General features: G+C 40.4%; 2 protein-coding genes and 2 pseudogenes across 25 annotated transcripts; 2 read left to right on the top strand and 2 right to left on the bottom strand.

Moving 5' to 3' along the window:
- Window positions 1–31,379: 31,379 nt before the first annotated feature.
- Window positions 31,380–99,991, top strand: LOC117978206 (NUT family member 2D-like). Of its 24 annotated transcripts, XM_063607469.1 has the most exons (18): window positions 31,538–31,657; window positions 31,970–32,571; window positions 36,201–36,259; window positions 36,543–36,598; window positions 43,187–43,290; window positions 45,800–45,864; window positions 49,000–49,204; window positions 51,807–51,893; window positions 53,407–53,449; window positions 82,361–82,638; window positions 82,832–83,170; window positions 83,683–86,173; window positions 88,219–88,918; window positions 90,876–91,004; window positions 91,973–92,112; window positions 92,555–92,982; window positions 93,468–93,584; window positions 93,918–99,991. In XM_063607469.1, the coding sequence occupies exons 12-18, from the start codon at window positions 86,008–86,010 to the stop codon at window positions 94,701–94,703; spliced, it is 2,466 nt and encodes an 821-aa protein (XP_063463539.1). In that variant the 5' UTR covers window positions 31,538–31,657; window positions 31,970–32,571; window positions 36,201–36,259; window positions 36,543–36,598; window positions 43,187–43,290; window positions 45,800–45,864; window positions 49,000–49,204; window positions 51,807–51,893; window positions 53,407–53,449; window positions 82,361–82,638; window positions 82,832–83,170; window positions 83,683–86,007; the 3' UTR covers window positions 94,704–99,991. The 24 variants fall into 24 exon arrangements, with proteins under 24 accessions (XP_063463532.1, XP_063463544.1, XP_063463534.1 ...); XM_063607467.1 differs by lacking the exon at window positions 45,800–45,864 and having other exon boundaries at window positions 31,496–31,657; XM_063607466.1 differs by lacking the exon at window positions 31,970–32,571 and having other exon boundaries at window positions 31,518–31,657.
- Window positions 34,658–68,427, top strand: LOC100990854 (BEN domain-containing protein 3-like; annotated as a pseudogene).
- Window positions 99,992–114,469: 14,478 nt separating the features above from the next.
- Window positions 114,470–117,824, bottom strand: LOC117978205 (procathepsin L-like). Its single transcript, XM_034951068.2, has 6 exons — window positions 117,113–117,824; window positions 116,866–117,012; window positions 116,437–116,661; window positions 115,794–115,956; window positions 115,084–115,201; window positions 114,470–114,569 (listed from the first exon to the last, which is right to left on the bottom strand). Exons 1-6 carry the CDS (start codon window positions 117,353–117,355, stop codon window positions 114,470–114,472), a joined length of 996 nt encoding a protein of 331 aa, XP_034806959.2. The 5' UTR covers window positions 117,356–117,824.
- An 18,425-nt stretch (window positions 117,825–136,249) lies between these two features.
- Window positions 136,250–137,276, bottom strand: LOC117978207 (geranylgeranyl transferase type-1 subunit beta-like; annotated as a pseudogene).
- Window positions 137,277–144,179: the final 6,903 nt, after the last annotated feature.

Raw genomic sequence — 144,179 nt, 5'->3', positions numbered from 1 at the left:
GAAAATATTTGCAAGCTATGCATGTGACAAAGGTCTAATATCCAGCATCTATAAAAACTGAAGCAAATTTACAAGAAAAAAATTAAAAACTGGACAAAGAACATGAACAGACACTTTTCAAAAGAAGACATACATGCAGCCAACAAGCTTAAGAAAAAAAATCTCAATTTCACCAATTATTAAAAAATACAAATCAAAACCACAATGAGATAACATCTCACACCAGTCAGAATAGCCATTATTAAAAGGTCAAAAAATAACAAATGCTGATGAGGTTGCAGAGAAAAGGAAATGTTTATACACTGTTGGTTAGAGTGCAAATTAGTTCAACCATTGTGAAAAATAATGTGGCAGTTCCTGCGGCCAACAAACATAGAAAAAAAGCTCATCATCACTGGTCATCAGAGAAATGCAAATCAAAACCATAATGATATACCATCTCACACCAGTTAGAATGGTGATCATTAAAAAGTCAGGAAACAACAGATGCTGGAGAGGATGTGGAGAAATAGGAACACTTTTACACTGTTGGTGGGAGTGTAAATTAGTTCAACCATTGTGGAAGACAGTGTGGCAATTCCTCAAGGATTTAGAACCAGAAATGCCATTTGACCCAGCAATCCCATTACTGGGTACATACTAAAATGTACATAAATCATTCTACTATAAAGACACATGCACACATATGTTTATTGCAGCACTGTTCACAATAGCAAAGACTTGGAACCGACCCAAATACCCATCAATGATAGACTGGATTAAAAAAATGTGGCACGTATGCACCATGGAATACTATGCAGCCATAAAAAAGGATAAGTTCCTGTCCTTTGCAGGGACATGGATGAAGCTTGAAACCATCATTCTCAGCAAACTAACACAAGAACAGAGAACCAAACAATGCACGTTCTCACTCATAAGTGGGAGTTGAATAATGAGAACACATGGACAAAGGGAGGGGAACATTACACACCAGGGCCTGTCAGGGGGTGAGGGCTATGGGAGGGACAGCATCAGGAGAAATACCTAATGTAGATGATGAGTTGATGGGTGCAGCAAACAACCATGGCCCTTGTATACCTATGTAACAAACCTGCACATTCTGCACACGTATCCCAGAACTTAAAGTATAATTTAGAAATATATGCAAAAAACAAATAATTTGCTGAGGAAATTTTTATCTATGTGCATCACAGGATTTTTGCATTATGAGTGAGACTGACCTGTGATATTCCTTTTTTGTATTTTCCTTGTCACATTTTTGTATTGAGATCATTTTGGTCTCAAAAAATAAAAAATTTTCAATTTTTTTTCTATTTTCTTGAGGATTTTGTGTGAGATTAGAACAATTTCTTAAATTATTTGTAAAATTCACTGAGGAAGACATAATTATAGATTGAATTTATAAATCTATGTAGAAAACTATTTAGATTTTTATACATCTTCTTGTGTAAGTTTTGGAATTTATATTTTTCAATGAGTTTATCCATTTCCTATACTTTTTCAAATTTATTAGCATAAAGTTATTTCTATTATCATTTTATGATCTTTATGTCTGTAGGATATGTAGTGTTAGACTCCTCATCATTCCTGATATTGGTTATTGGTGACTAATCTTTTTTCCTCTTTATCAATCTCATCAAAAACGTATCCATTCTTTTGGTCTTTTCTAAGAACAAACTTGTGGGTTTATTTATCCCTTCTGTTGCACTTTATTTTATTTCATTAATTTCTGCTTATTATTATTAGTTCAGATTCAGGAGGTACACGTGCAGGCTTGTTACATAGGTATATTGCATGATGCTGAGGTTGGGGCTCCTAGTGATCCCATCACCCAGGAAATAAACATAATACTCAATAAGTGGTTCTTCAACCCTTGCATTCCTCCCTCCTTCCCTGCTTTTGGAATCCACAGTGTTTATTGCTCCTGTCTTCGTGTCCATGTGAATACAATGTTTAGCTCCCACTTCTGGGTGAGAACATGCAGTATTTGGTTTTCTATCTCTGCCTTAATTTGCTTAGGATAATGGCCTCCAGCTGCATCCATGTTGCTGCTAATGACATGATTTGGTTATTTTTTATGGCTGCATGCTCTTCATTATTTTCTTCTATTTTCTTAGGGCTTAACTTGCCTTATTTTTCTAACATTTTGAAATGGATATTAGATTAATGACTTTCAGCATTCTTCTTTTCTAAAATATATACTTAAAGGCTATAAATTTTACTCCAAGTGCAGCTCTAGTTGATCTTATATGTTTTGATACTTAATTATTCATGATTATTCAGTTACAATGTTTTCTAATTTCTATTAGAATGGCTTTTTATGGCCTACAGGTTATTTAGAAGCATATTTCTTAATTTTCTTCTTAAATATATAGGGATTTTCAAAGTATCTTTTTATCATTGATATACAGAATAATTGCTCTGTGGTCAGGGAACATTTTTAGAAATTTGTTGAAACTTGCTTTAATATCCCAGCATATGCTCAATTTTTATTAATGTTTCATAAAAATAGTATTTACCCTTGAATTTTGGGGTGCAGTGTTCTCTATATGTCAGGTAATTCAGGTTTTTTAGTGTGTCATCCAATATTTTACCATCTACTGATTTTTGCGTCAGCTTGGTCTATCAGTTAATAAGAAAGTTGTATGAAAATCTTCCACAAGATTGTGGATTTTTCTGCTTTTTCTTATAATTCTGTCAATTGTCTCTTTATATGTTTTGAGGCCATATTTGTAAGTACATACATATTTAGAGTTATTGTATCTTTCTGGGAAATCAAACCAGAAATTATGAAGTATTTATTTATGAATTATATTTATGAAGTGTAAAAAAAAAGAATGAAAAATACCATTTGACCCAGCAATCTCATTACTGGGTATATACCCAAAGGAATACAAATCATTCTACCATAAAGACACATGCATGCAAATGTTCACTGCAGCACTACTCACAATAGCAAGGACATGGAATCAACCTAAATGCCCATCAATGACAAAAGAATTTTAAGACTACATATTAGTTTTGAGAACAAGAGAGCTTCAAGCTCCAAGATCTGAGAGATATAAATTTAAGCTCTTAATAAAACCTGCTCTTTATTAAATTAGTGACTTACATTATTTTTTGATGTTGAACCACCTTTGCATTCCTCTGATATACCCTACTTGGTCGGATGCTTGATACACTCATTACACAGACTATGGACCGGGCACTAGTATTAACTCACGTAATCCTCATTAACCCTATTTTATAGATGCTATCATTCTTTCAAATTTACAAGTAAGAATATTGAGGCATATGGAGGTCAAAGTGATTTGCCAAATATTATGCAGTTAATTCATGGGCTAATGAATGTAGGAAATCAGATTCCAGAGACTTCTATTAACCATGAATACATTGCTGGTCTTAATAGCTATTTTTTACATTGTATTTTTGCATCTGTACTTACAGACGGGGTTGGCTGAGAGTTCCTTTCTTTTTTTCTGTCCTTGTGCATTCTGTGTTACATATTTGGCTAATCATTTTAGCTAAGTAGCGGTAGACACAAACCATTTCTAAAGCAGAGAAATTATCTCTTCTCTGAAGATTTGATACAACTCGCCACAAAACCATTTTGTTGATGGAGAAATGGTTGATAATTTTTGACTTCCATTTTAATATTTTATGTGATAAAATAATATATTTATTATTTTAACACTTCTAGGGCCAATGTAAGTAATTATAAACTTTCTTATAATATTATGTATTTTAACTAGTTTTCTAATGTATTGCTATAAAATCTACTGTAGATGGTATAATTTTATAATGTTAGTACTATCTATTTTAGTATAATAATCTCTTTTCTTTCCTGATTTGTTAATTTCTTATACCTTTTCTATTAATCATTGATATTGTATCAGTCAGCTAACACAATAGTAAATCTCCCTCTCAGGGCTTACAACAATAAATGTTTTATTTTCTGCTCTGTATCTTCCAGTTTGTTGAGCTTTGGCTGATTTCAGCTGAGCAAGCCTGGACTCAGCAGCAGTCACCTGGACTCCAGACTTTCAGGTGAATTCATGTCTGTTCCATATCACTTTCCAGGGAAATATACTTCCCATGAGTGGGAAAGAAACACAAAAGCCATATCAAACCCGTAAGCACACGTAAAGCTGTAGCTCCCTTCATCTTAGCTCATGGTCACATGGCCACACCAAACAGCAAAGGGACTGGAGTGTTTACTCCTCACACTCCAGTGGGAGCCTTTGTGAAGTCCTATGGCAAAGGGCCTGAGATGTAATTTTACAACAAGGAGGAAACAACCCAAACTACCACGGCCATATTTGCTAAGTTTATGTCTCTTACAAAGAACCAGTATTCTATTTTATTAGCTCTATAGTATTTTTAATTCTAGTTTATTAATTTAATTATATAATTTTCATTCATTCCTTTATTATACCCTCTTTTGAGGGTATAATTTAATTATAAATAAAAATAAATAAATAATTATAAATAAATTATAAATATTAATTTATCTGTCATGTAGGGTCCACACTCCTTGTAGGGCTATTTCTGAGGCTTGTCATTTCTATCAGCTCTCACTCTGCTTGTCCCCTGCTATATTTGGTAATTGTCCCACGGTGAACTCAAATTGCCTGGCCTCCATCTGAGACACCACTGAGGTGCCTGAGCTATAGGTGTGGTTCTCCACTGCGTTTATGTTTCCACAATGCAGGAGATCATGCTGCTCTGAGACACTGGAAACGCAGTTTTTCATCTTGGCATAAATAGCAAAATTCAGTAATAGTCATAAAAGCAGCATAAATTCACCTCCGAGTCTATGAGAGGACAGACCTATGGGTACACATCCTTGGGGGAGAAACTCGTCCCCTCCAGAATCCAGGTTTCTTTGCTCCTAGGTGTATTTACCTCCTGCCTGCCCTCTGCCCACTCAAAACCACCCTTTCTCTAAGTCTGTGGCACAGTTAGGATCCTGGTTTAACGCAAATCTGTCAGTTTCACATTCCCACCTTCCTGGGAGATCTGCCTATTTGCTGTGTGAACTGAAAGTCCTTTGTCTTCTGGGTCTATGGGCCCTTCAATATTGTGTCAATGGCATCAGGAAACCCAGCCCTGAGAGTGATCTTCTTTACCTCGAGGGCCCCTCTTGGTGCCTGGCAGGCGCCCTGAATGGGAACCAGGAGGACCGCTGGATGGGGCCTGATGACATGAGTACACAGGGTGAGGACACTTGAGAAACCAAAATGTCCATCACAAGGCAGAGTCACAGGGAAGTGACCCACCCCACTCCCCACCTGCGAAAAACAAACCTCTGAAGTTATTTGATGACATGAAGTGTTTCAAAGAATGAGTGTGAGTTTGGAGGAAGGCAAGCATTAAAGGTCACATCCGGGATCTGAATGGCTTGACCAGGCTCTGGTGACAAGAACTGGACACTTCCAGAAATTCAGGCCTGGATGAGCACAGATGGTCTGGTGTCTGCTCGAGGTCTCTGCCTCTCTCTTCATCCTTGTACCCAATCCTCCTCTGTGCCCAGCCCTGGATTGCACCCTGGGAACAGAGATGTGAACTGAGTACAGCTCCTGCCCTAGAAAAGTGAGATCACTGGTAAAGGGGGCACAGATGGTAGCTCCCGTCAGAGAGAAGAGGGCTGATTTGAGGACACGCTGCTGGAGGATTCATTTGTTCCATAAATGTTTATTGAGCATTGACTCTGTTTCCAGGCACTCTTCTCGGTGGAGAAACAAAAGCTAGAGAACAAGACCCCTGTTCTCATGAGCTTCTCGTTCTACAGGGATGGGGGGTGGTTGATGGTCAATCAATATGAAACCAAATAAGCAAAGATACAGGGAGATGTCTGGAGAGAGGGAGAAGCAGGTGCCAACATCCACATTCAGCTTTGGATTGAAGTCAGCTGCAAATACCCCTTCCCCTTGTGCCTGGCCCTGTGAGGTGCCCAAAGAAGACATTTGACAAACATTCTAAATGAGAAAAGAGGAAGGAGGTGACTCAGTGCTAAGGGTATTTAGTCTCTCCACCCCAGTCCTGCAATAAACAAAACACAAATGGAAGTAGTCCGATCAACTGATACAAAGATGTGTACACATGTGCGTGTTTGTGTGCGTGTGTGTGTGTGTGTGTGTGTGCATGCGTTTGTCTGGTGGAAAATCCATGCATTCTTCTGAAAATAAATATCTGAAGAAAACTACCCTGGGAACCTGTGACTCTGGAAGCTCAGAGGCGCTGAGTCATAGAGATGGATGCCTGAGAGGGGGTAGTAGAGGAGGGGGTTAGGGCACTAATGTAGAGAGCCACCCAGTGCTGTGCTGGAGACCCTGCCAGCAGCCCTGGAGAGCTGCCCAGGACACAGTAGTTCTAAGGATGGTTGATTATTAATCTGGGGTTGAAGGCCAATCCAGTGCTGTCCCTGGTCATCACACTGATTGGATTGGACATCGCTGAGGCACCTGCCAGAGGCCTAGGCTGGAGAGCCAGCTTCCCTGTCACTAACTCCAGGCTCTGAAGAAGCCCTAGTAAGTCATTTCTGGAGGAAAGAGGTGGGGGCCTGGGCCAAGAGACTGGCCTCTTGACTGGATCCTGGTGAGGTCCAGGTAGGGGTTTAGGGGGGTCATCAGGCCCACCTGGGGCCTCTCTTTCTTTCTGGCCCAAGCAACTGGGAACTTCCTGTATCTACTTGGCCATCAGCAAACTAAAGTGTGGTCTTTGCCAAAGTGAAGAATAGAAGTGGCATGTGCACGCTAGTGACAGGTACAAGCCTTGACTGTGGCATCCAATGCCAATTCAGTGCCAACAGGAGAGGTTTAAAAGAGACAAAAATGATAGAAAGAGGAAAGTTGGAGAAGGACATGACCATAAAAGTTTCCTTCCAACTGGGCATCTCTCACTGCATCTTGGAGGAAGGGAAGAGTTAAGGGACTGCGGCTGGGATAGCAAGGGCAGACACAGTGTTGGACGGCAAGAGCCGGGACATTAGGATTCGAGGCTGGAGCAGAGCAGAGGGAGAGTCCTGTGGGGTCCCAGCTGCCAAGTGTCCTGGAGGACAGGCCAGCCTGGACAAAGGCTGGAAGGGACTCTGATGGCTGGGTAGGGGCACAGAGCTGGGGGGCATCTGGGCAGCCTCCAGGAGGGGGAGTAGGAGCTGAATCCCTCCAGACTCAGGCTGAGCAGAAATTTCAGAGCCTGGTTGGTGAAACGGCCTCTCAGTGGAAGATCTCAAACCAAGAGAAGTCTCATCTGGACAGGATCAATCACCAAAAAAGGTCCCATTTTGAGGGTCAGAATCCTGCCTCAGGGCACTCTAGGTCCCAATCCTACAGCAAGTGCCTGTCACAAAATAGACATTATGCAAGATGGTCAAGAAGCAGCTGGGGAAACAGGGGCTGCTCTGAGGACAGAGCCCCACCATGTCAATCAGGGAGCTTTATAGGAAATGAGAGAGTGGATATCATCAACCAAAGGGGACATGTGCCATCTACCTGGGCTCAATGGGGGTTTCCCAGTGGATTCTTTGTAAATAGGTGTTGCACATATTTGTTTTTTTTTTAAGCTTTCCTTTATAACTTCCAGACCTACTTCTGATGGTGATGAAGTTCTTTCAAAACCTAACCCTAGATATGGGGTCAGCTTTAGGCAAAATTAAGAGTTGCTAGCTAACAAAAGTAGCTAATATTTTAATGAAATGTCTTATTATTAAGCAAAATGCCCTCACACTGTTAAACTTGTGCTTCTCTCACCTCTTCCTTCTGTCTCTCTTTTTAATACCTTGATGCAGCAGCAATGGATGGTGGGATGCTCTCAAGGCAGTCAGAGTTCCACTTGAGTTCATGTAGCATCTGTTATAACAAGGTTAAAATTACAGAAAGTATACGATTTTATTCCCTTTAGCTGAAGGACAACAAAAGTGGATTTTCATGTTTCCTTGTAAAGTGCTGCTTCAGAGAAAGCACATTTTGGTATCCACTAATCCCAAGTAAAGTGACTTGGTTCCTAATGTTGATTTTGCCATTAGCCTTTGTTAGGTTATTTATTCTTTAAGCCCATCAACCCTTCAGTTAGTCTTCATTCTGCCTATTTGTTGTTGAAATTTAAAAGGCCTCCTAGTAGCTCCAATAGTTATAGTATAATAGAAACAAGCAAATACTCCTTTAAAAAAATTCTATGAGGGTAAAAACACTTGGATTCAAAAGTGAGTTTGAACAATATCTACCAAGTGGTAATTAGATAGACTTTTAAACTAAAAATACACCACAAGACTATTGCACACTTCTACTAAGGTCTCAAGGATTATTGAAAAGTAAAAAGAAAAAAATAGTGGGAACTTCTTTTAGTTAAAATGCACATCTTATCAGGATTACCATAATAATAGTAACTGTGACCTTTAGTTTGAATTTCTTTTCTGGAAATACAAAGTCTTAGGGAATTGTGATATAAATCCCAAGGCTAAAATAGGTGTCCACTTCTCATTCTGATTTTTATTTGATAATAGTCTTCCTAAATAGACTATTATAAAATGGAAGGAGCAAGTTGGAAAACTTAACTCTGAAGAGCGGGCATTTCTAATTAGGAAGCTATAGGAGAAAAGGCTTATGACTATCCAAAGCACTTAGGCATCTGATATATTATATGGAATGTCTTTCTCTTTTCCGTTAGTTATCAAAGAGAGAACAAGTTGAATGGTATTAAAACAAGAAAAAATAGTCTTAGTTGGATTAAATAGGACTTCAAGGGGCTCTCTGACAGATACACTCATGAAATTATGACATAACTCTGCAAACTTAATATGTGAAATAAAAAACATGCAGAAGACACAAGATTCTAAGGGAAACTCAAGGATTTTCTAAGATTGTTTTACATAACTGCCTCTTTTTTCCAAACTTTACCTTCTGTATCAACAAGCCATGATATAACAGCATCAAGGGCTAGACAGTCCAATGGCAAGAATGCTGACAAAGGTAGTTGTATAAGAATGAGTCGCCGGGTGTGGTGGCTCATGCCTGTAATCCCAGCACTTTGGGAGGCCGAGGCGGGTGGATCTTGAGGTCAGGAGATCGAGACCATCCTGGCTAACATGGTGAAACCCTGTCTCTACTAAAAATACAAAAAAAAAAAAAAAAAAATTAGCCGGGCATTGTGGAGGACATCTGTAGTCCCAGCTACTCGGGAGGCTGAGGCGGGAGAATGGCGTGAACCCGGGAGGCGGAGGTTGCAGTGAGCTGAGATTGTGCACTGCACTCCAGCCTGGGTGACTGAGCAAGACTCCATCTCAAAAAAAAAAAAAAAAAAAAAGAATGAGTCATATTTTGAATGACAAATGGTTAATACCTTCTTTCTTGCTTTTTTATATTGGCAATTTTTTCTATGTTTTAGAGGAATTGAGGATTAGAAGGTTATTTATGAGAGTATGACTTGTAAGAGTATAGGCAAATTTAACTCAATTCATTAAATAGTTATTGAATCTGCAAAACATTATGGAGGATATAGAAAATTGTTACAGTATGAATCTTATCCTCAAGGAGCATAATCTTCTCCCAATATGAAGTTTAAGAGACTACCAAAAAACAATCTTCTTGTTAGAACAGATTATAATGGATTTTGCTCCTAAATCCAATGTAATAATGACACATTTAGAAACTGAGATAAAAATGTGAAATAAGACTTAGAACTTATTTGATATAAAACTTTACTGGGCAAATCTATTGATAGCAGATATTATGTAGAATTTAAATTCCCCTACCTCAACTGGAAAGTAATAAGGCCTCATTATTATCTTATGCTCATGCAATCCAGTGCGTTTTCAGTTAACCCTTGAACAACACAGTGGTTAGGGTGCTGACCTCTATGAAGTCAAAAATCACTGTATCACTTTTGACTTTAACTGCTGGTAATATAATAATAGCCTACCGTTGATCAGAAGCCTTTCCAATAACATAAACAATTAATTAACATATGTCATGCATGTTATATGTATTATACACTGCATTCTCACAATAAAGTAAGTGAGAGAAAATGTTATTAAGAGAATTATAGGATCTTCACTATTCACTGAGCGGAAATGGATCATCATAAAGGTCTTCAACCGCATCATCTTCATGTTGAGTAGGCTGAGGCACAAGAAGAGGAGGGATTGATCTTGCTGTCTCAGGGATGGCAGAGGCAGAAGAAAATCTATGTATCTGTGAACCCATGCAGTTCAAACCTATATTGTTCAAAGGTAAACTGTATATGGAAATTATAGAGGGGGAATACAATTAAATTAACTAACTTAATATTTAAGTAAATAATTTAGAGACACAAAACCAAGAAGAGGGCAATACACAAATCTACATAAATGAATTGTTTAGAGTGTGGGGTGTGTGTGTGTGTGTGTATGTGTGTGTCCGTGTGTGACAGAGAGGAAGAAAGAAAGAGATTACATGAAAATGGAAATGTGGATCTTTTCATAGTAATAGAGGGGTGAAAATGTCCAAAAATAAATTTGCTAACTCCTGAGTAAACTGAAATGCACATATGAAAGCTTTGTAATTCATCCATGAACTTATAAGCACACATATACATACACTCCCCCACACACACCACACACACATTTATGCACTTGTAGAGACGTAGATAAATAGGCAGATAGATATAGACCACTTCTGTAGTAGTTAAAATCATTACCAATAGTAAAATACGAAAAAATTGTATGGTGAGAATAAGAAGATATTTAATTAAATTAATTATTATTAGAAATATATAGAGAGAAGCAGTAATGAGAGCTTGTAACTAAGAGAATAAAAGTTGCTTCAGTTTCTAAATTTTCAAATCCCAAACCCTATGTTTCCCAGAAGGCTAACCCTTGAGTGCGAAAAAGTGTCATCTTAGAAATGACATACCATCACTACTGGCATATTCTACTGGTCATATAGATGAACCATGGTACACTGAGGGGGGAAACTACACCACTGCATGAATACCAGGAGGTAATGTTCATTGGGGTCCTTCTTAGAGGCCAGTTACTGTAGACTGCTCTCTGGCTCCAAGTAATGCACACACCTCACTAATTGTATCCTAAGTCTACCAAAGCTTCATCTCATCACAGCATTAGTTTGAAGTCTAGAATCTTGTCGTTTAAATCAGGTCTTGCTGCAAATACAACTCCTTGAGTACAGTTTGTCTTGATTTGAAGTCCTTTGAAACTAAAGAAACAACTTACCTATCTTTCACACATCCATCATAAAATGATGAGACAGGCATAGAATAATCATCATAGGCACTCTGACTTAATAGAAGAAAAAAGGAGACATACAGAAGTCAGCAGTCAATGAGGGTTCTGAAATCTAGCTGGGAAAATGTTAATTTTTTCTTTTATTTTTTTGATGAGGATTTAATCCTACTCCTACCCATTAATGGCTATTTCTTGATTCCACTGTCTGGCCTCAGTTCTATCCTTCGAAATAGCCCTCCTTTTTCATAAAAGTTAGAACATATTTAAGTCAAGTACTTTACTCAGCCTGCTATCTGCTTAAAGAAATTTGGGTGGCCCACTTTAAAATGACTCTGGCTTATTCAGTTTAAATTATCAATATTTTTACATATGTAATTTACCTTCAAATTTTTGTAGATTTACTGTGAATCTTACTGAGATTCACTCATACACAAAGGGTAACTCAGTAACCTTTTCAGAAATATGCTCTTCTCGTTCTTGAACTTTTGTTGAGGAGGCTGTAGAGCAATGCTGCGAGCTTCCTGCAGGTTCTATTGTTCGATTGAGCTATCTGTATATCATATACTTTATATTTTAGAGGACCATTTGTCTAGCTAAATGGCATTCCAAAGCACAACCTTTGATCTTTCTGCAACATATGGAAAATTTTACAGTTATCTTTTTGGCTACAATTTTGGACCATACTTTCCTGGCAGTGCCCTGGATTCTATCTTTGCTTGAAAGCCATTTATTGATTTCAGCATCATTTGCCATCTGGTGAATCTCAGAATTTTCAAAGCCATTACATCCATTATTTTTAAGTTAATATTATTTATTTATTTATAAAAACAAAGGGAACATATATGCAAAAATAGAACCTTTTGAACTCTACAGAATGTTCTAATCAAAACTAGGTTAACAAGTAATTATTGAACATCACTTTTATGTTATGCAATCTATTCTGTGATGTAAAAAGAGATACAAAGTGCTTACTCCCATAGTGATTGCATTATATTTGCTGTAGACAAATATTAAGTAAATTCATATTTTTTGGATTTTAGCAAGTACATTGAACAAACAAATCGGGGGCAATATGAGTATTGACTGGTAGTCTCTGTTTCGGCTAAGATAGTCAGGGAATGGACATGATGACTGTGTTAGTCAAGGTTATCTAGAGGAACAGAAAAAATGTGTATATATACACATCCATGTATATTCAAAGTAGGCAGCCCTCATCCACTCAAGGACTTTGCTTCCTCTTTTAGGGAAGGGGTTAGTGCATTTTTGGTTGCCACAGGATAGTTGTATCACATCAGGCAGAATTATGACCTTGCTATTTTCTTTAATTGACAATTAAGTATGGTTTTAGGAGATACATGGCTGCCACGTTGACAGAGGATGAACTTATAATAGCTAATTTTATGTGTTGATTTGACTAGGCTATGAGTACCCAGATACACTGACAAATGTTATTAAGTGTATCTGCAAGGATGTTCTAGATAAGATTAATATTTAAATTCATGGAGTGAGGAAAGCAGATTGTTCTCTAGTGTAGGTAGCCCTTATCCAATCAATTGAAGAGGTGAATAGCACAAATAAAGTTGATTAAGAGAGGACTCCTTTTCAATGTTTCAAATAGAAACATTGTCTTTTCTTGGGTATCGAGCCTGCCAGCTTTTGGACTGAATCTTACTCTACCAGCTCTCCTGGTTCTCATGCCTTTGGACTCAAACTGGAACTACATTTCATCTCTCCTGTGTCTCCAGCTTGCCAACTGCAGATATTGAGGCTTCTCAGCCTCTATAAGGATGGTGTGAGCCAATTTCTTATCATTTCTCTCTCATCATATGTGCCTCTAGATAACGTTGACTAATAGAGTCATCATGTCCATTCCATGACTATCTTAGCTGTATATACTGTTCTCAATATTGAGAGAGAGAGAGAGAGAGAGAGAGAGAAAGAAAGAGAGATTACAAGAAATTGGCTCACATTATGGAGGCTGATAAGTCTCAATATCTGCAGTTGGCAAGCTAGAGACACAGAAAAGCTGAAGTTTAGTTCTAATTTGAGTCCAAAGGCATGAGAACCAGGAGACCTGATAGTGTAAGCTTCAGTCCAAAAGCTGGCAAGCTCAGTACCTGAGAAAATCCATGTTTCCATCTGAATTTAAAAGCAAGAAAAGACCAATGGCCCCGCTCAGGTAGCCAGGCAAAAGGAGTCCTCCCTTAATCAACATTTTTGTGCTATTCAGGTCTTCAATTGACTGGATAAGCCCTACCTACTTTAGAGAGAACAATCTGCTTTACTCACTCTATGAATTTAAATATCAATCTCATCTAGAACATCCTTGCAGATACACTCAATAATATTTGTCTCCATATCTGGGCACCTCATGGCCTAGTCAAGCCAACACATAAAACTAGCTATTATAAATTTATTCCGTGTCAATGTGGCACCTATATGTATCTTTTAAAACCATATTTAATTTTCAAATAAAGACAATAGCAAGGTCATAATTCTGCCTGACAGGATACAACCATTCTGTATACAACCAAAAATTGCACTAATCCCTTCCCAGAAAGAGGAAGCAAAGTCCTTGAGTAATGTTTACTCTTCTTGTTATCCCCTAACTTAAATACTATGATGTAAAATTAGCATTACTTAAATACTAGGAAACAAAGTCAGTACATCTCATATTATATGATAAAGTCATGAAAACAGGAAGCAACTGTCTTGCTACTGAGTCACTACAGGTAGGTAATAGTGAACTCTGTCACTCTCATTTACACTCCTTCATTCCTGGAGCCATGAATTCTACTATGATAAAAACAGCACCATATGTTGAATGCTGATTCAGAGCATATGCAGCCTTCTGGAGAATTTTTCCCAGTTCTGCAAGATATTGCCACCTAGCTGGTGCTGCAGCAGAGTTTTTAATATGCTATTCCACCATTCTATCAATCCAATTGCTTCAGGGTCATGGGCAATATGGTAAGACTATTGGATCATAAGCATGGGCCCATTGCTGACATCTATTGCTAGGAAGTGACTTATTTGATTACACGCAATGGTGTGTGGTACACTGTGATAGTGTATAAGGCATTCGTAAGTCTCTTATGGTAGTTTGGGAAGAAGCACTGCATGCAGGGAATGCAATCCATATTCAAAGTAAATGTCTATTCCTATAAGAACAAAATGCTGCTACTTCCATGATGAAATTCATCCCATGTCATCAGCCTGCCCCCAGGCAGGCAGCCAATTACTCCAGGGAATGTCACCATATCAGGGGCTCAACGTTGTCCTCTGCTACTAGTAGACTGAGGAATCAAGTCAGGCTTGGTGAGTGGAAGTTCATATTGTTCACTATGTTTTAACATAGGCACACCAGCTGCTGCAGCTGGAACAGGAAGCTCCAGGTGCCAGCATGAGTGCTAGCTCACTATAAGGCTTTGGCTGGACCAGACACACCACAAGCAGCTTCCACAGCTTGTGGTGTGGAAGGGAACACAGTTGTACCTGGAAGCTTGCAGACTCCAGGAACCACAGGGTCCCATAGCAGGAGTCACAGCTCTGGCCTCAGGAGCTCCCAGGTCTGGGTTCCCATAGAGCCACAGCTCTTTTTTTCTTCTCTCTTCTTGTCATCCACAACATGATGAGCAAGGGGTGTGTTTCACCCTTGTTTGTGTTACAGCATTTTTAATCCTGTCATTTGGCAGGTCCCAAGTTCTTGTCCTACCTCCAGGAATAATGAGGTATACAGACAAGTTGAGGGTGAGCAAAGAGGAGCTATATTGAGTGACAGAATAACTCAGAGTATGTCCTGGAGTGGGCACCTCCATTCTGCAGCTGGGCATCCCAACATCTGCATCTCTCAGAAGAGATGAGGCCCTGGAGTGGGTAGCTCCTCTCTGCAGCTGGTCGTCCCAATGTCTGCTCAGTTCTGGCTGAGCCTGGGGCTTTTATGGGTCTCAGAAAGGAAGAAATGCACACTGATTGGTCCATGAGAGGCCATGGGTGGCCCCAGAAAAGGCATCACAAGTTTACACTCGGTTCATGGGACTGGCAGCCCAGACCCCAGCCTTCACACCCATCCTGGCCTGAAGGTAGGGCCTCACCAAGTACCCACCCCCTTCTGTGCAGGAGCCCATCTGCCTCCTGCTGCCATTCATGGCACCCAGGCTATTTGTGCCAAAGGATGCCTGCAGGCCAGTGCCAAGCTGCCCTCAGCATCTCCTCGGCTTCCCTCCCATGCTTGTCAGTGCCCAAAGCCTGGGCAGAGGCCAGAGGCAGCATGGTACTGGTGTATCAGCACTGCCTCAAGCATGTGCACACCTACCAGGCTGTAACAGCACCTGAGCCTACCCACAACCTTGCTCCAAGATCAGAGCAGGTGTCAAGAGTGGTGAGGAGCCAGGCAACGGGAGTAGAAGATACCTCCAAGTCTGTAAGGGCCTGGGTTTTTTTCCTGTGCCCCCAAGAGTGTAGAGATGCCTGACTCTGCAGCCATGGCTTGGGCATCTGTAGTTGCACCTTGAAGGACAGGTCTCCTGCCTGCTCCATGGAATGGGAGGCCCAGGTCTGCAGCCACTACTTGGGCTGCTGCACCTGTTCCCAGGAAGCTCCAGCTCCACCAACTCAGGAGGGGCATGTTTCCCACTTGTCCCCAGCTCCTTGCCATGTTTCACCGCTGTAGCTGATGTGACGGCAGTGGCTGCTCCAGATGGGGTGCTGCTGCCATCATTATAGCAGTAGATTATTAGACTACAGTGTATTTTTACCAGGTAAGGTAAGGTTTTTATGGTTCGCCGAGGACAGTCAAACCTTTCGTAAACTAGAACCTGAAGACTGATCTTCTGAGAACATCAAAGAAAGACTGTCATTGGCATCCACACTACAGCAAAACTTCAGGACCTTGAACCTTGGGTTCATAATCTCACAACAGAGAAGGCTCCCTTTACACTCTTGGAACTGTACACCCATTAGAAGCCTTAAAGAAAAGCTAACCAAGGAGGTTTCTCCCCAGAAGAAGATGGCATCCTTGATGTGAACAGGTTTTCCCAAGATCACGGATCAAGAGTTCTCTACTATCATGAGACTCTTATCTTTGATTATTTGTCCCTTGCTTATGCTTCTATGAACAATAGAGGTGAAAGGGTTCTCTTGTGTGCACTTATGGGGTATACTTTTATTTGTGAAGGATTTTGCAGCCAGCCTTATACATGGATAACGTTATACCTTAATAGACAAAAATGAAGGCCCAATGTAGATGAGAAACTTTAATGGTACGTACGTTGCCTCATAATCAGTCAGAAACAGAACATTGATTTACTCCTTTTAGTCCACATCATGGGCTAAGGAGAACATTGCTGGGAGGCTTTCACTCTTCTAAAAGGGCATCATTTGTTAGGTCCTTTTTCCATAGTTTGGAATAAAAGTGGCAATGATTAAAAATGTATCCCTCATGATAGGCTCTAAAGCAGATTCTACTGTAAAGGCTATGGTTACACAACAAACTTTAAATTCTCCTGTGAAAGTTATGCTAAATAATAGAATTGATCTGGATTAGTTACTAGCTAAACAGAAGTATCTGTACAGCTGCTGGCACTTATGGCCTATGGGGAAAACATCACATATTATAGAGATTTAGTTGTAGGGGATTAATGAAGATACTCCTTAGTTAAGTGAGTAGCCTCTTCATATAGCTCATTCTTTGATCTATTTAATTTTAGGTGGTTTGGTTTATGGGGACCCCGGGTAAGGAGCATACTCCAAACTCTTGGTATTATCCTGATAGTCATAATAATAGTCTTTCTGGTGTGCTATATTCTCTTAAAAGTTTTAAATGTTTGCATGCAGCCATCTCTAGAATGTCAAATGGTCTCTCTTTAACTGGAATGACAAGAGCTGAAAGAAATATGCAGCCATGAGGACACCGTAACTTATGAATGACATGCTGAGACCAGAAACCCAAAATGATGGTAACTGAGAGTGGTGCTAAGGCCCTAAGTTTGGTCACACTCTCACCTAAGTGAGAACATGACCTAAAAAAAAGGGGGATTCTTTTAAACAAAATTATGGGAGGCCATTGTTTTGGACTGAGCTCATGCACTAGGCCCCAATAGATCAAACCAAAAAAAACTGGGGTTGCTTGTGCTAAATGTAACATAATCAAACTATGTTTGATTATGGAAAACATACAAACACATAGATTCTACAACAGACCAGGTTTTGTTTTTCTTCTGTAAGCAGAATGTTCCAGCATATGGATATACCCTCTACTCAGTCCTTGTTCACATCTTTGCCAAACTCACTGTTCTGCTCTTTCCCAGTAAGTTTCAAGAGCCATGGTAATAGTAACATCAGTAACTAAAGTTTTGGTCAATATCTCAAGATTGAGAAAATGACCCAAAGAGGGAAATTGTTAAATCAAGTTTAGCCTAAAGCTGCCTCCTTACATATTAAAGTTCAACCTAAAGGTTTTTCTGTACATCGTGAACTATAACAAGTGGAGTTGTAAGCCAACTGTAGCCCACACCTGTACCAATCACTGAGTTTGGCCAAATGTAGCTAACAGTTCCAACCACGTTCAAATAAGGCAAAGGCCCAGCTGCAACTAATCCAGTTGTTTCTGTACCTCACTTTCCTTTTGCTGTCCATAAATCTTCTTCCACCACGTGGCTGCGCTACAGTCTTTCTAAATCTGCTGTAACTCTGGGCGCTGCCTGATTCTCCCATCGTTCATTGCTCATACTACTTTAAATTTAATTTGGTTGAAATTTTTCTCTTAATGACAATCATAGAATCAGTGTAACAATCTGTCTTCAAAAGTGGTAAAGTGTGTTACTTCTATAGGAGAAAACAAGACATCTGTAATGATAAGCCAGAATGGTCACTGCAAACAGCAAGATGTATATTTAACTCAGCCTATTCTTGGTGTAAAATATATATATATAAAATTTAAAGTAGTTTGAGCAATGAACGATGGGAGAATCAGGCAGCGCCCAGAATTACAGCAGATTTAGAGAGACTGTAGCGCAGCCACGTGGTGGAAGAAGATTTATGGACAGCAAAAGGAAAGTGAGGTACAGAAACAACTGGATTAGTTGCAGCTGGGCCTTTGCCTTATTTGAACATGGTTGGAACTGTTAGCTACATTTTTATATGTATATTATATATATTTATATATAATATATTTTATATATGATATATATAATATATAATATATAATAATATATAATATATAATTATATATTATATAATATATAATATATATTATATATAAAATATATAGTTATATATTATATATAATTATATATGAATATATTATATATAAATATATATGATATATAAATATATATATCATATATAAATATATGATATATATAAAGATACTATCTATAATATATATAAATATATAATATATTATATATAAATATAGATATAATATATAATTATATATAATATATAATATATAATATATTATATATTATATATAATATATAATATATTATATATTATATATTATATATAATATATAATATATTATATATAATATATTATATATATTATATATATAATTATATATAATATATATTATATCTATATTTATATATAATATATTATATATTTATATATATTATAGATAGTATATCTTTATATATATCATATATTTATATATGATATATATATTTATATATCATATATATTTATATGATATATATATCATATATATTTTTATGATATATATTTATATATTATATATATTTATATATGGAAAACACATTATATATTATATATAATTATATATAGTATATCTTTATATATCAGATATATTTATATATGATATATATATTTATATATTATATATTTTTATATGATATATATTTATATATTATATATTTTTATATGATATATATTTATATATTATATATATTTTTATATATATGGAAAACACATTTTAACCAGGTTCTGCACTCTCTCCTTTATCACTTTTTTACTTAGCTCAGATTTAGAACAACGTGAATAGTTCATGAGCTCAAATGTTCTCCCAAGTTCAGTTAATAACACCAGCTTGAGGTTGCTGTACACACTTAATAAAATGTGCTAATATTTAATAAAACTAATATTATTAATAATTACCTCATAGACTCTCCACTCTTTCCCTTTTTCACAATAAGCAAATCTCCTCTTTTTATAAGGCTCAGATTGGAGGGTTTATGCCATATTTATTTTAATACACTGACTTTGTGAAGATATCCTGAGAGTTCTAGAATTTTTTACATCAACATTTTCAGATTGATTTATCATGAATGTTATTCCCTGTCCATCTCTTTTTCATTTGTAACTGTTTATGAGGACTTGTTATGTACCAGATATTTTGCTAGCAACTTTATAAGCAGTATCCCATGTAATCCTCAAAATACTCTGTGAGGAATTTTTGTTATTTATTCTCCTTTACAGGCAAGGGAATCTAAATCTCAGGGAAGTTCATTACCTGTTCCAATGTTACAGAGGAGAAAGGTGATGGAACTGGGATTGTAGTTCCATCCAGGCAATCCTACATCAGCTCTCACTTTTAATCTCTTCCCAACTTTGTCTCTCTCTATTTCTTTTCAGATGATATTGATTTCATATGTATGATTGATTTTGCCTGACTAAGCCAAACTATGTTAGCACGTTATTAGGTTAGAATAACTTAATCCCTTTACTTGGAGAAAAAAAAAACAAATCAATTAAACAACTGCATTGATGAGACAGAGGAACTGTTTTAGGCATAATGTAGTCTAGAAGTTTTTCAAGTGTGATCAACAGACCAACAGCATCCACATCATACACAAATGTATTAGAAATGCAAATTCTTGGGTACCATTCCAGCATGAATGAATCAGAAACTAAGGAAACAGCAATCTGTCTTTTAACACGTCTTTTAAGTGAATTTTAGATTCCAAAATATATTAACCACTGCCATAATCAAGGGGTCAATAAATTAATGAACATGAGTCAAGCTTAGGCACCTCCTATTTGTTTGCTTTTTAAATTTTTAATATGATATACATACATCATTAAAAAATTTTAAGTGTATAATTCTATGGTAGTAATTACATGCAAAATGTATAAACATCAGAACTATCTATTTCTAAAATTAGCTCATCACTCCAAACAAAAACTATACTCATAAAACGGTAACACCTTTTAACTCTCCCCTCACATCCTAGTAATCACTAACGTGTTTTCTATCTCTATGAATTTTCCCATTCTAGATATTTCATATGTTTGGAATCATACAATATTTGTCCTTTTGAGTCTGGCTTATTTCACTTAGAAAATGTTTTTAAGGTTCATTATGCTGTAGTGTGTATCAAAACATCATTCTTTTTTATGGATGAATAATAATCCTTTGTATTTATGTACAACATTTTGTTCATCTATTCATTGATTAAAGATTCATCTGTTAGGGTTTTTCTACCTTTTGACTATTGTAAAAAATGCTGCAAAAAAAACCCACTGGTGTACAAGTATCTGTTTGAGTTACGCTTAAATTATTTCGGGTATATACCTAGAAGTGGAATTATTCTATGTTTAGCTTTTTGATTAACCTCCAAATTGATTTCCACAGTAAGCACACAATTTGATATTTCCACCACCAATGTGCGTGTCTTTAACTTTATCCACATCTTGGCTAACCCTTTTTCCTCCCCCTACTCTCTCTCTCTCTATATATATATTTTTAATGTATTTATGTATTTATTTATTTTTATTACAGTCATCCTAATAGTTGTGAAGAAGGCCATGAGTGCTGGCTCATACCTGTAATAGCAGTACTTTGGAAGGCTGAGGTGGGCTGATCACCTGAGGTCAGAAGTTCGAGACCAGCCTGGCCAACACAATGAAACCCTGTCTCTACTAAAAATCTGGAAAAAAAAAAAAAAATTAGCCTGGCATTGTGGTATGTGCCTGTAGCCCCAGCTAGTCGGGAGGCTGAGGCAGGAGAATTGCTTGAACCTGGGATGAGGAGGCTGCAGTGAGGTGAGATTGTGCCACTGCACTCCAACCTGGTTGACAGAGTGAGACTCTGTCTCAAAAAAAATATCGTTGCGAAGTAGTGTAATAATATCTCACTGTGATTTTGATTTTGATTTCCTGAATGACTAATGATGTTAACTCTCTTTTTATGTACTTGTTGGCTATTTGTATGTTTTCTTTGAAAATGTCTATACCAGTTCTTTGCCCATTTTTAAAATAGGTTCTTTAGTTTAATTAATTCTTAATAATTTATCTTTATATTGCATTTGCTTTTAGGTTCTTGGTCATGAAATTCTTGCTTAAGCCAATGTCTAGAAGGGTTTTTCCAATGTTATCTTCTAGAATTTTTATGGTCTCAGGTCTTAGATTTAAATCTTTAATCCATCCTGAGTTGATTTTTGTATAAGGTGAGAGATGAGCATCCAGTTTCATTCTCCTACATGTGGCTAGCCAATTATCCCAGCATCATTTGTTGAAAAGGGTGTCCTTTCCCCACTTTATGTTTTTGTTACTTTGTTGAAGATCAGTTGGCTCTAAGTATTTGGATTTATTTCTGGGTTTTCTATTCTGTTCCATTGGTTTATGTGCCTATTTTTATACCAGAGCTTTTGCACTGCAAAAGGAACAGTCAGCAGAGTAAATAGACAACCTGAAGAGCGGGAAAAAATATTCACACTCTATACATCTGAGAAAGGACTAATATCCAGAATCTACAATGAACTCTAACAAATCAACAAGGAAAAAACAAACAATCCCATCAAAAAGTGGACTAAGGACATGAATAGACAATTCTCAAAAGAAGATATATAAATGGCCAACAAACATATGAAAAAATGCTCAACATCACTAATGATCAAGGATGGGTGCTTCAAATCTCACAAATCACCACTAAAGAACTTACTCGTGTAACCAAACACCACCTGTTTCCCAATAAACTATGGAAATTTAAAAAATAGCTTCTTTGTCTTCTGTTATTGAGTTTTAAAGATTCTTTATATATTTTGGATATTAAATCCTTATGAGATATATGATTTGCAAATTTTTTCCATTCTGTAAGCTATCTCTCACTTTCTTCATAATGTCCTTTGATGAACCGATGTTTTTAATTTTGATAAAGTTCAACTTACCTAGTTTTTTGTTGCTGTGGTAATTTTGGTGTCATATTTAAAAATCCATTGCCAAATCCCAGTTCATATTTATCCCAAGAGTATCATGGTTTTGGCTCTCATATTTGAGTCATCGATTCATTTTGAATAAATTTTTGTATATGTATATGAGTAAATTTTTTACATATGGTGTGAGTTAATTTTTGTATATGGGATGAAGCCTAACCTTAATTTGTCTTTGGAAATTCAGTTGTCCTAACATCATTTGTTGAATATTTTTCTTGACTTGGCAGGCTTGTTAAAAATAAATTTTCCATAAATACACGGTTTATGTCTGGACTCAATTCTATTCCATTTATCTATACACCTATCCTATGCCAATTCCATGCTGTTTTAATTACTGTAGGTTTTTGATAAGTTTTGAAATGGTAGAGTTTGAGTCCTCCAACTTTATCTTTGTTTTTTAGGATTTCCATGTACAATTCTGGAATTTGAGAATTGGTATTTCTGTTTCAGTAAAATGACTATTGGAATTTTACTAAATATTGTATTGAATCTTTAGACAGCTTTGGTAGTTCTGCTATTTTAGCACTATTAATTTGTCTTCAAATCCATCAACATAGGGTTGCTTTCAATTTGTTTGGGACTTCTTTAATTTCTTTCGGTGATGCTTTGCTCTTTTCAGTGTACAAGTGTTCACATTTTTCATTAAATTTATTCTTAGGTGTTTTGTTCTTTTAGATACTATCATAAATGGAATTTGTTTCCTAATTTTGTTTTTGGATTATTTATTTCTAGCATATAGAGACATGAATGAATCTTGTGTGTTGACCTTGTAATATGCAGTTTTGCTGAATTTTTTATTAGCTCTACTAGCTTTCTGATGGATTTTTTTCAGATTTTTTTATATGTAGAATTATGTAATCTGAAAAGAGAAATAATTTATTCCTTTCCAGTTTGGATGCCTCTTATTTGTCTTTCTTGCTAATTGCTCTGCTAGAAGTTGCAATGTTCACTAGTGATTAAAGCAGACATCCTTGTCTTGTTCCTGATGTTAAAGAAAAGTGTTCAGTCTTTTGCCATTGAATATGTTGTTAGCTGCGGGTATTTTTAAAATGTCCTTTATTAGGTTAAGGAAATTCCCTTCTTTATGCTCAGTGACTTTTACCATGAAGGTGTGTTGAATTTTGTCAAATGCTATTTCTGTGTCAATGAATTGATCTCCTTTTCTTCTTCTTCTTCTTCTTTGCTGTATTACATCGGTAATTTCAATGTGCTGCTTTACATTGATTGGTTTTCTTACATTGAACTACCCTTACATTTATAAGATAAATTCTTCTTGGTCATAGGGCATAATCCTGTTTAGGAATTTGGTTTCCTAGTATTTGGTAAAGAGTTTTGCATTTATATGTGTAAAGAATATTCACCTGTAATTGTCTTTACTTGTGGTCTCTTCATCTGTACTTACACTAGGAGAAATGCTTGCCTCATAGAATGAATTAATCAGTAATATCTCCATTTCTGTTTTTGGGAAAGTTTGCCAAGCAATTTTTGCCAGTTCGTCTCTAAATGTATCCTATAAGTTACTATTAAAACCATCTGGTATTCGCGGTAGCTCACGCCTGTAATCCCAGCACGTTGGGACGCCAAGGCGGGCGGATCACGAGGTCAGGAAATCGAGACCATCCTGGCTAACACGGTGAAACCCCGTCTGTACTAAAAATAAAAAAAATTAGCCAGGCGACGTGGCGGGCGTCTGTAGTCCCAGCTACTGGGGAGGCTGAGGCAGGAGAATGGCTTGAACCCGGGAGGCGGAGCTTGCAGTGAGCCGAAATCACGCCACTGCACTTCAGCCTGGGCGACAGAGCGAGACTCCGTCTCAAAAAAAAAATAAAAATAAAAAACCATGTGGTAGGTATTATAATTTTCTTGATTGGGTGGGGTTTTTTTTTTTTTTTTTTACTACAACTTGTATTTCTTTACCTGTTATTGCTCTGTTGACATATATATTTTATTTCTTCTTGAGTGAGCTTAGGTAATTTGTGTGTTTCTAGAAAATTCAACAATTTCATCTAGGTTATCTAGTTTATGGCTTAATTTGGTCATATTATTCTCATAATCATTTTTATTTCTATAAGATCAGTAGTAATAGCCCCAGTTTTATTTCTGATTTCAGTTATTTATTATCTCTTTTCTTCTTTATCAGTATAGATTAATTTGTCAATTTTGCCGATTTTTTAATAGAATCAGCTTTTGGTTTTATTATTTCTTTCTCTATAATTCCTGCCCTGTATTTTATTTATTTCCATTTTAATTATTATTATTTCCTCTCTTCTACTTGTGTTTAATTTGCTCTTCTTTTCTGGTTCATAAAAGTCTGAAGTTATGTTATTGATTTGAGATCTTTTGTACATTTTTAAATGTAGGCTATTGCAACTATAAATTTTCATCTGAGCACTGATTTTGCTTCATCTCATAAGTTTAGTATGTTGTGTTGTTATTGCATATCTTCAGATATTTGTAATTTCTCTTCTTTGATCCATTGCTTGAAAAGGCACTCATGGTTTAATTGCCATATATTTGTATATTTTCCAGTTTTTCTCCTGTTGTTGATTTAAAGTTCGATTCCATTGTGTCCCGAGAAGATGCTTTGTATAAGTTTAATGTTTTTAAAATTTATTGAAGAATTCTTTGTTGCCTAACACATGGGCTATCAGAGAGAACATGTATTCTGCTGTTGTTGGGTGGAATGTCCTGTGTATGTCTATTAGGTATAGTTGATTTATATAAACACTATACTTTAATTCCTCTATTTCCTTGTTGCAGATTTTCTATCAAGAATTTGAAGTGGCCCATTGATGTCTCCAACTATTATTGCAGAACTACGTATTCTCTCCCTAAATTTTGCCAATATTTGCTTCGTATATTTTGGGGGGCCCTGTTGTTTAGTGTGTGCATATTTATAATTGTTATATCTTCTTGATAAATGGATCCTTTTATTAGTGTTTAATGCCCTTGTTCCAATTGTAACAGTGGTTAAATTAAAGTCAATTCATGTCATACTAGTAGAGCCACACCACCTCTCTTTTGATTACCATTTGTATGGAATATATTTTTCTGTTTTTCAATTTATTTGTGGCTTGCAACTAAATTGAGTCTCTTATAAAAAATATGTAGTTGTGTGATTTTTAAAATCCATTACACTGACTTTTGCCTCTCAATTGGAAAGTTTACTTCATTTACTTTTACAGAAATTATTGATGAGAATTACTACTGCCATTTTGCTTTTTGTTTTCTATATGGCTTATAATTTTTTGTTCATTTCTTCCCTTAATAGTTTTTTTGTGATTAGTTGATTTTTATAGTAAAATGTTTTAAAAACCTCTGTCATTTTCTTATGTGTGCATTTTAAAAATATTGTCTGTAACTGCCATAAGGATTCTGTTTAATATCTTAAATTTATAATCCTCTATGTTTTAATTAATGCCAACATAATTTCAATAGCATGAAACACTCCATATCTGTGCAGTCCCCTTACCCATTTCATGTTGTTTCACAAATTACATTCATATACATTCTGTGCTGAATAACATAAATTTATAATTATTTTTATAAATTTTTTCAACATGTATAGAAAATAAAAATGGAGTTATAAACTAAAAATAAAATAATGCTAAGTTTTATAATTGCCCATGGACTTACTTTTTCCAGGAAACCTTTATTTCTTCATTCATTTTTAGGTTATTGTCTAGTGTCTTTTCATTTCAACCTGAAAGAATCTCTTTAGCATTTTTCATGGGACACGTCTGTAGGTTATAAACTCCGTCATCTTTTGTTTCTCTGTAAATGTCTTAATTCTTTACTCATTTATCATAGAATGTTTTGCTAGATAAAGAATTCTCAGTAAGCAGTTGTTACTGTTTTTGGTCTTTCTTTCAGGACTAAAACATATTTGTCCACTATCTTCTCACTACCATCATTTATAATGAGAAAATAGCTCTTAATCTTATTGAGAATCCCTTGTACATAATAAATCGATTTTCCCTAGCTACTTGCAAAATTGTCTGTTTGTCTTTAGCTTTCAATAATTTGACAACTGTATATCTCAGTGTGGATCTCTTTATCTTACTTTATGTTTATTCATGTTTCTTGAATTTGTATATTTATATCTTTCATCAAATATGCAAAGTTTTCAGCCATGATTTCTTCAAATATTTGTCCTGCCTTTTCTGTCTGTTGTCTTTTTCTGGGATTCTCCTTCATACGTTGGTCCCCTTGATGGCATCTCACAAACCCCGTAGATGTCATTTACTTTTCTTTATTTTTTTTTTCTACTTCTAAGACTTGATAGATAGAATAGATAATTTCTATCACCCTGTTGTGAATCTCCTGATTTTGCCTTTTGGCTGATAAAATTTGTGTTGAATTTCTCTATTTAATTTTTTTATTTCAGTTTTTATACTTTAAAGCTCCAGAATTTTTGGCTACTTTTATAGTTTTTCTTTATTGATATTTTTATTTTGTTCACTTATTATTTTTCTGATTTTTCTTCTTTGGTTGTTCAGGTTTTCCTTCAATTATTTAAGCATGTTTAAGATAATTTTTAAAAATAATCTTTTTGCCAGTAATTACAATATCTAGGCATTTTTAGGGATGGTAGTTGTTAATTTATTTTGTTCTATTAAATAAGTCTTATTTCCTGTTTTTTTGTACGCCTTGTGATTTTTTTGTTAAAAAAAATGGACACTTGAATATTACAATGTGATTCTGGAAATCTAATGTTCCTGCTTCTCAGGGTTTGCTCTTTTGTAATTATTGAAGGCTGTAGTAAACTCTTGGTATAATGACTCCTCTCTACTGTTTTTCAGCAAATATATTTGTTGCATATATTGTGAATAAAGTTTTTGTTCTTTAGCTTTTGTTCAGCTAGTGTTTGACAGAGTTTTTTTGAACACCAGGAACTAAAAAAAACAACAACCAACCAAACAACCTCTGTCTTTACTGTTTGGCTCTGTCTGAGTACCTCTTTAAACACTTAGCCAGACTTGCATTAAAGTTAGGGATATGTAGACTAAATAAAGAATATGTGGTACATATATACCATGGAATATTATGTAGCCATAAAAAGGAACAAGATTATGACATTATTGCCAATTCAATTTGGTTGAGATGAGCTTTAGTATTCAATCCTATTATTCTGAGTGTCAGTTAGAGCCAAGAGTGAGCCTACAATGTTATCGATTCTCCTCCAGCTGAGAACAAAGTTCTAGAACGGCCAGCTCATTTTTCTGGTCTTTATTAACCTAGGCAGCCTACACCTGCATTTATATTTAATCATCATAATGAGCTTCTTTTTAAAATAGTATCACAGAGGGGGATCAGAGTGTGTGTTCATTAAATCTCTAATGAAACATTGTATGTAGCATAAATGTATTATTCTGGATTATATTACATCACATCAAAGTACAGAATTTAACAGAATGTATCCCAAAGTCCATATTAGTTTGGCCAGATAGAGAAACAATTTCCTACATCCCTACTAAGAGCAGACTGAGTTGTGGAATTCCCAAACAAAGCTTTCATTGAAATGGATGGGACTTCTAAGATCAGTAGTAGCATTTATATGATGTTATTCTTCAATTGTAAGCCATTAATTTGATTAGTTATCTATTTGCATTTTTACTTGTTATACTGATTTCATTGCAAACTGGAGAAAAAAATAAAGGAAAAACAAGCAAGAAGATTTAACTTTACAAATGTTTCATTTCCACTAATTTCTACTATTTTAAAAAAGAAATGTAAGTTGAAGCAGCATAACTTATGCAAAAAGCATTGGATTCATATTTGGAGTCCTGGATTCTACTCACAACTCTGATAATAATTAGCTGCTGCTGCTTTTTTTTATTTTTATTTTTTATGACGGTATCTCACTCTGTTGCCAGGCTGGAGTAGTACAGTGGCACAATCTCTCCTCACTGCAACTCTGCCTCCCAGGTTCAAGTGATTCTCCTCCCTCAGCCTTCCGAGTAGCTGGGACTACAGGTGCGTGCCACCATGCCCGGCTAATTTTTTTTTTTTTTTTTTTGTATTTTAGTAGAGATGGGGTTTCGCCATGTTGGCCAGGATGGTCTCGATCTCCTGACCTCATGATCTGCCCGCCTCAGCCTCCCAAAGTGCTGGGATTACAGGTGTGAGCCACCATGCCCTGCCTGATAATTAGCTTCTTAAGCTTGGGCAAGTAATGACCATTGTGTTTCACTTTAAAATTAATGATAAAATTAATCATTTTATCAGTGATACAATTAATCATTTTATCAGCGATAAAATTAATGTGTAAGAAGGTATTGTCCCTGCTTCAGAAAAATATGTGCAGTATGTTATTGTTTTCATTGGGAAAGAATTGGCAAATTCCATAATTTATATTAAGCTCCTCAAATTTTATGTTCCTTATTGTGGGTTCATTCTGTACTTAACCTTGTATTATAAGACTTGCTATTGTGGATGCCAAGGCCCTTGTCCCACTGCGCTTTTACTAAAAATCTAGTTGCAAAAGGCAGATTAGGAGGAAAAAAAGACTTAGACATTCATTTAATGAATACACACGGCAGCCTTCCAAATGCAGACCCTACGATACAGGGGAAATTAACAAAGTATGGACAGCTGTGTAGAAATACTATTGCAAGAAAGGTATATGACCTAATAATGCTAATAGACTGGGTGGGGAAACCCAGCAAGGCCTGTCAGTCCAGATTTTTCTTGACATTTCTAAGCATGTGTTTTTTTCTTCTTCTGGTTATGGGGCAGCAGCATCTTTGGAATGGGGGTCTTAAGATGTTCAGTCAAACGATGTGAGTCAGATAATTTCTTTATGTCCAGTTTTCACACAGATAAGGTGGAGGAAAAATTAGAGTAATATATTTAGGTTTTATGGTAATATATTTAGGTTTTATATATTAGGTTTTATGGTTTACTTTTCCACTACCAGGGCTGTTAACAGTCCCAAGCAAAAGGGCAAAATTTTTTTCTACTTGAGATAAGAAAAATATAGAGTGTGACAGAAGGTATTCTACCAATATAAAAACACTTTACCAGGAAAACTGAGAAGGGGGCTGTTAACCTTCCGGGAAATGTAGGTCTTCAGTGGATTCCTGTTAGAGACATAAAAACGTAGAGAGAAGACTTTCAGTTAAAAGCCTCCTCCCTTCAGCAAAGTATATTCTGATTCCATTATCGTGTTAGGCTCCTATATAGTTATAAGTAATCCCATGCGGTTTTAGAATTCTTAAGTATTCACACACATAGTCATCTGAAAATGAATAAATCCATGAATGACTAAACAAAATTTATTCCTACATCATTTTCAATATCCTTAAATTATGCTTACATCCTTAAATCGGTTGCCGCATTCTGAAAGCACATAGTCTGTAACTCATAAAAAACACCTGTCGGCCGGGCACGGTGGCTCACGCCTGTAATCCCAGCACTTTGGGAGGCCGAGGTGGGCGTATCACCTAAGGTCGGGAGTTTGCGACCAGCCTGACCACCATGGAGAAACCCCGTCTCTAATAAAAACACAAAAAATTAGCCGGGCGCGGTGGTGCATGCCTGTAATCCCAGCTACTTGGGAGGCTGAGGTAGGAGAATCACTTGAACTTGGGAGGCGGAGGTTGCGGTGAGCCAAGATCGTGCCAGCCTGGGCAACAATAGCAAAACTCCGTATCACAAAACAAACAAACAAACAAACAAAAAACCACTAAATAATTCATTTAGTATGGGAGAGTGTGAGGAAGCAGAAAATTTAAAAAAAAAAATAGACCAGCAATAATGTCACTTTTTCATGAATTTGTTAGTTCTTTCTGAGCTCCACTTAGTTACTTTCCCATTCTTCCCTGCACACCGTCAACACATAAGGACTCAAATTAAGATGATGTATATGTTTACACTCCAACATTTTTTTTTGTGTGTGTGAGCATGGGGCCGTATTTTAATACAAGAAAGACATTGCTCTAGAACATGGCTCGCCTTTGCTTCAGGGCCTAGCAGTTTATTTTAGCCATAAGGGTAAGGGAGCAGGTCAGAAATGACTTTTAGTGTAATCCTATCTGTAATTAAAAATAGAAATGCTGTCGTAAGATCAAATGTTATCAAAAATCAGTATTTAAAATTAAATTTACGCCAAAATTTCTTTCAAAAAAAATTTGTAATGTTCTTTTTCAGTGAAGCCTTTGCACTGCTAGAGCTGAACAATGTGATCAATCGGCTTGTTGAATAATCCTGCACAGTAGGTATTCCGCTGAAGCCAACTAGCTGGGGGCTCGAGAGCGAAAGACACAGATGGGGCCCTGCCGCCCCTCGAAGAGTCGGATGGGCGCGCCCGTCCCCGGTGCATCAAGAGGCTGGCCCGGCCAGGGGCGAGCGGCTGGCACCGAACCCCGCGCACCTCGCCGCGGGCGGGGCTGGGCCGTAGTCGGCTCGATTTAAGGCTGGTATCCAAGGCTGCGGCCGGTCAGGCGAGGCGAGGCGACGTGAGCGAGGGTGCTTAGGGAGAACAGTCGCTGGCAGCTCAATGCTGGGTGGCTAACGCTCGACGGTGCCCGGCAGCAACCCGGCCGACAACCCGACCCGGATCCCGAGCTGCGTCGCGGACAATGCCGCGGGCCCGTCCCTGACTACGACTCCCGACGGGCTCTGCGACCGCTCCGGGGCGGCCCAGCGTGCACTGCGCCGGCCAGTTTGACAGCCGGGCGCCCTACTCGGCTAGCTCTGCTCCCAGCCAGGGACGCTGGCCTTCTCGCGGCTTTCCCCCGATGTCTCTCTTTATTCCAGCTGCCTGAAACTCGGTCCCACGAATGGCAGGCAGCGTCCAAAATTCAACCCCGTAAAGCCAGCACCAGCCAATAAAGCGCACGGATGGAGGCCACGTGACAGCAGTGGGCCGGCCCTCCGGCTGAGCCCTGATCTCTATGGTTTCCGCGGCTCGCTAGGAGTGTGGTCCACTGGAGGACTCCCTACATTCTTCCTCCATTACCTCACTGCCTCCGGTGGCTGCTGGGATACCGGAGGACTCGGGTCCCGGCTCGACTCAGTCTTCCAGCCGCCCGGGGAATACCTCTAGTTCTTCCCGGCCGCCGCCGCCTCCGCCCCGCCGCTTCCTCCTCCGCCTGCCGGCCTCCTTCGCCCCGCCCCGTCCGCGCAGCGCGTCCGGCCCGCCCGCAGGCCAGCTTCTCTCGGGAGCCCCCACCCAGGCGCATGGCTCCATGAAGCAAAAGGAGGAGGCAGAGCGCGAGAGGTCCCGTCCGCCCCAGCCGCGTCTGGGCCAGGAGAAAAGGTGGGAAACTCGGGCTGCGCCGCACCCTTCTCCCCGCTGCCGGGCCAGGCCTCCCTCGGTCCGCCGCCGCCTTGCCCGCCGGGCCTGTTCTCGCCGGGGCGGGCGGCGGGGCCGGGAAGAGACCCCGCGGTCCTGGGGCGAGGGTCCGGGGGCAGCGTGGGGGAGGGGTCCCGGGCGGCGGGCGGGGCCTCAGGCCATGTCCCAGCGGAGGGCAGGGGGTCGGGAGGCACTGCCGGGGAGGGGCGGGCGGCGCCGTGCCCCGGGCCGCGAGGCTCGGCTCCCGCTCCTGGTCCTTGTCTGCACTCTCTCCAGGAAGCAGGCTCGCTCGCTGTAATGTTTGGTGGTCTCCGGCGCCGCCTGGCGGCCCCCACCCACCGTCCCGCCGCCCCGCCGCCCCCTCCCCCGCCCGGCGTCTGGATTGCACCCCCGCGGCTCGGCCCAAGCTGCTCTACCCGTCGCTCCATCGTCTCCCCAACTCCCCAGCGCCCCGGACCCTCTTTCCTCATACCCTCGTTTCTCACCTTTCACCCTGTCCCTCGGCCCGCTTTTCCCGTCCCCGCTCTGTCCTGTCGTTTTCTTAACACTCTTCACACGCGCACTTCCTCCTCCTCCTCCTCTTCTCTTTTTCCCACCCCTACCCTTGGGCCCTCCTTCCTTAACCTCCGCTGGTCCCCCCATTCCATGATCCGTCCACCTGACACGCTGGGTTTCATGCCTCTCTTTCCCAGGCTGTGGGTTGTGCCCTTCACTCCTTGCCCTCCTCCATTCCCTGTCCTGATCTGAACTCCTCTCCTTGCCACGCTCCCTCACCCTTATCCCTCTGCACACTCCAAAATTTTTAAAGAAAAAGGAGAGAGAGAAAAAAAAGGAAAAGAAAAGAAACCCAAAAGGGAAAATATAGCTAAGGTGAACTGGTGAGTTTCTACTCAGAATTCTTATTATTGAGTATGATGTATTTTGTTTTCTTAACTTATGTATAATGAAAATGGAAGAGAAGAATTATAAATCATAGTTCATTTTTATGATTAGTACATAAAAAAAATTTGAGTCTTTCTTGGCATCCATTACTTTATCTTAAAAACACAGAGTATTTACTTTTTGTGTGGCAAAGGAGGCCTAATGGGGAACCTTGACCTTCATCTCAACTTGACAGTAAAAAGGTGCTCCTTCCTTCCCCTTTTGCTTGCCATGTGTCTGAAAAAGACTAGTAGCAAGAATATAGAAAGAACTTTCAAAACTTAAGAGTGAACAAAGTCAAATTAGAAAGTGGGCAAAAGACATGAATATACATTTCACTGAAAAGAATATATGTTTGGAAAATCAGAGCATGAAAAGACGTCAACATCATTAACCATTAGGGAATGAAAAATTAAAACCCCAATGGGATTTCAATATATACCCAATGGAATGGTTACAATAAAAAATAATGACAACACTGAGTGCTAGCAAGGCTGCAAAGAAACTACATAACTGCTGCATCGTTGATGGGAATGTAAAATAACAAAGCCATTCTCTAACAATTTGATACTTTCTTTAAAAAGCAAACAAACAGTTTAACAGGCAATGACTTTATGACTCAGTGATTTCACTCCTGGGCATTTACAGCAGAGTAATTTTTAAAAACCACGTTAATTCAAAAACTTTACACAAATATTCAGAACAGCTTTATTTTTAATAACCCCAAACTGGAAACAACCCAGAAATTTTTGAAGGGGTGAATAAGTTTAAACAAAATGTATTACATTCATGCAATGAAGCACTACTTAGCAACAAAAAGAAACAAGTTATTGATATAGACAACAACTTCCATAAATTTTCAGAGAATTATGCTGAGTAAATAAATCTGACCACAAAAGATTTTATGATGTAGAATTTCCCTTGTAGAACATTACTGAAGTGACAAAATTATGAGAATGGAGGAAAGATTAGTGGTTATCAAAGGTTAAAGATGAGGTGAAAAAGAGGAAAATAGATGTGGCTAGGAAAGAACAACATGAGGGATTCCGTGGTAATGGAAATATTCTGTATGTTGACTATATCAATCTCCACATATTGGTTATGATATTGTACTATACTTTTGCAAGATGTTACCACTGGGAGAACTGAGATAAGGTTACAAGAAATCTCTCTATATTATTTCTTATAACTGTAAGTAAATCTACAATTATATCAAAATTTAAAGGTTATTTTAAAAAGAGAGTTCTTAAATTAATAATTCTTTCTCCCAACCTTAGAAATTAGAAAAGGAAGACTAAACTGAGCACAAAGCAAGAAAAACGAAGAAATAATACAGATTAGAGCAGAAATCAATCAAACAGAAAATAAAACAAAAAACAATAAAGAAATTTAAAGATCCAAAGTTTGAATCTTTGAAAAGATAAACAAAATTGAGAAATACTTCGATGATGAATAATAAAAAAGGCCGGGCATGGTGGCTTACGCCTGTAATCCCAACATTTTGGGAGGCCTAGGCGGGTGGATCACTTGAGGCCAGGAGTTCGTGACTAGCCTGGCCAACGTGGTGAAATCCCATCTCTACTAACAATACAAAAATTAGCCAGGCATGGTGGCGGGTGCTTGTAATCCCAGCTACTCAGGAGGCTGAGGCAGAATTACTTGAACCCAGGAGGCGGAGGTTACAGTGAACCCACATCCTGCCATTGCACTCCAGCCTAGGCGACAGCAGCAAAACTCTGTCTCAAAAAAGAAAAGAAAAAAAAAAAAAAAAAAAAAGAAAGAAAAAAGAGATAATGTGTTGATCACCAAAATCAGGAGCAAAGGTTACTACTACCAGTCCTCCCCCATCCCATCCAAATATATGAATTATAAGGGAAATACTATGAAACACTTTGTGACCACAAATTATACAACTTATATTTAAGGTAGAAAGTCTTAAAAATATATAAATTACCACAGCTGAAATAAAAATGAATAGAAAATCTGAATAAATATGTCAAATTAGCAATTAAAAGTCTTTCATAAGGAAATATACAGGACCACATGACTTCACTGGTAAGTTATTTTGCATATTCAATGAAGAAATGATACACATACTCAGAAAATAGAAAAAGAAACTTCCCAATTCATGTTATAAGGCCTATATTCAAAAGCAAAAATGAAAAAAGAAAGAAAAAGAAATTTTTAAAAAGAAAAAAATAGAAATTAAATTACAGATCAATATACCTGACAGATATAGACACAAAAATCTCCAATAAAATATTATCAAACTAAATTCAACCATATATAAAAATGATTGCACTCCATGACTAAGTGAAATTAATCCCAGAAATGCAAGACTGTTTTTGTATTTTAAATACAAAATGTAATATACTATGTTATAAAATGAACTAAAATGAAATGATTATCTCAATGATGCAGGAAAAGGATTTGACAGAATCTAATGTGAATTAATAAAAAAAATAGAATGGAAATTCTTCAACCTGATAGAGGACATCAACAACAACAACCACCAAAAACACTACATTTTACAGCATAGCTAATGGTGAAAGACTGGATATTTGCCCCTCAAAATTGGTGACGTGCCAAAGATGTCTATAAAGTTTACTCTCCCTAATTCTATCCAATATTGCACTGGAAGTTATAGTCAATACAATGAAGAATACATCAATAAAGCCATCAGGAAATGGAAGTGGCTGGGCTCAATAGCTCAGGCCTGTAATCTCAGTGCCTTGGGAGGCCAAGTCAGGAGGCTTACTTGAGACCAGGAGTTCAGAACCCGCCTGGGCAACAAAGACAGATCCTCTTCTCTATGAATTTATTTATTTTTTTAAATTAGCCAGGCATGGTGGCATTCACCTCTCAGTCCTAGGTACTCAGGACGTTGAGGCAGGAAGGTCACTTGAGCCAGGAGTTCAAGGTTGCAGTGAACTATGATTGCAAGTTACTGCACTCCAGCCTGGTAGATAGAGAAAGACACTCTATCTCTTAAAAAAATTAAGAAAATAATTATATTCACAATACTATACAAATAAACCCTTGGAAATACATTTAGCAAAATACGTGTAAGAATTGTATGCTGAAAACTAATAACCTAAGCAAATGGAAAATCATTCCATGCTCATGGATTGAGAGACCTACTATTGTTTTTCTAGTAATTCTCCCATCATAGATCTATAGATTTAATACTATTGTTACCTTACATTAGCCATATTATATGAACATAAATATTTCATTTGTGAGCCTCATATCTAATTATTTGTTATTTACATATAATTATTTTAATATGAGCTCTTTGAAAAGCACTTTAAAAATGGTTCCCTGAGACCTTGGCTTTCAAGTTCTAATTAAACTATTCAATACGAACTAGAAAATTTAGTAAACAAAGTGTCATCTTCTGCCTCATTATCTTTTTATTTGGAAAACTGTGTTAGACTCCAAGGTATTCTCTCCTTACTTCAATGTAACAGAAGTAACCAGTTTAATTGTTCAGAACCTGACATTTATTTAATCATGCCTTCTTAGTGTTCAGGTTTATTGTCTTCAATGACTGGATGCCAATCTGCTTCCTTTTTGACTTTCCTAGGCTCGGATTCATCACATTCTCTACTTGCGTCATTTGCAATGGAAAGACCCTCCCACAAGGTAGAGGTTATTCATTCTCTCTCTCTCTCTCTCTCTCTCTCCACCACAATTTTTGCCAAGAGCAAGTCAGGTTTTTGGTCAAGCTAGGTTTTTACTGCATGCTTTCCTTCAACTAAGTGTGAAAGAAATCTATTAAATAATATTTAATTTGGTCTCAAATGTGAACCATACTCTCCAACCTAGTATTTCTACCAAATAACCATGAACTGAAATTTACTTCATAGTTTTGACCTTCATAAATTGTTTGTTTCCCCATTTATCTCCAATTCTTATATGTTTTTAGATTATTGATATCAACTCTGGAGAAAAGAATAAGTCTTACACCCAGCATAACAACAGGTACAATTAAAGAAGTATGTTCCTTAACATGAGAAGAATGTTAACCCATTTCAATCACAAGTATTTGATTTTTCCATGAGTAACACTATGCTATGCATTGTGGAGTTTACAGAAGAGTTGAGATATGATCCTGACTTCGTGGTATATAATTTCATTTGATAGGGCAAGGCATATGTAATACAATAAAGATATAGATGTTACTGATGTACATGAGAGCCTTGTGGGCTGAGTTCCCTTATAGAAGTGGAGTTTGTGCAATCTTGAAAATGGGTAGCATCTGGATAAGAAAAGAATCAATCAAGTAAGAGAAATGTCCCAAAATTGCTTCCACGATGTCAGAACAGCTTCCTTCAGAAAAAGCTACATAGACATTTAAATTTAAAATTATAGCATCTTACAAACAAATATATAAATACTATTTACTTTTATGTCTGATACATTTAGAGAAAGTATCTAAGTCAATGTTAAAAATTCTATTTCAAATCCTCGCATGCATCTCCTTTCACTAATTAAATAATAGTGAACCGTGTTTTGAAATCATCAGACACTTCAAAATTAGTTTTCTTTTCAAATAATGCAACGTAGTAAAATGTGGACTTGCAAAGTTCTTATTTTACTGTGATTCTTCTATGAAAATAATGTAGAACTATTTAAAATTTTTCCTTAAATTTTCCACAAGTGTAAAGTAGGTAAAACACCACAAGCAATATTTGCTGAATTATTACAATGTATTACATGTCTTTTACTTAATATGAGTTGTACACTGAGAACTTTTTTTTTCACAATAATTCTCCGAGATGAAGATAAAGTGGATGAAAACTTGAAGTAAAGATGTATTCACCCTACAAGACTTAATAGTGAGACTGCGCTTAACTCAAGATTGCGTTGGCCAAGGGATTAAAGAGGCAGAGGAGAAACTGCTTCCAATGTTGTTTCCCAATAAATCAATAAAACTTGTCAGGGATTTTCATCCAAGGAGAGAGTAACACTAACCTCTATCTTCATGTATACATTTTTTTCCAGGCTTTTGGAGCTTGTCAATGATTCCCAAACTTGGCTTTATATTAGACTCACCCAGAGACCCATTAAAATCCCAATGTCACCAGGCATGGTGGCTCACACCTGTAATTCAAGCTACGTGAGAGGTTGAGGCAGAAGGATCCCTCAAGCCCAGGAGTTTGAGGCTGCAATGAGCTATGATCATGCCACTGTACACTAGCCCAGGTGACAGAGTGAGACCCTGTCCCCTTCTCCCCCAAAATCCTGATGTCCAGGTTATCAAATTAGAATTTTTGAAGGTAGGATTGAGGCAGTGCTACTAAAAGCAAAGACAAAAAGAAGCAAGCAAGCAAACCACTTGATTCTAATATGGAACAAAGGTTGAGAATCACCAGATAGAAAAAGAAAACAAATTCATCAATACTGATCGTCTATTACCTTTAAATAACCTAGATCTCAAGAGATCCCAATATACAAAAGCTTTGGCCAGGACCTGAGAATCTATTATAATTAGCATTTTCATTAATCTTAATATCTCACTCATATCATGCACAAAATTCAATGTAAGATGGATCACAGACCTAAATATGAATGCTAAAGCTTCTAGAAGAATACTTTGAGGAACATCATAATGATCTTGGGTGAGATAATGATTTTTTTTCTAGAGCAGAAAATGTATTAAACATAAAATAAAAATTGTGTTAATGTTTTTACTATATTAAACTTATATTCATTTATTCAAAAAAACCTCATTACATATATAAGGAACTCCTACAACAACAGAAAAAAATAACTTAATAAGGGGGGCAAAAAGATTGAATAAATTTTCTTCAAAGACATACAAATAGCCAAAAGGTATATGAAAAGATGTTCAACATCACTAATGATCAGAGAGATACAAATAAAAGCCAAAATATGATATCACTTACCACTCATTAGGAGAGCCATTATGAAACAAAACAAGACATAACAAGTGTTGGCAGTGATGTGGAGAAACTGGAACCCTTGTACGCTCTTGCTGGGGATGTAAATTGGTTCGGCCACTGTGGATTACAGTATGGAGGTTCCTCAAAAAAACTAAAAATAGAACCAATATATGATCCAGCAGTCCTACTCTTGGGCATATGTCCAAAAGAATGGAAATCAGGATGTGGTAGAGTTACCTGCATACCCATGTTCTTTGCAGCGTTACTCACAAAACAACAAAATTTGAAAACTTAAATGTCCATCAGTACATAAATGAATAAAGAAAATGTGGTGTATAAATACAATGGAATATTTTCAGCTTTAAGAAGGAAGGACATTCTGCCATCTGCAAGAACATGGATGAACCTGGAGGATATCATGATAAGCCAGTCACAGAAGGATAAATTCTGCATGATTTCACATATATGAGCTTTCTAAAATAGTCAAACTCATAGAAATAGAGAATAGAATGGTTAGGGGCAGGAGGAAGAAGGGTTGCTGTTCAACAGGTATAAAGTTTCAGTTGTGTAAGTTGCATAAGTTCTAAAGATTTTCTGTGCAACATCATGCCTATACTTAACAGTGCTATATTGTACATTTAAAACCTTACTAAGAGGACAGATCACAAGTTATGTTTTTACCTCAATGAAAAATGAATAGAAATGTCACAGTTAGATAACACATTTGAAATACATAGACCTGACAAAATATTTCTATGGAAATTAAATAAATCCTACAAATTGTTATGCAGAAGATACATCACTCAATTAGAAGTGAGCAAAAGATTTGAACGGTCAGTTCATAAAAGAAGACAGCCAACTGGGGAATCAGGATAAGAAAATGTGCTGAACATAGTTGGTCATCAGAAAAAATGAAAATAAAAACCTCAGTGAGATGTCATTACGTATCCAAGAGAACTGGTAAAATTAAAATGGCTAAATACCTGGAGACCGATATGGGAGGATAGCTTGAGCCCAGGAGTCCAAGGCTGCAGTGAGCTATGATTGTGCCACTCCACTCCAGCCTGTGTGATAGAGCAAGACGCCATCTCTTAAGAAAAAAAATTGGGGACTGAATATAGCAAGTGTTGAAGAGGTTATGAAGCAAAGAAAATCTCATACATTTGTGGTGGGAGAGTAAATTTACAGCTATATTTTAAAGAAGTTTGGCAATTTCTTATTAAGTTAACCTGCACACATACGCAGTGACATCGTGATTCAATTTATAGGTATGTACCAAAAATAAATGAGGGTGTGTATTCACACAATAGAGACCGATATAGAATTATTCACAGCAGGTTTTTTTTGTAGGCAAAAACTGGATGTAACATCTATAAAGTGGAGAAGAGATAAATTATGATATTGACTTACAGAGTAATAATACATAGCAATACAAAATAAAATATTGACACATAAACCAGCATAGATAAGTCTCCAAAACATCATGTTGAGTAAAATAGGTCAGACACAAAAGCATAAAATCTATATGATTCCAGACAAATTTGACCAGTGGTTGTTATCGACTGGAATAAAGCAGCACAACATTTTCTGTGGTAGTGAAACTGTTCTTTATCTTGATATAACTGGTGTGAATATGAGTGCAGAAATACATAAAGTTAAGGTACACATCTTAAATTTGTTCATTTTATGAAATATAAATTTAGCCTTGGTAATGCACCTCCAAAATTTTTTATTAAGGCTATAATTAAATTTATATTTTTCTTTATAAAAATGAGTGATGTATCACATTATATTTGAATATTTTTCTAATAGAAGACCTTATGGCTTAAAATTAAGTATTCTGTTTAATACTTACCATAAATTTATAATTTAATAAGTGATTTATAACTGCACAATAACATTACAACAATTTTATGTTTAGGTAAAATTGTCTTTATTTTAAATTTAAGTAGTACAGCAACTTTACATGGCTTACCTAAACCACACAATTATTAAGTGATATAATTGGGACTCTAATCCAGGGCTGTTTCTAAGTAATATGTTCATTTTTCTTCAAGTTGATAACTTGAATACATCTTTTGAAAAAATTTTTTATTAATTTTTTAAATTTAATTAAGATACTTTCAACTTATTAAAGATTATGTGGTACTTATAACACTAGATGGGTTAAAGTCATACTTTTGACTTCTATTATTTATGTGATTTTATGTGATCTTGGCCATTCAGCCTTTTTTTGGTAAAAAGAGAATGATAATATCTCTCGAGTATTGCAAGATTTAAATGAAATTAAATGCGTTGAAAGCTTCTGTAAGAAACGTAGAGTGCATAGAAGAATCTCAATTTTTATAAGTTTCTCAATTTTCCCTTTACATTTTCATTCTTATTGTCATCTGTCTCTCACTGATGCTGCTGCTTCTCATGTCGCCCCCTAAGTGCAGACTAGTTCTCACCCTCAGCGCTCTAACCACTGCCTCTAGAAGTAAAATAAGTGTCCTCTTGCAGAATACTTCTACTTCCTTCTCCTCAAACCCCTCCAGCTTGGAATCTCATACCATTTGATTATATTGATCACTCTCCCAATGTTTAGTCACTTTCCCTCATTCTTTGAAGTCTTTACAACCTGACTTAACTGCCATTATTTTGATGTCTCATTTAAATTACTTATCTTCTTTGACATTTGACCTCGTCATTTCCAATGTACTTGCTATCTTCAGTATCTAGCTATTCAATCTCATGATCTCAGCTCAAACCACGTTATTACTCCTAATTGCAAATTTTTACAATCTAACTTTTAAGTCTCCTGCCTTCTGAACATTAACTTCTATCTTTCTAGTTCATTCCATTTACTACAACTTCAAAAATACTGTGACTCATCCTGGATCTACACTCTCATACAATATACAATACAGTCCTTATACAATTCTCAATCCAGTTTTCTCCACACATCCTTTACTTCTCAGCAAACCCACCTTCAAAACATTTAAATAATTTTTACTACTGCTGTTATCCACCCAGGCCAAGCCAAAATCATGTCTCATCTGAATTTTTATCCCCCTTCCTGCTTCTGCATTAGCCCTCACCTTCAGTCTATTCTCAATACCCAAGCAAGAATATAACATAGTATCATAGAGATCATGCCACTCTGCTCACTCACTTTTAAGGACTTCTAATTCCACTCTGAGTCATTATTGTACAGATTATATAGCTCTACTCATGCTCCCCACCAGGCACACCTCTTTGATCACAGCCCTGTTGCTCTTCCCCTCATGCCTCTGTTCCAGCTTTGCTGTACCCAACACTTCCTGGTGCTCTTTGGGCAGGCTGGGAATTGTCTCTGTGTTAGCCCATTCGAGCAGCTATAACAAAATACCATAGACTAAGTAGCTTATAAATGACAGAAATTTATTTTTCACAGTTCTGGAAGCTAAGTCCCAGATCAGAGTGCTCACATATTCCGTATATGATGAGGCCCTATTTCCTAGTTCATAGACCCATCTTCTTCTTCACAGGGTGGAGTCATCATATGGTGGAAGGGACAAACCAGCCCCCTCAGGCATCCTTTATAAAGGCACCAATCTCCTTCATGAAGGCTCTGTATTCATGACATAATCACCTTCCAAAGACCTTAACTTTTAATAGTATCATACTGTGAATTACATTTCAACAGTAATGGAGGGGGGGGGTTGTCAACATTCAGACCATAGCACTCTCATATTAGATACTTTGTACGTGGTTTCTCTGACTGAAAACACCTGTCTTCAAATTCCTCCCTGAATTGTTTCCTTATCTCCTGGATTAGTTCCTTCTCATGCTGCTAATAAAAACATATCCTAGACTGGGTAATTTATAAAGGAAAGAGATTTAATTGAGTCACAGTTCTGCACAGCTGGTGAGACCTCAGGAAACTTACAGCCATGGTGGAAGGGGAAGCAACACATCCTTCTTCACATGGTGGCAGCAAGGAGAAGTGCCAAGCAAAATGGGGGGAAAAACCCTGATAAAACCCTCAGAGAACATGAGAATTCATTGATATCACCAGAACAGCAGCGTGGGGGTAACTGCCCCCATGATTCAATTGTCTCCCACCAGGTCCCTCCCATGATATGTGGGGATTATGGGAACTACCATTCAAGCTTTAGATTTAGTGGGGGACCCAGTCAAACCATATCACCTTCTTCAAGTCTTTCACTCAAATGCTACTGTCTCCGTCATGCCTTCCTTATTTCCCTACTTAAAATTATATCTCCTCCTCGTGTTCTTTATTTGCTTTGTCTGCTTTACTTTCCTCCATAGCACTTAGCAACACTTAACATATTATATAGTTTAATTATTTATGTTGTTACACATCTCCTTCCAAGAGAATGTAAGCTCCAAAAAGGCATATTTTTCTTTATTTTCTTTTTTTCACTGCTATATCCGCAGTGTCTACAATAGAATGTGGTACAAGGTAGGAGCTTAATGTGAATGAATGAATGTTAGTCGTATTACCTTTTAAATTTACCTTATTTTCTAATTTTCTGCATTTTCCACATTCCTTCATCCTTTCCACCTTCCTACATCCTGTGGGATGTGCATACAGAAAGCAGCAACATTAAGGTAAAAAGTTTAACCTTTGGATTAATATTTAAATCTTGAGACTGTTTTGCTTTTCTGTTGCCTTTAGCAAAACCATATTCCTGCTGCTGTCAGTTATGATGCACTGAGAAAACTTCAGAGACCTAAACTTTTTCCAGAGAAGAGAAGCTTTACTGGTGTTCCAGCCCTAAGGTGAGACCAGCTTATGCATCCTGGTTTATATTTTATTTTGTTGCCTTTATTCTCTTTCTCTTTATTTTTCTTTTCTTCTTTCTTACATTGTATTTCTGTTTGGAAAAGACCATGTACAAACAGAGTAATATGTGGATCCATGCCTATCCATCTTAGTATAATCATGTATTCATTGTACTTTGTTGTATACATTTGGTACGTATTCTAAATATGGACATATGCTATGTATCATAATGCACATAACCATTTCTCTATTGATAGACTGTTACAGTATTTTCAATTTCTGATAACAGCAAAAATGATCCTTCAGTTGCTATCATCAATATTTATTTGTACATATCAATGATCATTGTAGAGGATTAAAAACAGAAGAAGAATTTTTAGGGAAACCATGTATAGTTAAAATGTGTATATACTTTTCACATTTTCATAGATAAAGAGCATCCCTATTTTTTTCCCCACTAACAAGACAAGATGGCTGGAGAAAAATAAATCACCAAATATCATAAAGATACTTGCATGTTTTATAAGTAATTAATAACTACTTTCTCATAACAGTAAAAACTATTTTGTTTTGTATGAGAGGATTTTTCTAAGTTTTAAAAAATCATTACATACAAATATATCACATCAAACCCAAAAGCCATTGCTAGCACACTGGTTCCTGTCTTAATATTAAGTATGAGATAAAAGGCCTTTATCTTCCAGAAAGTTGTTCATAACATGCCAAATATGTGAACACCCAATAGTCAAAGGACATTATCTCTATGATGTAATTTTGAAAGTTATTAAAATAATTGTTTATCAATTTCATCCTACAAGCACACAATTTAAACCATTCTTTTAAAGTGGATTTTAGAAGATTGGAATAGGAAGTTATAGAAGTCAATCCCTCCACAAAAACTGCCATTAAACTGGAAAAAATAAGAATTAACCTTTTTGGAACTCTGGATCCTAATCCGATAAATAACAACCATTAGTAGACTGCTTGATGCTATTGGCCTTTAGTAAGAAAATGGCTGTATGCACACACCAGATACCATCACTCATTCTTATTCACAAGAGTCAAAAAGTGAAAACAAAGCTGTATGTGTAGATAAACAAAATGTGGCATGTACATACAAGGGAAGATTATTTAGCCATAAAAAGGGAATGATGTTCTGATACATGTTTACAACATGGGTAAACCTTGAAAACATTATGCTAAATAAGCCAGACACAAAAGGACAAACAGTATATGATTCTACTTATATGAAAGATCATGAATAGTCAAATTCATGCAGAGGGAATGCAGATTGCATGTTGCCAGGGCGTGGAGGCTGGGGCAAGGGGAATGGAGAATTAGTGCTTAATGGTACAGAACTTCTGTTTGATGTGATAGAAAAGTTATGAAAACAGTGTTAATTATACAACATTGTGAATGTATTCAATATCACTGAGTTTTAGAATTGAAAATGATTAAATGGTACCTTTTATGTTATGTATATTTACCACTGGGTAATAAAATTGTATTAATGTAGGCGAGGCAATTTTAACAGTCGTACCACTCTGGAGGAAGATATTGATAATGAAGGAGGCCATGCATGTGGAGGCAGGATATATTACATATATAATATAATATATAACATAGATTATATTATATGTACACATTATGTCAGGGTGTGTGTGTGTGTGTATATATATATATTATGTCAGGGTGTGTGTGTGTGTATATATATATATAATATACCCTGCCTCCACATGCTTGTTATATATATATATAGTATATATATAGTGTATATATACACTATATATAGTGTATATAGTATATATAGTATATATATAGTATACTATATATAGTAATATATGGTATATTACCATATATAATATATATTACTACATATATATGGTAAATCTCTATGTCTTCCTCTTAATTTTTCTGTGAAACTGAAACTGCCCAAAAAAATTCAAGTCCTACAAAAATGAAAATGAGTTAAAGTACTTTTTTTTTTTTTTGAAACGGAGTCTCGCTCTGTCGCTCAGGCTGGAGTGCAATGGCGCGATCTCGGCTCACTGCAAGCTCCGCCTCCTGGGTTCACGCCATTCTCCTGCCTCAGCCTCCGGAATAGCTGGGACTACAGGCACCCGCCACCGCGCCCGGCTAATTTTTTTTTTTTTTTAGTAGAGACGCGGTTTCACCGTGTTAGCCAGGATGGTCTTGATCTCCTGACCTCGTGATCCGCTCGTCTCGGCTTCCCAAAGTGCTGAGATTACAGGCGTGCAGGCGTGAGCCACCGTGCCCGGCCGAGTTAAAGTACTTTTTCTGGAACAAAGAAACTTAGCATAAATAGTTAAAATAGTAAGAATTGTAATTAAGGGAAATTTCAGCTCAATATGACTTCAACAGTTTTAAAAATGTATTATTTCACATAAGACCATGGAGAGAGGAATTGGAAGCCCCAGAATTGATTGGGTCACAAATTGAAAATGATATTATCAGTGACCCAGGTTTGAATGTCTCTCCCCACAGCATTGACTTCACTAATGGATGTGACCTGGTTGGCAGCAGCAGCTTGCACAACATGCTTGTTTGCAGTGAGTAGTAGAGAGAAGGTTTTGCTTTCCCAGAAACTCTGAAAAAGGTCATCAAACCTAAATTTCCTTAGCCTTCTTCTTCCATGAGCAAATCACTAGCAGATGATTGCTAGCAAGGTGTTACTATTACAATGAACCCCTAAGTGTCAGAGAAAGAGTTAGTTTGGGGAAATATCCTCTCCACCACAATCTTAGTCATTGAAGTCAATTTAACAATATATTGAAATATTTTTCTTAGAAGTTTAAAGTTCCATTAAAGAGTAGCAATTACAGAAATTATAGGTAGCCTTTAGTTCTACAAGTGACATTTCAAAAGGGAGATGATTCATCAATTTCAAACTTTCCCTGCAAATAATACTGGATGAAAATTAACTTGGCAAACATAATTAATAATCATGGGTTATTAATTACTTCTGCAAGGTGGGTGTGCTGATTTTAAAAGGCTTGAATAAAACATAAATTTCCTTAATTTGATACTGTAAATGGAGTAATTTGGTGATGTAAATGGTAATATGTAAGTGACTTCTGCTTCAGATCTTACAACTTAAAATATTTTTCTAAAATTAGTTTTTGTACCATCTCTCCAGCATGTTCCAGCCTTTATCAGTCAGTCCAGGCTTCTATAACAAAATATCATGGACTGAATTGCTTACACAACAGACATTTCTCACAATTGTAGAAACTGGAAAGGGCAAGATTAAGGTGCTAGCAAATTTGTTTCCTGGTGAGGGTCCTCTTCCCGGCTTGCTGTATCCTCACATAGCAGATAGAGAGAGAAAGAGAGAGAGAGAGAGCACTCTATAGACTCTCTTCCTATTCTTATAAGGACACTAATTCCATTGATGAGGGCCCTATGCTCATGACTTTGTCTAAACCTAATTAATTCTCAAAGGCCTCACTTCCCAATACTGTCACATTGTGGGGTAGGGCTTTAACATATGAAATTTGAGGGAAAAGGAATGTTCAGTCTAGAACAAAGCCCCATACATTTCAAAAAGCTGTGGGACAGGAGGGAATGGGGATGGTATTCAATGGTACCACATCCAAGCAAGTCTTGTATGGTTAAAACAAATCAATATAATAACATGAAATTTTACACAGAAACCTATCTGATTATAAACTGTATGCTTACCATAGTCAACACTGATGTACATTGTTTTAAAAATACTTAATAGTGTTCTTTGTTTAACCAAATAATAGAGGTATTAACTAGTTTCCTAGTGCTGCCAAAAGAAATTGCTACAAAATTTGTGGCTTAAAATAGTAAAAATAAAAAATAAAAATTCTCAATTATAGAGGCCAGAAGACCAAAATCAAGGTGGAGGCAGAGCCATACATCCTCTGACGGCTCTAGGGAAGAATGCTTCCTTGCCTCTTCTAGCTTCTGGTGGCTCGTGGCACTCCTTGGCTTGTGACAGCATAACTCTAACCTTTGTCTCTATCTTCACATGACCTTGCTTGTGTTTCTGTGTCCCAAATACTCTAAATTCAGGATGATCTCACCCTGAGATCTTTAACTTTATTATATCTGTAAAGCTCCTATTTCAAAATAAGGTGATATTTACAGGTACTGGAATGGGAGCGGGTCTAGGACTCAGACACACCCTTATGAGGATACTACATGACCCATTACAAGGCACAAAGTAATTACCATAGGCAAACCGCTGATGAGAGCTCACTCCAGTTTGGAATATATTCATGTTTCCATATAAGAGAAAAATTCGTCCCTGGTTCAGTTCATCTTGGCATCAGTACACGGGTGGGATTCAGAGACATGTAGGTGTGGAATACCAGATTCCACCAAACTTAAAAAGCTGGCATACTAAGTTGATAAACAATGTAGAGTGTGAAGTTGAGTTGAGAATGCTTATGCCATACAGTTTATGTATCTTATAATAGCCTTAATCACACTTCCAGTAATTTTCCCCATCATTGGGTGCTAAAAAATAAAATTAAAGAATTAGAATAAAAAATATATATACCTCTTTCAGTAGAAGAATGCTGTCAGCACGTTTTGTTATTTTATTCCATTGTATAAAGTCTCGGTAGTGCTGTCTTCATAAATGTATCGAAGGTTTGGTTAAATTATATCAAATTTGTGATTAAATACAAATGTGAAGAGTATAAAACATTATAAAGGACAATCTGAATACTATGCTATACCAATTTTACAATTTTACAATGACTTACAGATGCCATAAATATTTACTTTAAGGGAGTAAAATAAGTTATAAAGTCATATTTAAGAACACCTAAATCCTTGAATAAATTTAAAATGGTATTATTATTTACATATGAAGTCAGCTGACTATTGAAAGCTTATTTTTCAATAACAGAAATATATGCATTATCTGAAACACATATTCCAATATTTTCAAGAAACAAAATACTGAATTATCTGTATTTAAATGTTTATTTTGGTTATAAAGGTCCATGAAAATGCTTAAAATTGGTTTATTTGATCTAAAAAGTTAATATGCAATTTTTATTTTTAATGTATCATTTTTCCCATTTATTCTTTTCTAAATAACACTTTCATCCTAAGTAGATGACTGAAGAAACAAAATGCTGTTTTCTTTATGAACTTGTAATACATTTCACTAATAATTAGGATGCTATTCAAGGTGTTGAAATGTACAATATAACAAATTGCATTTGCAGTTGAATAGTAGCAGAGTAGAAGCCGAAAAAATAAATCATGTATAAAAGTAGCTTAAAACAGATGATAGCAGAGCAAAGAGTTTCCTGCCAACGCCCTCTAAAAATTGGTCCTTTTAGGCTTTTGTGCTGGTATTAGGTTTCAGTTATAGACAAGACATATATCTGACCTTTTCCTTTCCTTTTCTACACCCTGGGGTCAAAGTCTCCTATAAAAGGACATTTGCAGCAAGTATTTTCAGCTGGAGTAGGAGGAAAGGGCAGGAGTAGGAGAGCAGTATGATCACCTCTTGCCAATGCAATTTCACTTGATTTGCAACTGGTGTTTAGTAAAGAATTTTGCTATGCAAAAATAGTGTCTTAATTGGATTATTGTAAGACAAAGTATGCATTTTTCGTGTTGTATTAGTATTTTATTAATAAGGCTAGGGAAACCCACTAAATCCCTATACTAAAGTGAATTTGATTCTCCCATAGAAACTTAAATCCTCAGTGTGACACAACTCAGTCCTTCTACTGCAGCAGCTCTTTTATAAATGCCTCCCAAAGCTCCAAGAAGGAACAAAGAACGTGACCCAGTAAGCTCACACCATGAGTCTATATTGCAGAAACCTTTGTTCAACAAAACTGCAGATGCTCTGTTGAATCCATTGGAGATTGTCCTGATACTAAGGACAAGTATGTAAGTTAATGATTTTATTAATTTTAACATTTTAAAATGTTTTCCTTTGGGGAATTCCAATTTATATATCAATATTCAGGTAATATTTGCTGAAAACACAAACAGAGTCAAAATGATCTGCATTCACATTCTCATTTTCTATTATAACATAGAGACAACTACTTTATTATCTTTTTAGAAACTTTTGCAACTACTTTAGTTTCTTCCTAATTTTATAAATTAATCTATCTCAAAAAACTTTGCCCAAAAGGGTTAGTAATAGCTATCAACTTCAGAAAAACTAAAACTTTAAAGATAACTTTTAGAAGGAAAATGAAATACAGAAATAATATATCTCATTTACACTTAATTAAAAATAATATGAATTGTCACTATTTCCTATGAAAACATCTCATGCCAATTTCTTTTATTAAGCTAGGATTTAAAAGATAATTTAGTTGAAACTGGTAGAATCTTAGTAAAATTATAACAATAAGAAGTTTTTATATTATATATATAATATAGAATAATTACATTTAATTCCACTTGTTAGTCTATTCTGATTCTTTAGCAGGTTGATTCATAATTTGCCAACTTGGGTCAGAAATATTTTCTATTCTTAGCTTTTGCTGTCAGCAGAGATAATAATAATATAGAACCTGAACAACAAAGGATTGTGTATTGTTTCAATTTAATTAAAGTTGATTCCCTGCTTTAAGAGAGACTCACATTTTATATATTTTTTTATTAAAAAGAGAATGTAGATATTTGCTTTTCCAAATTTCCCATAAGATAAGGAAAACATATTTTTTCTTAATTACACCCTTGGTAAGTCACGCTAGCTGCCTGACCTTGGACAAAATTCTTAACCTCTTTGTGTCTCATTTTCAATAACTGTGAATTAAAGATGATTACTGTAGTATATTTCTCAAGGGATTACTGTGGGAATTAAATAAAATAATCCTCTAAAATGCTTAATACAGATTCTGGAACATAATAAGCAGAAAAAATTAATAACATTTTTATTTACTATATTATATGACATACTTTTTCTTTATGATCTTCAGGGGAATTTCTACTCATCTTAAAAACATATATAGATATTGATCTGTGGAGAAATATATCTCTGTTATTTCAAGGTCTGTGGATTACATAATGGTCAACTCTGATTTACTGATTGATTCAAAAAATTTTAAAGCAAAACTAAAAATATTGCAGCTATGTTGGTTTTAACCATTCTAAACTCTGATGAAATTTGCTTTCTGTTTGGTTTGTGACTAGGAAGCTAAACATTATTTATTAGTAATGAAAATTTCTGGTGCCTAAAAAAATTTAAGAGGAAAACCATTAGATTCTATTACAATTAAATCTGTTAAGATTTAATTGCAAATATGTAGATAGTGCAAATATGTCTTAGGGTACAATTTTTGTTCTCATTAAGTTACCCATTTTACATTTTGAGAACACTAATAGATGAAATACTTGTCAAAGAGAAGATCTAAGATGGTTTAAAGAAAATATTAAATGAAATCAAACTTACTTGTCAAGCTCCATAGCACAACTTACAAGTCATAAATCACACTCTGTATGACAGCTACGGGAGGGATCTGGGTAGTAAAACAAAATGATGGATTTTATCTTTCCTGTTTTTGAGTTATTAAGAACTAGTTGAACTATAGAATGACGTGAAAGACTCACATCAGGGATGGGAGGTTATTTGCAGAAACTCTTGTTTTCTTTATCACATTAATGTCAATATTTGACATTTCCATATGACTAATTGTTGAACTAATTTTTGATTTGTTATGCCAACTGTTAATAATCCTCTTTTCATCCAGAAAACAATCACTTTTTGTCTATCTGTAAATTGACATTTGTTATGTTAATTTGTTTTTGCTTATTACAAGGATTACCTTTTATTTACAACAAAGCATTCACAGATTGCCGTGACAGATTTGTCTTCAATCAAATCTCATAAACATTAATTGAATTATTGAAAGAAATTTGTACATTATTGTGTTTTTTCTAAAATAGTAACATCAGCTTGTATATTACGTTAATTTTGTTTACAATTTTTTGCTTCACATTAACTACATTTAACTGATTTTAACAGCCTTAGATAACTCCAAAACATCAATTACTTTACTTGGATTTATTAATTCATTCAAAAATATATATATATAATGAGAATCTATTATTTGCCAGGCACTGGGCTAGGCAAAGGTAAGAGTGAATGGCAAAATCATGTTCTCCCTGTTTTCCTGTAATATATTGTCTGGCTAAAGGCTGTGAAGGAAGAGTATTCAAAGGATATAAGAAAAGGGATCACACAATTAACTGTATGTAGGCTGTTCTTAAGGAAGATTTCTTCTAGAGGTGGTACTTGGCCTTCAGTCAGAAGCATGATTTGATATTTGATGTTAACCAGGTAATTGAGGGGATAAGGTGCTTTCTCAGCAGAAAAGACATAGTAGGCAAAGTCTTTAAGATAAACGCATAGTGAAAGCTCAAAACTAAAAGGAGGATTGGGTGTCTGGACTCCAGAGACAGGAAAAGAGTTTAGAGAGTCTAGCAGAGATAGCAGAGAAGACTTTATCTTTTTTTTTTCTTTTTTTTTCTGTAGCAACCATCTTTCCTGTGAAAAATTCCCTCTCCTAGTACTTTAGTTCTGTGGATCCAAAATTTATAGCATTCTTCTACCACCACAGGGGTGAGTATATAATAAAAAATGTCAGTTATTCGAGTATGTAAGAAACTTGAAAGTCATCACTCCCATCCTTACAACAAGAAAAATGCTGTACAAACAGACTATCAACAACTCATTTTAGATCCATTAGAGGACTGAGGTCACAGAAAAACTGCTGCCCCCACCCTAAATCCCCACTAAATCAGAGAGATGGGAAAATGCAAAGAATTATAGCCTAGTGGAGCAAAAGCCCAGGAGCCCCCACAGGAGTTAGTAATGGAGTAGAAAACTTTAATATGCAGTTGATTAATTTCTGGAAGCACATTGTGGACAAGCTTGAGAGTTAACTTTGAAAAATATATAACATGATAATACTAATTAAAAGAAAGCTGGATTAATATATTAATTTCCAACAAAAAGACTTCAGAGAAAGAACAATTATAGGGGGATACAAAGGGGTATTACACAGTAACAAAGGATTTAATTTTCCAAGAAAACGTAACAATCCTTAATGTGTTTGCATGTAACAGGCTGTCAAAACACATGAGGTGAAAACAGATAGAACTGCAAGAACAGACAGATAAATCCACTATGATAATTGGAGGTGTTAACACCTCTCTATCAATAATAAATAGAACCAGCAGGTGGAAAATCAGTAAGGGCATAGTTCAACTGAATAGCACCAAAATCAGTGAGTCCCAGTCTCTCTTCCTGGAAGTTGATTCTTGAGCAGGGACGTCAGGAGTAGAGTGATGTCCAGGCCATATTTAATAACAAATAAATCAGAGTCTGGACATGATATGTAGGCATTCGTTTCTTTAAAAAAAAATTGCCCCAGGTGACTCCATTGTGAATCTAATGTTGAGAAGAAATATGCGCAGTCATTTTCTTTGAATTCATTCTGCCTGAGATATCTAGAGTTGTTTTGGTTGTTGACATTGTTTTGTTTAGCAATTCATTCATTCAATTTTGTGAATTAACTTTCAAGAAATGCCTTTTCCTTGTTATAAAATTATATTGTTTTATGTTATGATTTTTAAATTGTGATAAAAGTTGCTATCTCAATGTTGGTCAAAGGAAACAAAATTTCAGTTGACAGGAGAAATAAGTTTCAGAGATCTATTGTACATTATGTAATAGATCTATAGTGATTGTATAGTGACTATGGAAATAGTGACTATAGTTAATAACGATAGTATATAATTTAAAATAACTTAAAAATTATTGAGAGTAGATTTTAACTATTCTACGTATTATTTTCTTTGTGATATGTGCATCTTCTGTCATCTTCCATGGGAAATTTGACATTGCAACCTCACCTGAGGCCATCACTTTTTCCTTGATGCTACGAACCATCCTGTCATGTGTTTGTACCATATCAGTAGTGAAACTGACAGTGCTCTGATAGGGGTATACTCTTTTATCCCAATCTATATCCCAATACCCAATAGCCCAGTATTCTTAGAATCCAGTTGTATTCATACTCTCCTGGATCATTTCTGTTCCTTTGTAATATAGTCCCTTTCTTCCCTTATAGGCTCATATGACATTGACAGACAAGACACTTTTCAGAAAGACAGGTAAGTCATTTGTTAAAATCTTACTACTGTTGTTTAACAGAAACATATATATGCATGTATATGTGTGTACTGTATGGAAAAAGTGGAATTAGAGTTTATCTAGAAAAGAAAAAATTACCTCATCTAAGTGCAGAAATGAATAATACTTAAACTATACCATACAATTGTCTCTATCATATTTCCACAGATAAGTCAAAAAATTTTTAAAATCTTATTGTTCATGCATAAATGCAGAAAACAATACCTCTAGTATATGTTTGTGTTGTATTGTACTTTCACAGAACTGTTTGATACTTAATACTATGTTTATTAAGAAAAATCTTTGCAATGGTTATGGAATTAAAATTTCATGTAAAAATGATTATGTAGATCAAGAAAAGTTGCAATTTTCTGGATTCCTGATATTTTAAATAAAAGTAGTTTCCAAAGGTGATTTTTTAATTATTTTAATTTTTAATGGAAATTTTCACAATATAACCATCCTATATAATTTTATTTCTCAGCTATTATTTTTGTCAACTCATTATTTATTAAGAAATAATGACTTTTAGATACTAATTTATAATTCTTATGTTATAATTAAAAATCAGAGTTCATTGAATAAAATATCTGATTTATGACTCCCTAAGTCAACATTAAATTATTTTATTGCTATATCATGTTTTTTGATGGTCATAACTCTAGGTTTATATAGTAATTTCACTCCACTTTCTTTTTTTTTTTTTTTTTTTGAGACGGAGTCTCCCTCTGTGGCCCAGGCTGGAGTGCAGTGGCGCGATCTTGGGCTCACTGCAAGCTCCGCCTCCTGGGTTCACGCCATTCTCCTGCCTCAGCCTCCTGAGTACCTGGGACTACAAGCGCCCGCCACCGTGCCCGGCTAATTTTTTGTATTTTTAGTAGAGATGGGGTTTCACCGTGTTAGCCAGTATGGTCTCGATCTCCTGACCTTGTGATCCGCCCGCCTCGGCCTCCCAAAGTGCTGGGATTACAGGCGTGAGCCACCGCACCCAGCCAATTTCACTCCACTTTCATTGGGGGGAGATTTGCAGTTAATTCCAATCTGAATAATATCTTTGTAACTAAATTTATCACGAAGCTCAACATGACAATTTAGTATAGTTAATCTCCATTTCGTTTTACTTTTGCACAACTTTTCCAGTGAAGTGATCCTCTGAGATTAGGACTAATTGAAATCGTAGGGCAAATATATAAATTGTTTAGAAGGAAGCCTTAAGATGCTTTAACTCATGCAATGAATTTGAACATAGAAATGAGAGGAAAGCTTGGATAATTTTATAATGAAAGGCTAAGCATGTTTTCCCCTCAAGAGGAAAAATTTAAATTTCAAACTGAATATTACTCAAACATTAATCATTTAACTGTATAGCATGGGACATTTTGGGCATGGCAAATTCTAATGGAGGAGACTGCTAGAAATTCTCAGCCACACAGAAATCTGACTGCTTAATTTTGAAAGCTGCAGAGCTGTTAGAGCTCCAGAGCTGCTTCAATCTTTAAGGGAACTGTGGAAGTAAACCAGGGGTGACATGGATTATCAAATATTGTGGATCAGGTGAGCTCTAGGCTTCTCAATGCAAGGTAATTACCCTGCACTTTCATCTATTTTATAATATTGCCTTTATTTTTTTCCATGAAGGAGTTAGGTTTGGAAAAACAAGAAAAACATGGTTAAAATTATTTCTCTAGTGAATTGGTTGTGTTTATAAATCTTTAGCTTAGCTTGAGTCCCCCTTTATGAAATGTATAAATCCTTTTGATACATTAACAAACACTTGGAAAATGACTTAACTTATTAAGTTGAATTCTCTAATATAAGGGTTATAAGTGAAGGCTTAATTATTCAGCATTACTGAATTCAATATATCTGCCCTTTCAGTTTGCCTAGGGTGACAAATACATTTCCCATTACAGTTTGCCAATGTAACACAGCCTTATTTCATTTTTGTTGTAAATAGAATCACATTCTAATATGTTTTAGCTGAAAACAGCAAAGTATATATTCAACTACTTCCTAATAGGGAAAATTTAAAAAAAGAGTTATTTCTTTAGCCCAGAGCTTTATTTTCCTTTTACATAACAGAAAAATACTTGGTGTGAAATAAAACCTTCTTACACGTAATGAGACCCCATAGAATTTTAATGAAAGACAATTGAAGACCCATTTTTAAATAAGCCATTGGGAAGAATTAATATAATTAAGAATAGAAAAAACTAGATAAAAATACAAGAACAACCTAGGAACATTTCTATATTTCTTCCTCATTTTCTGGAGTTTTAAAAGATGTTGAAACATTTTGACAGCTATAGAAAATGATCTAGGGACAAATATACTCTCTGTTCCTGACATAAAATGATATGCTTATTGTGTTTCTCATAAAACTCAGCATAAAACTATATACCTAATAGTTATTTAAAAGGAGTTCCTAAAAATAAATACATTCATTATTAATATGTGACATGACTGAGTTACTTTTGAAAAACTACAAATTATTCAACATACTTTAACATAGGATTTAGTATCAATATGGTATCCATTTCTTGATTCTGTTTTTCATAGTGCACTTAAATATATATGTTAATACTTTTGAATAAGTGCATTATGCTATGAAATGTTTTAATGAGAAAAATGAATCTATACAAAGCAACTTCATTTATATTTTGTTCCTGTCATGTTACATTGCTGAAATTTTGTATTATACTAGACATGACTCATTTTTAAATACATAATTGTATATGAAGTTCTCAATGTTAATGTCTGGAGGATACAGAATCAAAACAGAAGAAAAGTTAAAAAATTAAAAGTAAACTATTTTGCATATGAATAAGAATATTACAAATACCATATTTATATACTATGTTTATATATCTTTACACTATGCCAAAAGGTATACATGGCAGATATAGAGAAATAATATCTCTGCATAAACATAAAATCAAGATACATAATATTTTAAAATGTTTTTCATTGAAGTGTAATTGACGTAAACTGAACATATCCAGTGTATTTTTAAAGTTTTGGCATATTGGTACACGAGAAAACACCATGGCAATCAAGATCATGAACATATTCACTTCCCTAAAGTTATTCTGTGTCTTTAGTAATCGCTTCTTCCCCTCTTCCCTACTCAATCTCCATGCAACTACTAGTCTATTTCTGATACTACAGAATGGTTTACACTTGGTAGAATTTTATGTAAATGGAGTCACACAAAATCTATTCTTTTTTGTCTGTCTTTTGCACTCAACGTAACTACTCTGACTTTCGCCTATGTTGATACTGGTAACAATAGTTCATTCTTTTTTTAATTAATAGATTTTATTTTTAGAACAATTTTAGGTTTATAGTAGAAACTAACAAAGCAGAGAGAATTTCCATACACTTTCTTCTACTCTCCATATTCTTTATGATTAATATCTTGAATTAGTGTGGTACATTCATTATAATTGATGCATCAATATTGACATATTATTATAAATGAAAGTCCATACATTAGTTTTATATTAGGGTTCACTCTTGACATTATACATTTCATGCGTTTGGACAAAGGCATATGTCATGTATCCACTACTACAATATTATAAGAATAGTTTTACTTTCTTAAAAATTTCTGTGCTTGATTTATTCATCCCTTCCCTTGGAGACTACTGGAAATTCTGATCTTTTTACAGTTTTTCCCTTTTTAAGAATGTTGTATCATTGGAATTATACAGTATACAGCCTTTTCAGATTAGCTTCTTTCACTAAGTTGTATGCATTTTAGGTTCTTGCATGTTTTGTATGGTTTGATAGCTTATTTTTTAATCACTGAATATCCCATTTTATAGGTATGCCAGTTTATTGAACCATTACTCACCTGTTGGGGGCATCTGGTAGCTACCAAGTTTTGTTATGAGAAAAGCTATTTAAGGAGTCATGTGACTCATTTGGATAGGAGTGAAGTTTTTTTGACTCATTTGGATAGGAGTGAAATATTTTTGACTCATTTGGATAGGAGTGAAGTTACTGGTCCATGTGGTAAGACTACATTTAACTTTGTAAGAAACTGCAAAGCTATCTTCTAACGTGGCTGTGCCATTTTGCATTCCCACAAGCAACAAATGAGAGTTTCCCTTGCTCTTTATCTTCAACACAATTTAGTGTTTTCAGTGTTCTGGATTTTAGCCATTTTAGTAGGCATGCGGTGGCATCTCGTTCGAATGAGCGATTCTCTAATAATACATGATGTTGAGCATATTTCATTTGCTTATTTGCCATCAATATATTTTCCTCGGTGAAATGTCTGTTCAGATCTCCTGCCCATTCTTTAACTGGATTATTTATCTTTTTTTTTTCTTTTTGAGTTTTAAGAGTTCTGTGGAGTGCTCATACCAGTTCTTTATTGGATACATGTTTTGTAAATATTGTCTCCCAGTCTTGGCTTGTTTTTTAAATATTAACTATGACTTTCTTAGAGCAGAAGTTTTAATTTTTATTAAATTCAACTTATAACATTCTTCTATAGTCTTACCTTTTTATATTTAAATCTATTGTCCATTTTTGTACATTGTGTAAACACAGTGTCTAGGTTCTTTTTTTTGGATGTGGATGTCCAATTGTTCCAGCACCGTTTGTTGAAAATATGGTTGTGTGTGTGTGTGTGTGTGTGTGTGTGTGTGTGGTTATATCTCACGTTATGAGTATACCGTGTTTGGTTTATTTATTCACCCATTGATAAACTTTGGGTTGTTTACAGTTTAGTGTTATTATAAATAAGTTTGTCATGGCCACTTGCAAACACATTCTTGTATGTATATATGCTATACTGTTTTCTGCTTAAAGAGCAACAGTAGAATAAGTAGGTAAAATGATGGAGGTCTATTTAACTTTGTAAGAAACAGTCCATTTTTTTTTTCCCAGAGTGGCTGTATCATTTTACTTTCCTACCATCAGTATTTGAGAATTACAGTTGTTCTAAATCATCACCAACACACAAGATGATGAGTATTTTTAATTGTATTTATTCTAGTAGGTGTGGAATGGCATCTCATTTAATTTGTATTTCTCTAATGGCTAAAGATATTGAACATCTTTTGATGTGATTATTTGCTGTCTCTGAATTTCCTCTGGCAAAGTATGTGTTCAAGTATATTCTTTTCCTTATTGTTTATTATTGGTCTGTAATTTTCCTTATAATTGAGTTTACATATTTTGGATACACATTCTTTATCAGATATAATTTGGAAATGTCTATTCCTAGTTTGAGGCATATAGGGTAGAAATATAGAATTTTTTGTTTTTATGAAGTCATATCTATTGTTGTTGTAACTGGTTTTTTTGTTTGTTCTCTAGGTTGTTCTTTTGGGCCACATCTAAGACATCTTTGTCTAGCCAAAAGCCACAAATAATTTCTCATTTTTTGGCTTCTGGAAGATGTACAGTTAAATGTTATATTTGGGACTGTTATCTAATTTGGTTAAATTGCACTCTACAATATGATATTTGAATTGATGAAAAATTAGTGAATGTTAGTATTTTTTAAAGTAGCCAAATCTTGCAATTTATATATAATAGAGAAGACTAGAAAATCCCCCATATTTATTTCCTCTTACTTCATACTACTAAAATTTGTATTTAGGCATTTGGTTTCTCAGATAAACATTACATTCCCCAGTATATGGTTCTATCTGGCTTGGTGACGACATGATGAACATTAAGATGTGAGCAGAAGTAATACATACACACTCTTTTTAATGTCTTTAATTGAATGGGATATTGGCCCATTTTTCCTTCCAGTTTATTACACTGAATATTGACATGTTATTTTCCAATATTGAGACAATCAATGACAAGACTTTAAGAGTAACAATGTAAAAATTACAGAAGTTGTCTGAGTTTATCAACAATCCCCTGGATTAGAACCCCCTACCAGTTCTAGGTCATCTAATATATAGACATTGTGTTCAGTAGAAATAAATATATATATTTTTTATTATGCTTTAAGTTCCAGGATACATGTGCACAGCATGCAGGTTTGTTACATTGGTATACACGTGCCATGTTGGTTTGCTGCACCCATTAACTCATCATTTACATTAGGTATTTCTCCTAATGCTATCCCTCCCCCTGCCCCCACCCCCCGACAGGCCCTGGGTTGTGATGTTCCCCACCCTGTGTCCAAGTGTTCTTATTGCTCAATTCCCACCTATGGGAATACATTTTTAAATCATTTTTAAAGGTGTTATTACATTCTGATTGAACATTTTCAGAAAGAATAAATAATTTAATACAAGAAGTGGGCCACTCCATGTAACAAAACAAACCACCCCTACAGCAACAACAACAAAAAACACTAATGAATGTGACTTTAGCTTTGCAACATCGTGACAGACTAGCAAGTTAATGACATTTGTTATGCCATAGAAAATATTTGTTGAATTGCCACTCTAATGACTTTATATCAGCCAACTCATTATCAACACTAGAAAAGATGATTAAAAAATACTTCAGTACGTTCACGTGTTGGCTTGTTAACATTTTTAAGAGTCTATAAGAGAAAAATGCATCCAATCTCGACAAAAATATTTTTCAAGTATCTTGTAGGTACATACAACTAACTACCTTGTGAACAAAAGTCACTATATAATTATATAATTTCTGACACTTAAAAAAGTTTATTGTGCAAAAGAAGATATCTGTTCTAATACCAAATCCACATATAAAATAATTGACTTAAATAATTTAAGATGCTCTTTTATATATTTATATTAAAAACTTTACAGAGAATAAAAAAAGCATTATACAGGCTACTTATGGTTTTTGATGTTTGGATATAGAATACATGTATCAAAGATGGTGGAAATAAATCAAACAATATATTCAATTGGACTTAATTGCATTATTACATGCCAAGTGTCGTATACCATCTGTTTGCACATAACACTTTTTAATTTAGGTAAAATTATTATCATAAAGCTATATGAATTTATTTTATTCCATGTTATTATTTATGTATTGTTAGGAACATTTGCTTACAAATCATATTTGGACAGTTAGTATCAGATACTTTACATCCTTTGAATCAGTTATTTTATAACAGTATATACTAAACATCATTACTCCTTTTCAAACATAAATAACGCAATACAAATTGGACAAAAAATTCAGGAAAGATCTGGGATCAAAAAGGAGGTATTGAAACATCACATGTACTCCATAATTATATACAAATATTTTGTACCCATAATATTTAAAATACAGAAAATTAAAAGGTACATTTTCCTCAAAGTGCATGCTTCTTTTGCTATGCAAAACTGCAGGATATGGAAAGAAGTGTATTAAAACACTAAATCACTTTATGTGGAAAATAAAAGGGATGGTACCCAATGTACGACTTCATGTAGTGCACTGATACATTCAATACAAATGATGTATTAACTTCAAGATAACATGAGAAAGTTAAATTATCTAACTTATTTCAAACTAGGGGATAGTATGTTCTCATTATTAGAAGCCAGAATTCTGCTTATCCATTTCTATTATTAGAAAAAAACATAATTTTTATTCTTGTCTTAAAAATAGACACCATGATATAATTCTCTGTAAATGTAGCATGATAGTCTGTTTACAGAGTTTATATCATTCCAAGACTGCACTTCTAAAGTGAGAAAATATTAAAGGATATAAACTCACTCCTCTCTACAAAATTCCTTATTTTTTATGCAATGGCTTTAAAATGTATGGAAGGGGAGTTATGGAAACAATCCATACCTGGAAAGCATTCTATCCATGCCTTTGAAATGGTTATCTAGTACTAGATTCTTATCAGTGCCTAGCTATGTAATGTGTGTAGCTTAAGATTTTTAAGAAAGAAGGATAAAATGCTCAATATAAATTTAAAAAGCACTTTTATTGGAATATTGAGTCATATATTTGCTTTCTGTAAGTCCTTTTATCTATAAAATAATAGTTGAGAAAGGCAAATAGAATATGTGGAGGAATTAAAAATTCAGTTGTAGGATGGTAAATGAAAACCTAATTTTTCATTCACCACATTAAATGTAAATGGGTATTATACTCAATTTAAGCAGCAAAGTTGCTTCTTTTTTTTTTTTTTTTTTTTTTTTTTTTTTGAGACAGAGACTCACACTGTCGCCCAGGCTGGAGTACAATGTTGCCATCTCGCTTCACTGCAACCCCTGCCTGCTGGGTTCAAGCCATTCTCCTGCCGCAGCCTCCCATGTAGCTTCGTAAGATGTGAAGATTTTTAAATTAAGATGACTCTTGGGATGAACCATCTTGTGTTGGTTAAAGACTTTTACTGACATATTTTTAATAATTTTTTTAACTTTTATTTTCAGGTCAATGGCACATGCGCAGGTTTGTTATGTAGGTAAACTAGTGTCACAGGGATTTGTTGTGCAGATTATTTCACCACCCAGCTATTAAGCCTAGTACCCATTAATTGTTTTTCCTGATCTTCTGCTTCCTCCCACCATCCACCCTCCCAGAGGCCCCAGTGTCTGTTGTTTCCCTCTATGTGTTCATGTGTTCTCATAATTTAGCTCCCATTTGTAAATGAGAACATGCAGTATTTGGTTTTCTGTTCCTGCATTAGTTTGTTAAGGATAAAGACCTCCATCCAGCTCCATCCATGTTCCTGCAAAGGACTTGATCTCACTCTCTTTTATGGCTGCCTAACATTCCATGGTGTATATGAACCACAAAATAAAGATGGTTCTTAACTTTTAAATTAAGATTTTTAAATTAAGATGAATCTTGATTTTTAAATTAGTATGGTTTTAAGATAGTTTTACAGATTAGATTATCTAGAGATAGATAGGGAGAGATATCTATCAATACATATCTCTATCTAGATATAGATAGATGGTTTTCTATATAGACCTATCTATATATGTATACATCTATATATGTCTACACATACCCCTATACACATATATATATTTATATCTACATCTATATTTCTACATGTATATAGGTATGTATATATCTACATGTATATATGTATATATATACATAGGTATCTGTATATATGCATATACATGCCTATCTTTACATGTATATATAGATATATACACACATATATATATATCGGCATGTAGATATTTATGTAGATATACATATATAGATAGCTGCATATATACATTTGTATATAGATATAGACATAGATATAGATATAAATATTAATATATCTATATATGTATATAAATACATATACATATCTGTATCTGTAGAAGATATCTATCTTCTATCTATATATCTTCTATCTATAGAACCATCTTAATTTAAAAACCTTTCATATATGCATATAAAAGGTAATCAAACAAGCCAAATGAAAATTTGTTTAGCTATGTTAATATCAGACAAAAGAGATTTTAAGGCAGAAATTATTACTTGAAAGGAAGATGTATCCATCATCCATATAAAAGAATCAACTATTGAAGAAGTTGTCAAACTTGTGTATGTATATTCACTCACACACAGTTAACACACATTTACAATTTTTATAGAACTAAAAGGAGCAATAGCCGCGTCTTCAATCATAAAGACTTTAATATACCTTTTTCAATAACTGATAGCAAAAAGGATACAAAATATCAATAATAATACAAAAATTTAAAGCAGTAGGATTAAATACTTTGATATAAAAACTGCACCCAAAAATAGCAAAACACACAATTTATTATAATGTATTTGGAACGTGTTTCAAAATTTACCATAGCTATCTATAGATATCTCTGTCTATCTAGGTAGATAGGTAGGTAGATAGGTAGATAGATAGATAGATAGGTTAGATAGACAGATATAGGCTGTTAGGCCCAAAACAAGAATCAATAAATACCAAAAATTTGAAATCCTTGACAGTGTTTTTTGTACAACGTTATTAAGCTGCAAATCTATAGCAAGACTTTGAAAGTGACCAAATGTTTAGAAATTAAGCATCACATTTCTAAGTTATTCATGGATCAAAAAAGTAATTACGGTGAATATTAAAATATATTTTGAATTTAATAAAAACAAAAGTAAAAATACTGCTTGTTAAAAGATGGGAGGCTTAGGCAAACCTCAGCTTGGAGATAAATGCATATGCTTACATAAATATGTTTAAAAAATTAAAGCTTGAAAATTAATAATCTAATTGTCAATTTCAAAAATTTAAAATGTGATGTCAAATTAAATCCAAAGAATTAGAAAAGAGAAGATACATAAGAAGCATGAGAAAAGGAAACAATCATAAAATAAATGAAATCAGCAAAAGCCAAAGTTACTTTGAAAAGACTGATAAAAATATACCATGATTATGCATGAAATTTTAAAAAAAGAGTATCCACAAATTCTAAATATCATGAATAATAACAAGGAAATCATTATAGATTCTATAGTCATGGGAGAGAAAAAGAGAATGTAATAAGTAACTTTAAGTCAAAAATTTTGAAATAATTTGATGAAATAGATACATTTCTAGAAAATCATTAATAGTGACACAAAAATAAATAGCAAATCCAAATAGCTCTATATCTATTAAAAATAAAATTACAATTAAAGCTTTCCAAATGTAGTGAGTCTAAGTCAAATAAAATATTAAAAATCTGAAATGTTTCCAGGAAGAAACATTGAATTCCTAAAATAAAATGTAACATATCATATGCAATCCCTTTACTGAAAATTGTGAAATTTTACTGAGAGAAATTAAAGATATTCAGCAGAAATAAAGGTGTACTGTGTTCCTATGTCATTCCTGGTATTAGAAGAAAGATTCAGTATTTTAAATAAATCTATATTTGTAATACACTGAAAAATCACAATACTGTGATTAGTAATAGCGTAATTTGTCTGCATTATATTTGGTGGCAACTGAAAAACTGACTATAAAATGCAAATAAAAATGCAGTGTATAGATAACTTTGAAGAAAAAATATAATGTGAAGACTTACACTATTAGATATAAAGTTTTTATAAATGTATATTATGACATTATGGAAAAGGTGCAAGTATAGATATTTCAATGAAACAGAATAGAGAGCTCGTAAAGAGAACCACACAGTATATTTAGCTGATTTGTGAAAAAAATAGTGCTTCAGTACAATGAGGAAAAGATTCATTTTCAATAAATTGTGCTGTCTTTCATACATCGGTACAGATAAAAATGAATATTAACATCCAACCTCACAACATACACAAAAATTATTTCATATAGAAGCCAATGTGTAACATAAAACAGTACAGTTTTTAAAAAGTAATACAGAGGACACTTCTATGACCTTAAGATTTAAAAAAAGACTCAAAAAGTAACGATTGAAGGCTAATAAATAAGATAAATAGGTTAATAAATAGTAATAAAATAACATAAAAAATAAGGATTTGTAATCATAAAATAACTCACTGAGAGTGAAAAGGCAAGCAACAGAATGGGAAATGAAATTTGCAAACATAAATACAATAAGAACTCTTGATCAAAAGATACTTTTTAAACTCTACAAATGAATTTTTTGAAAAAAAAAATATGGCCAGGTACAGTGGCTCACGCCATTAATGCCAGCACTTTGGGAGGAACACTTGAGCCCGAGAATTTGAGACTTGTCTGGGCAACACAATGAGAGACCTCTGCCTCTACAAAAAATTTAAAAGATTAGCCAGGCATGGTGGCCGTGGCCTGTAGTCCTAGCTACTCCTAAGTAGCTAGGCTCTTTTGAGTCTGGGAGGTCAAGGATGCAGTGAGCTCTGAGCAACTGCTGCACTCCAGCCTGGGTGACAGAGTCAGAATCATCTCCAAAAAAAATTGATGTAGAAGAACTTGTAAGAAGTGAGAGTGGAGACAGAGGCCAAAGATGCTGCTCTAGGCTGCTCCGTGAATTCCAGGACTTCTGAGAAGCACCCTCTGGACAGCGTCTTTACTGCCCTCCAGGACTCAGCTGGTCAGCAATGGCCAGCCAGACTCCATCCCCAGCGTGGAGAGGAGGTAGCTGATCCCAGAGGCGCTCCTAGCAGGCATGTGGAACCCGAGAACAGCTCGCCCTGCCAAGGCAATGGAGAGCAGGCCGGCAAGGCAGGAGCTCGGGCTCTGTGTGGCCAGGCAAGGAGGAGCCCCGCAACCAGGCCACCACCCCTTACTACAAGAAGCCTCTGTATGGCATCTCCCACAAGGTCATGGAGAAGAAGAACCCTCCCTCGGGGGACCTGCTAAACATGTATGAGCTCTTCCAGAAGGCAAATTCCAGCAACAGCCCCTCGCTGCTTAGGCTCCTGAATGAGCCATAGAAGTGGGACTGTGGCAGCACTGGGGCAGCCACCAACAGTGACCCTAACATCTACTTCCTGATCCAGGAGATGTTCTACATGCTCAACACCCTCACGCCCAACAGGTCCCAGCTGCACGGCAAAGTGGACCTGCTCTCCCTGAAGGTGAACCCCACTGAGATGGTGGCCAAATTCCAGCCGACCCCCACCACCCCATAGCAGCTCACGGGCATGGAGCTTAAGCAGATCTTGGACCAGAGCCTGTCAGGCGGGGTCCTGGCCTGCTGCCCGCTGGTGCAGCTCTTCCCCAAGCTCTTCAGCCACAGTCAACTTCTCCCGAGGCTGCAGTGCCTGCAGCTTTGAGGCCAAGCTTAAGCTGGAGTCACTGCACCTGCAGCTCATCCACAACTACATGGAGGTCTACTACCCCTCGGTGAAGGAGAGGGCTGTGTGACAGGCCGAGTGCTTGCCCCAGCTGAGTAAGTTCTTCAGCCGCTTCTGGGCCCAGCGGGAGATGGAGAACAGCCAGCCCGGTGGCCAGGCTGCCAGCTTGAGGCTGAGCAGTGGACCCCGGCCACTTCCTGGACCACAAAGACGAGGAGGAGGGCCTGTCTCTGGACCGGAGCAGCACCATCGCCTCAGACCACGTGGTGGACATGTAGGCCCTCACTTAGTTCCTGCATGAAGCCTCTTCACCGGCGAGTTTGCCATCTTCCTCCTCCACTGGCTCTTCCCTGAGCTCTTCCACTACCGCAAGCTGGGAGAGCAGGACAGCTGCTACGGGGACGGCGGCAAGCAGGAGCTTGCCCTGCAGAGGCTGCAGATCATCCGCAACTTCACGGAGGTCTACTTCCCCCACATGCAGGAGGAGGAGGCCTGGCTGCAGCGGTGCGCCCAGTGCATCAACGACAAGCTCCAGGGCCTGGGGCTGGACGCGGGCAGCGAAGGCGAGCCCCCCACGCGACAACTGCTACAACTCCTCCAGCCTGCCCGGTGACATCTCAGTAATCAGGGTGGAGGATAGCTTCAAGGGCGAGCGGTGCCGCTCCAAGAAGATCTGACTGGTACCTATCGACTTGGACAAATTGGAGCTCCCCAGCCCAACTTGGAGGTGCGAGGTGCCCGGCGCCGACGGCCTGCTCAGCAACGAGCATCTTCGCAGTATCTACGAGAGCAGCCTGTCCATCGGCAACTTCACCTTGCGCCTGCTGGTGCCCCTGTTCCCCAAGCTCTTCACCCATGACAACCTGCACAAGCAGCACAGCTGCAGCGACTCCCTGGGCAAGAAGCAGCTGGACCCGTCCTGCATCAAGCTCCTTCGCCACTAAGTGCACCTGCTCTACCTCCGCACCAAAAACAATTGCGTCTGGACCCTTGAGTTCATGGGCAACCTGCACTGGAACACGAACAGAGGCGCTCCTACCAGCAGCAGTGCAAGGTCCACGTGCTGGCCCCGAGTGTAGAGACATGAGGAGCTATGCAATCAATCCTGAGAGGTTCAGAGAGGAGTTTGAGGGTCCCCCGCTGCCCCCGAGAGGAGCAGCAAGGACTTCTGCAAGATCCCCTTGGATGAGGTGGTGGTCCCTCACCGAGCTTCCCGGTGCGCTCTCCCTACCCGCTGTCCGACAAGGAGGTGCGCGAGATCGTGCAGCAGAGCCTCTCCGTGGGCAACTTTGCCACGGGGCTCCTCCACCGCCGAGAACCTCCGGCTGCAGTACAACCATTTCCGGGCTTGCAACAAGAAGCAGCTGGACCCTACGCAGCTGCGGCTCATCTGCCACTAGGTGGAAGCCATCTACCCCGTGGAGAAGGTGGAGGAGGTGTGGCACTGCGAATGTATCCCCAGCAACGACGAGCAGTGCCACTGCCCTAACAGGAAAAAATGCGACATCCTCAAGAAAGCCAAGAAAGTGGAGAAGTGAAGGCCCGTGGCCTGCCCAGAGACTCGGGGTCACCAGAGACTGAGCTTAGGAGCATGCCTATGGCATCCACAGACAGGCACCTTATGTCTGTGGGGTGTGGCTTACTACACTTGCACATGCAAACACCCAACCAACCACAAGAAAGAAGACTTGAGTTTGGTCTCTTGTCCTCTAGACTTCTGTCCTGTGTTCCCTGGTGGTGCAGCCTGAGTGTGGGGAGCGCAAGCTGTGAGAGCAGGGACTAGTGGGTAGGGGTCCTCTCTACCTGGTCATGTCCTCCCCAGCCCCTCACAATTTCAAATGCAAACTCAGCAGCTCTCTTGCTCCTCTTCCCATATTTTACAGCTTTCATTTTTATCCAGTTTTTTAAAAATTAAAAATAAACCCTTAAAAAAATCATTGGGCTCTTTGGGGGCCATTTTACTTAGAAAAAAATCTTTTTAAAAGTGCCATCTTCAGGCCAGGCGCAGTGGCTCATGCCTGTAATCCCAGCACTTTGGGAGGCCAAGGCAGGTGGATTACCTGAGGTCAGGAGTTCAGGACCAGCCTGGCCAACCGTGAAACCCCATCTCTACTTAAAAAAAAAAGAAGCAAAAATTAGCCAGGCGTGGTGGTGGGTGCCTGTAATCCCAGCTAGTCGGGAGGCTGACAGGAGAATCACTTGAACTCGGAAGGCAGAGGTTGCAGTGAGCCAACATAGCGCCACTGCGCTCCAGCCTGGGCGACAAGAGCAAAACTCTGTCTCAAAATAAATAATAAATAAATAGATAAGTAAATAAAAGTGCCATGTTCGTGTACAATGCCTAATCATAGCTTCAGGTGGCATGGATACTGATTTTACTGACCTTGTCTTTTTCATCTGATTCTCGAAGAGTCAAGAGGCTTGGATGGCAGTAGAGGGGATGGAACAGTGTGAAGTCCTTTGCGACCATGTGCAAGTTTTCCCTTCTCTCCAGTGCCTCAGAAGGCTTCCATTCAGCTTGGCCTGTCCATCAGGCACGTGGGTAAAATGTTGTGCTCACTGTGTAGAGGAGAACACTCGATGATGATGAAGAATGCAGAAAGCCATGGAAACATGTCCGCAGTGTCTTCATTTGAGCTGTGTCCTTCCACTGTCCCCATTCCCTCTCCACACATGGTTGCTTGTCAGAGATTCTGGGTTCTGGGAGCTGTGTGGTGACTTCCCCAAACCTCAGTGTTAGCTCCTCCAGGCAGCACCACATCCTCGTTCCCCAGGGCGGTCCATATCTGGGCCCCTCTTGGGGATACCAGGCATTGGAAGGACACAGGTCATCTCAGATGGGGCACCCATGTCCCTTCCCAGGGTCCACTCAGAACTTTCCCCTTGGACCCCCTAGAAAGTCCTGCTGTCCTCCACCTGGCTACCTCTTGGCTTTGGGAGACACATGTCTTCTCTCCCCACTGACTGAGAATGTCAGACTCCTGCCGGCCAGCTGCATGCTTTCCAGGAGCACCAACCAGGAAATTCCCTGACAGGTGAAATATTTAAAAATGACACTTTTACCTACCTGACTTTGGGGGCCAAATGCCTAAGAGGGAAAGGAAACAGTCTAACCAGAGTCCAGGAAAATTAATTGAATCCCATGGGGTAGACATAAAACCCCTGTGGGAATATTACAGGTTCAATAACCTAATGGCTTAGTATTTTGCTACTTTAAAATGCAGAGATAACAGAAACAATCTGAATATTCTTCACATAGCTGGTAAGGACTTCAGTTCCAGTGGCCATATGACATAATTTAGCCTGTACCCAGAGGCATTTTTAAAAATATAATATCAGATTTTAAGCAATGTAAAGTTGCTAATCTAACTTGTAAATTTGCTCGTGTCATTTACAGATTATTTCTGTTGAAACTGCAAACCTGAATTGCTGAAATCTAGAAAGGCACAGGGACTTACTCTGTCACACACAGCTACTCGTGCACACACACACTGCTTACTAAAAGCTGAGGTGAGAGGAAGGGGGCCTACATGAATAACAAGTTCAACTTCTTTGTGCCTGGAAAGAAGGGACTAGCGCAGCCAGGAGACTCACTTTACCTCATCGCTTGGGCCCTTCTCTATGCCTTAGTCTCTCCAGCACATGCACACAGCATGCATACACAGGCTCCCTACCCAAAGACAGCTGTGGCCTTCTCTCCACCTGGCCGCTGGTTGTTGGGGCTGAGGGGTCCCATGAAATTTGTTCTGGTTTCTACGATGTAAACAAGAAGACTCTAAGCCCTGAATTGCCCTGCTTTCTAGAGGGTGAAATGTTGACCCTGCAACTTTAGAAGCACAATTATTAATAACTCTTTTGAAATTCCCATCTACCCATGTTAGACAAGTTCAACAAGTTCTAGGAATTAAATATGTCTGTTTGTAACCTAGAGCATGCTCAATTTTTGGAAACCATTATTTCAGTGATGATTTTCTTAACACCTTTCACGTGTAGGGCTTCTTGCCTCAAAATGTTAGTCCCTTTCTGTGAAGAGAAATGGACACATCCTGGGAACTATTCCTGTCCCTCTGGACTGTCGTCAGGAAACGACTGCAGGTCCTGTGCCCTGTCTGTATCATGTCCTCACTTCTCCATCCATACAGGTGGCTCCAGTGGGCATTTTTTTATTTTAAACTTTTTACACGAAGGAATAGAAGTAGAAAATACTGATTTTTTTCAAAATTTAATGTGTTCCATGAAATCTACTGGCAATCCCTTTCCTTCCCCCTGTCTAAATTCTTTGGTTTTTACTTGTTTGTTTGGTTTTTTTTGTCTTGTATCCCAAAGACTAAAAAATTAGCAGACACGTTTTGATGTTGACTGAACTAGTAAGTCACAGTAGGTGGTAGGGTTCATTGGTTTCTCTGTTAGTAAGTTTTTAAAGAATGAAGATAGTTATGAATGTACTGAGTGGCCGTTTAATTGGTAAGGGTCGCTGACCCAAAAACACTAGAGCATGGCCACGTGGTTTCCTGTAGAGACGGCCTCAGTTTCCAACATTTCCCCCAAATGTTTGCTTCTCACCCAATAGAGGGAGGATCTTGAGACTCCCAAGTGGTCGTGAGCTTGCACCCTGCCTCACTGTGTAGACAGACTGTATGGATATATGAAGTGGGGGTGGGGGCCAAGGGGCTATTACTGCTGTTTGGAAATATTTGCCTCTTGTAGATCCAGCCTTAATGGTTTTGTGACATCCTAGTACTAGCAAACCCTGCACAAAGTGGGTATCAGAGTTAATACTGTGAGGAGACAAAGTAGTGAGAATAGTTTTGCTAAAGATAATGAAGTATCACATAATGTCTGCATTTTACCATTGATTTGAGTGCATCCTTAGAAAACCTTAATGTAGTGAAAAACCCAGGACATTTTTGGAAATCGTATGCTCTCTAGCAACTTTGTGTGAATTTTTATACAAACACTGTTTTATGAGTTACATAAAATGTTATAAAAATAGAAAAAAAAGAGGAAATTATCCTATACTCTCCTGGTAGAAGCACAGACCACACACTCACAGCTCTAGAGTGGATGCACAGCCACATTTCCTGAATAAATTCACACTCTTCAGATTACACAAACTCAAACATGCAGATGCTTGAATAACACACCCACGATATACTCACAGATCCAAATACACACATGGCCGTATACTCCCAAATACAAACATACACAAGCCTCCATCTTGAAAACTATAAATATTCTGTCCATATCCTCAGGTTACATACATGTAGTGGTAACACCCAAATACACCCAGCCATCTCTCTGCCTCCAAATTCTTCACACCAAAAATGTACACCTAAATTCTCATCTAGACACCGTGAGCATAAAGTCCTCTACTCTGAATACATACAAATCCAACACACAAAGCATTAAAACATAGAACATTACCTGCCTTTTCAAATGTATGCACACATATTCACAATATCTCACAGTACCGTCAAAATACACAAAACCACCCCCAGCACGCAAATACACACACACCATTCAAATAGGAACACATAACTATCCAGTACCCTCAGAATAAACCCAAAACCCACTATGCTTCTGTAATATACTAAAAACTCACCCATATTCCCCTAAAAACACATTTCTGACACCACTGAATACTTAACCTACCTACATAAATATATATCTTATATAACACATATACATGACACAGAATACAAATACCCAAAACAGATACAAATCTCCAAAATGTGTTAGTATAAAAATATCCCACACCTGCCAATGCCTGCCTTGTCACACACCAGCCTTCACACACCTAAACACACTCCCTCATCAACTCCCCATACTCCTTAGTGAAATATAAACACAGCAATGGAACATGTTCTGAATGTATACACAATGGGGCAGATGTATCACTATGAAGAGTATTCATGGTCCTTCTCTGTGGTGTCTCTGTCTGAGAGATTATACATCCCTAGTCTGTTTAACTCGAGTATGGCCACATGACTTGTTATGGCAAATGAAATGTGAGCAGAAATGCCATGTATGACTGAGCAGAAGAAGTCCTTCTAGTCCTGTCCCAAATGAGGCTGCTCCATCCATCTGGATCCAAGACACAGGACCAGTAACTGATCAAAGCCAACCAATGGAGGACACATAACATACATGAGAAACCTACCTTGTTGGAAGTCACTGAGATGCAGAATTATTTTCTTACATCAGATAATCTGAGATATTTTGATGGATGCATACCCCACCCACAAAAACATAAATACCACACTGCACACACACACACATACACGTCCTCTCAAAACTCCCCAAATATGCATCCTCAATCATCTACAGTTAGAAATACACATCTACAACCTTCCATGATCCAAATAAATGCACAGACACACCAACTCCCAATCTCCAAATGCATATATTAGACACTCCAACCTTCTCAGGCCAGCTGCATAAAACCTGCAGAAGCTATGAATTCACACATGCCTCATCCCACCAGAATTCAACACATACTTCACATAACCTTACCCTCCTTCAAATACATATACATGCTCCCTACACATACTCTGAATATCCACATAAACTACCCACAGTCCAGAACACATATAATCCAAAAGAATCCTCACATTATACACAAAACTCCAACTCTACCACAAACATATGTGGTGGTTTTCCTTCCTAATACATATACAGCCCCTCAAACTCCCTAAATTCATACATACAAACTCTAACTTTGTATGCACAAAGACACACTACCCTAAACATACAGACTTCCACCTCCTACAATCCTGAACACACAGACACATGCATTTGTCTTACACCCTCAGACTACAAATGAAGAAATGGATTCAAGCTGAACAGAGGCAGACTGTGGTTGATGCAGGCATCAGCCACCTAGATCCCTCCTCGATGAATGACTTGTTTCACCATTTGCTGGGAATACTGTTGGAAGATAGACTTGGCTCTCAGGCCCTCCCAGGGTTGCTTCAGCTGTGGAGAGCACCCGTGCTGAGTTCTCTCCACTTTCTGGGGAAGCTTCATATCCAGTGGCTAATCCAAGCAGGTGTAAAGCGACTGACTAAGGACAGTTCTATTGAGACATTTTAGTCCAACAGCAGCATATGGGGTCAGGTGAGACTGTTTGGGGGCCTGAGTCATAGTTTAACTTCTCCTTCAATGCAACTATGCTCCCTTTTTTCACTTTTTAAAAAGCAAAACATTATACTCATAAATCCTCAGGGACTGAACTAAGGGCACCCAACCCGGGACCACATTCTTTGATTCCTTCTTTCAATGATTATTTTATTTTTTTTTATTTTTATTTTTTTTTTGAGACAGAGTCTCGCTCTGTCACCCAGGCTGGAGCACAGTGGCGCAATCTCGGCTCACTGCAAGCTCCGCCTCCTGGGTTCAAGCCATTCCCCTGCCTCAGCCTCCTGAGTAGCTGGGACTACAGGCACCCACCACCACGCCCAGCTACTTTTTTGTATTTTTAGTAGAGACAGGGTTTCACCATGTTAGCCAGGATGGTCTCAATCTCCTGACCTTGTGATCTGCCCACCTCGGCCCCCCAAAGTGCTGGGATTACAGGCATGAGCCACCACACCCGGCCCATTCAATGATTATTTATTAAGCATCAACAAATACAATGATGACTACTCTCTTATGGAGACTATACCCCGTGGAAGTAAACAGATAATAAATAAATATACTATGAATACAAACACGTACACACAGTTTCCTGGAGATGTTCAGTCAGCAATTAGATTAAGCAACTGAGGCTCTGTAGAGACAAGTGAGGGGCTAAAAATAAAGATTTGAGGAAAAATGCAAAGGAGAGAGTACATTCCCTCATATAAAATTGTTTCTCCTGGTGAGGTTTCCTGCAATTTTGGCACGAGGCATGCATTCGTTTTCAGGTCTATCGGTTATTTACTGTGGTAATACTGTAGATCGGCAGATTACTGCAGAATCCAATGGACTGAAGCCATAAGCATTCACATCAGGCCTCTGAGGGTCAGTGATTTGGCTTGGCTCTGCTGGGTGGTCCTTCTGCTCCAGTCTGTTCTGCCGTTCTTTGTTGCCTCCTTGGTACAGACACTGTAATGGGTGCCCCAGAGGATTCTAAGGTGAATAGGTCAGCTCCCTGTGTCTGAGGTTTAAATCCTGTAGGAGCAGAGGTTTCCAGCATTAATTTTGCTACAAGACAGAGGTTGAAGTTGGGGATTTAGGGGCAAGAGCAGGGAGCCCATGCTCCCCTGGGGCCATCAGAAGAGGGGGCTCTGAGTGTGGATGGGAGGGGGCCTATACTAGGGAAATGGGCAGTTATGTTCCGTAGGGACTAGTAATCACATTAGCTAACAGTTATGCCATATGCACCTACAGTACAGCCTTCACTGCTCCAAGCACTTTACGCGTATGAATGCCAATCTTTATAACCCTGTGGAGTTAGCACTATTATCCTCATTTTACAAATAAGTAAGCTGAGGCTCAGAGATGTTAAAATACTTGCCCAAGGTCACAAAGGTCAGGTATACACTGGGGCTTCTGGGATTTGAGCCAGCAGTCTGGCTCCAGAGCCTGTACCCTTGACCTGACCATGGCTGCCCCTTGAGAAACTTCCCTGCCACTGGGGGAGTGCTGAGTACAGAGAAGACATTTCATACAGGAAGTGACATTTCAGTTACATCTTCTGGCAATGAAGCTCCCCCTAAAATGAGGGGTCCTCATGGGGGAGGATCACCCAACCACAGCCCTTTCCAGTGCCCACTGTCAGCACAGCAGCTGTGTCCTTGCTGGTAGAACACCCCATCTCCCACCACCTGCTTCCCATGCTGGGCCTGGGCTTGTCCCTCCTGGGATACCTCCAGCTACATTTGCCTCCACCTCTCATTAGGAACCTGGGGTGACTCCCAAGAGAAGGCCCTAGTCTCCTTAAATATCCCAATTCTAACCTGCAGACACCATGGACATATGTATTACTCAAAGGATGGTTGAATAAAGTCTTGATCTGCAAGAAGGACATAGACCACTGAGCCCCAAGCTGACATTCCCCCAGTGTTCCCTACTTACAGCCCCAGGAAATGGGTCTGGGCAAGGAAGGAGAGGCTGGGGACTCTTGTGTGTAGAGGGGCTTCATATGCGCTGACATGCCCCCTCCACCTCTTTGTGCAGTCAAAGCCTGCCTCCCACTCCATTCCCGACCCCCAGCTCTCCCTGCTCTGTTCCTAGTGTCTGCCTGGCTGGCCCATTCTGCCTTCCCTGGTCAGCCCATTCTGCCTTTCCTGGTCTTGCCCGCTGAGTCTCCTTCCTTTGACCCCAGGCTCCTGCAGTGGGCATCAGAACAGCCTCCTTTGAAGGGGCAGTTCCTCAGTGGCCTCACTGTTTCCTTCTGAGTGTTCTCAGACCCACTGCTGTGTCACTATAGGGCACCAGGGCCCAGTGAGGACTGAGATGGGGACATGTCCTTTTTCCTATCAGCTCCTGGGAAACAGAACAGTCAGACGCTTCTAAGGGGCTGGACAGAGGGGCCACTCAGCACACAGCTGAGGATATCTTCTGTTCATAGAGAGAAGTGGGTGGTGCAGGATACATTTCATGACATACACTCCTCAAAAATATTGAGCCCAGAACAAATGGCTCAGGCCGACCTCAGCGATTCTAGCAATTGCCATTCATGCAACCTGCGTGGGAGATTTTCTGTGCTGATTCAAGACCAAGAGACACATATACTTCTCCCCTAAAACTCAGGATCCATGACTACCCATTTCAAAACAAAGAAATCCAAGAAGATCTACCTGGTATACATTACAGTGCATTTTTTAAAGACATATATTATAAAAGCAGACAGAGCTCCATTCCACCAACAAAACACAATACAACTAGTGCAACATACCCTCATTATGTTAGGGCAGGACATGAGGGGGCAGCAAGAACCACCAGGAATCCATTTGTACCACAGGGAAGTGGCTATTAGAACATTAAAGGAAGTGATGTTGGCACATTTTATTGGCAAGAGGATTCACCACGAGGAAGAAAAGGCCAGAAGGCGACTCCCAGTAAGGAGCAAGGCCCACAAATCCTCGGGTGAGTCTGAGGGAGGAGGTGGTGGCTGTGGGGTCAGCAGGTGGACACCTCCATCACGTGGCTCCCTCTGCTGGGCTTGTGCCCCCATGTGCAATAGAGAAACTAATGGAAGGTTGAGTCACCCAATCAGAAACATGAAGCTGGCCAGGGGTAATGGCTCACACCTGTAATCCCAGCACTTTGGGAGGCTGAGGCAGGTGGATCACCTGAGGTTAGGAGTTCGAGACCAGCCTGGCCAACATGGCAAAACCCCATCTTTACTAAAAATACAAAATTAGCTGGGCTTGGTGGTGCATGCCTGTAATCCCAGCTACTCCCGAGGCTGACGCAGGAGAATGGCTTAGAACCCGGGAGGCGGAGTTTGCAGTGAGCCGAGATCGTGCCACTGCACTCCAGCCTGGGCAACACAGGGAGACTCTGTCTCAAAAAAAAAAAAAAAAAAAGAAAGAAAAGAAAAGAAACATGAAGCTGAAGCTGAGATGCACTTGCCACTCCAGGGGCATCCTGAGCCTTTGGAAAGAACCCGTCGACAGGGTTCTCAGAAACATCAGAGCCACATTTTCTCAGGGGGGCTTCCCTGTCTCTCCAGAACCCAGCTCCCAGCACCCCCTCAGGACAAAGCCTGCCCAGCTCTGCCCGTGTCACTTCACTGACCCCCGCCCCTGCCAGGCTTCTCCCACACCTGCAGGGCCAGCACCCAACATGCTGAGAGAATGGGGACCCAGAACCAGATGAATACATCAGGGGAAACCGAATCCATTCTCTCTTGGGGTCCTGAGCCTCCCAGTGACAGAAGATCCAGGAGATGCGAGTGGGAGGTCGCCCTAACAGGATCTAACATCATGCTCCAGATTGCTGAAGGAACACAGATCGGTGCCTCCTCTCATTGACTCTACCCTCCTCACTCCTTAGCACCAGGCCTGGCTGTACATCCCTGCCAAGGTGCAACTAAGACCTTCACCTGCAGCTCAGGGGTGCCCCAGACAGGAGCACAAGAGGAAGCTCATCCCCACCCACAACCCAGGCCGGAGCGAATCTGGCTGCCCAGGCTCTGTGTCTGGCTTCTGCCCCAGGACCTGAGCCCGTGTAAACTCAGGCTTCCTTGGCCGGCCCTCCCCAGGCCCAGGTTCTAAAGGTGTGCTCCCCACCACTTCCTTGTTGCTCCTCCACTTTGTCCCTAGAATTACAGCCCAGCTCTAGGTGGGACTGTGAAGCTCTGCCCAATGCTTTCCAAGAGAAGTCAGATTCAGGCCCTTGTGCCTGAAGACTCCTTGTGAAGACTAGATGACACCTTCTCCAAGAGCAGCTAAGGAATCACCTTGGCTCCTCAGGCTGAGTATACATTTTCTGTACAGAACTTCAGGAAGAAATGGTCAACATTCATTCCTCACTTCACCAGAGAAAGAAGAAAATGTCACGTGCCTTTGATTCCCTCTTTTTACCAAGACTCCAGTGAGATAAAACTCCTAACACAGAAACCAACACATATTCTCAACACTGGGTACCTGCTGGAGGTCCTGCCTTAGCCCCGAAGCCTCAGGTTTCCATGGGGACAGGTTGGTTGAGAACTGGTGGCCCAGCTCTCAGCCTGACACCCAACAGTATCCCCACCCAGGAGGCAGATGGTAGTGCAGGCACAGGTTCTGCAGGCTTTCATCTCATGGAACGTACGTTAGAGGGTGTCCTCGTCACTCGCCATGCCCCAGAGGAATCAGCAGGGACATCGGGACTGAGAGAAGACATGGCACATCTGACCTCCTGTCCTGGAAACCCCACATCTTTCTGACTGTGCCGATCACACGGACAATATCTAGAAAAGTTCTGCTCTGCACAGTGTTCTGTCTACCAGGCCCACCCATCTGAGGACCCAGATGCTAGGAACACACAGATACTGAAGGAGCAACCACCTGCCTAAGGTGCAGGTACCCCTGCATCCATCTGTAGGAGGAAGAGCAAGAAACTACCATTTATATGGATTCTTTGGCCCTAAGAATGAACCAACTATTTAGGAGTAACACAGTGATGCAGAATGACCAGGGAGGGTCATTCTCAACCATGCTCTCTGGTCATTCTGCATCACTACAATACACATAGAATCCCCAGAATACACACCTATTAAAGCCTCAATATTCTTGCTTCATACAAACATTTGCTTACAGATCCTGAACACACACACCGCCCCCCGCCCCCCCAGTGGTGTGTTGCTAACTGCTTAATAAAATGCTCTCCAGGGGGAAATAGGAAAGCCTAGAATTGTGATGCTTAAGTGGTGTAAATATCTCAGCATGACTAATTTTAAACTACCAACCTAACGCCACTGAACACAGAGATGAGAAGAGATGTGCTGTGCCCAGTGGCTACCCCAAGCCAGTACAAGCCAGCTCCAGCACAGCCACATCCTTTCATAGGAATATGTGTACACAATCTACCTGCACCCTGAGTAGGACCCACAACTCTCACCCCAAATATAAAAACAAAACCAAACGATGTACCTCCAGAACACAACCTCCTCATATATCCTGAACAGACACACACAACTGAGATAGGATAGAGTGGCCATAGCCTCCATTAAAGGAGAACAAACTTGCTAAACACATGAAGAGAACAAACCATCCGACAGTGCACAAGGAGGTCCTGCAGTAAGGAGGTGGAAAAGAAGAAGGGGAAATACCTAAATTCGCACAAGTGCGAAAACCCATGATTAGTGTCCCTGGGTTGACCAGTGCTCACTATAACAGTGAAAAACACACCCTTGGGTAGAGATTTAAGATGTTAATGATTCACCTGATATAGGCACTAGCATGTGCAGCAATAGCGCATGCACGTCCAGAGAACAGTCCAGAGAGTGCTTAACAGTGACACCCCTTCCCACCCCTTCATGAATAGTCATGTAAGGCTCCCATAAAGGAGGTTTCCCCAGTGTCAGTCAATGCTGTCTCACCTTTGAGCAGCCCACTCTGATCGGCTGTCAGAGTGTACATTCACTTTGCAGTAACCTCTCTTGCTTACTTTTACGTTGGACTCACTCTCAAAGTAAGACTTCTTTTGTGCAGCAAAGTCAAGAACCTGAACCAGCCCACCAGCAACACAACTGCTACCTGTACCCTAAATACACAGATGGCCTGCCCAATTATTACTTAAATTTGCAGACAAAACTCTACCTGCCCCAAATGCTCACCTCACTGCTAAAACCATATATGTACATATATACGTGCCCAAATACAAACACGTACAATGAACACAGTACCCGTATATACCCATATATAGTGTGAACCCTGAAAGGGCTGATCATGAGTGGCTAACTGGGCCTAAACTCAAAATGGAGCCAAGCAGCCATTTGCTGACTGCAAGTCTCACACATTTACCCTGCTTCCTGCAAAAACCACGTACTTGTGTTACTTTGGGACTTTCACAGCTGTCTGTTCCTGTTTATGTCACCTGAATCAAGGGGTACCATTTCATCATATGGACTTAAGAAATAGACTGTGACTTGCATCAGCCAATCAGAAATAAACAAGCTTGTATCCCTCATTTGCAGAGTGAACCAGATCGGGAATCTGAGAACGAATTTCTCTGTAAAAGATAATACCTCTCTTTGTTCTTTCAGAGTGTATCTTTGTTTTGCACTGAAGGCTGGGACTCCTTGATTTGCAAACAGCTCAGCGGAATCAAATTTCTATTTTTTTCTTTTGTTGTTTTTTTAAGAAAATCCTTTTCAGTAGATTTGTTAACAGTACATAATGAAAATCCTACAGGCATAGGCTCAAAAAAAAAATCACAAGGTATACAACACTTGTGTCATGGATCACCCAGAAAAAGAATCACATACAATCCCACAGCTCTAAAATACAGGAATCCATGATTCTTGAATCCAAACACAACCTACACAGCCTCTCTGTTTCCAAATACATGCACTGAACCTCCCACATCTCCCAGAATACAAAACACAGAAGCCACATAAACTCAAATACACACAGAACCACAAACTATTTTTATCAAATACATATAAGTCCACCTCACGAACTCTGAGAACACACATACAAGTGGCAACACCAAATTCTGCGAGTATTACATTTCACAACAGACACAGAGGACCACTAAGTCTTAATATACCCAAAACCCCTCATATACACACTCACAAACTACCCATGAATACACACCTCACCCTCCCAGATAAAACCCATACAATACAAAAAAAAAAACCACAAAAACACCAATAATACTCTAATATACGCACACAACTTTCATATACCCATGGGCACATACAAACTCACACAAATATCCCCAATCCCTGAGTGTATCAATCCCCCGAAACACTATCCAATCAATATGCTACATCTCCGGAATACAACCTCCTCACCTCATCCCCTAAACATGCCCAAACACATGTACGAACATCCTAGCATTCTCCAAAGAAATACACTTTAAATACTAACAATCCCGTATTCTATAAACAGACTTAGATAATTCATCTATCTGCTGATAAATATACACACAAACCAGTATACACACCCAAGATGCACAGAAATATCTCCAGCATATCATTTATAAATACCCATAAAAACAGTTCCCAATCCCAAATTATCCCAATCTAGTATGAACCAGCTCCCACATTGCCAAGTACTAACCAATAACCATATCACATACCTCTAATACATATAAATTCAACTCTCCCACTCTCCTGTATAAAAAGAGAACCTCATCTCTCTATCAGACACACACATACTAAATTCCCAGAATATATAACCTTAATAACCACTTACTGAAAAACACAAGCTCATAGCTCCACAAAACCTTCATCTAAACTGCCACGCCCTTGAACACACCCACAGACTCTACTCATGTAGTTGTCTACATGCCCTAAATATACCCGCGATTAACTAACACGCCACAAATATGCAAATATGCCACCTCATATCCCCAAATACACATACAGTTACACAATACCTGCACATATGTAATCACACTTCCAAATGCTCACACAGAAACAACTCCTCCATCTTCCAAGACACAGAATCATATAAACTCCACCTCATAACTGCACACGTTCATCCTACCAGTCCCCCAGTAGACATGGATCTGCCCTCACACATTGAAATAGCCATACACACCCCCTGAAAATCATGAAAAGAAGCCCGCATCACCATGCAACATGCCCTGAGTATACAAATGGTCTTCCTACATTTCCCAAATACATAAACCAAACAGAGCGTACATCCACAAAATACACACAAGCACTTTCTCTGTTATTGCCCATGTGCACAAGATAATTCTTCCAAATCTGCCAAACATTAGACAAATACAAATCGCCAACATTCATCTGAGAAAACACATGGAAAATACATCTTCACAACCCAAATCACAAATATATAACCCCAATTCTTCTGGTATACATATCTTACATCTCATATTCTCCAAATATAAACTCTCACTCCTACACACTCTCACAAAAACAGTTATGACCTTCTTTTTTAGGGGGCGGGGAATGGAGTCTCGCTCTGTCGCCCAGGCTGGAGTGCAGTGGCACGATCTGGGCTCATTGCAACCTCCGCCTCTTGGGTTCAAGTGATTCTTCTGCCTCAGCCTCCCGAGTAGCTGGGACTACAGGGATGCACCACCACACCCAGCTAATTTTTGTATTTTTAGTAGAGACGGGGTTTCACCATGTTGGTCAGGCTGGTCTCAAACTCCTGACCTCAGGTGATCCACCTGCCTCGGCCTCCCAAAGTGCTGGGATTATAGGTGTGAGCCACCGTGCCCAGCCCAGTTATGACATTCTTTAATCTGCAGTCTCCACACAGACACCACCAACCCACACATGTGAATACATATTAGATTCTCACCAATTAAATACATATCAAATTCCAAACTAAGAATTCATATAAACATATTTTCACATACACAAAACCACCCGCACAAATCTCACACCCTCCAAAATCCAAAATAAATCTTCCTGACATTCTCAAGTACACACTAACCCAACCACCCAAGATAACACACGTGTGTGCAGTAAATTTTAGATACATGTGTAGCCTACAATTTACAAATAATATACCACTACTTTTTATTTGTAAATCCCACATAAGTAAGCGATTCTCATGGAAGCTTTTCTTGACTTTGGCCACACTCTTGCATCCACAACCAACTTGTGCTACCAAGTGAACAAACTATGACTAAAGGCCTGTTCTTCCACTTTGCAGCTGCTCCTATCAGTGACAAATCAGCGTATTAGAACATGCATGCTGGCTGATCATTCTGATCAAGTCAACAAGCTTCACAACTTACTCAATGAGGTCGTCCGTGAGAACTTCACTGTTTTATGAGGACAGGAGCTACTTCTTTGCTGAACTGCATCACGGTTTCAACTGCTGAGGTTTTCTTCAAGCTTTTGCATTGTTTGGAATGTGAAAGGCACGGCCGAGACACACTTTGAGGTTCCCACTGCATTGTTACACCTCCCCCCTCACTTCAGGGCCAGGTGAGCAAGGGAAAGGAGCGCGGCCTGGGCATCCCGCAGGGCCCCCGCTAGGAAAGCTATGAACGTTCCCGCCTTGAGCGCAGCCACAGGCCTGCTCTGATCACAATGTGGGGTCGCCCCGCGGACACTGGTGACCAGTGGGAGCATGACCAGGAGGTGATTACCTTCTGATCACCCTTGGCTTTATTTTCAGGTAACACCAAGAAGGACGCCATGAGAGCGAAGGCCGTTGGGTAACCGCCTTTTGCTCTCGCGCTGCGCGTCTCCCTGCCATGAACCGCTGCAACCGGCGCTGGAAGCGGTTGAGGGCGGCGGCCGGCCTCGCGCTGGAACCTCGCCCACCTCAAGGCTCGTGCGGCGGCGCACGGGGCAGGCCAGGAGCCTGCCCTAGGAGGGCCCCGCTGGAGATGTGGAAATGGAGGGACGCGGCACCTGGGCGCTTCCTGGGGCCAGACAGTGCCCCCTCATTGGAACCTCCATGACCGTGCCTCTGAGAAACCAGCGCGTCCGCAACGATCACTCCTAATTTTCGGTAATACAAACCTGCAGTCCATGCACTTACGTAACACCCTTGCTGAAAGGTTTACCTTTGGAGGGTTTATCCTAAAGCAAAGTATCCTCGAATTGCATGTCTTGCATTCCCTTTGGATGGCATTGATTTCATTCCTGCTCATGCCTTTCAAAAAATACTATGCCCTGTTTTCCTACTCAGTCTGGAGGTTCCATTAAAGAGTATTTCTGGCAAAGATTTTTAGACCTGAAAACACACTCCAAAATATACTTTCTTCTGACTCCATTCCCAGAGTTTTTCCTACCACATTCAAATGATTTCTAGAAATGTTTTTGTTGTAGCCTTGATCAATTTCAGTCGATAAAGCAGCAGATAGTAAGGGAACAATTCCACGCTCCCCACCCCTGACTCTGCAACACAGTGCAGAATTCCAGTTGGCAATAAAAAACTAGTAGAGAAGCAACTCACTGACTTGAGTTTGTAATAGCTTCAGAAAAAACTTTAATCGTCACATCTTTTCTGCTCATTTGCAGGATTCCTATCGTCTGTCTCCACATGATAACACTGAAGAGCCTTCACGTTGATGCAGGCCCAGGGCCTCAAGTGCAGAGACTGAGAGCTCTGCAGGACACAGCATGGAGCCGCCATTCCTCTACTGGGTGGAAGAGCATGTGTCCTCTGAACAGGGGATCCAAGCCCTGAGATGTTCTTTCTCAGGTGTCAGTGTGGCCCAGGACTTTCTGTGGGGATGCTCAGACAGCAGGGGCCGGAGGACTTTTAGCCACCACCGCCCATGGCCAGTCTTCACAAATTACCTTTGGCTAATTTGACTGTCTCTCCTCCTGGGGTCTAGGACTTCAAACATGTACAGAAGCGATTGCAGAATTAAGACAAGACACTTCCACAATATATTTTTTGTATCACTGGCTCAGAAAAAGACTCATTCAAATCCTGTATCAAAGCCACGTGTGAGAATCTTGAGAAAGCATCAGCTGACTGACTTGACAAGGGAGGAAGCAACCAAAAATTCTGCGCTTCTTCAGTATCCGAGTATGATATTTTGCTTCAACATCCCTCTTAGATGAAGTTATTGATTGAAAATCATTTAAGTTTGCCCCATGGTAAAAGATCAAGTCCTCAGAAAGATCTCCAAAGCGTTTACGGTTTGTTTTGTTTTGGTAAGTTTACCATGATTTTGCTTAAACTGCTCTCCGTTGATCTTCTCAGCTAAGATGGAGGTAGAGTTGCACAGTGGAAGAGGGCTGCATGTAAGAAGGCAGTTCTGTCTCAGAGGACAAAAGGCCTGGGAGCACCCAGACAGACAGTCACTGCATGGAGGTCACTCCCCTCCCAGTGGCCACTGTGGAGACATTTCACAGAAATGCTTGCTGGACCATTCAGGTTCAGAGTTGGGACAAAACCGAGAACTCATGGGGATATTGGACAGGAGTTAGGAAATGACCTTCTCACACAACTGGGGCAGTGGGGGAGAACCCTGGGCTTGAGACTTGCAATCCACCACTTGCCCCTGCCCCTGCCCCTGCAGTGTGGCCGCTGTTACATTTTCCTGCAACTCTGCCTTCTTGAGTCCAAATGTCTTCGAAAGGGGCAGATGCTTCGTAAGTGCCGACAGGGTGTGTTTCAGTGAATGTTTGCAGTGTGCACCGGTCTGGCTGAAGGCCTCTTCCCTTCCCCAACACCCTCCCATCGTGCAAAATTACCCTGCCCAGCAGGGAGTGACTTGTGTGTCTCAGAAGATTTTGTTGCTGTGCTCTGAGTTCTCACTCCTCATCTCCTTTGACCAGTTTATTCTAATACTCCCCTTGTTCACAACACAGAACATGAGTGCTCTTTCCTGTCATTTTGACACTAATAAACAGTGATTCTCAGTGTGGAAATGAGAATGAAGTTTTTTTTAAAGACAGGCTACAATAATTCCCATGCAGAGAACCACATGCGATGACACTGGATTCCAAACAGCAAGAACGTATGGTGAAGATGAGGCCAACAGTGAGCTGAGAGAGGCCAGCCAGGGTGTGTTTCAGTGAAGCTGAGAAACAATCAGATAACACCTGTTTCCTCCAGGAAAGAAAATGTGGCCAGGGAAAAGAGATGGGAGGAAGGCTGGTCATTGCCTCTTCCACTGTGCACAGTTTGAATTTGGAGCCAAGAAAAGTATTGCTTGGTTAAATTAAAATCATTCAAAAGATAAAACATAAACATTTAACACCAGCACAATATGCTGGGAAACAAAACGAAAGGCTTTCTGGTCTTGGTGCTGTAGGTCACATAGCCACTCTTTCCTGGATTGAGGCTTTCCAGCAAAGGGGCTGGGACGTAAGGCTGGCCTGCTGGTGTGGACAGAGATTCCAGCAACATGCATGACCTGGGGGTACAAGGATTGCTTCCTAAACAATGATAAGCACACAGCCACCTAATAGTCTGGATCGGCTGAGACCATCCTGATTTCAAACACCCGGTCCCCTTGCCTTCCTAAGAACCCCTGTGTTTCTCAGACTGAAAATGTGTTTTGAATTTTGTTCACGAAGTGAGGCTGCTGTTGAAATTCGTCAAGACTGGGAAAGAGCCAAAGTGGGAAGGAGCATGGGTTGATTGGCACAAAAGTAGGTCTGCTGATAAAGAATGGAAGTAAAGGGGCCATCGGGTAGAAGCTTTTGCTGTGAGTCAGAAGGACAATTTAAAAGTTGCCTAAAGAGGCACACGCCATCTCTGCTGCTGCCTTCCAGTTGGAAGGGAAACTCAGGTTCTTGCCTAATGGCCGAAGCCCTTCACAGAATGTCCCCCACCCCTAACAGCTGCCCACTGCCCCTCCCCCTCTGCAGAATGTCTGGGGTCCTATGTTCCAGAAACCTGTTTACTTTCAAACTTCCCTGTGTCAGTTGGACTCAGGAGCGTCTGGTGAGCCAGGTCACTCTCTGGGTCTTACCCTTGGCTTTTCTCATTGCGGAAACTGCCAGACAGCGGTGGTCAGTGCCCAGCCTGAGGGGATGGCTTCAAATGGAGGTAAGCCTGTAGGGATAGGGGCATTATCTGAGTCTGCCATGCCTCAACTCCTTAGGAATTCAAATTTGACACTGCCCCGGGGACAGTTGATAGGGCTGATGTTGAGGAGGGAGGGAAGACTGGATGTCCCCAAGGACATCACACGTGGGGATGGCCATGGCACCCTGAGTCTGTGTTTAGGGAGGACGGCCCCTTAGAGGTGGAACAAGATGCCTGGGGGAATACACCGTGTAGGAGAAAGGACAGAGTGGATGGATTGATCCTTTCTAGAAGGAGACAGGTCACGTCATTGTGTGTTTGTAGGGAGTGGTGGGATCATGTTGTGCTGGTGGCCCCGGGAGGATGATAGGCAAGCCTGAACCCTGTGCCATATCTTCAGGCACCTGGAAGGTGCCCTTCCATAGTGTTCAGAGAGATTTGGACTGGAGTTTTCTAGATCTTAGGGAGGAGTGGGGAGAAGTGGTCTCAGCCAGAAAACTGTTGGGTGGGTTGGCTGTGACAGAGCATGTAGTGACAGCCCCTGGGTGGGCGAGGCTGGGGGCTACCGTAACTGCCACAGCCCAGAGCCCCTCAGCTCTCTCCCTAGAGATGGCTTCTCCATCAGTTCAGGTAGCTGTTGGCTTTAACAGGGGTGGGGCAGATGAGGAAGTTCAGGCAACACAGGGCCTGGGTTTCCTGAGTTGTTCTGAATTGTTTGCCCTTCTGTGGAAGCTCAGGTCTTCAGACCCACTTCCTCTTGTCTGCTAGCTCATGGCCTGTCCTCTGCACTTTGTGTTACTGTGGAGATGAAGAATTTGCTCCTATTCCATTTATACTACCTCATGAACGGGGGGCAGGTGTGGATTCTTGCTGGTTCTCAGTGGAAGGGTCTGGAAAGGCTGGTTTCCTTTTCAGTAGAGGAAGGAGAGTAGCGCACGAATAGGAAGATGGTTCTCTTATTATTATTATTCAAGTTAGGATATGTGTCCTGAATGATGAGGTGCATGTGCTGTATCCCTTATTCCCCTTGACTAGAGACTGCATGAGGTCCTATTGAACAGGGATGAGTTCCAGACAACTTTGCCTCACCCGGCCCATGGCCCAAGAACCCCTGGTTTTTGGTTGGTCACTATGTTCGGTTATTGGGAGCTCAAAGGAGAAGGGCCAGGGATGGGCTCCTTGTCCCACTACCTATTGTAACATGACCAGCAGCTGTGAAAATCCCTAGACACCTCCCCTGATAGCCCTGCTGCTCGACATTTGCTGGCTGTGTTTTAATCGTGTGTGGCTTTTGCTGGCTATGCAGTGACACTGTCTCAGGGGACTCCACCACTGCCTCTCAGACCTGCTCCCTGGGAACAGAGCTTCCTGAGTGGCAGCCGGGACCATCGAGTACTGCGGAAAGGGTGGCCTGAATCTGACCCCTATTTAGCACTTGCTGTGGGTGGTGCCAGGACAATCACTTGCATGCTGGGCATGACGAGTTATGGATTATCTTCAGGGTTCCTAGGGCGCTGGCTTGGGAAAGATTTCCATCCAGTGGTTTTGTTTTGTTATGTCTGAGCTGGGAAAGAAAGGGGGTTTACAAGAGCGTCAGGAAAAGGAAGATTGAAGAGGAGATGGGGCCATAATATTCGGAAGCTTCTGGCTTCCTGTCGGCCTTCTGAGTGCCGAGCACTGCCCTGGGGTAGGCCCCTCACCTGTTGCTGAGCACGCTGAGGACCACCAAGCCGCTGAGAGACTCATCCCTGACCCATGGCTTGGGAGATGCCTGTGAGGCTGACAGGGTCTGCCAGGGACACCCGAGGGAGACCCTCGGGCAGCGAAGGCTTGGCTGTTACTTCTTGGGAGACAGGGGTCAGGGAGTCTTGGTGACCGGGGCCAGGCTCTCTAGTGGAGCGACTCTCCGTGGAGGAACAGAGCATCCGATGCACACTCAGGGACATTTGCAAGCTGCAGTTTCCCTGTCATACGCCCTTAGCTGTTGGGACTCCCCTCTGATTCCCCAGTGACTAGTGTGGACCTGGAGACCCCAGCTCATTCACCTCTTTCCTTTGTCTCCACAGCATACCCAGTGCTGGGACCGGGCATGACCGTGAACCCTGGCACCTCCCTGTCTGTGTTCACGGCTCTGCCCTTCACCACACCCGCTCCTGGCCCAGCACACGGGCCGCTCCTTGTGACTGCAGGGGTTCCTCCAGGCGGCCCTCTGGTGCTGTCTACCTTCCCCAGCACACCTCTGGTGACAGAACAGGATGGCTGCGGCCCGAGTGGGGCCGGGGCTTCCAACGTCTTTGTCCAGATGAGGACAGAGGTGGGGCCTGTGAAGGCCGCTCAGGCGCAGACCTTGGTCCTAACTCAGGCCCCCCTCGTCTGGCAGGCTCCGGGCGCCCTCTGCGGAGGTGTTGTGTGTCCACCTCCCCTACTCCTGGCAGCTGCTCCTGTGGTGCCTGTTATGGCTGCCCAGGTGGTTGGGGGCACCCAGGCCTGTGAGGGAGGCTGGTCCCAGGGCCTTCCTCTTCCACCACCACCACCACCGGCTGCCCAGTTGCCCCCCATTGTGTCCCAAGGGAATGCTGGGCCATGGCCACAAGGGGCTCATGGAGAGGGCAGCCTGGCTTCCTCCCAGGCCAAGGCCCCGCCAGATGACTCCTGTAACCCCAGGAGTGTCTATGAGAACTTCCGACTCTGGCAGCACTACAAGCCCCTGGCCCGGAGGCACCTTCCCCAGAGTCCTGACACCGAAGCGCTTTCGTGCTTCCTCATGTGAGTGTCCTCGGGGCATTGGAGCTGGTCCTGCAGCTCACACGTAAAGAGGCTGCTGGATGGACGGGAGGTCACGCTGTTCAGGGGAGCTTGAAGGGCGGTTGTGAGGGTGATGGGCTGCACTATGGGAAGGTACATTTTCAACAATATTAATCTGGCTGCGGCTCAGGACAGACTGTCAGGGGCCTCATCTCAACTGCCCGTCACTGTCCCGTGAGTCCAGCCAATCCTTACTTTCAATAATTTTCACAACAATGTTTACAGAAGACCCAGGTCAGAGGGGGTTCCTGGTGTGACGTGAGCTACGGTTTGGGTTTAGGTCTTTGAGTACACACCCCAGTGCCTCCCCTTTAACCCAGTATTGATGGCCAGGAGCACCTCACATGGGGCCGGGGGGAGGAGCTGCAGGGCCCAGCAGGAACCTGGCACATGCCCGCAGTTCCGCTGAGGTCCAGTTAGCACAGCGGTGGTGGAGCCTGCACAGGGGGATGGTCTTGGGCCCTGCACTGGGGCCGATGCCGGGCAGGTATTTGTATCTTCACCCTCAATCCCTCCTAGAAAAAGGGACAATGATGCTTCATTCAGAGGATGGTGAAGAGATAACCTGAGCTCACATATGACATGCATAGCAGAGTGCCTGGCACATGCTATGACACATTACATGACAGCAGTTATGATTACTGTCCCCATTACTATCATTATCAAGACTAGGCCATCTAGGAGAGCACTCCCCAAAGCCACGGGCTCCAGTGATAGCTCTGAGTGTACCATGAGTCCAGCAGCCCAGGGCCATGGACTGTGGTGACTGTGAGGCAGCAACGTCAGCATCTGGGAGAGTTTGTGGTTTCATTCCCAGTCCCTGCCTCTCTCCACCCTGCGGTGCCTCTGTGACCCTGTGTTTCCCGCTGATGAGCAAACGGGAGCCTGAGCACATCCACCGTGCAACACACTGGCCGTTCCCCTAGGGAAGTCCCCTGCCTGGGGTGTAGGTGGAAGGTGGCCCCATTTTCATTCCCAAAAATCTCGCTGTTCCCGCACCCTGGAACTGGTTGCATTCCTCCTTGGAGCAGAGTCCCGGTGCACTGGGGACCCTGATTCTTGGGGTGGAGCTGCCCCAGGCTCCCAGGCCTTTGCCATGGCTCCTGTGGGAATGTGGGATCTGGACCTGCTGCTTGCAGTGGCGTGGACACCGCTCTGCTTTGGTTCTGGACGTGTGCTCCTGCTCCTCATGCTCCAGGGCCCTGAGGCTACGTCCCCAGGGGCTGCCTTGCTCCAGAGTCCCCAGGAAGCCGGTTAAATGCTCAGTCTTGGGGCCCTGGAACCTGCACTTTAACCCTCACCCCCAGATCATTCTGTGTGCACGCTGTCTCAGTCAGCTCAGGCTCTGCCATAACGAATGCCGTAGACTGGGTGCTTTATCAAGACACATTCATGTCTCCCAGTTCCAGAGGCCAGAAGTCCCAGATCAAGGTGACAGCAGATGGGGTGTCTGGTCAGGGCCCTCTTCCTGGCTGGAGAGAGCTGTCTCTGGCTATGTCTCCTCGTGGCTGAGAGCAAGAGCCCTGGCGTCTCCTTCTGCCCTTATCAGGGCTTGGATTCCATGACTGGGACCCACGCTCATGACCTGCTTTAACCCTGATTGCCTCCAAATACTGACACACTGGTGCTGAGGGCTTCAGCACAGGAATGTTGGAGACACACATGTTCCACCCATAGTACTGAGTCCACTTCTCAACACTGAGGACTCGAGGGGCAGTCGGAGAGGCCACTTGGTAGCTTGTGTTGATGTTTGATCTTGGGGGTGTGTCCTGGGGCCTGAGGAGCCCACATGGGGGAGAACAGGACAGGGTCAGATGGCAGGACAGGTGTGGGGAGGACAGGGGCCAGGTGTTGGGAGCAGGTGGGCTTGGGATGAAGGGTGGGCTTGTAGACTGAGACTGACTGCACTGGTTTACAGCCCAGTTCTCCGATCCCTGGCCCGGCGGAAGCCCACCATGACCCTGGAGGAGGGACTGTGGCGGGCCATGAGGGAATGGCAGCACACGAGCAACTCTGACCGGATGATCTTCTACGAGATGGCGGAAAAGTGAGTCTGGGGTCCTGGGAGCAGGGCCCGCGTGGCAGGGTGAGAGTGAATGACAGAGGCCCGGTGGCCGTGGTGGCTTCTCAACGTGGAGTATGAGGAGGGTGTGGAGAAACCCAGGACACTCTGGGCCCCTGGCTCCCTCAGGAAGCTGCTCCTGCCACCTAGAGTGTTCTGGGGTCTCTGTCCTGGCCTATTGGGAAGCATCCCCTGCCTGGCCTGGGGCCATCCCTGCCTTGACACTGGAGGTCATGGCAGGAGCAGCCAGCATCACAGCCCAAAGTGGGTCACCTCCAGCTGTGGGGATGGGGAGAAGGGGCGCTAGTGACTATGGACAAGAGTAGGGTGCAGGCTCCTCACAGCAGGGGCCAGAAGTCGGTTTTCTCCCATCCCAGCCTGGCCATGGAGTTGGGTTGGGGAGATCTGCACCTGGGACACCATGGGACCCATCTCTGGCCTGACTGCCTTTGCTCCTGGGCAGTCCCCTCCATGAAGGCAGACAGATAGCAGCCTCAGGGGAAAGGGGCCCTGTCCTCTGAGCTCAGCTTTTGCTTCCTCCTGACCAGGGGTCTCCCAGGCCTCGTGCCCCTGGGTTATCTTTCAGGGACCCACAGTCCTAGCCTCAGGACTCCTGCATCTGGGCATCATCCCTGATGCCTTCTGCCATAAATCCCACCCCTGGCCAGCTGAAACCTGGAGGAGGGGTCCCCCGAGACCCTCCTGGACCTCGTGGCCCTGAGTTGAGTCAGGAAGCCCCGTTGATGCCATGGGCTCTGCAGGGGCCGGGTGAGGGAGGGTGAGCCCAGAACTCTGGGAGCAGCTTTCTCCTGGGACTGGGGGATGGGACACAGTGAGGGCCTGGACAGCCCACCCGAGGCACTCCCTCCTATCCCTGCCCTCGGCCGCTGCCTGGTCCTGGGGGGAGGGGGCCTGGACCCTCTCAGCACAGCCTGGGCCTCCTTCACCGCCAGGTTCCTGGAGTTTGAGGCTGAGGAGGAGATGCAGATTCAGAAATCGCAATGGATGAAGGGGCCCCAGTGCCTGCCTCCTCCAGCCACACCGAGGCTTGAACCTCGAGGACCCCCGGCCCCTGAGGTGGTCAAGCAGCCAGGTATGGCTTCCCACATTCCCACAGGAGCCGTGGCAAAGGCCAAAGGGGCCAAGGAAGGCCACTGTCCCCACACCCCATGCTTCCCTTCGAGAGGGGGATTTGCTCCCTTCAACAGGACAGTTTCCAGGAGCATATGTTCGGTACTGACCTGGTCAAGTTTCCTAGCTACTCTCTCCCCTCGCCTGTCCAAAACTCCACATATGCTCTGCCCAGGAAGCAGGGATGAGCGGGGAGAGTACACGGCATATTGGTGGCTCCAAACTTCCTCCCAAGCAATGCTGTCTCAGATGTGCCCCTCCTGCCTCCTCCGGGGGCGCTGTGGTTCAGGTGGTCCTGACCCAGCTGGGACCCACTTCACATCCCCAAGCCCTGCCCTCCCCTGTGTGGTGCAAGCAGGAGGAGCGGCCCTCACCACGCCCGTCCTCCTCCCTCTCTTCCTCAGTGTACCTTCCCAGCAAGGCCGGCCCCAAGGCCCCGACTGCCTGCCTGCCACCACCCGGGCCCCAGAGGCCAGAGACCAAGGCCCGCCGGCCACCACCCCGGCCCCACCGGCGAGCAGAGACCAAGGCCCGCCTGCCACCACCCCGGCCCCAGAGACCAGCAGAGACCAAGGCCCGCCGGCCACCACCCCGGCCCCAGAGACCAGCAGAGACCAAGGTCCCTGAGGAGATCCCCCCAGAAGTGGTGCAGGAGTATGTGGACATCATGGAGGAGCTGCTGGGGCCTTCCCTCGGGGCCACGGGGGAGCCCGAGAAACAACGGGAAGAGGGCGAAGTGAAGCAGCCACAGGAAGAGGACTGGACGCCCCCAGACCCGGGCCTCCTGAGCTACATTGACAAGCTGTGTTCCCAGAAAGACTTCGTCACCAAGGTGGGCTGGCCTGGAGTGCTGGGGTCTGCTGGATTCCAGGGGGTGGCACTCCCAGGTCCTTGGAATTAAGCTCTGTTCCTTAGCTACTCAGCAGTGTGTGTATTTCCATGGATTTGAGTGTCTGTGTATGTGATTGTGTGTGTCTGTGTGTTGCTGTGTGTTTGTGTCTGTGGTTTGTTACTGTGTGTCTTTGTGTGTCTGTGTGGGTGTGAGTGTGGAGTGTGTGCGTTACCTGTGTCTGTGTCTTTTCCTGTGTCATATGTGGGTCTGTTTGTGTGTCTGTGCGTGGTTTGTGTGTCTCTGTCTGTGTGTGTGTAGCTACCAGGTCTGTGGTCTGTGTCTGTAGCTGGTGGTCACCATGATATGAGACAGCCCCAGGAGGGTGGGGACGGGGCGCTCGCTGCTTTCTGCATCTCCTCCAGGTGTCCTTGGCTCTAGGTTACTCCCTGCCCAGGAAGCTCACGCCTTCTTCCTTCTGTTTCCAGGTGGAGGCCGTCATTCATCCCCGATTCCTGGAAGAATTGCTTTCCCCAGATCCACAGATGGATTTCTTGGTCCTAAGCCAGGACCTGGAGCAGGAGGAAGGACTCACCCTTGCCCAGGTACCCCAGGGGCAGGAGGGACCTGGCACACAAGGCCCACCTGATTGTCTAATCCTCCCCGCTGGGGATGCTCGGCTTCTTGGGGAGCCACTCTGGAGTGGGAAGATGCAGGTTCAGAGGGAGTAGGATGGACAGGAGCCAGGGAGGGGAGTCAGCATGCAAGCTGTGGTGAGGCCCAACGGGAGGCCCCGCAGAGCCACACCCTCTCTCTTTGACATAAAGCCCAGCTGCCTCAGGCTTCCCTACCTGCCGCCTAAGTGCCCTGGTCTCCACCACCCTGGGCCCTGCTCACACCTGGGACAGTGCCAGTAAGTGCCCCCTTTCCTCCCGCAGCTAGTGGAGAAGCGCCTCCTACCCTTGAAGGAGAAACAGCATGCGAGGGCAGCCCCTAGTCATGGCACGGCCCAGTTGGACTCAAGTTCTTCTAAGTTTGCAGCTGGCCAAGGAGCAGAGAGAGACGTCCCTGACCCCCAACAAGGGGTTGGCATGGAAACCTGCCCACTCCAGACGACTGCCCGGGACTCTCAGGGACGAGGCAGAGCACACACTGGCATGGCCAGGTCCAAAGACTCTGTTGTGCTTTTGGGATGTCAGGATTCCCCTGGGCTGAGGGCTGCCCGGCCAACCTCTCCTCCCCAGGACCACAGACCCACCTGCCCTGGCGTGGGTACCAAGGATGCCTTGGATCTCCCTGGAGGGTCTCCTGTCAGGGAGTCACATGGGCTGGCTCAGGGGTCAAGTGAGGAGGAGGAACTCCCCAGCCTGGCCTTCCTCTTGGGTTCCCAGCACAAGCTTCTGCCCTGGTGGCTACCCCAGAGCCCTGTCCCTGCCTCGGGCCTTCTCAGCCCAGAAAAGTGGGGACCCCAGGGAACTCATCAGTCCCCATCTGCTGGGAGAAGAGGCCTCAACCTAGCACCTTCTCCTGCCAACACGGCCAAGAAGCGACCTCTCTTTGGAAGCCTGTCCCCTGCTGAAAAGACACCCCACCCAGGGCCTGGGCTCAGCGTCTCTGGGGAGCAATCCATGACTTGGGGGCTCGGTGGCCCCTCACAGTCTCAAAAGAGAAAGGGTGACCCCTTGGTCTCCAGGAAGGAGAAGAAGCAGCATTGTAGCCAGTAGGGGCTTCTGAGCAGGCTCTCTGGGGCCGATCCCCAAGGATGGGGCTCTGGCATCCGATGCCCCAAAGCGGTCAAAAGCTTCTTCTCCCCCAGTGCTGATCTTGCTGGGCCTTAGCTTTGGAGGGTAGGGGAGGGAGGGGAGGGAGAGGGTGGCTGAATGGGGAGGGCAGGAAGGGAGGGTCTGGGGGGAAGGGGCTGGGGAGTGGGGGTGGGAAGCAGTGCGTTGGGGGCCTCGTGTGTAAGTGTGAATAAATGTAGTTGTCTTGGAAAATGCTCTTGGGGCTGCTGCCTCTGTCCTCGGTGCTGTGCTGCTCCGTGGAGGGTGTCTGTGAGGGAGGGCAGAGGAACTGGCAGATGCCAGGCTCTGGGAACCCACAGGGGCCGGCCCCACTCTTTCCTCCTGACGTAGGGAGCCCCTTCAGATGCTCCAGGAACTGACAGATGCTGAGGAAGCCCTGATCCCTCCCACCACCCACTCACAAGGCCCTGCCTGCTTTAGGGAGGCTTCTTGAGGCCCCCCATCGTTATCAGCATCCCTGGAAAATCCTGGGATTGGAGAGAGCTGGCTGGCTCTTGTTCTGCTCGGTGGGAGCTGAGGAGAAGGCAGCCACCTGCAACATGGACATGGGGAGAGGAGGCTGCTCCTGCTTAACCCTCATCAGGAAGAGCGCGGGCACTGGGCTGAGGGGAGACGTTGAGGTGACCATCCACACAGGTGTGTTTGGGATACGATGATGGGTGGGGAGCAGGGGAAGTCCTTCTGCCTGTTTCTGGGCAGGAGAGAGTCTTGTCCAACTAGCTAAAGCAGATGCTCCTTGCTGTGGCCACAGGGACTGGCCTCGGGGCCCTCAAGGTCCTGCATGGAGCCCCCCACAGCTATGATTCCCTTCCCATATGATGACTGAACTCATGTGGAATTGATGTAGACACAGATTTACATTGGTTTCTAAAACAGTTCCCTCCCAACACACCATCACCAATGGGAACAAGCATGTCCAGTCCATCAGGCGCAGGGTGGGTGTTTCTGCTGGTTCCAGGGCCCGGAGGAGCTGGGGCCCAGGCCAAGAGGGGCCAAGGGTCAGCCGCCCTTCTGCCAGGCACAGACCCCAAGGGCAGAGCAGGGGCTGCCTGGGATGTGGCATTGGCTGTCTGGGAAGTGCCCTGGGAGTTGGGGGCTAGGTGTTCGCCAAAGGGAGACTTCCAGAGTCTATGAGTGAGATGAGGACTGCATCAGGAGAGGGACCGAGGCTGGGGAGGACGCTCTGCTCTTTCCCAGGTTGTCCTGTCCTCCCAATCTCTGCTGAACTGCCCTCACCCCATGGGCCAACTTCTGCCCCCCTTACCCCTAACCCACCTCTTAGAATCTCAGATCCCAGCATGGACAGGATCCGGCACCCACCCTGGTTCCCTCCTGGCCAACACCTTCTCCACGGTCTGAGTTCTGATTCCTCCCCCAGGGCGCTTATTGGCTCAGGACCCCTGTGACTGCCAGGGCACTGGTCCCAGCACTGCCTGCGTGCAGAGCTGTGGTCACGGCGCTGGGGGCTGGCCCAGCAGCAGAGGCTGGTGGGGCAAAGCTGTCTGGTACACGGTGGCCTGGCCCCTCGGCCAAGTGACAAAGGGAGCCATGTTTGGGTCCTCTCTGGCCCCATCTGCCCACAGAACACAGCAGTCAGCCTGACAGATGCCCCTCTGCCCCGTCCCTTCTGCTCGATGTGGGCAGTGTCGGAGGCCTGCTGTCTTCTGTGGCCTTTGGGAAGGAGAGTTTATCTTGGCAGGGCTTCCCCAGCTCAGTGCACATCAGGCCCTCGGGGAAAATGTGGGGAGCGAAGAGTCACTGGTGGGTGATGTGGGCAGCTCCCGTGACTCCTCTACATTCAGGGCCATCCTCAGGAGATAAGGTAGCACTGCCCCTTTGCAGGGTTTAGGAATGTTAAGTGAGCCGTGTTTGAAGGGAACATGGTCCATACTCTGGCGTGTGTGGGTGCCCAGCCAACTTCCTCACCTAAGGGTGAAAGTGACACCTTGGGGCTCCTGCTGGTTACCCCACTGGCTGTTGTCTATCCCACTGTCCCTGTCCTTGTCTTGGCTGAGCCATTCCTAGGAAGCAGAACTTGTGCTTCCTCCACCTCTGTGTCCCACCTGAGCCCTACAATCTGCCCCTAAATGGGCACAGTGGGGCTGACTGGGGGGCTCTGGTAGACTGAACATACGTCCCCCGCCCAGTTCCTGTGCTGAAGCCCTAACCCCCAACGTGATGGTATTTGGAAATGGGGCCTTTGGGAGTTATTCAGGGTTAGAAGAGACCATGAGGGTGGGGCCCTAATGATGGGATTAGGGCCCTGGTAAGAAGCAGAGACCCCAGAGCTCTCTCTCTCCCTGACACGAGGACACAGTGAGAAGGCGGCCATCTGCAAGCCAGAGAGAGAGCCCTCACCAGAACCTTGCCCACTGGGATGCTAACCTCGGACTTCCAGCCTCCAGACTGTGACAAATACATTTCTTTTTTTAATATGTGCCACCACCCCCAAGTCTATGGCACTTTGTCCTAGCAGCCCTATGTGACTAGGACAAAGTCCATAATCTCAAGAACTTCCTTCATGACTGGTATCTGGAAACCGTGCATCAGAGCCACAGGAAAGAAAGTCTCGGCCCTTTACAACTGTCAGCACACCTCCACCCCAAGTGCAGTGTATCACACATGAACCAGGAGAGCCTGGGACACAGTGAAAAGGAATCTGCAAATACCCATGATGTCATCGCATCCACACTTGGGGAAGCCATGCAGCTTGCTCACAGCAGGTGCTGGAGGTGTGCTGAGGCTCTTGGTCGGCTTGGCCTCCCTGCTCACACACCCAGGTCACTCTCTGGGAACCAGTGCGGCTGGGGTGGCCCCTGGCAGGTTTGCCTCCAGAGACCCCTCCCTTCACCATTGGATGACAGGGCCCCGAAGAAGCCATAGCCTCGTGGGAAACTCCATCTGACAACGTGAGCAAGGCTTGCCCCCGTTAGTGAACATGCTGTGCTTTCTGACAGCTATGAGGATGGACTTGATCCAGGTGGCTGCCCTTTTGTAGCTCACTTGATTCTAACTTCAGCGTTGCATGATGCCCTATGAATGGAATATACAATGTGTGTCTTTCACATCTGTCTTCTTTCACTTAGAATAATATTTCCAATGTCATCTACATTTTTAGTATGTATCATTACATCAAACCTTTTTGTTGCTGAATAATATTCCATTAATGGATATACTAAAATTTATCCATTTATCAGTTAAGAACGTTTGGGTTTTTTTCACTTTTTGGCTATTGTGAATAACACTTCTAAGAACATTTGTGTACAAGGTTTCCTGGGGATGTATGTTTCCATTTCTCATGGCTACATACCTAAGAATGAAATTGATGGGCCATATGGAAACTCTATGTTTAACCATTTCAGAAGGTGCCAGACTGTTTCCAGTGTACATGAACCATTTTATATACCCACTAGCTGTGTGAGGGTCCCAGCGTCTCTCCATATTCGAGCCAACATTTATTATCAACTCTCTTTTTGATAAAGTCATCCTAGTGGTTCTGAAGTTGCATCTCATCGTAGTTTGCATTTGTGTTTCCCTGATGTTGAACCTCTTTCATGTACCTATTCACCACTTGTATATCTTCTTTGGAGCAATGTGTACTCAACATTTAGTAATTTTTAATTGGTTTGTGTTTTGTCATTGAGTTATAAGAATTCTTTATATATTCCAGATAAAAATGCTTTACAAGATATAATTTGCAGAAATATTCTCCCATTCTATGGGTTGTCCTTTACTTTCTTGATGGTACTCTTTGAAGCACAAAAGTTTTTACTTTGGATGAAGTCCAATTTATCTATTTTTTCTTTTGTTACTTGTGGTTTTGATGTCATGTTTAAGAAACCGTTAACTAGTCTTAGGTCATGAAATTTATTCCTATGCTTTTTCCTTTTTTAAAAACCATCTTAAACATTTTAAATTGTACAATTTAGTAATGTTATGTATATTCACATCATTGTGAAATTTACATCTTTAGAAATTTTTTATCTTTCACAACTGAAATTTTGTACACATTAAATACTAATTTCCCCCCTACTCCCACCCCCGGCCCTTGGCAACCACTACTTTATGTTTCTGTGATTTTGACTACCTTAAATACTTCATATGAAGGGAAAGTATTTGTCCTTTTGTGATTGGCTTATTTCACTTAGCATAATGTTCTTGAGATTGATCCATGTTTTAGCATGTGACATGATTTCCTTCTTTCCGTAGGCTGCTTAGTCTTCCATTGTATGTATATACCATATTTTATCCTTTCATCCACCAATGGATATTTGGATTGCATCTCTTGGCTACTGTGAATAATGCTGTAATAGGGATTGTATGGAATTTGTAAATTGTTTTAGGTAATATGGACATTTTAACAATATTAAGTCTTCAAATCCACATACATGGAGATGTCTTTTCATTTATTTATATACTCTTTGGTTTCTTGTAGCATTGTTGTTTTGTAATTTTTAGTGTCCAAGTTGTTTGCCTCCTTGGTTAAGTTTATTTCTAAGTATTTTGTTCTTTTTCATGCTATTATAAATAAAATTGTGGGTTTTTTGTTTTTGTTTGTTTGTTTGTTTATTTGTTTGTTTTTGTAGTAGAGACAGGATTTCACTACGTTGGCCAGGCTGGTCTCAAACTCCTGGCCTCAAGTGATCCGCCTGCCTCAGCCTCCCAATATGTTGGGATTACAAGTGTAAGCTGCCGCACCTGGTCTGAAATTTTCTTCTTAATTTCCTTTCCATATTGGTCGTTGCTAATGTATGGAACTGCAATGGATTTTTGTGTGTTAATTTGCATTTTGTAACTTTGCGGAAATCATTTATTAGTTCTTACAGGTTTTTGGTGGAATTTTTAGGGTTTTCTACATATAAAACCATATAATCTGTAAATAGAAATAATTTTGCTTCTTCCTTTCCAACTGGAATGCCTTTTATATATCTTTTCCTTGTCTAATTGCTCTGGCCCAGTACTACGTTGAATAGAAGTGGCAAGAGTGGGCATCCTTGACTTTCTCCTGTACTTTGAGGAATAGCTTTGTCTTCCACTAGTAAACATAATGTTAGTTGTGGGCATTTCATGTAAGGCCTTTATTATGTGGTAGTATTTTCCTTTTATTCCTAGTTTGTTGAGTGTTTTTAATCATGAAATGGTGTTGAATTTTGTTGAATGCTTTGTCTGAATCATGTGGTTTCTGTCTTTCATTATATTAATGTGGTGTATGACTTGATTGATTTTTGTATCTTCACTCATCCTTGCATTCCAAGTATAAATCCAACTTGGTCATGATGTATAATCTTTTTTTTCTTTGAGATGGAGTCTCACTCTGTCACCCAGGCTGCAGTGCAGTGGCGCAATCTCGGCTCACTGCAACCTCTGCCTCCCAGGTTCAAGTGATTCTCCTGCCTCAGCCTCCTGAGTAACTGGGATTACAGGCACCTGCCACCACGCCTGGCTAATTTTTGTATTTTTAGTAGAGACGGGGTTTCACCATCTTGGCTAGGCTGGTTTTGAATTCCTGACCTCGTGGCTCTGACATGGCAACTTTGCTGACCAGTACAGGGTGTTCTTGTCCAGGAGTCCATGGACCCTCAGGCAATCTAGCAAAATTTGGAGTAGGTGATGGGCTTGGAAATTTCAGTGAAGATTTGGGAGTGTCCTAACCCCAGCTATTTAAGAGCCTCTGCTTTAGATGGTGTGAGGGACCCAAAAACCACATTCTATATAGCTGTCCTGGGCATGCTTGGTCTTCCCGCAATGAATTTTCTGTAGTGTGGTCTCAGAGCTCACTTCACTCCACCCTGAGACTCTTGTACAGTGAAGTGCAAGGATGTGGCCAGGCCAATTGTCAGCAGTCAGCTCCTGGCCTGCCTAACTCAATATAGAGCATGCGTCCACCGTGTGCTACTCTGCTGCCCAGAGTCATCAGGCTCATGAGCCAGATACAAATGCTGAGTCTGGGGCCTGTGTGCCCTAGAGGCCCTTTCCTGTCAGTTGGCTCAGGGAGCATCACAAAGGGCACTCTTCTCCTCAGTCTCTCTCACATCTCTCTGGCAGACAGGTGGTCATGATCATCAGTGCTGTGGGGCCCTATTATTCCAGAGCAAATGCTGGAGCCAGACTTACCCTGTGGAAATGCACGAGGATGTGGGCTGTGGTGATGGGCACCCTCAGTCAGGCACCAGCTGTCCCGCGTTCCTGGCTTCCACCTCTGGGGCAGCTCCCCGACATTCTCTGAAGTCTGTCCGCTTCATTTTCTGTTACATTTGCCCTTGTCATGGGGAGCAGTGGGCTTTGGCCTGTTTACCTAAGCCCTCATGTGTGTGCTGCAGCCTGGCTTGGGACACATTTGGTCTCCATGTGAAGACCGAGATTGCAACTTTCTGTGCTTGGAGCCCAAAAGGACAGGTGGGGCCTGAGGGACGGGTGCCCCCATCCCAGGACAAGGAACTTCCCCCAGGAGAGCTGCTCATGGCCCCCTTTAACTCCCAACTCCCATGGAGGGGCTGACAGGGGCTCCCTGCAAGCTGAGGCTCTGAGCACAGGGACACCTGGGGCCCCACATACCAGCCCCATGAGAAATAGGGCCAAAGAGCCTCATTCCCCCTGTGAGTGGCTGGTCATCCACACTTCAGGGCCTCATCCTGCGCTGATCTGCACCTGACATGCTGAGTCTTCCTTGGGCTTCATCCCCTGGAGTCGTCCCCTATTCCTGGCTCCCATGCTGGTGGCCCTGCCTTCTCCCCCAGACACCAAAGGACTCTCCAGGCCATACCTCAGTGACAGCAGCTTTGCCATCTCACTGGCCTCAATCCCAGAAAAACTTCAAGAGAGCAAGGCCCAGGATTTTAAAAGGGCTAAGACTAATGTTACAGAAAATGGACTGTGAGATAAGGAATTTTCACAAGTATTCTCCAATTTATGCAGAGCATGAAACAGAAATTGTGGAATTCAAAGTTGCAAAAAACAACACTAAGAAATAGTGGTTTAAGCGGATGATGCTTTCATGGATTCAGGGAAATGTCTGCTATCCACAGAGTGTGCAGAGGAAGTGCCTGGTCCTGGTGGGTAGCATGGCTGTGGCTCATCCAAGAGAATGAGACAGGGCTGGGCAAGCCTTATATGTGGAATTCACCAGAGTGAAGCTTGGCCAGTGATGCAAGGGAAGGACCACGATGCTGAAGGTGTTGACTACCAATTTTTGCCACCATCAACCCTGATTCAAAGCATTTGCTGAAGAACCAGAGCAGACTGACAGTGAGATTTTGGGCCCCCGGGCCAGTCATCCCTACAAAATGAAATATTTCTCTAAGAACAGGACAAGGAGTCACCATTTTCCCAAACCACAGACCATATCTTAATAGAACAACTTTTTAAGAAGTTTTTATTTTATTTTAAAGTTCCAGGATACATGTGCAGAATGTACAGTTTCATTACATAGGTATACATGGGCCATGGTGGTTTGTTGCACCTATCAACCCATCGTCTAGGTTTTAAGCCCTGCCTGCATTAGGTATTTGTCCTAATGCTCTCCCTCCCCTTGACCCTGACCCCCTGACCCCCTGACAGGCCCCGGTGTGTGATGTTCCCCTCCCTGTGTCTATGTCTTCTCATTGAATAGAACAACTTTTAAAAATGTGCAGCTGGAGCAGCCTTGAAGGGAATTGGTAAGCATTGAGTGGAGAGTGATGTGTTTCAGGGAGGATTTGGACTGTCTGGCTTGCAGGTGACCCTCTTGTCCCACAGAGGCAGTCTGCCAGTAACTCATCAGGAAGCCCAGGTAGTCTTCCTCAGGCACTTCCATCATTCCTGGGATGGCAGAGATAAAAAGGGACTGGAAGAGATGGGGGCAGAGAACAGCCCTCACTGACAGCACAGAGCCTCACCTCTCCACACAGTCTCTGTCTCCTCTCCTCCTCTGCCCACACAGTGACTCCCAGCCGCTAAGATTCCTGCTTTCAGCAATGCCCCTGATAGCACACCAAATATCTGAGGAGTTCTCAAACACCAACTCTTCACTGCCCATTAGCACAATGAAGAAATTGAGGAAAATGTATACGTCCCTGAATGTTGCTAATGGTCTTAGGGCAAACTGCTACTTATTCTGCATTATGTACTTCTTAGTTAATTGGTGTTAGGATGTCATTTTTAATGAAATGATGTTAATAGTGTTTGTAAAATGAACGATGTGCAACCCCATGAAAAACTCTGTGCTTTTTGAAGGAGTAAAGGAAGGAAGGAGGAGTGATAAAAATCTTAATTGTTGAAGTGGCATGGGGGCAGGTTGAACTTGTCCAAGACTGCTTCCCTGCAGGCCAGCCTCCTTAAATGCTTCATGAATGCTCTCCATCGCTGGGCATAAGGTCATCAAGGCTGAGTTCCAGTAGAAGAGACATTCTAGAGGTCTAGAATGTCTTATACAAACACACTTAGAGACACCTGTTCTAGTAGTCCACCATTGCCTCCACTCCTTAGGTCTTGAAGCGAAATCATATTCATTCATTCTACAAGTATCTACTCAAGATGTGATATTTGTCAGGTGAGTGATGAGCACAATGGTTGATAGGCAGAGACAAACAATAATAAAAAAATGAGTAATAAAGGGTAATGAAGGCTGGGCGTGGTGGCTCATGCTTGTAATCCCAGCACTTTGGGAGGCGGAGGCAGGTGGATCACCTGAGGTCAGGAGTTCGGGACCAGTCTGGCCAACATGGTGAAACCCTGTCTTTACTAAACATACAAAAATTAGCCGGGTGTGGTGGCCTCTGCTGAGCTCTCTTTTGTGTTTTAATGTAAGGTTAAGGAGCTCCTGGGCCTTTGGGGATTCTCAGCCAAACCAGGTCCCATCATCATGGCTTTCTCCCCTCTCTGCACGGGCGGACAGATAATCTGCTGCTGCACACAGGACACACAGAGCTCACCCCTGCTCACTCAGGCTCACCTCCTAGGATGCCTCCTAGGCAGGCAGAAGTTGAGGCTGGCTAGCCACACTCACATGCTGGGACCAGGGACCTGCACCTGCCCTTGCTACACTCAACTGTCTCTCGGGCTGTCACCACTGCCCTCAGAAGAGCTCACACTGCTGGGGAGCCCAACTGTTTCTCAGGCTCTTGCCAAGAGGTGGCAAGAGAGTTTCCCCTACTTACCTGCCCACTGGGAACAAAACTTTATTTACTTTTTATTGAGGTAAAACAGATTTAACAGAAACTACCATTTTCATCATTTTTGAGTACAGGGTTTATTGGCGTTAAGTTTATTCACATTGTTTTCTCACCATCACTGCCAATTCATCTCAAGAACTTTCTCATCATCCCAGTATCAGACTCTGAACCCATTAAACACCCAGCTCCCTGCTCCCCTTTTTCCAAGTCCCTTAATTTGAAGTGCAATGAGGAGACTATTTTTGAAATTAGAATATTCACTTTTTGTTGACTTTCTCCATGAAAACCTTCCCTTGATTTAGTCAGAAGTCCCCACACCCTGGTTTCTGGGACAGATTCCTCCCAGGCCTCAGGAGACTGTGCCCCATCTGCTGATGATGCCATAATGGGACCCCAACAGGAAAACCAGGATATCTAATGTGCAAGGGCGGGGTTTTCAGGGGAGAGGTGGGGGTTTCCCGAGAATTCTGGAAGCATGTCTGGAACTAGAGCCTTGTGTGGGAAGTGCGGCATTTTTCTATCAGTGAAGCACTGATAGAAAAAATGGGGAGACACCTTCTGAGGGGGCATCACAGGCAGGGGAGAGGAGAGGCAGACAAGCACTGGCTGCACTTATACTCAGGCCACTGAGCAGCGGAAACAGTCCAGAGTGTGTGGTGCCACTTTCCCATTGGGATGTTGTGCCTTTTCTTACCAATTTTTGAGAACTTTTGGAATATTATGGATAATATTAAGGATAATAATCCCTTTCCCAGTTCCAGGCTGCTCCCTGTGGCCAGAGAAGGCAGCCTTGAAGGTGTTGGGTAAAGACCACCTGCCCAGCTCTCCAGGCTTGCTAATGCGGGGGAAGGAGATGCAGCCCAAGGATCCTGAAGCTCTTGCATCAAGTAGCTATACTCCACCCAGAGCTGCCGGCCATGGGTCCAGCGAAAGAAAACTGTTAGGACCACCACTGCTGCTGCCACCAACCCCTCCCCGGCAATAGAGGTGGAATAGAGATGACCTGCCCCCACCTGCTAAGCTTCCCTGCCTATCTCCTGAGGGATTCCTGGGCAACATGGATAAGAAGAACACCAGTAGAACATCAGAATCCAGGAGACTAAAACAGCTGCTTGGGAAGATAAAGAAGACATGGCAGGGCAGGCATGGTGGCTCACACCCGTAATCCGAGCACTTTGGGAAGCTGAGGCGGGCAGATCACGAGGTCAAGAGATCGAGACCATCCTGGCCAACACGGTGAAACCCCGTCTTTACTGAAAATACAAAAATTAGCCGGGCATGGTGTCTCGTGCCTGTAGTCGCAGCTACTCAAGAGGCTGAGGCAGGACAATGGTTTGAACTCGGGAGGTGGAGGTTGCAGTGAGTGAAGATTGCACCACTGCACTCCAGCCTGGCGACAGAACGAGATTCCGCCTCGAAAAAGAAGAAGACATGGCAAACTGCAGTGCCACCCAGCCTGCCCCTGCTGTCTCCACACCTGCTGAGACTCCCTGCCCGGGCCACCTACACTTCACAGATCCCAGCTCCTCCTCCTACCTCTGACTTGGCCCACATGGCTGCTGGGCCCCTCACCCTGCCTGTCCCTCCACCTTCGCCCACACCAAGAATTGAGTAAAAATTGATATCCGTAATTCCTAACTCTCCCCTGGGTCTTCCTGCTGACCTTGCCCCCATTTTGGGGGTTCCACCTAATGAGAAAGGAGGCTGCCCTCATTCAGCTGCAGCTTCAGCACCTCTGACCTCTCAGCTGTGCCCCATACCTCCTAGCCCTGCATCTTTCTCCTTCCAGCTTCCCTTCAGAAGGGAGCCTCCTACACACATATGTGTGTTTTCCTCTCCTCCTCTTTCCTCCCCAACTCCTCTTCCAGCACCTTCCACGGGGATCCCTGCTATCACTCATCAGCAGATGAATTCCACAGCAGCCATTTCCACCATCACAGCAAGGGCATATGCCTACCTGACCTTGCAGCCTCCTTGAGCCCTCAGCTCTTTGCTATGGACATGACTTCCACTACTAACGCTGTGGTTTTCAAATCTTCACCAAGCTCCAGAGTGAGCACCCTCTTAATTTCCCAAATTCAGTGCACAGTAGAGGCACCCTGGAAAGACATCGGCTTACGTCTGCCTGGCTACATTCATATTCTCCAGGCCCACCCCTCAGCCCACACTTGGGGCCCCCTGATGGGCAGCAATGAAAAGCCTCTGTCCCCATTGCCCCTGTTTTTCCAAGCCGTCCCATCGGGGCTCCTCCAGGCACCTCCAGTTTATGGAGCAGCGCCTCTGCAACATCCTCCTCCAGAACAGATTGTGCGATGGGGGATGGCACCACAACTGCCGCAACTGAACACAATTCGGGTCCCCATTCAGAAAGAGCGCCCAAGGCCCACCTGGTACACACAGGTGGTATGATGGGGAGCAAATAAGAAGCAAGTCTCCCTCCACATATGGTCCCCATGAATGGACATTGCTCCTGGAGGAAGGGACTCAGTCCATTGAAGTTAAATTTAAGCTGCTCTCTCCTTATAAAAGCCAGAGGCCCCAAACCTCAAAGTGTGTGTGTGTGTGTGTGTGTGTGTGTGTGTGTGTGTGTGTGTGTGTTGGAGGAGGATGTGGGGCTGATGAGCCCAATCAGAACCACAGTGTATTTGAGGCACTCCCCTGTGGACAGAAGAAGAAGCCAGCATGTGTCATCATCAGCTGTGCCCTCCCCGGCTTGACTGTTCATCTGGCTGACCAAAGCCCCCAGCCAGGTCTCTATTCTTTGAACTGGCAGGATGCCCATTGCTATTTCCAGGTACCCCTCTTCCCCTTGCCTGTTTACTTTGATGGGCTCTTCTCTCTCCTGATTGTAAATTAAAACCTTATTCTTGTTGCTCTGCCTCTGCTCATGTGTCTATATATTTTATAATATATATCTTACATATTTTAATTTTTAATTAAATATTATATATATTAATTATATGTAACCTTAAAACTAGATATAAAGAATGTAGGCATATAGATACCTTGCAACCATAAAACCTAAAGAAACTTGCAGATCAACAAATGCAGAGACCTCATAAAATTCAAATGACAATATTAATATAATGGAACAAAGGCAGAACAGTCACTCCCCTCTGCTGTGAGGAAGTGGCACCCCCTGTCCACATGCAGACTCTCCTGAGACCCGCCTGTTGGCGGTGTGCTTTGCAGTAACTGGCTGCTTCCACCACTTGTCCCTATGTAAGTTACACAGAGGCTTCCTTTGCACATCCTGTAATGAAGCCTTTTGGCCTTCACTTGGTGAGAACACAATATTTCATATTAACTCCCTGTGCATTCTTTTTTTTCTTTAATATTTCTCTATAACAAAGAAAATGTCATGCCCTGGCACCAAAGAAATGTTAAATAGATAAAAATATGGAACCTCTCTGTTAAGTCGATCATCCAAATGAACCAAAATATGTTGATCTTGATCGGTCACTCCACATCTCCAGCAATATGACCCTGTAGGCACCTGATCTCCTCCATTAACATTTTATTTACAAAATCAGGCTTCAGGCCAAAGCTGGCTATGGTTTGCTGACCCCTGTTCTAGTAGAAGAGACATTCAACTACTAATTACACAAATAACAACAACTAAGTGCTATCAAGTAAAAGTACCCAATGCTTAAAACCCTCTAAGAGTAGAGATTGAACCTATGCAGGTAGATCAGATTGCCCTGAGGGAGTGGGTCTTAGATTAAACGTAGTTAATTAGTCAGGTGAGGGCAAGACTACTCCAGATGGAGGGAACCACCTGGGGAAAGGGTTGGGGCAGAAGACAGCCTGGCAAACCCAGTTTGAAAGAGGCTTATGGAGCGGGAGCAGGAAGAGTGAGGGCCAGCGCCTGTGAGCTCAGGCTGAAAACAGCAGGGAGGCCAGCCCCTGTGAGGTCCTGTGGGTCTTGTGAGGGAATTAGGTCTCTATTTAAATACAGAGACTGCGGCACAAGACAAGATGGAGTTGGAAGCCTCCTCTGTTCACCTCCAGACCCACCTTCTGTATCCTCTTTGTGTTCATTTTGGTTCTAGGCTTGCCCAGTGTCTTTACAAGTTTTCCTCCATGCAATTCCAAAATCTTCCAACAAAACAAAAAGGAAAGGAAATTTTGTCTGCACCTAGGCTATCCTATAGTGGAGGACCTAGAGGACTGGAGAGAGCTGTGTTCCTGATTCTCCTTTCCTCTCTGATGCCCCCTTATATGGAGTCTTAGCAAAGCTTTCTCTGTCCTTGATGTCAAAGGAGCCTTCAGAATATCGCCTGGACTCCTCCTCCTGTGTTACCATGCCTTCTGGGTCTCGCCCGGCCCGCCTCTGCACTCTGTCCTCACTGCCTCACTTCCACGCTCCCCTTGGGGACACTTGCACAGCTTGCTGCCCTGTGAATGCTCCATGTCCCCTTTTCAGTTCCACGTTGTTCCTCTGCTGGAAGAGCATGTGCCTCGCCCGGCCCCTTTGTCTGGACACCTTCTTTTCTTTAAGAATCCACCCAGGAATGGCTCCTGATGCTTCCAGGTCTGCAGGAAGCCATCCCTGGCCCCTTCCTCATCCAGCCTGAGCGCTGTGCTCCCCTGCAGTGTCCACACAGTTCCCGGTATGAAAGACTGACATCCCAAACTACTGTTCACGTCAGCCTGCTGCACCGCACCTTGAGCTGGTGAGCTCTATGACAGCAAAGGGCTTATGTGAAGGGCGTTTGGCACTTTCCACGTGAAGTTTAACCCATTTACCTTGTTAATTCCATTTGTTCCCACCTCTTAGGTACCTGCATATTTCTATCCTTCAGATTTCCTAGCACTGGGCCTTATAGCAGCATTTCTTAAAATGGGGTCCCCAGTCCAATAGCATCAGCATCACATGGGAATTTGCTGGAAATGCAACTTCTGGAGTCCTCCTTGGACCCCTGGGATCTAAAACTCTGGGGTTAGGTGCAGCGATCTGTGCTTTCATAACCCCTCCAGCTGACACTGAGGCCGGCTAACGTTTGAGAACCACGGCCTCCCAGGAAGTCACTGCTTATGAAATTGTTGATTCCCTGAGGACAGTAACTGGTTATTTTCAATCTGAAAAAGAAAAAGAGTAACTGAGGAAATGACAAAGAAAATTTTTACTTTAGAAAAAGAATTTTCCAACTTGATATTTCAAATACGTGACTTCCAAAGAAGGCCTAGCTTTGTACATTTAAAAACAAGGTTGATTCTGCCTGGCTCAGTCTACTCCACGTGTGGTTTTGCTGAAGGGCAGGTGTTTGGAAGAGATAACCTTACCAGGTGCTCTCCACTGCTCAGATTCTCTGCTTCTAGGATATTCTATGTAGCATAAAATAAATATAAGCTAGAGAGGAGGGCATGGTTGCTAGGGGAGTAAAAAGATGGTTTCTGTTTTGCAGGATGAAAGTATTCATGGATGGATGGTGGTGTTGGTTGCATAAAAATGTGAATGCATTTAATGCCACCAATCTGTGCAGTTCAAGATGGTTAAAATGATCAATTTTATGTTATTTATGTTTTACCACATTTTGAAAATAAAAATAAAAAGATAAAGCTGGCACCTAAAAATGTCCAGGTAACAATAAATCTGGCAGAGTGAAGTACAGGACTACCCATTGTATTTAGAGCAGCCCAGCAAAGCAGAGGCCCCTAGAGAAATGCGGGATAAGAAAAGTGAAAGATTGTTATTTCCAAAATAACCACCTACAAAGTACAAAGTGGTCTTCCTAATGGGAAGAAGTAATTGTTCCTTGGCTCATTTTCTTTTTTTTCCTTTTTTTTTTTTTTTTTTTAAGTTTTCAGTGTTTTTGTTCAGTTTGAATTCATATGTGGGAGGATGTCATCGTGTTTGCAGGCCTTTGGATTCTTGAGAACTTAATCAGGCCAAGCTGTTCATGAGGAGTGGGGTGCTCAAATTCATTCTTCCAACAAGGGGCTGTTGGGTACCACTATGGTGCCAGCCCTGTGCTGGCCACAGGTATGAAATGCCCAATGAGGGCCACATCCTGGCTCACCTACCAGGCCACGGGCTGAGCTCCACAGTTGCCTGAGAAATTTGCTTTCAGGGGTAATTTGTAGAGATTGTAGCTGAGCTTTGGGTGACAACCTGAGGTGCTGTCAGACTTTATCATCACAACCAAAAGTCACATGCTGATGAGAGGCTCCAAACAACACCTGGAGCCCATGCCCCAGCAACTTCCAGATGTTGAGTTGGGACAGGGAACAGGCTTGTCTGCTCCAAATGAATGCCCTGGCCAGAAAGAGTAAACCAGGGAGGCACTCTTGAAAGAGCGTGTTAAGGAGCAGTGAGCCCCCTTCCACCTCCACCAGGAAACGTCCCCAGGACAGACAGCTGCCGACCTCTTTCTGGAAGCGCTGGGCCTCAGAAGATTGCTGGTTCCTGCCTACTTGCTCCCAAGGCATATTCTTGATCAGAAAGGAGGGAAGAAGTGCGTAGGCATGGGGAGGAGGGGCAGGGAAGAAGTCACAGGAATGCCCATAGCAGAGGTCTGTGGAGATGCTGGGCTATCCCTGGTGGCAACACTCTTGGGGCTGGCGCTGGGTGAGGATGGCCTCCAAAGCACCCTGTGCTGTGACTCCAGCCCCCAGGATCCTCCTCAGGGTACAGAGAAGGAGCTCAGGTGAGCTCTGGGTGGATGATACCGTCTTTTTCCATTGAAATCACAGAATTTTACAACTAAAGAGAACTTCCAGATGATTTGAGTCAACCGCACTCTTTTGGGGGCTGGAAGCAGAGATGAAAAGATTTAGACAAAATTACACAGTTCAATGATTAACAATTCAGACTAAGTGTCAGGCCATCTGACCACAACTGAGGCCCCCCGATACTACTCTACTAAGTGTATTATACTGTGGTGTGTATGTAGATGTGTGTGCACATGTGTGTGAATGTGTGTCAGGACTACATGTATATACATGCGTATTGTGTAAGGGTGTGAGTATGTGTGTATTTGGGCATCTGTACATAAGTGTATGTGTATAGGTGTGTTGTGTGCATACATGCTCATATGTGTAATGAGTTAGTGTGCATGTACCTATGTGTGTATTGAGCATGTGTGTAATTCTATGTGTTTGTGGGTGCACATATATGTGTATTTGCGTGTGCTTAGTGAGCACTTCGCTGGCCATAATGGCTTGTTTTTCTGGCCAAGAGACTTGATTCTCCCTGATTCAGCCGTGAGTGTGCATTTCCCAGGGTCAGGGTGACTAACCAGGACATCCAGAGAACTTTCTTCTTCTCTGCCCCACCCATCCTGCCTACTCCATTCTCGGGTGTCAGAGGCTGAGGCTCTGGCCCCAGTGTGAGCCCCACAGGAGGTCTTCAGAGCCCTCAGGTTGCCTCAAAGCCAGCCTCCATGAGCATCTTTCTGTTTTCCAAGAGGGTGAGCCAGGGCTGCTCCTGTCAATGACAAGATGCTGGGACCTGGATTCACGTGCAAGGAGAAACCAGGCACTGGGGGCTGAGCGTCCAGCTGCTGCTGGGCTGGGAGTCAGCAACCTCTGTGCTTCCAGGGCTCACCCTCCTGGCAATGGGTGGTGCCCCTTGGCTTTGCGGAAATTTGAGGCAATGAAAGTTTTTATTTCCTCTGGCTGTATTTTCTAGACATATTTTAATGTAGCTATAATCTTACAAAATGTTGAATTTTTTGTCCTGCTTTTAAAAAGATTTTAATTAGGTTAGATTATAACCAAGGCGGGTGGATCACCTGAGGTTGGGAGTTCAAGACCAGCCTGACCAACATGGAAAAACCCCATCTCTACTAAAAATACAAAATTAGCTGGGCATGGTGGCACATGCCTGTAATCCCAGTTACTCGGGAGGCTGAGGCAGGAGAATCATTTGAACCCAGAAGGCAGAGGTTGCAGTGAGCTGAGATCGTGCCATTGCACACCAGCCTGGGCAACAAGAGCCAAACCTCATCTCAAAAAAAGTAAATAAATAAATAAAAATGACTAATAAATACTTACTGAAAGTATAAGTATAAAAAACTTTAATTATGTTAATTATGAGATTTTAAAACTGTATTACTGGAGAAAAGAGACCAAATCTCCTCATAATACTTTTTTTGTTAATTTATTTAATAATAAAGATGAACATAAACACCTGTGCAATTCAGTGTTTAAAGTTTGCCAAGGTATATGTATATATTTTTCCCAACGTTGATGCTGTGAGAAGCCCAAGCCATGGAGAGGCCCCAGGCAGGTGCTGTGGTCAACAGCCCAAGCTAAATGCCCAGCCAACACCAGCATCTGCAACCAGCCCTGTGCGTGAGGCTTTGCAGATGTCTAGTCTCGTCAAGCCCTGCAGATGTCTAGTCCCGTCAAGCCCTACAGATGTCTCCAGCACAGATAGAGCCTACAGATGTCTCCCCGTGAAACCACACAGCCAAGTCCAGGTGGAAAATGTGAAAGATGTTTCTAGCAAGCCACTGAGTTTCTGGGTGGTTTGTTTTACAGTAATAGAGGAGAACCAGAACGGTCTGTTCCTGCACTCTCCAGTGGTCCCCTATGTTCAAACACTCTGCTTAGCAAGCTTCATCACCCAACACCTGGACCTAATCACTCTGCAGGGTCTCTCACTGCAGTCATTTCTCAGGGTTACTGACATGCTAGTCTCTGCTAAGATGCTCACCTCTTCACCTTCCCTTAGTGACTGGCTGCTCTGGTTGATATTGTCTTTCCCTTCCCCCCGGAAACCCTCCCTCATTACCTCCCTTTCCCTAACAGTTCCAGCTCCTTGAGGTCAGGACGCGTCTCTTCCACCACGGTGATAACCTGCATATGTTGGGTGCTGCATAAATTCTAACTGTATCAAATCTAGGACCCAACCTGCACAGTTAAGGGTTTTACCTTGGGAATCTTCCCAATCTTCTTGCTAACATGGGCTACTTTTATTATAAAATTTCACAGTTGCCATTTTTGTCATTTTATGTCGAAAAGATGGTTTTAGCAACGACTAGGGAAGGGCACGTAAGAGTCCAGCATGGCACATGATCCAGTTCAGATGAACTTAAATGGAGCCTGCTGGAGGCTTTGTGGGATGAGACCCCATTGTCCTCCTAGTTTTCTTCCTGAAAGATTATGGAGTCTATTCACTAAACACTTCTAACTATCTTTTATATTTTTTTTCAGTGGGAACATGAGACTTTTGAAAAAACACAGGTGATGAAACTATGTGCTCTTTTAGCCAATACAATGTGGGAAGTTTTTCTGTTGGTTAAAATAATTCAGGTGCTTACAGGTAGCTTGGTGTGAATGTGGCCACAGACTCAAAGTTTGGGTCCTCTTATCTGTCTTCCACCTTCCAAGGCCAGCATACCATTCCTGAAGCCCAGCCTCACACCCTGGAGTTTATCCCTCATCCCTTGACGACCCAAAGACAAACAGCCTTGCCAACGCACTAGTGCCTTGTCTCACCTCAACTGCAAAGTGGCCATGGGGTCTTCGCCAGCAGCTGGGGAAGATGCTCCAGAAACTGGCCCTGATAGCTTTGCCCTGTAACTTGGCTGGGTTACAAACATTGTGGGTGAGATAAACATGATCTCTAAGGCTCTTTTTCAGTATTGAAATTACATGTATGTCTGATCACTTTAAAGAAAAATGTGAATTTTTTCTTTATTAAAACAATTTTCCTTTGTCCTTATAGATTGTTTGTCATATTTTGCTTCAATCAAGAGTTGGGTCAGACACAACCACTGGGCAGCTGACATGAGATCTGCACATTTGTTACTAGAAGAGCCAGAAGGCCACCCACTGTTCCTCCTAGTGAACCACTGGTAGAGCAGGTATGGCTTAGAGCCCAGTTTCATGCTTGACTACTGATATGGTTTGGCTGTGTTCCACCCAAATCTCATCTTGAATTTTAACTCCCACAATTCCCACATGTTGTGGGAGGAACCTGATGGGAGGTAATTGAATCATGGGGGCAGGTCTTTCCCATGCTGTTCTCATAATAGTGAATAAGTCTCACGAGATCTGATGGTTTTATAAGGGGAAACCCCTTTCGCTTGACTCTCATTTTCTTCTCTTTTCTGCTGCCATGTGAGACATGCCTTTCACCTTCTGTCATGATTGTGAGGCCTCCCCAACCACGTGGAACTGTGAGTCCATTAAATCTCTTTCTTTTATAAATTGCCCAGTCTTGGGTATGTCTTTATCAGCAGCGTGAAAACAGACTAATACAACTACACAAAAAAGTCAGTGCATCAAAACAGAAAGAAGCCCCACCAGTACATTTGAAATTACAGTTTATTTAAACAGGTAAAATTGTATATATCCTTTTAGAATGAAAATACAAAGTAAGTGAATCAATAATACAAACATGTTTATAGCAGTAATTAAAATACAGGTAACATTTACCAGTGTGAAAATATCAGAATTCCACTCACACTTGGATCTTCAATGATTGAAGTGTGCATTCCACACAGCAGGGGCTGGTAGATTGAAGATAAATTCCTCCTTTGGATGTGCCATCCTCAGTCAAGTTCTTCCTCATCACCATCCATCAGCTCACACAGTGGGGTAGCTGGCTGCTGTGGCAATCCCACAGTTGTTCCTCCGGTCTTTGGCCATCTTTATGTAGCCATCCATGCCCCAGTTTTTACCCCAGCTGAAAGGAGAGCAGGTTTTCCATTTCAGAGGAAGGATAAAGCACACTGGGTTATTAACTTAAACAGTGTGCCAGAAGCCACAGTGTGCCAGAAGCCACAGGCTTAACATAAAGAATCAGGAGATGCTGATGTTCCTGTTCATCCCTTGTAAATTCTTGAGTCAAAACCTGCATATCGCTTCAATCCCAGACCCAAAACTGTGACCTTTCACAGAACTGCAAAATCAGAAAAAGAAAAAGGATAGGATGTCTTTCCAGCCAATATACTTCAGAATTAAGAAAATGTTCAGAATTTAGACATGCAATGGGACAAATACCATATTAATATCCCCAGCATGCTTGTGACAGTATCTTGACGTTACAATCAATCATTAATATTCTGTGTTCTGCCTAAGGGGGAAAAGGACTTCTGGGATTTCAGAAATGTGATTAAGGGCTTGTGGTATGTAAATACTGATTGCAAAAAAGGATTCCCCTTTGAATTTCAACTATAAGTCTTTCTGGCAATTTATACCTGTTCTTCACCAGCCAATATTTATTGTTATCTGAGTCTGCTCCTTCATAGCTGTAGCCAACCACCAGCATAGCATGATCCAGGCCTTCAGGGTCACAGCGTGGCTCAAAATAAATTCCTGAGAGAATAAAATGAAGGCTGGGTGAGAAGTTCCCAAGGACACCTGACAGTAACCCACCCTGTCACCCACAGGGAGGGAGTTATCTCTAAAATCAGTGAAATGACACACAGTCCAGATTGGGCTTAACAAGATCTATTGTTATCAAGGCTAGGGAATTAGGCTCTCATCCACAACTAGCAGAAATAGAAATTAGCATAAGTCCCTCATAAAAAAACTTTCCTACAGGCATAAAAGACCACTCATTTTAAGCTTGTAATTCTACTCTAGAATATCAATCTTAAAAATAGCACAGAACACCAAAATCCTTGACTCAAAAGGCTCTTTTCAGATTTAATCACAGAAGTAAAAATCTTTGGAAAAATTATAAGAATACAACAATTAGACAACATTTAAGTAAATTAAACTATACTATAAATAATATAGCTATTTATAAAAAGTTATGAAGTACAGGTATTCATGGAGATACGCTCAATGTAATATCAAATAGAAGCATTGCGTATGATTATTGCGTGTACAGAGTCCATCATGCTGGTGTGTCATGGTGGTTTACTTTTTTTCTGCAATAATTTCTATGAAGAAAGATGCTTACCTTTTTTATAGAACTGGAAGGAGACATGGCTTGCACCAACAGCAACAGAGATGGGCCCCACAGTTGCCTCTGCCTTCGCCAGGTCCTTCTCCCGTGAAGGGATGTCCACAAAGCCAGTGTCATTAGCAGCAGAATACTTGGGATTGTACCTACAGGTTTTAACCTTTTAAAGGTGAAGAGGGAGGCGACTTGATTACTACCATCCTTCTCCTGGGGAATGTGAGTCAGAACCACAACACTCAGCAGTTTGCAGCATAGAATTTCCAAGTCAACACTGTTGCAAATCATCCAAGGAAGTGAAATGTTATTATTAATAGTTAATTTGAAACTGAAAATTAGCTCAGTTCTCTTCAGCGAGACCCCTAGGTTTACTTTCCGTAAGACATTTTTCACAATGGAGACATCTGTATTATATGTAGAATGGTTTGTATATTCTCCATGTCACATAGAAGCAAGAACAGCTGCATGTTAACCATGTAATCACAGAACTGTGCAAAGGCTATAATTTATAATGACAACACTGTCACTTTGCAGATAGAGATTCCACCATCTAAAACGTGAATTCTGAAAAGTGTCTGTTATCTCTGAAAGTGTCCCAGTAAAACCAAGCAGGAATGGCAGCAAGAAAAGGAGCTCCATTTACCTTTCCTTCATATGGATAGGATGCCTCAGAGTCCAGGCCTCCGTTCTCCTGAACATACCGGAAGGGATTATCCATGAAGCCACCATTGTAGCCCTCATTGCCTTGAGGCCCAGAGCAGTCTACCAGATTCTGTTCATTCAGCGAGATAAGTTTGCCTGTTTTCCAGAACATCTGCCCTTCCAGAGCACCAGTTGCACTAAAAGCCCAACAAGAGCCACAATGACCCTGAAAAGAGAATAAAAAAGCTGATATCCACACACACACACACACACAGCAAGACTTTTAACAACATGAGTATTTAGCTCATGTAGCTAAATACTCCTTTAAAAAGTGAACTGCATGTTGCTGCACAGTCTACCATAGCACAAATGTCAATTGCTTCTTGGCTTTCCTGGGGTGATGGGAGGTCTGAACCTAACACAGTCTCACCTGATCCTTCACAGGAGTCACGTAGCCTTTCTCTCTCCAGTCCACAGATGTGGGGATCTCAAGAAGCAGGCGTTCCTGGAACTGTTTCCCCTTCCTGTGCTTCTGGTATTGAAAACCATTCATCACTTGCCTGAATTCTTCATTGGTCTTCAAAGAAAAGTAAATAAAATGTTAAGAAGCAAGAGATTAATTTGGTAAAGAACTGAGGAGGGGAAGCACAGAGCTGGGCAGCCCACAGCATACTTACCATGTTTCCAAAGGCGTTCATGGCCATTGTGAAGCTGTGTTTCCCTTGGCTGTATTCCTGATTGTGCTGCTCAATCCTTCTCTCACACTGCTCTCCTCCATCCTTCTCCATTCTAAAGGCAAACATGTAACTGATGCTCTTCATTTCTTTTTTTTTTTTTGAGACGGAGTCTCGCTCTGTCGCCCAGGCTGGAGTGCAGTGGCATGATCTCAGCTCACTGCAAGCTCTGCCTCCTGGGTTCATGCCATTCTCCTGCCTCAGTCTCCCGAGTAGCTGGAACTACAGGCGCCTGCCACCATGCTAACTTTTTGTATTTTTTTTTAGTAGAGACAGGGTTTCACCGTGTTAGCCAGGATGGTCTCAATCTCCTGACTTTGTGATCCGCCTGCCTCGGCCTCCCAAAGTGCTGGTATTACAGGCGTGAGCCACCGTGCCCCGCCGATGCTATTTATTTCTAATTAAAACCCAACATATGCTAACCAAGTGAATCTTCAGACAGAGATGTAAGAGTAACCATGGCCAGGGAAGGCTTGACACTTCTAGGAGATGTTCTCCAAGCTGAGACACAACAAGGGTATATGCCCATATTGTGCTCATAATCAGTGCTATTAAGTTATTGCGTTAGGTTATTGGTAGGAGCCAGCCTCTAGAAGCCACTCTCTGGCCATATGATCCCAATAGCAATGCCCATTTCTCTGGGATTCCCCTGGACAGTTTCAGATGCCACCAACCATGCCATATAATCTCTTGTGCTTTGCCTTCCGCTTGGTCCATTGTGCGTCTAAACTGTGGTCACGTGTTAGAGCAGCTGAGGCAATTCCCAGGCAAAAGGCAGCCAGGAGGAGTGAAGGATTCATGTTTCAAAAATCTAGGAAGGGAAAAGAAATGAGGATCTGATTAGAACGATCCTAAAAAGCCATTTTACTACGCCCTGAGAAACTAGGGCCACCATGGTAGAATAAAAATATTTAAATTATTCTTCCAAACATTTACCTAAGGACTGTGGAAGAGGCCAAGGATGTGGCTGGAGAAAAATAGGGCAAGTGGAGGTATTGGATGGACCCACCAAAATGAAAAGCAGCCTGTCCAGAGCTGTAGGAGTTGAAACAGTTTTATGGGATGATGATGACAGGCTATGGAAAGGACAGGAAGGTACCTGATGGGCGAGAAGCTTAAGGCAACAACTAGGAAACTAGGAAACCGTTGGCCCAGGTTTTGTACCAATTGTGCTGAGGTCATCCAGGCAAAACCTCAAGAATGAAGACATCTAATTTCAAGAAGGGACAAAGGGATTCCCCAATAATTGGGAAGTCACGTCACACCTTGTTCTTGGCTAATACACAGCAGAAGGTGAAGTATGTTTTCCAAATGCCCCTTGTAATGAAACAGTTCCTGAATGTCTTCCCAGGACAAACTGGGAAGGAGAGCAACTATCTACCGCCGTTCCCGCAGTCCTGCAGTCTTGCAGGTGGGCCAGTCCTGCCAACACTCCAACTCCCCTCACAGAGCATAAACTGAATCAGGTGGCCGAACCACCGGAAGCCAGAGTCCCCAGTGTCCGCGCCCACACAGGGGTAGGCAGCTTCCCAGGCTTTGGGCTGGGGACCCAGGCCAGGTCCCCTGGCTCTTGCTCCCGCCCTCCGCTCATGCTCACTGTGGCCCCAGGACGTGGGCGATGTTGCAGGGAGCAAGGGGCGCCTCTGCCTGATTTGCCGGGGTCGAGCCTCCCTGTCCCACCCCACCAGCCCTGGGAATACTGCGGCCTGGCACTCCCGAAAATCCCTCACTCACAGAGCTGAAGGACTTGCTGGGTCCCTGGTGGCCCCTGTTCAATCTTAGCCCACTGGGGTCTCAGCTGCTGTAGCCACAGGTGGACAGGCACAGTGGGCAGGTGCTGGGTCCAGTAGTCTCCTGTCGCCTAAGGCCGCCCGAAAGCAGCTAATTGACCTCTAAAGCCCCTAGATCCCCTTGCCCCCTTGCCGCCCAGGCAGGCCCGCCCCCACCGCTTGCCCGCTCTGCGATTGGCTGCGCCAGCCGCTGGGCGGGGCCTTCCGGCGTGCTGACTCCTGGCATGTGGAGCAGCTCAGTCCCCTTGCCTCAGTGGAACCGGGGGAGGGGAGCTGGGGGCTATGAAGAGAAGGGTCGGAGGCCTCCCTGGAGGGTTCGGATCAACTAAGTACCCTATTTAATGCCCTGGGCGGGTGGTTTATGAAAAGAAATTTACCGGAGTCCTGTGTGCATTTTCAGCCTAACCCTGCTTTTCCCTTAGGCCTAGAATGTTTGATTAAAATCTCCTGCAGGCAGAGAGCCAGAGGACTCTAATCCAGTGGTTCCTGTTTAGTCCACAGCAAAGGTGCGGCCGGTTGGAAGAACGCACAGCCTGCAAGCAGAAGCCTTATCTCCCAATTAAGGTTGTAGAAGAATCTGGGCGTGTTGCTGGTGGCTCATGCCTGTAATCCCAGCACTTTGGGAGGCTGAGGCAGGCAGATCACTTGAGCCCAGTAATTCGAGAACAGCGTGGGCACCCTGGCGAAACCCCTTCTCTACTAAAAATACAAAAATCAGCCGAGTGTGGTGGCCAGCGCCTGTGGTCCCAGCTAGTCGGGAGGCTGAGGCACCAGCATCGCCCAGCCCGGAAGGTTGAGGCTATAGTGAGCCGAGATCGCACCACTGCACTCCAGCCTGGGCGAGAGGAGAACCTGTCTCAAATACAAAAAAACAGCAGACAAAAAAACAACTGGTAGGAAAACTCACCCTCAAAACACATGATGAGATGGTCGAGACCAGACCCTAGGAGGGTGGGGACTGGCTGGGTGGGTATCCAGAGACCATGGGCGTTTCATAATGCATTGTTTCCAGTCTCCTCCACTCAGCGACTCTTCTTCCCCTGAAGTCTTGCATTAAGTAAGTGAATGAATCAGTCATCAAGTTAATGAAGCTCTGACTTTGTACTTGTTGTCCTTTGCTTGGTACAGTTGGGCACTGCCTTAGAAACAATCTCCAGGTAATTTTCCCAACTGCTTTTGTGAGGCCCAGTTTTCCATTTTAAAATCTAAGATTACCTCAGTAATCTTGCTTTTACAGCAAATGGGCATGGAGCCTGACAGATATATTTAAACTAAGTTATGGACAAGCTGCCTGGTGCATTAGGTAGCATAGGAGCTAACCTTGTGGGACATCTCCCCATATTTGTAATATTCACCCGTACATCTGTAATCAATAAATACTTGTTTGGAGGCCATAGAAACTCTTCCTGAGATCTGACCTGTGTCTTCTGCTATCTGCCTGATTTCTCGCCACAGAACAGGAAAACACTGTGTAGGAGATATTGTGAATAGAAATATGAATATAGGCCGGGCGTGGTGGCTCACACCTGTAATCTCAGCACTTTGGGAGGCCAAGGCGGGTGGATCACCTGAGGTCAGGAGTTTGAGACCAGCCTGGCCAACATGGCGAAACCCCATCTCTAATATAATGTTTTTCTTTGTACAAATATGTTTCTTTCCATGGATTAAGCTAAGAAGTATTGTCCCTCTGAAATCAATATAAGAAATATTATCAGTGACATTTCTGTCTTTCTTTTGTGCACAAAGAAAAAAAGAGTTTTATTAACTTAAGGACAACTAAACTCTCTTACCTAACTCCTCAAATGTCATCATTAAAAAGGAATTTGAGATACAAACTAGATATAGTTGCATCTGACTTGTAGGTCATAGGAAATGAAAGGTCAATGGAAGCATAATCTTTGAGGGAGAAGAATGCAAGGGAGAAAATGGAAAAGGTATTCATTTAATATTTATTTGCTGATATTTGTATGATATGGTTCCAGAAATGACAAATAACGTGGGGAATTGAAAGACACAAAACTTTAAAATATATATTATGGATATATCAAAGCATGATAGAGAAGGGGAATCTCTAAGTTTATCTAGGACCTTTATCCATAATTCTACCAAAGAAGCATATCTTAATTCATCGACTTTCACCTTGTCCCTCCTAAACTCCTATTACTTCTCTATTATTTAAATAAGACTTTGTATAATTAACTTCCTCAAACTATAAAAATATTTATTAGATAAACATATGTATTAGTTAGACAAGTAAAACAAGATAAACTTAGGTTCTGACATTCTGATTGAAATGCAACACCTAAATGCAGTACATGATACAAAACAGGCACCCAATAAGAGAAGTCATGGTCAATCATCACTATCATCATCATCATCACCATCATTATTTGCTAGATATTAATTTAGTTGCAAAGACTAATATGACATGGTCTCTCTCCTCAAATGGAGAGAATAAAGTAGCCAGTGTTTGCCATGTTGAAGGCAATGAGAAACATATTGCCATAGAAATGTGAAAAGCTAAACAATGTCATCTCATTCAGATTTTTCTCAAATTCATTTCTATCAGTCTTCTTCATAGAAATCTGAATGAGATGACATCTGGAAAAGCTGAAGCTGAAAAAAAAAACAAAGTATGCCAGGAAAGGCACATGAATAAGGAAAGGAATTATAGAGGAAGGAAAAGGATTTTCAAAACTATAAGGGTATTTAAAACTGCAGTCTGTACAGGAGACTCAAGACAGCTCAGGACTGTGCTAATGCAGATCACTTTACATGTGGCATGACATGTGTTTGCAGAACTAACAAGGACAAGGTCAAGGAAGGTGGGATATGCCATGTAAGGCACTTGGGTTTCATGTATATGTGATGGTAAAGCACAGAGGGATTTGAAGGAATATTTTACCCCATTCAAAACCTAAAACTGAAGCAAAAGGAGAATTTGATGTAAGAGTCAGATTCCAATTATTTGGGATATGCAGGTGTCCTTCACTTCTTCATGCATATTTTCCAGTTTTTCAAAATGGTCCTTTAGTCTCCCTCATTTCTTAATTATTTTGTAATGCTGCTTAGTTTCTCTGACATCCTGAGAATATGAACTACACAGAATATGATCCCAGCCTTGAACTATGTTCCTAAATATGTTTTGATTTGTTTCAATGTTAGCAAGTTTACTTTCTCAAATAGATTGTAATCTCTCTGAGGGTGACATCATTTTGCAGGTAAATCAATGGACAACAGAGCTCACTGGGGCCTCAGAACTCTTGTAGTCCTGTTCATTTATTTCATAGCAAACCAGGGAAAAGAGGCTTAAATGACTATCTAGGTGTGCAAAAGCAGCTTATTGCAAAGCAAGAAGACTTCTTGTCAAATCCTCTGGACTGTGTAATTTGCATTCTCTCTATGCCCTCATGCTGTTATGCCCTTCAGACTTGCATATAATCACATTCATATTTAACTCTTTGGTTAAGTTCTTTTTATTAATAGACATTTTAATAGAAAAAATTTAGATTTACAGAAAAATAGGGGAGATTGTACAGAAAATCCCCATATGACCCCGGCATACAGGTTCACCTATTAGTAGCATTTTTCCATTAGCATGGCATATTTGTTAAAATTAGATAATAAATACTGATGCATTATTATGAACTGAAATCCATAGTTTATTCATATTTCCTTAGTTTTTATGTAATGTCTTCCACCTATACCATGGTGGCATCCAGGACACTATGTTACATTTAGTTGTCATAACTCTTTGGGCTTCTCATGGCTATGACAATTTCTTAGACTTTGTTTTTGATGACCTTGATAGTATTGAGGCATGCTAGTCAGATATTATAGAATACATACCCTGTGTTGGGATTTGTTGGTGTTTTTCCTATTGATAAGACTAGTGTTTGGGGGAGGTATATTACAGAGGGAATTTGCTATTTTCCTTACATTTTATCAATGGTACATACTACCAATATAATTTATGATTTTTTAATTTTTTTTTAATTTATGACTATTAATGTTGACCTTGATCTCCTGGATGAAATAGCGCTTGTCAGATTACTCCACTGTGATGTCACTGTTCTTCCCGCTTCCCATACTACACTCTTTGGGAAGAAGTTTCTTACACCAATGCACACTTAAGAAGTGGGAGGAGTTATGCTTTCCCTCCTTTAGTGTGGACTAAGTAATTTAATTGGAATTCTTCTAAATGGGAGGTTTTTCCTCTACTCCCTCATTAATTAATTTATCTAAACACATATTTATATTAGCATGGACTCACATATTCTGTTTTATACTTTGGTTTAATCATTCCTGATGACTAATAGGTTCAGTTTTAATTTCATCATTAAAATTAATGGAGGAGTTGGCTGGGCGCTTTGGCTCATGCCTGTAATCCCGGCCCTTTGGGAAACCAAGGCAGGCGGATCACGAGGTCAGGAGATCGAGACCATCCTGGCCAACGTGGTGAAACCTCGTCTCTACTAAAAATACAAAAAAAAAAAAATTAGCCGGGCGTGGTGGCGGGCACCTGTAGTCCCAGCTACTCAGAAGGCTGAGGCAGGAGAATCGCTTGAACCAGGGAGGCGGAGGTCGTAGTGAGCCGAGATTGCGCCGCTCGCTGTACTCCAGCTTGGGCGACAAAGAGAGACTCCGTCTCAAAAAAAAAAAAAAAAAAAAAAAAAAAAAAAAAAAAAAAAAAAAATTAATGGAAGAGTTTTCTCCAGTCCTCTTTAATATTTAAAATATTTTTTCAATATTCTATATTTATATTCAATATTCTAAAATATTTTTGAATTCATAATAAATTTTGAGCCAAACAGTTACGTATTTTGCAAAAGCCTGAAAAGATGTCTGCAGATTAGAGAACATGAAGATGTTGTCGTGTATTCTGTTTAAGTAACAACCCTACAAAGTCTATAATGTTAAAATATAGCATTTATGGTTGCAGAAGTTAGTAAATATGATTGTGTATTCAGCGGGAAGATTGTATTAAGAACAAAAAAATGTGTAGTGGATAGATTTTTTTTTTTTTGAGGCAGAGTCTCGCTCTGTCGCCCAGGCTGGAGTGCAGCGGCGCGATCTCGGCTCACTGCAAGCTCCGCCTCCCGGGTTCACGCCATTCTCCCGCCTCAGCCTCCCGAGTAGCTGGGACTGCAGGCGACTGCCACCATGCCCGGCTAATTTATTTGTATTTTTAGTATAGACGGAGTTTCACCGTGTTAGCCAGAATGGTCTTGATCTCCTGACCTCCTGATCCGCCCACCTCGGCCTCCCAAAGTGCTGGGATAAATCTTTTTTTATAATCCTAAAGTTAACTAATTTATATCAATTTAACACATATTATTGATCCAGCAAATAATCATTACTCAGTGTAGTCCCTGTCTTTGAAGAGCTCCTAAGTACATAGAGACCTAAAACAAAAACAATTTTTACAGTGTGGTAAGCACTGCAATAGAAAAATACTCAAAATCTGTGTTAAAAATATTTAACTCCTTTAATCTGGGTACACTATATATTAAAAAGATGAAAGTTTACATATGTTCAAAAATGATTTTAATCAAAGCAAACGAGATTTGTTATTATTGCTTTTATATTTTGTTTCCTCTCACTAGGACACAGCATATTTCAGATATTTTATCATTGGTTGTTCAAAAATCAATGAATGGATGGATTAATGGATGTCAGTTCATACCATGTATTTCAGCTACAGTTAAAAATCTCAGGTTAGAATCTAAAAGGAAATTATCTGAAGAGCACTCTAAGCATTTATGTAATATTTATCTGATTTTTTAATCTAACTTACTTGGTCTGATTGTTTACTATTTTTAAAAAAATTCTTAATGATCACTTAATTAAAGTATTGTCTATTAATTCTTCTAACTTTCACACACAAGAAGATCTAATCTTTGTAGTTCTCATTACAATAAAAAAACTACATGAGGATATAATAGTGTAGCATAATTTTTAACTTTGATTACAACCATGTATGTAAATAATACAGGATAAATTGTGAGAACAAGGGGATCTAAGGTAATTTATAATTTCATCTTGTGTAAATGATCAGATAATAGCTGAGAGAGGCTCCTACTTCACAAAATTGATTGTTACAGATAACACAGCAGGATAACTTATTACATGTTATGTGATTTTAAATGTTCAAAAAACTTTTCATATTTTAACCAAAGTAGCACAAAAAACAAAGAAATTGATCTGCAGTCATATTTAATAAAAGTGCATACACAAAACTTTAAATAGTGTATAAAATAATATAAGCCATCATGCCCGATGAAATCAGAATTCTATCTTTTTAAACATAAAATGGAGCATGTCTTGTTATTTGTACTTTCTGATGCACCACTGCAGGCCACATATAGGCTTATATCTTCTATCTATTGTGAAATCACCTTAAAAAATATCAAGGTTATATCATCCAAATTACTTTAAGGCATGACATAATGGATTATTTCCCTGTGTGATTATGGGATTAACTTCAGCTGGATGTTTAAGTCAGATTTTTTGATATTCCAATAATATGTGTGCTACCTGATTTCTATTAACTTGAATCAAATATATTGTATAGTGTTGAAATTATTACCTGGAAGATCAAACAATTTCCAATTTTACTATTAAATGAGAAAAGCTTCCTGCTTAAAACAAATATTGATCCAAGACCCCTCTCTCATATGGCTAGTACAGAGACCCGGTAGGCACTGGAATAAGTGTACAAAACTGAGGGTGAATACACCAGGGATGAAATAGACAGGAGTAGCCAGACCTGCCAGATTCATAGGGTAAGTTCCAAAATGGAGATCAAATAATATCGTTGTTGCTTTATGAATAGTAATTATTGTCATAACCAACTTAATGCTGTGAGTTAATATGTGCTGATAACTTGTTATATACAAGGTACCTATTTTTAGTGAGAAATTTTAAGGTGATGTGATGGATGCCTCATGCTCATTATCTGTATTTTCCCCAAACTATAATGAATTTGAATATTTGAATTTTTATGGCTCTTCATAACTAGCTTTGAATCTTTTCAGCTTTCTGAATTTTAAATTGTAAATTTTATTAAAAATCAAGACAATAAATTCAACCCATTCTTGATTCAAAAAAACCTATTTGCCAAAATTTTAAACATAGTATAAAAATTCTATAAACATATACATATGCTTCTCAAAACAATAAATAAATAAAATGCTCTTTTATTTTTATCATAACAGGACCTAGGCTTTGGATAAAATGACTGCTGAGATGTAAGTTCCATCAGATTGCGACAGAGAGGTGTTTAAATTAGAAGTCTTTCAATTCAAAATGATGCACATTGATACTATATAGTATATGCAAGTTGACATTTTCTTTTTTCTTTGAAATTATGTAATTTTTTCTTACTGTACCAAATATCACATTATTGAGGTATAATTAATAGGGACTATGAGGAAGTTGTAGATATTATTCAATTTTTAAAATAAAAATGGCAAAATAAATGATAGAGTAGTTCTAATCTGGCCTGATTCGAAATATTTTTTTTTCAGTTCTGCCAGAGGAAAAACTATGTTTCTGGTCTTGAAGCTCCCATATATACATATATATATATATATATATATATATATATATATATACTCACACACACACACAGAGACATCATTTTTTTTCTTCTTATGAATTTCAATTTAACTTGAATTTTAACGTATTATCTCTGTATGCAACTGCAACAACAACAAACAACTAAAGAGGAAGAGTGATTCTTACAAAGCAATTCTTACCAAATTAATCAGTTCTTATTAAGTAAAGTCCTATATATTAATGCACTGAGCAAATAAGCTCAAGTATATTCCTGAAATACAGCCCCTAAAATAGCCCTCAAAGTAAGGTCAAGATCTGGGCCAAGGCACTTTCAAGAGGATTCTCTTGTAATTTATAATTGATGCTTAGTAAGATATAGAAAATTTAAGTTTAATAAAAAGAATAAATTGTTCATTGAGTGGTTGAAGAATTCTCAAAGAAAGGAAGCTCAGAATAAACCCTTCCTTACCATATAGAACAGAAGTACTTATCACATTTATGACAGTAATTCCTTGGAGAAAATTCTTTAGAATCTGATGTTTTAAGGTGATTTATTACGTATGGAAATATTGTTAAAACGAATACATAAATGGAATGAATAAGATAACAAAACTTGAAGATTGGTTATAGCATTTTAAAATATGATTGCCATTTTATTTAACATTTCAAGATTTTTAAAGAAAATATTTTTAAAGTACTTATTATAGACAGTGTGATATTTCAGTGAAAGCTGAATGAGTTTGTTTTTAGGCAATGTTGAGAAAATACTACTCTGCAAAAGGCTTGATAAGCTATCACTGTATTGGAAATGTTTATCCAATTTCTACTTACTTACATAAATCACAGCAAGTTGCAATGTTTGTTTAGTAATATGAAAAATAAAACTACAATAGTAGATTAATGTATAAGAAAAATTATATGAGCTCTACCTTTGAAAAAATATTTCAACTAGGCTATCAATTTATATTTTAATTTAATTTCATTAATAATGAACATTATGCAGAGTTATTGAAATTATTTTAAATTTATCATATAATTCCCCCAAATATTTAATACATTGTCTTAAAACTTACACAAATTGCTTTACCTGTTCTATGGGGAAAATGCAGAATTATATTCAATTGTTGAGGAAAGAATAGATTCTACTGGTGAAAATTTTTTCTCATATCATTCAAAGTGATTTATATTCTGTGCAATCAACAATACAAAATGCATATATTGGAAACTCAATCTTCAGTGCTCTCATTTACTCTTGATTCAACAAGATATGTATGTCCCTAAAGTCAATAGCAAAAAATTATTTTGGGAGAGTTATTTGTAATATATTTGATTGATGATAAGCACAAAAAGAACAGAAAGGAAAAGATCAACAGATTAATGATAGAATAGATCACTGAGTGTTCATTCTTGATTTTGCTTTCATATTTTTGTAATTGTTACAAAGCATATCACTATTAGGGAGGTTTCTAAATCCCCAAGATCAAACATACCCATTGATGAGCTTAATTGTAGCCTCCCCAAAGATAGCCAAACCTTTAATTTCCACAACCTATGAATAAGTAACTTTACATGGCAATAGGAATTTTTCAAATATAGTTCAGGCTACAAACTTCAAGATAGGGAGACTATTCTGTATTATCCTGGCTTCCTCAATCTAATCACGTGAGGCCTTAGATGCAGAGAAATTTCTCTGACTGGAAGCAAGAGAGAAGCAGCAGAAGGAAAAGTCAGATTCCAAATGTCAAGAGGATTTAACCATGCTGGCTCTGAGATGTAGGAGGACATGTGCCGGACCAGAGAGGAGTCTTTAAGGAGGAAGGGCAATCCCAATGACAGCCAGGAAGGAAATAGCAGTCTCAGCTCTCCAACAGAAATCTGAATTCTGCCAGCAATCTGAATGAGATTGAAAGCAGTTACTTCCCAGAGCCTTCTTGTAAGTGCCCTGCTGACCAACAGCTAAATTTAATCCTTTGAAACCCAAAGAAGAGAAATTCGCAAATCCAGGTCCAACATCTGACCTAAAGAGCTGTGATATAATAAGGTGTTGCTTTAAGCCGCTAGGCTTTTTGTAACATATTTTAGCAGCAATATAAATCTAATACAAGCATGAATAAGTTCTGGAGTTGTACAGAGTGGTGGTTATAGTTAAAAAAATGTATACTTGAAAATTGCTGAGAGTAGTGTTAAATAATCTCACCACAAAAAAAAGTATGTGAAGTGATGAATATGTTAATTAGCTTGATTGTGGTAATAATTTCACAATGCATGCATATATCAAAACATAACACTGTATGCTGCAAATATATACAATATTTACTTGTCACCCATACATTAATAAAACTGAAAAAAAGAAAAAATACTGAATCTAACACAAGCAGCATCTATCTTTATTAACTTATATTTATTAACTTATTATTGTTACTCTTCCTAAAAGTTTCATTCAAATAATTTATATAGATACACACACACACACACACACACACACACATATGTATATATGTATACTTTAGGCTATTTTATTTGTATAACAATAGCTAGGAAAAAGAACATTAAGTCATTGAGCAAACAAAATAAATTTTCAAATTCAAAATTTCTAAATAAAATCTTCTTACTGAACAATATCTTGTCAGCTTATTCAGTACTATGCTGGCAAATATTTGATTATGTGTATGATAATTTGTATAATTTTTAGTTATGTCTAATTTTTTAAAAATTGATATCTAAATATCCATGTCATCTTAATATAAAACTTAAAAAAAAGACTCTTGATTATATGGCGTTGCTTCATTAATTTCTTTATTTCCCCGGAGAAAAGCAGGTAGTACACTTATTCTAAGTATCTCTTTTCCATTTCTTCCAAGTTCATTGAAAGCTTTTTCATATAAAATTTTCTCTATCATCAGTAATGGTACTAAGAGTAGCTAATTGATTATTTAAGCTTACCATGCATTAAGCAATGTATTAAGTGCTTTACATTTAAGACTCTTAATAATGCCATGAAAGAAATACTATATTTTCTCTATATTTTCGATAAAAATCATGAGACCCAGTGATAAGTTGCCCACGTTAACCTATCTGATAAGTGGAACTGCCTGATTCTCTGAACCACAAGTTATTTAAGTCTGTGCTTTTAAGCACTATTCTGTCCTGCTTTCCAACTAGCTAATGTGGGCTTGGGCCCTGGTGATTTTTCTATCTACTAAATAATAAAAAAGTAAATTCAAATATTTTACTCCAACACTAACTAGAAAGCAATATATGCTAAATAGTTCTTGTTTAGATTTGTTATTTCATTTTTAAAATTATATATTTCCAAATGTTTCTGGTTTTGTATACATTCTTTATAAAATGTTTACTCTTTTATTCAAAACCATCTTTATTCAGCATCTCCTGTGTTGTAGATATTGGTCTAAGTCTGAACAGAAACAGCATATGCAAAAAAAAAAAAAAAAAATAGCCCGCATGGAATAGGTATTCAATTCTAGGTCTAGTGTGAAGTGATAAGCAAAGAAATTAAGCAAAATATATAGTAGATCATATGATAATCGAACAGATAAGGAAAAGCAGAGCAGATAAATAAAGTGTGATGAATAAGGGTGTTACTTAAAATGGTGAAGTGAGATAAGACTTCACTAGTGAGGTGACATTTGAGCAGAGACTTGAAGAACGTCAGGGATTGAGCCACATGGGTTTCTAGAGTAAGACCTTTCCAGGAAAGGGGAAGAATAAATGCAAAATTCATGAAGCAGGAGTGTACATAGCATGTTTGCAAAAACATCATAAAGACAGCATAGTTGGATCAGAGTGAATTAGGGATAGATACATATACTATTAGGTCATAAAGCTTGTGGGGACCAAATCTGTTGATCTGAGTGAGATAGAGTGATGCGATATGGCTGGTGTTGACATAATTACTAGAATACTATGTTCTAAACAAACTCTATGATGTTAAAGGTAGAAGGATTTCTATTTAAAAAGCTTATCAAAAAACAAGGTTACTACAAGTCACAGCTTGAGCTAGGGTGGTAAAGGTGAAAGTTATGAGATGTGGTATGATAATGCAATTAATGAGAGATTCATTGAAAAAAGAGAGTCAAAGAGGATATCAACGTGGATTAGATATAGCAAAAGAGAGAATAAGAGATATCAAGGATGACTCAAGGGGTTTTAGTTTTAGCAATTTGAAGAATGGGTATTACACTTGAGTCAAGTGGGAAAGATGACAGAAGGAGCTGTTTTGAAAAAGAATATGAGGAGTTTGATTTTGAACATTATAATTGAGACTTGTATTGGACATCCATATAGAAAGGTGGGGTAGATAATTGGATATATTAGTATGGAATTCAAGGGAGATGTTCAGACTGGTAGGTTTATATTATAAATGAGATTTCAGATCATAGGACTAGATTTTTTTTAGTAAACACTTTTATTGAGCCATAATTATACACACAGAAAAGTGCACAAATCATAAATTTACAGCTTGATAAATATTCATAAGGTGAATGCATCTATGTAACCAGCACCTAGATCATGAAACATAACACTACCAGCACCACACAGTCCCTTTGTACCCTCTTTCAGTCCTACTGAGTTAAAGCCAGTTGAAAAATAATGTATACTATAGGGTTCCACTCATATAAAATTCAAAAACAGACAAAACTAATTGATGGTGATTTTGATAATGCTTACCTTTGGGAAGACAGGTAGTGACTGAAAGGGGGTGCTGATTTCTGACACCATACATAAATGCTATCTGTTTTGAAATTCACCAAAATGGAATCAAAGTATGCACTTGTGTCTGGTGAAGCCTACTGATATTTGTATGTAAATTGTATTTAATAGCTACTTTACTAAATTCTTTTATTGTTTAGTTTTTCAACAAGTTCATTTGGGCTTTCTAGATACATATTCATATCTGCAAATAGTTTTACCTCTTCCTTTCCAATTCACGTCTTTATTTTGTCTAACTTCATTGGCTAAAACTCTCAACACATTGTTAAGTAGCAGAGGAGTTAGTGGGCATGTCTTGTTCCTGACTTCAGCTGGAAAGTCTCTTTTGATTTGAAATTTAAGATGCTGGCTTTTAGGTAGAGGTACAATGTTAATGGATTATTCATTGATTTCTACTTAGTATATTTAACATAAGTGATTGCTCAATTCTATCATGTGTTTTCTGCAAAGATGAAGATTTTTTTAACTGAATATGATGAATATGAACAGATTATCTAGTATTGAATTACCCTTGCATTCTTATAATAAGCCCAACTTAGTCATGATTACCTTTTGAAAGTGCTGTTGGATTGTTTGCTAATATATCATTAAAACTTTTTATTAATATTCATGAGATTGCTCTATAATTTTCTTTTTGGTACAATCTTTGTCAGGTTTTTAAATCAATGCTATTACATTCACTTTAAATAATGAATTTAGGAGTTTCTTTTTTTTTGGCACTTTGAGGTTCAATATTATTTTCTTACTCTCTGGAATTGCTTAAGCAAGAACAGGATTATTTAATCTTAAAAGGTTTGGTAGAAATCCCCTTGAAACAATCTGGGCTTGATGCTTCTTTTGGTAGGGGGTGCTTTTAAGTATTTGTTTCTTCTATGGTAATTGGTTTGTTGTGACTTTCTTTATCTACCTAGAGTAAATTATGGCAATTTGTATTTTTCTCAAAATAGTTTTCGAATTTATTGTGTAAAATTGCTCAAAGTAGTCAATTTAAACAAATTTCCTGTTTTACTATTTCCCCCTTGTCATTTAAATTTTTGTATTTGTGCTTCCTCCTTTTTTTCTTAAATAGGTTAGCTGGTAGTTTATCTCACTCAACTCCCCGCACTACCTATCACCAACTTGGATGTATTGCCTCTCTTGTTTTGGTTTTCTACTAGTAATTATTTTTTGCTTTTATCTTTATTCATTCCTTCCTTCTGCTTTATTTTGCTTTTTACTCCAAGTGTTTGGTACTTGGTTAATTTTCACCTTTTCCTACTTTTACTGATAATTGTACTAATTACTATAAATTTCCTGTCATATTTGCATTTTACTTTTTTGCAAATATTAGGTTTTTATCTGTCTTGTGGTCATTTCTGGTGTGCTTTCATTGTCTGTAAGGATGTTGATCTATTTATTCTCTTATTTCTTTTTTTTTTTTTTCAGTTTTTAAAGCCTCAGCTTTCTTTTTTTTATTATTATTATACTTTAAGTTTTAGGGTACATGTGGACAATGTGCAGGTTAGTTACATATGTATACATGTGCCATGCTGGTGTGCTGCACCCATTAACTCGTCAACTTTGAATGGAGTTGGACTGTAATCCTGGCTCAGTTACTCTTTTTTTCCCCTTAACTGAAATGAGTTTTTCTGTACTTTTAGGAGGGAGGAGTGGATCTAGGATGACTTCACAGCCTTAGAGGTCCCATTTTCACAGTGATTTGAAAGAATATATATATATATAATGAAAATACATATATATAATGTCTCTGTATCTTGACCTTTCTTCCCAATACTTATCTAGATCTTCTTTCTTTTGTCCTATTTTACCCATCCTGCCCATTTGGATTCTAATTCTAGAAGTTTGTCCTCAGTGCTGGGCTTTGTCTCATAAGCTTCAAGAGGTACACAGTGTAAAACCCAGACTGCTCTAATGCGATCATCAGACCTTATCATATTGCTTTAACATTCATCTGCAAATGGGATTCTGTAGTTACTTCCCAGTTTCAGTGCCTGTTCTTAGATTGGCCTGCCACACTTTGTAGTGAGAAACTGTGGGCAGTGTTGTCGTTCTCCAGTTTGCAAAGCTGTCAGAAACCAGCTGCCTTCCTTCTACTTCCTTCCACAGATGCTGAAACTATGTGGGTCAGTGGTTTGTCCTCACTTAGTTGTATTTTGAAGTTCATGGAGATACCTTGTCATCTAGCGTTGTAATAGTGTCTGTGGCTATCCTAGTTGCTCTGTATTTTTATGGGGAGATTAGAAAACAACACTATTGTCACCGTTTTCCCTGAGGTTAAACTGTTAAGACCTCTTTCTGTTGTAGAAGAGAGGTTTTAATTACAAAAATAATTTTATGATCATTATAAAGAAACTATAATTTGAAATTTGCTGTATTCCAGGTACTATCCTAAGTGCTTTATCTGTATTATCTCATTTAATCCTAAACCCTGTCAGTTAGGTTTTACCTATTTTCCTTATTTTATCAATGGGAGAGTTAGGGTCCAAGATCTTGCTGCTGAACTGGCAAATCTGGGATTTAAACCCAGGTCATCTGATTCCAGAGCACCTCCTCATTAACTGTCTCTCAAAAATGATCAGGTCCAACAGTTTTCAAATTATATACCACTGTCAGCAAGACTTCTATATGAATTTAGATTAAATATAAATAACTATTTAAAGATCTAATAACATATATATTATAGATCAAATCTAAAAACACTGAAATGATAAACAGGTTAAATTATGCCACATGATCTGATTAATCTTATTTGTATGCAGATGCTCAAAACAAAGCTCCTCCTCCTACCTTCTAAAAAAAAATACCACAAAATTAGGGGGCGGGAAGGAGACGAGTAGGGAGTAGGAAATAGAGCTTTTTGAGATTTTGGACTTCATATTTCCCATTATTATATCACTCCTGCTAAGGAATAAAGTATATATGTGAAATATTGCTTATAATTTATTTAATCGGTAAATATTTTTCTTGTAAATAACTACGTAGAAAAGTTAGAAATAGTTTCTCCACAGTTCACACTGGCCTGCTATTTTCTGGTCAATTAAGTTGCTGTGGAATGTGAACATTTACTAGTCCATAAAGTTTCACAAGAAAGTCTCCCACAAGTATATCAATTAGAAGCTTACTAAAATTTATAATCTTATGGTATTAAATTATAAGGAGTTAGAAAATATTTAGCCTTATGAAATACTTTTAGATTGTAATTTTTCTCTAACTTACATTTATGAATACAGTCACTGTTACTACCTTTATTACCTTCTAACCTTTCTCGGTGATATAGAAAAAACAATTTGGGCTTTTTATATAGTCCTAAAGCCATTATGTATACGCTACTTCAGCTTCCAATGTCTAAGAGATGACTTAGTTTGAGATATGGATGTCTTAATCTGCCATGATTTAAATAGTAGCAACTGGAATAACCCACAGAAGGATAACATCTGTTATTAGGCTTATTTTTTCCCCCACCATCAGAAGATTTATTTTATTTCTAATTAAAAAACATACAGTTGACTTTGGCAAACTCAGGTTTAAAACTAAGCATGCCAATAATAAATGAATCATTTCTCCAAGTACATAGTGTTTCCCTTGGGAAGGACTGTTATTTTACAACATTTTTTTCTCTAATTTAGAAAAAAAGATAACATTTAAAATATTACAATGCCTAAACAGTGATACCAGTGATCTAGTTTTTATACTGATGTTTGTATTTCAAGGTTTATTATCACCAAGACTAACTTAAACCCAACTCCTTTAGTGAAGAGATTTCTTTCCCTATTTCAGTACTAGACTCATAGTTCTGAATGTCACTGAGCAAGTAATGGATATGAGTTATTGATTAATTACGAATGAAGAGTTTTTATACTATCTCCTTTATAATTAGCTAGTTCATAGACTTAAGAAAACAAAACGATGAACAAAAACAAAACCCTGGTTCTTACCCTCTAAATGCTTACATTTCCCTCTCACTTACCAGAAAATATGAGAATAAAAATGACCATGTATAGAGTTGCACCACTGAATCTATTTGAATGGTTCTGTTTTTGTATTTTTTTACTTATTTAATTTGAAAAAAATTAGAAAAGTATTAGTTTGAAATTAGAGCAGCTAACACACTGGGGGCAACAAATTAAAAAATTCAAATGGCTAAAAATAAAAACACGAAGTATCTTTCCTTCTAGATAGAAAAGATGGTTTTCTTTCTAGAAAGCCAAAAATAAGGCAACTAATGATTTGAGAATAAAATCAAACATAACTGGTATTCACCACAGCAATGTCTAAATAAATGACCCACATAGCACAAAACTTCCTCATTCACAATCACATATAGTTAAGTTGCTTTTCCCTCAGTTACATAATAGTTGTCTTCAAACAATCTCCTTTTAGAAAACTATCACATTAGTTAAACCTATCTATTCTAACTATGAAGTTATTAATTTCATTTATATAGGCCACACAGGTTTAATTGGCACACTTTACTTAAAAATAAGACAAAATAAGTCACTCTGCTTTAAAAAAAATTATGCTCATCTGTTTTCAAAGAATAATCCCAGATACTTAATTCATTAAAGCAAATTTTCTACCATCAGCAGTGAGCTTTTTAAATGATTACTAACTGTTCACCTGAAGATTATCAATGCTATATGAAGTGTAAATTTGTTTTGCAGATTTGTGTCCATTTTATAACAAGATACAATTTGCACTGAAGAGTTTTTAAAAAGATAACCTACACACATACACTTAATTTGCCTCAAACAACTTCTTTGAAATACAGTATAAACATTTAAGAACCATGACAAAGTTGTGGTTCAAACTTCAACAAAGATTTTCTTGAAACCCAGTACAAAGATTACTGGCTCAAGACCATACCCCAAAGTGACATCAGCAGGAGATTTGATTGTAAGACTCTACCTTTTAAAAAAAGAGCACACTTGGTTATACATGGCTTTTAAACTTGAGCTACAGTTATGCTACAAATCCCCCCACCCTCCCAATCTAAAGTCAGTCATGTAGAGATATGTACATTCTCTGAGCATTGTTTAAGAGTCCTTGGTTTTCCAGCTTTGATGGAGATCTAGAAGGCGTTCAGAAGTCTGTGTGCTTACATTCAGAGCAAGATGAACTTACAAATTCCACTTTCCTCCATTAGTGACAGGCCACAGATCCCAAAGTATGCATGCAAAGCACCTGGATTACTGGCCACTTGGCAAATCCCCCTACAAGGCGATCTTGAGTTGATAAGATGTAATTTCTATTTTTCTCAAAGTTAGTGTATTGGAAAATTTTTAGAAGCTTTAGAGTTGCTCCCACCCAAAAAGAATAACCGGTGTCTACAGGCTTATTAGGTCTTCCACGATAACTATTTTGTTGCCTCATACACCACCTCTTTATCCTGTTCAATTCTTTTTCTGAAAAAACTTCTTCTAGTTTACCCATCAGACATAGTGAGGCAATGGCACAAAAAGTAGATCCTCCATGAGATTCAAGTCCAGCTCCCTGTGCCAGTCCATTGTCATAGGGCATACTTCTTCTAATATAGGAGATGGCTTTTTTCATATCCATGCCTGACCGTTTGTTGAGCATATAGCAAATACAGGAAGTACAGTACAAAAATCGCATGTCATTTTCACTGCCTTCAGGTACTGCACAAAAACTCCCATCTTCCAGCTGAAGGGCTCTCAAGCCTGCTAAGCAAGCTTCTTTATTTACTCGGCTTAAGTCGTCTCCAAGAATAAGTAAGCATGAAAGGCCAGTGTAGGTCATTGCAATGTGGCCACTATCATAAGGATGAGCTGTTCCAGGAGCCTTTGATGGATTGAACAGAATACCCAGGTATGAAGAGCCTCGGAAACCACAGCGATTTAGATTTGATCTGTCTTCTGTGGGAAAGACCTGCTTGTCTCGAGTGAAGAACAGCGCTCCGGCAAAACCTCGAGGCAGCGCTGGAAAAATCGCACGTGCAGATCCCGCAAGAAATCCAGCCGCTCTCCCTCACCGCTCCCTACTAGCCTCTCCTCCTCAGTGGCCGCCATGCTGCTCCGGAAGCGACGTCGGCCTTGACCTAGATGATGTTATTAAGAGATGGAGTGAGTTTAGATAGAGAAAAAATGTACACCTGAGTCCTGAACCCTTTTTACCCCAAGGTTTAGAGATTAGACAGGATGAAGTACCTGCAAAGGAGATTAAGAAACTAGGTAGAAGGAAAACCTGGAGAGTGTTGTCAACTGAAAATACAATGAGGATATTTTTGTCAATAAGGAGAGAGTCATCAACTGTATGAAATGCTGCTGCTACTTGGGAGGCTGAGGTGGAAGGACCATTTGAATCCAGGAGGTTGAAGCTACAGTGAGCCACTGCCCTCCAGCCTGAGTGACAGAGCAAGATCTTGTCTCCAAAAAGAAACAAAAATGTTGCTGATAATTCAAGCAACATGAGTATGGAAAATTGACCATTGGATTTAGTGATTTGGTCATTGACAGTGTGGTTTCAGGAATGTGGTAGTGATAAGACACTGATTAGATAGGGTTCAAGTGTGAATAAGAGCAGAGAAATATAAAAAAGAGTAGATTTGGGAGGCCGAGGCGGGCAGATCGCGAGGTCAGGAGATGGAGACTATCCTGGCTAACACGGTGAAACCCCATCTCTACTAAAAATACAAAAAATTAGCCGGGCGTGGTCACGGGCGCCTGTAGGCCCAGCTACTTGGGAGGCTGAGGCAGGAGAATGGCGTGAACCCGGGAGGCTGAGCTTGCAGTGAGCCGAAATCGCGCCACTGCACTCCAGCCTGGGCAACAGAGCCAGACTCCGTCTCAAAAAAAAAAAAAAAAGTATAGAGAACTTTAAAAAGTGTTATCAATGGGGCCAGGCGCTGTGGCTTACGCATGTAATCCCAGCACTTTGGGAGACCGAGGCGGGTGGATCACTAGGTCAGGAGTTCAAGACCAGCCTGGCCAAGATGGTGAAACCCTGTCTCTACTAAAAATACAAAAAAAAAAAAAAGCCGGGTGTGGTGGTGGGCGCCTGTAATCCCAGCTACCCAGCTACTCAGGAGGCTGAGGCAGAAAATTGCTTGAACCCAGGAGGCAGAGGTTGCAGTGAGCCGAGATCACGCCACTGCACTCCAGCCTGGGCAACAGAGCAAGACTCCCTCTCAAAAAAAAAAAGTTATAAATGAGTTGTAATAGGTGCTATAAGTCCTATGAGGTTCCACAGCATGAAACATATGAGACAGTATGCTAATGAGTATGATAGAGTAAAGGGGGTACATTTTATAATCCTGAGGAAGGAACACTTGTGGGAGTAATATCCTTGAACAGACTAAAGTGAAGTTAATTCTAGAGTCATCAGGAATAATATCACATAACAATAATAAAACACCAAAAGTCCTCTATTACTTCTTTCCAATTTTTTGTCAACTGTAAATTTAAGAGAAAATATTGATTGATCCTATCCTGAATTTGAGTAAATACAGTTTTTTGTTTTTCTTAATAAAATATGATTTATAATTTTTCCAGAAGACAAACGACTTTCTTTAACTTCTGACCCAGTCTATTTGTAGTGTATAAAAAGCTGTATCACTATGTGATACATTTAGAGAAAGGAACTCCTTTTTTTTCTTGATTAGTAATTTTTTTTCTTGTATCAATTGTGTTCACCTGGGGAATATAAATTTATATTTAACTCTTATGCCTGACAAGATGCTGACATTAGTAATGATATATAAATTAACTAATAGTAAGTTTTAAATGGTAATTAAGCCTTGATATAATTTAAAGCAGAAACATCAAGTCAAAAACAAATTCAATTTAGTATACTCTTAAACTCTTTAATGCAAAAGTGTAAGACTTTTCACAAAATGCAATGCTGTGAAAATGAAGCTTTTTTCAATTTTATTTCACTAGTTTATCTCTTTCTTTCTCTGTTTTCATCATTTCTCCCCTGCAGTTGTTTTATGCCACTCTCTCTTTCATGAATTGTGTTTTGCATGATTTTTCTGGCAATGGAAATTTAAACATCTTACTCATTTTTATTGTCCTATTTTAATTGTTGCTGTATTTTTTTCTTATTCCAGATATATTGCATGATTAAATTTCTCAACTAGAAGATATACAACTATAGACTATATTTCACACAAAGACACTGCACATCCTATTACGGAGGAAAAGTGATGATTCTTGGTGTTACCATTTAGACAACAGAGCACAGAATATTTAGGGAAAGTTATGAATCCTAACATTAAAGAGCAGAATGTTCTTGCCATGTGAAGCATGAAAAGTAATGTGAACATAACCTTCTCTTCTTGTCTATGAAATTGTGTTTCCAATGGCAAAGCTTTCTCAATATCATTACCCTCTGGGGGTTATGCCATGTCCTAAAGTAAAGAGTCTGTACTTTGAAGTCAGCATGGCTTTGGATGACTTTCTTAATAGATCTGAACTTCCAATTTCTCATCAATAAATTATTTATCTTTCTCATTGGTTTTAACAGTGATTATACAGGCTGATATATATAAAGTACTTTGCATAAAGAATGGCACATTGTAGAAGGTCATTAGGTATTTTTTTCACTGTAATACAGGTAATAATTTTGATGTTTTAAAATGTGTTTACTCATTCAATAAATCTATTGGGTGCTTACTATGTCCAAACAAATTTCTGAGTACCAGGGTGAGAGTAGTTTAAAAAATAAAAGACAGAAGTTTTTGCTGTCCTGGAGCTAATATTCTAGTTTTTATCTTGACATCATTTTGAATTTTCCTTTCTTTTCCATTTGTGATTGGTCTCTCTAAACTTTTTTCATGTTTTAAGATCTTTTGCACTAAACAGGTTGAGAATTATAGCGCATGTAAGTTATTCCATTTTCCCATTAAATGTCAGCATTTAAGATTTTGATACATACTATTTTTTGGTAAAAATGTATTTAGCTCAACAAAGTAAAATAAGTATGGCTATAGCAATTATTTGCCATATAAGGTATAATGGCAGCATAAAAATGTTCATGCATGTGGTCTATGTGAAATTTTGTCTAAGAGAGTTGAAATCACTGTAGATTCTTAAAGCAGTGGAGAAAAACAGATTTCTATTTATTTTCTCCCCAACTTGTGGGTAGATAATTTCTTTTAAAGTATCAACCTCAAACAAACATTATATGACATAGCTTTTTGCCTGTTGGATCTTTTTATAATTTGAGTTTATGCTTATTTTCTCATTCATAGTGAGGATACAGAAATATTTTTATGATATGCCTAAGTGAAAAGATTTGCCTCTAACTTTTTTTCTAATGAAAAATAAGCAAGACTTACAAAAAAAAATCTTCTTCTTACCAGGCTCTTTGAGGGCAAAGGTTGCTTCTCATCTCATTTATTTTGCCTTACGCATTGCCCTTTCTCACTTGAATTGCTTGCATGGAACTATTCATTGTCTTCACTTCCCTGACATATACTCAGAAGGCATCTTCATCTGGGACCATTTTGAATTGATCCTCCGTGCTTACCTCTTATTCAGAGCATATTTTTAGCTTGGTCTATCCTTTTTTTTTTTTTTTGAGACGGAGTCTTGCTCTGTCTCTCAGGCTGGAGTGCAGTGGCAAGATCTCGGCTCACTGCAAGCTCCGCCTCCTGGGTTCACGCCATTCTCCTGCCTCAGCCTCCCGAGTAGCTGGGACTACAGGCGCCCACCACCACGCCCGGCTAATTTATTGTATTTTTTAGTACAGATGGGGTTTCACCCTGTTAGCCAGGGTGGTCTCGATCTCATGACCTTGTGATCCGCCTGCCTCGGCCTCCCAAAGTGCTGGGATTACAAGCGTGAGCCACTGCGCCCAGCCTTTCCTTGGTCTATCCTATCCACACATGTTCCAACAGATGAGGTCATGAGGTTTACCCTAAGCTACATGACCTGCTCGGCTTAATAGTTCTCTAATAGTCATCATTGAAATTGCATGTAAACTGGGTTGTCACAAAGAGGTATTTTATGCAGCAATCAAAATTTGGTAATACATCATAATACTTAATACATTTGAGCATTCTTGGACTTACAATCTTTATTTTTTATTTTTTTACTCCAGGCTACACTTTCTGCCCTAAACACAATGAGTCTGGCACACCTTTGCATAACAGTGGCTGGTAGGAGTCACATTTCTCTAGGTTTTGTAACAGATTCTGAAGGGAAATAGATGAAAAAAGCATGCCAGTGAATTTAATATACTGACAGGCTCATGTCTTCTCTTACTATGTACTGTGTTCTTGTACTTTGAATTAGCAAATCTTAAAATTTCTGTATCTGATATGGCAAGCTCATTCAGGGAACCAATTTTTGATCAGTTTGCGCCTGGAATAAAGCTAGACATGAGAGATAACAAAGTTTAAGATGCTTAGAGACCACTGAAAAAATATGTATTTATTTTTCTTTGCCTTACTTTCTACTCCAGTTTGCTTTCATCATTATATGGTGAGCCCGGGACAAGAAAACCTTGGTAAAAGTTCTTTTTCTTCTTCAGGATGATAAAAAAATCTCTTTTTACTTTTAAAAGTTAGATCTAATACATTATATTTGCATGTTAATAGGCTATCATAAGTTCCCCTAGGAAATTTGCAGATTTCTCATGAAACCTAGAAAAAGGCTAAATATTTTGTACTCATAATTTTTTCTTGTTCTATTTGTTAATCTATTCATGTATTTACTTTTTATGGATATGCAAGAGTTGTACATATTTATATAGTACATGTCTTATGTATCTATAACAAGTAAATGTGATATTTTGATACATGCATACCATGTGTAAAAATCAAATCACCGTATTTAGGTTATCCATCACCACAAAGGTTTATTATTTATTTGTTTTAGGAACATTTCAAATATTCTCTTTTGGCTATTTTGACATATACAATAAATTAGTAACTAGTCACCTTACAGTGCTATTGAACTCTAGAACTTATTTCTTCTACCTAATTGTATGTTTGGTCCCATTAACCAAATAAGCCCCGCACAGTTCCATGATTACTCTCCAGAGCTATTTTCTCCAGTTAGCAATATAAGTACATGCAGTTGAGAAAGGGTATTTTCAAAGTGGTATTAGATTCTACCCTTATTGAAATTTGAAACTTCCTAACATCTGTATTCTTAGTGTCTCGTGGAATCTGAGCTACAAATTGTGAAATGTATTCTGGCTTTGTACACATATATGGCATCTCACTGTTTACCACCTGTTGTAGTGCACCAATATTGTAAAGGTTTGCTGGCAAAGCCCTGCGTTTCTTTTTCCCTGGTATTACCCTTTGTGTTTATCTGTACCAACCACCTGGCACTCTCCTGCTTTCACAAAAAAACAGGGTGGGTCCATCCTCAAAATAAGCCTCCCTGTTACCCAGAAGACAGATGAAATAGTGTCCTCTCACAGATGGTCTGTGATGTATACCTTATCTGAATATCTAATCATGACAAGTAGTCAGGAATTAACTACAATTTGCCAGAATCAACTTAACTTGTGACACAAACTTATGCTTTAACAGCAAAAAAGTATAAAAAGATTATTTCAAGATGACAAAAGCTTTGGCAACTATACCTTGTATAAAATATGTGTTTCACAATTGTATTTCATTTTATTGCCCCATGTGTAAACAGTTCAAATGTGTGAATGCAATTAGGAAATATTTCTTTCATAATAAAAACAGTGTTTTATGATTGCACTTTAAAAAATGCTAGTTAAAATGTTTAAGCATTTCATAAATGCTCAATTTAAAATAAACATTTTAATCCTTTGGAATGATGAGGTTACAATGCTTAAGCATTTCATAAGTGTTTACTCTAAAAGGAATGTTTTAACCATTTAAGATGGTTTCACAAAAAATATTTTGGGGTTTTAAAATACTTTTTCAAACAAGACAAACATAAAGTTATAGCTAAAATCTCAACAGTATGGTGTTTGATTTGAGAGACTGAAGGTATTTGTTTCATTTGGTTTTACTGAATGATTCATCAGCTATGCCGTAAAACTTAGAAATATCAACTCTTGGGCTCATAAGAACACTTTATTATCTTCATTGTCACTAGTTATTACTTGAGATATTGCAATCTAACTTTTTCTTCAAAAGAATGTGTTTTTCTAAACATATTCAACCCAGCCTAGATAAAATTCGTGCATTTTTTTTTGTAAAGTACAACTTGTTCTGCTAATATCTCCAGCAAATTTTTTCTTGAAGTTAATTTATATGTAAATACTTTTACAACATGAATTTCACCCTAATTGACATTTCTTATAAGACAAGAAAATGCATAAATTTTCCTTAACTTTTACTAGCATCTATTCCCCAGAATACTCCAATTACTTATGAATAATATTTCAGTTCTGTATTAAAAATTTCTCTGTAAAGCTTGCACTTTGATTATAGACATAGGTTGGTTTGACTGACCAGAATGCTTCCTTCATTATTTTGATAAAATAATGGTAGTTTTTCTTTGGAGAATTACCCCTTACCTGTTTTGTTTTGTTTTGTTTTTGAGACAGAGTCTTGCTATGTCACTCAGGCTGGAGTGCAGTGGCACGATCTCGGCTCACTGCAACCTCCACCTCCCAGGTTCAAGCTATTCTCCTGTCTCAGCCTCCTGAGTAGCTTGGATTACAGATGTGTGCCACCACGCCTGGCTAATTTTTGTATTTTGGGTAGAGACAGAGTTTCACCCATGTTGGCCAGGTGGGTCTCAAACTCCTGATCTCAAATGATCCACCTGTCTCGGCCCCTGAAAGTGCTGGAATTACAGGCATAAGCCACTGCGCCCAGCCACTTCCCTGTTCTTAATCCATTGGTTTCAAAACCTGACAGCCTAGCTTCAGAGTTGAGCATATTACCTAGGTCATTCTGTTTCTTGACATCTATGACTAATTAATATGTCATAAACATGACCCAAACTACACAAAATTAGTATCAGTTTTAAAAT

Source organism: Pan paniscus, chromosome 8, assembly GCF_029289425.2.
Source record: "Pan paniscus chromosome 8, NHGRI_mPanPan1-v2.0_pri, whole genome shotgun sequence".
NCBI lineage: Eukaryota > Metazoa > Chordata > Mammalia > Primates > Hominidae > Pan > Pan paniscus.
Note: the sequence above shows the minus strand (reverse complement) of the source record. Positions and strands in the feature narration are given on the sequence as shown.

Excerpts from the sequence above, each read along its gene's own strand:
- LOC117978206 (XM_063607462.1), top strand. The coding sequence starts at position 86,008 with ATGTTCCAGAAACCTGTTTACTTTCAAACTTCCCTGTGTCAGTTGGAC. Across the intron at positions 88,919-90,875 it reads GCGCTTTCGTGCTTCCTCAT|CCCAGTTCTCCGATCCCTGG; the intron begins GTGAGTGTCCTC and ends ACTGGTTTACAG. Across the intron at positions 92,983-93,467 it reads AGAAAGACTTCGTCACCAAG|GTGGAGGCCGTCATTCATCC; the intron begins GTGGGCTGGCCT and ends TTCTGTTTCCAG.
- LOC117978205 (XM_034951068.2), bottom strand. The coding sequence starts at position 117,355 with ATGAACCCAGGAGGCAGAGCTTGCAGTGAGCTGAGATCATGCCACTGC. Across the intron at positions 116,662-116,865 it reads TGACTCCTGTGAAGGATCAG|GGTCATTGTGGCTCTTGTTG; the intron begins GTGAGACTGTGT and ends TTCTCTTTTCAG. Across the intron at positions 114,570-115,083 it reads TATTGGCTGGTGAAGAACAG|CTGGGGTAAAAACTGGGGCA; the intron begins GTATAAATTGCC and ends CTCTCCTTTCAG.